Raw genomic sequence first — 124,265 nt, forward strand, 5'->3', positions numbered from 1 at the left:
GGCAGCAGGGAGGGCGCTGGCAAGGATCCGGCTGGGGGCTGTTCTGTTCCACCATGTGAAACACCATTAGCACCTTGGAAAAGCTGTCGCTTCAGTTCTTGGAATACCTTTTAGGCAGGTTCCCTGCAATAACGTGAAATCTGGACATGAGGATAGCTAGGATATGCCAGAGGCAGTCAAACCAGAGTCCTTTTTTATCACAATACGCTTTGATTAAGATCATTATAGCAACTGGTAGCAGCACTACTGTTGGGATTGAGTTGGTATTTCTGTCTCACAGGCTGCAGCTCAGTGTTCAAGCTGTCAGCCCAGATGCAATTTAAGAAAAAAATTGAAAACCAAAAATGGTTTCCATCCATTGAAGTGTTTTAGAGCTGTGTTCTTAAAAGATAGATTTTAACTTGCACTGGAATATTTTTATGGGTGATACGTGTCTACACGTTATAGGGTTTTCAAGAATCTATGACTTCCAAAAAAAATGTTGCACTCCTGTTTTTCTTCAGCTTGTAGCATGAGGAAAAGCATGTGCATGTAACAGGGACCTTTGCATAGTGAGTTGATACCACGTACAACTCTTATTTGCATACTATTCTGTCTAATCTCATAGGCCATCTAAAAACTTTTTTTTTTTTTTGAGCTTTGTAAAAAGGGGGAATAGTACAGTGCCCTGTAGCTTTGTGTCCTGAGCAGTCAGCATCATTTGATGCAGTGGTGGCTTCACGTAGGCAAAGCAGAACAGGAGCTGGAGCAGCCGACTGCAGTAGGATGAGCTCGGGGTAAAATATGACCAGGCTGGATAAGAGGTAAAAGAGAAGTAGCATGGCTAATCCCCACGTGTTCAGAAGTTGCAAGACTGGCTTAAATCATGCCATTTTTTTTTAAAAGGAAAAAAAAATCTGTATTCCTGTTAACGTGATTTTGTTCTTTGAGCCTCTAGCTCATACCTGGGTCAGATTTTCAAGTGCTTCTCTGCAGTCTGGTAGTCTGGGCACATAGTTGTGTTGTAGGTGATGCTGTCATGTCATCGCTGACTCCAGGAGCTCAAGCACTGGGAAAAACACCAGACAGTCAGAGATGATGGTACTGGGGGAGCTGGAAGCACTAAATTTAGATCATTTGAAATCCTTCACTTCTGCAGTGCTGCTAGATTGTTAACTGAGGTGAAAAAAATTGAAGTACTTTGTGAGTTTCAAATTGATAGCATCCTTTAAAATCTTAGCATAAATTCAGTGGCACTTCACCTCCCGCACACAATCAGATCTAAAGAGTGAGAGTAACGATGTCATTTTTTGCCAAGCTATACAAAGAACACATATCAGGGACGTATTAATGAAATATTAGCAAATCAATGCCAGGAAAACCTAACAGCAAGCTGGAAAAGAAGCGTGTGCTGGTCGGCAGGGGAGTTACAGCAGTGACCTGACTCAGTGGGGCCAATTCAACCCAGAGATCTGGTTGCAATTGAGAGAAAATACAACTCGCTGCAAGAAAGGAGGACGAACGCCCTTCAGCAGGGTGGAGGCATACCAGCGGTGACAACCGCGTTTGGAAACGGGCACGGTGTGTAATAGGCAAGGTGACTGTACAGCAAAACATGCATTGTTTGCTTTGGGATAAGGTGGTTTCATTTCTGGATGGCCCTCAGCTCACCTGGCACGCAGACATGGCACCAGGCTGCTCGCCCCTTCAGAAATAAACCTCACCAGGGCTCAGCTTTACGTGTGGAAAGGGTGGGAGAGCAAGTTCGGCATGGCTGGGTATTTCCTTGACCCAAGCCAAAGAAAAAGCCGAGGGAATGTTTTATATTCTCAGGTTTTGGAGATGACGTCAGTCAGCGTGAACCTCAGAGGTCTCTTCCACCCCGAGCTGTGTTTCTGTGCTTGCTTTGGTTGTTTGTTGTTTTTTTGTGTGTGTGTGTCCGTCTGCAAAAAGCACTGCTAAGCCGAAGCCCTGTAACTACACGTGAGGCTCTGTCGCTCAGACATCCTTCTGAGCCCACCCCGAGGTCCACAAGGATCTTCCCGTGGGAGAGGGTCTGCAGCCCCAGTGTCTGTGCAACCTTGTGGGCTCTACAGCTTTCTGAAGCCTCTACAGCTTCCTGAATCCACTGCACATCAGGGTGCTCTGTCGTTTCCAGAAAGTTGTTCCCAAACAGCAGTGAAAATGTTTGATAGATTAATCACCAAGTGGTTTAATTGCATCTTTTCCATAGCTATTAGTTGTTGCTGCAGTAAGCCACTCCTGTCTGAAGACTGGTGTGCTTTTCAGGTAGGGCTGATCCTGAACCCTAAACCCTAAGCCTGCCATCCTATAAAATCCTATGAAAGCATCTCAAACCTGGCTGTCGCTTCTGGGGTGCAGAGTCACGCTCTGCCTGCTGATGGACCAGCTGTTTTCTCGGGCAGCCCAAGCAGTGTTTGGAAATGCTGTCAGACTCGCAGACAAACCCGGACACCACAACCCAAGCCCTTTGCTGCTCCGCACATCCCCGTGTGCGGGGCTGCCCGGTCCCCGCAGCCCTGCTCTCATCCAGCCGCTGCCAGCTCCCACCTCGCAGGGGTAAATTGGCTCTTTCTGAAACATCTCACATCTCTTTGGGGCTGCTTTCAGCTCTGCAGCCCTAAGCTCGCTGCGGCCCATTTATCAGTTCCTGCTCAGAGATTTTTAGCGTGCACCAGGACATCATGTAGGTTTAACAAACAGGCTGAGAGACAAGCCATCCAATACCTTCTCCATTAACCTCTCAAACGTGGCATGCCAAAAGCCATCACTTTAAATTGCTGCAGGCCTCGTCCTGCTGTGAAAGCAGCCTTTCCCCTGCTCTTTGGATATACTTCGACATGCCAATCCCCATTTTTAAGATCCAGGGTGAAAAATCAGGCTCTGCCTGCTGCATCATTCACAGCATCATCTCTCCATGGTAATGGACAGGAATCCTCTAAGTGACTTCAGGATGTTGTGCTAACATCTTTTCCTTAAATGAGAGCTGTGGGCACAGCCCGAGGACCACTTAATTTCTGCAGTGCTGTTAAGTTTCTTCCACAGGCCATCACTGTGCCAGCTTTGTCCCTGCTGTGGTTTTCCTCAGTGCAGCAGCCTGCTCAGCTCACGCATCGTGGCTGCGGCCAGGAGCAGATCTGGTGGGTCCCAGCTTTAGTGCACAGAGGGCTGCAGCCCCTGGGTGCCTGCTCCCGGAGGCAGGCTCGATTTATTTGCTGCACGTCAAAGTGCCTGCGCATCATTTGCTTTCACCAAGATGCCTTTGAAGGAGTTGCTACAGACTGAATTCGTAATGCACATTTGGGAGTTTTTTCTTTTTTTTTTTTTTTACCCAGCGGTTATTAGCCATAATGAAATCCCAGGTCATTTTTAGCCGGCCCGTTATCTTTGAGATCCAGAGTTCGTCACTAATTTCCAGCAGTCTGAATCTGCAGAATTAACAGCCTCGTTCTGGGGGGGGAGGCAGCATTTTCAGGCACGGTTATTCCTCTTTTCTAGTCACACTAGCAAAGGCAGCGAGGAGCAAAGCTTTCTGGTAGCACACACTCTTGTCTTTCTGGAGCTGGCTTTGTGCAGGTCACCCTGACCCCTCTCATGGATGGGGAGCCACAGGGTTTGTGCTGCATCCCTCACCCAAAACTCACGGGGCATTGAAGCTGCACCATGAAGCTGCTTGTTTCCTTGTGGGTGGGTCCCGAAGGGGCGAGGGCAGCAAGAAGGGGATGATTTGGCAGAGATGTTTCTCAGCTCAGCAGGCACGCTTTGTTGCATGCACGCACAGCACTCCGCTTTGTCCACAGACACCATCCCTGGCCATTAATTTGATTTAGATGAGGTTAAATGAAACGTGCACACCTTGTTTTACTGGACTTCCATCAAATTGCTCCACAATAGCACCACTTATAGTGCACACAAATATGTCTTTCCACTCTCTGAGTGAAAGTAATTTATCAACAAGTGGTCCTTGTCCCTGTACCATGTAAAGTCTTTGTGAAATACACTTTTTACAGCAGGCTATGATTTGTACAACGTTTCTCCAGTTACAAATATGCTGTATTTCTCTTTTAAATGTTAAGATACAGAAGAATGAAAAGGAAGCGTGCAGGTTTGAATAATTTTTGAAGGGGAAAGCTATCTATTGTGCAGACCCTCCTTGAAATGAATAGATCTGCATTAAACGTGTTCTTGAACTTGGCGATGGACTTTGATTTAATCCATTGTAGAGGATATTTCACCGGTGTAAGTGAAATGCACGGAAGGGGAGAGCTGGGCAATTTTCTCTTCCCTACCACCTTTGTGTTTGTCAGCTGGTGGTGAGGGAATTGTTCCCTTCCCATATGCTGGCGAGGGCGGTCAGTAATGGGGACGCTCACTGGGGCATGGGAGGCACACTTTCCCACCTGGAGGTTTGGGATCCACACCTCCTGCTGAAACATTTCTGCATTTGCCTGTGTCTGTTCCATGTGGCCGGCCTGATCCTGCACAGCCCCTTCCCAGCATCGTGCCCCTCTACCTGTGGGGCACCACATGCTGAACCAAGGCACCAAAGCAGGGTGTTCACTGCCCCTGCTTGGAGTCTGGTTTGCTTTGTCCGGATGAAACTCTGCTTCTTTTTTTCCTTTCTTTTTTTAATCTTAACTCTTGAGCTGGAAAACAACTCACGGAGAAGAAAGCGCTTTCCAGAGCATGCTGTAGGCTGTATGCTTCAGCTGTGCGTCTCCGCAACAGAACAGATGCTGCGGTTGCACCCCCGAGGAGATCACGGGCTGGAAGCACGCCCTGTCCTTGCTGCCTGGTAGGTGACACGGCCAAAGGTGGCGCACCCCAGGGCTCCTGGACTTGGGAGCTGCGGTGCCCAGAGGGAGGCAGAGCGGGCACTGGCACCCGCGCGCTGGGAGCAGATCACTGGCTTCCCCGCTGTTTCCCTGTCTCTATCTCTGCTAAAAGGATTTGGCATAAGAGGAATTCAAAATCTTCTCCTTATTCTGCATCTGTCAGTGTTTCCTTGGAGGGATGTGTTATTTTTCAGCTGTCTGAGTAGTCCTTTCCAGGTGCAGTTGACGCTGGCATTTACAAACCACAGGGTTGCAGATCTGTACCGGTAAGCGCCACGTGTCGGCAGCAGGTAGCACCCACAGGAGCCTGCAGCCTGGGGAAGTCAGCACCCAGCTCTCTGAGCAAGCCAGCCCTCTGAAAGCCTACCCCTGTGCTTAGGAGCCACAAACTGCCACTGAAATACCAAGCGGTGCTACTGCTGGGTTGGTGAGTAGCCATCTGGAATCTCAAAACACCACCAGGAAAAAGCCACGGAGGCTGCAGCATCCAGATACAGGTGGACAAGATGAAGGACCCCATGCAGGAAACCTTAACTCAGCAATTCCTTGCCGTCCTCGGCTTCTGGCTCAGCACTAATGCTATTTTAACATAGTTGCGTGGCTTGAGTTGCTGTGATTAGAGCAGCAATTTGCTGTGCGTTCTTCAAAATTGCCAATCAATTTCAGCTTGAAATAGATGAAAGTCCCCACATAAATGATGGCTGCTGTCCAGAAAGCACTAAACAGTTTGGAAAATCTGAAATGGGATTCAAGTTGGTTGTACGAAGCGCAGGATCCCCAATATCCCCTTGTGCATTCTTTAGCTGCAGACTGGGGAATAAGAACATAAACCTAAAAGGGAATAAGAAAAAAAATCAGGGTGTTGTCTGGATTTTGTTAGATCCCTTGGAGAACCTCAATTCTGGGTGAATTTCAGGCAAAAGAGCCTGCCATAACTCACGTGGTGGGAAAACCCACCGTGTTCCTGGCCATCCTCTGGCAGCCCCACGAGGGACAGATGCATCCAGAAGCGCTGGCACCATTGACTGTGGCTGTGAGCTCCTTGGGGCACCGGTGGCACCGTGCAGCACCACGACAACAGTGCACCTCCCCGATTATGCTTCTGCTGCCAAAGCAGAGCCTGCAGGCTCCATTTTCCTTTGTGTTTCCCTCTTGTTGCTCTTTGTAGGCTCTGTGATGACTGTCAGAGGTCGTTTTGTTACTGGGTGAACGGAGAATTTGGTCCAGGTAGTACTGGGTACCCACGGGTACGTCCAGCTGTCCAGTGCTTGCATCCTTCTCTTGGAAATTGAGGTGTGCTGCTCCTTGGCCAGAGTTTCACCAGGCACTCCTGTTGGTGTGGTTCTCCTTTCATCTTTGTACATGGTTTAGGTCTGGGACAGCACCAACAAGTGATGGAGGGGTGATAATCACAGGGCCATCAGCAAGGAGCTCCCAGGGGAGCACCTCACGGTGCAGCGTGTGGTGCTTGTACAAAAAACACCTGCTTCTCGGCCAAATACTGGGCTGCACGGCCTGGAGGCTCAGCACTGCAGAGCATCCCCATCCCAGCAAGCGTTTGCTGGGCCAGAATCTGCAGGAAGGCCCCACAGACCCACTCTTGTCACAGGTGATGCGCTGACCAGGGTCTGAGCTTGGTTTTCTGGTGGAATCAGTGCAACTTTGGGTTTACGCTTCAACAGGCTGCTTGCTGCTTGGTTTTGACTTTGTCTTGGTCTCATTCTACATGGTGGGAGGCTCGGAAGTTTATCTAGAAAGAGGGTGGGTTTTTGACCAGTTTCAAACGTGGGTGGGGTTTTTTAGGATTTTCAAAGAGAAGGGTGTTCTATTTGTAGTAGTTCCTGAGGTTTCCTATCACCGCTACTGATTTGCCCAGGATACTTTCAAAATTGCAGCAGTGTCCTCAAGAGGCTGGGAATACATCCGTGGTGACTCATGAGAAAGTTGAACAAAGACAAAGCATTTGCTTTTGAGGAAAAATGAAAAAAGTCCTAATTTGTGGAAAACGAAGTACTTAGCAGGGCTTTGCATGAGGCAAAGACAAATGGGCAGACCTCAAGCTCAGCGCACAGACACGCGTTTCCTCCCGTTACATTGCTTCTTGCCTCACCGATACTGCGAGCACAGATTTGGGTACAAAGTTTTTTATTTTTACTGAAGAATTGATTTCATGGCTGCCTTAAGTGAATAAAGCTGTGATGCATTAACTAATGTCAGGCACAGGATGTTTACCTATTTATCTTCTCTGTGGTGTTGCCTGTAGGATTTTTTTCCTCTGTTCTCTGAGACTCGTTAACGTTGCAGACATAACCGAGGTCCTCCTAATGAAACAATTGCAGCTCGATATGCAGAGCAACACCTCCAGCAAAAGCTGATAAATGCCTTTGTTTATGATTTTTCTTCCTGCTATGCTTTCGCGGAGAAAGAGCAGGGAAAGTTGGTGACTTCCCAGTTCCAAAAAGCTGGACAGAAGGGAAGCTGATGGGCGGCGGGCTGGGGATGCGAGCACGGTGGAGTCCCGGGCTCGGTGATTCTGAGCTGAGCAGTGAATATGAGTAATAATCCATGACCTCACTGTGATTAGAGATGAAAGAAGGCTGATGAAGGGACCCTGCCGTGACACAGAAAGGAATTAGACATTGTCTAAAGCCAGGGCAGTACTGGAGCATTTGGATTTCACATCTGAGATTCACGGGTGAATAATTCAACACTTGAAAAAATGCCTCAGCCACAGTGTGACATCTCCACATCTTCTTTCAGTGATATCCAAGACTTTAACTAAACATTGCTTCCCAGGGAGTTGGGGCAGCTGTCCAGATAGTTCTCCTCTTAAATATCAGCATTCCATATTGTTACCTGGATACAGATGGAGGTTTGGACCGATATCTTAGGAGCTGCAACCTCTCCGAAGGCAGGATTTTGCCTTCAGAAATCGCCCTTAGTGTTTGGCTGAACCCAAAACCTTTCCAAGTGAAAATTAAGAGAGGTATCTTTATATTTAATTGACACTTTGGGCTAATTGGGTGAGCCGCTAAGGCATGCGGAGTCGTGGATGGGATTGTTTGGGAATTTTAAATAAATGAGCCAGTCCTCAAAGGCAGATGTTGGGAGATTTATTAAACATGAACAGAGAAGTGGAGGAAAAGTAGAATGTGTATAAAACAGCCTTGTAAAATTACTTGCTGTTTTATAAATGCAGGAGCCCTATAAACTAAACCAGCCACTTGGTTTTAGAGCCAAATACAGGCTATTAAATCTCTGCATTCGGTTAAACATACAGCACTCTGGAAATGCAAGCGTTAAAGTCTTCGTACAACCTTAACTCTGCTTCCTAGAACATATACATTATAATAAGTCTTTAAATAAATGATCACATATTATTCCTCAAATAATTCATCCTTTTTCTGAATTATTAGCTAAAAATGGATGGTATCTTATAATCATCATCAATTCAGACACCTTATCAGGCCTGATAAATTCTTTTCACTGTGTGATAAGTGTTTTGATCATTTGCTTTTCCTACCTACCCCCATTCCCTTTTTAGTCAGAAGCATCAGCTCCTTCAGAGGCACATCACAGGATGAGACTTTGAAGCTATTTTACCTGTAAAACGTGGCGGTCCAGCCGTGCCAGCTAGGTGAAACCTCTCACTCTGCAGTGACAACATGCTCAAGTCAGTGGTCGTGGCGTAGCTGCTGTAAGTCACGTCAGGATTTGCCTTGTCTGGGGGACGAGGAAGCAGGACAGAGCAACTAACCTGTCTGCTCAGGCTTGTGGTTTTCCTGGTGCGCATATTCCCCTATCTTACTCATTTTTGTTTGCGCGTGTGTGATTTGAAAGCAAGAGCAAACCAGCAGGAGTAACCCCAGCTTCGTGCTCCAGAGCTAAAAGCACAGGCTTCCCTTTCCCGGCACAGGGAGCATGCGGGAATGGCACAGAGCTGGAAGTTTAAAAAGGAAATCATATAGAAGAGGCCATCTGCCGTCAATGCGGTCATTTATATGTATATAAAAAGGAAAAATCCTTATAAAACTTCAAGTTGTTGCTGAATATCCAAGAGCTCTGGCTAGGAACTTTAATGGCTGAGGGGCTGCAGGTAAATGAGGAACAGAGCGCCGTTTGGGGGCTGCGCTCACCCCTGCCTCTTTCCTAGCAGCCTGGCTTACCCAGATTCTCCAGGTCTGTATCAGACGTGTTTGTATTTGATGCTGCCCATCGCATGTCCATGGTAAGGAAACTGTGCCCTGGAGCCTGGGTTGTGCTGTGGGTGCTCCTGCCCAGCACGTCTGGGCACAACTGTCTTGCTGAAAAGGGCCTTGTGCCATTTGCAGAGCACCAAGGCAGCATTAACGGGTGTATATATGAAAGGTGGGGTGAAGGAGCCCTTCCTCCCGACACCCCAGCTTCATTTCTTCCCGTGTCTAATCCAGGCGCTCCGTTGTTTGCTCTTTCTACCCGTGCTTTTATGAAAATTCTGTGTATTTTAGAAATTAGCACTTTTTATCCTGAGTCCATATATGTTCATTGCTAATAAGAGACAAACGAGCTTTTCCAAGATTTCTTTTTCGCTATAAAATTTCTAATTTGGAGATATTAGAAAAGAGAAATGTTTACCCCACTAGGGTTACTGCAAATATCCTGATGAGTTTTCATATCCTCCTCCAACACCAGCAGGCTTAATTGCCCTCTTCAGTCCAAACTTCCATGCATTACAAATTCATGCAGGAAAAAAAATCATTTTTTCTCTCTTCTTTTTCTTAAACCTGGTGGTTAACAGTGATGAGAAGAAACTATTTCTAATAGGGGATCTTAAGGGGGAATCATAAAGTTTAGGACTGAGCCTTTTCTTCGGCGTACCTCTGTGAAATCCATTTCCTCATGCTATTCTGGCTCTGCATTAATCCATATCTTTAAACAAAATTTTACACACCATTCTTCAGCTGAGTTATTCGATAATATCCAGTGTGCAAGGAACTGTGAAGCATCCCCATTCTTAGAAAGCTTCTGTAATATTAATGTACTTGACCTTGGTCTCTCATATTTCCTGATTAGGTTCACAGGAAGGGTTTGCGAAGCTTTTAAGATACTGTCTTGTAGACCTATACGTAAATACTGCAGTAGAAAGAGAATTTTGGTAATAAGTTTATTTAAATGAAGCAATTCTGCCCATCAAGAAATCTCCATCCTGAACTATTCTTTAATGTCTTTTGTTATTTTAGACTAGCCTGATACATAATTAGCTTTGGAGAGGTCCTTGTGTTTTTGTAAGGTTAACACCCACATATCTCACTGAATTTTCAACCTTTGCAGATTGGAGTTTTTAATCATTCCAGCCTAATTTTCTCAGAAACGCAGGCCCTTAACATTTCTGATTTATCTTAACTTTATAGTCAGCGACTGAGCAAAAGCTACATGTTTGGAATACTGTTGCTTTTAAGGAGGAAAGGCATAACGCAGTGTTACAGTCTGCCTGTCATCCTGCTGCCCACGGTCCCGCAGGCAGAGATTTCTTCAGCTCCACAAAGAAAACTTTCTATTACAGCATCTGCATTTTCCTGTTCAGTTTGAGACTTTCCTGCATGTCGGGACAGAGTATGGTATCTCAAGCTTTATTTTTATAAATAGCACGTAGTTTGTTAAGTGCCCTCCTAATTTTACTGCCTACGATAAATCCTGCATGCTGTGGATTCACACACGTAGCTCGGTCTTTGTGTCCCGGTTCTGTCTGAGCCAGGGTTTTACCTCTCACGCAGGTTGAAAAATGCAGGCAGCCGAGGTAGGGGATGCTTTTTAAAGGGCCTCAGTTCTCCGTTCCTCTATTTTGGCTCTTGTTTTGCTTTGTGGTTTATTGCTGGTGGTGGTTTGTGGTTTTAAGATTTGTTTGGTAAGCCTCATTAATGCGCTGCTCCCTCTCATCCTGTTCTTGCCAGCCTGCCGTAACAATTTCTTACCAGTTTGCTCTTAGATCCTTCCGAAAAAATCTTTGTATAGATGTTGTAGAGCAGCATGGGGCAGCACAGGGTAGAGCTGTGCTTTTACTGAGCATCGGTGTTTTGATTTCCTGTTTACTGGAAGCAGGTCAGCTAGAAGATAAGAAGCCCAGCTGATTTGTGACCTTCATGGACCTACAGAGCAAATCAGTCCTAAAACACATGCCAGTGCCGTGGCACAGGACGTCTGGCTTCTTCTCTTTCAGATACATTCAGGTCTAACACCTTCCTCCTCACCCAAACAATGAACCCAGCCTCGCTTGGCTTTCCATTGCCCTTGTTCCTCCCCGTTTGCTTTTGGGCTCACATTCTCCTTGCTTCTCCCATGTTTTCAGTCCTTCTGGTTTCCTCAGTCCTACTTGGACCTTTTTTTGACCCACGAGGTTCCCATTTTTCCCTGTTACTGCTCAGCCTCACTCTGCCCCTTGCACACGCGGGGTGCAGCTATTTTTCTTTGCCTTCTGACTGCTTTGTCTTTTGGGTTTAGCAGCTGTCCTTCCCCTACCACAGCACTGCTTTATGCTGAAATACACCGTGCTCCAGACATTCCTTCACGCGTTTCAGCTTCTCAAGGCTTTTAATTGCCGCCTTTTTCCCTTTATGATATACTGCTGTTCTTGATGTGTGAGAATACATTTACAGAGAAAGCTCCTTCTGTATTTTACATGTGCTTTGTCAGGAAGGCTATAATTTTGTTCACTTCCTTCCTTTTTCCTTAAAGTTGTTTGTGACAGGTCTTGAAACACTGGCACCTTATGTCCTCTCGGAGTAAGGTCAGAAACTGTCATTTATTTCAGAATCTGCTCAGAAATAGTCAGCTCTTAATATCTTATCTCGGGGTCTGCTGGAGTTGGGGCTCGGGCTCTGTGATAATTGTTGCTTCTGCTTTCAGCTGAGAAGAAAGTGGAGGCTTGCTATGAATATTAACAAGCCATCCATCCTTTACACCTTCTGGGAACACATGAGTTCTTAAACTGTTTCTTCTCATGATTTTTGTGTTCTCCATTTTCTCCGCAAGCTCTTTTTTTATCAACTTCTTTTTTTTTTTTACCCCGGATTTATTCCTAATTGGAGGCTTTTATCAGTATTTATATCTAGGTTGCCAAACCTATTCTCAGTTAATGTTTGTTCTACCAAACCTCACCTCCTCGAAGGGTTTTGGATGTCTCACAGCTGGATTTAACCCACTGAGACCTTCTTCGTCTTCTCTTTCACTTTGGCCTTTTGTCCATGGTCATCCTTGATAGGATGAAAGTCCAGGGAACAGCTAGGGGATTGATTTCCTCTTCAGGTTTTTATGGGAAAAAAGCTCTGAAACTGGAACCCGTAAGTCTGGCATCCATTTCATGGACAGGGGAAGCACTTTATGATGGGCAGAGAATACCTTTCCTTATGAATTTCTCCTTTTGAACCATACCGGTTCTGGAAACCTCATGTACTTTTTGTATTTTTTCTTTTCATGTTGTTGGGCAAAATTCAGACCCTTGGCCTAAATAAATATAAAAATGTCAATTCTTGGAAAAATGGGTTTAGCAGGAGAGGCACTTCTAGAGAACCTCTTTTTAGAGACTTAGTAGTAAAATCTATCCCCATCTGCTGGCAAGTGAAAATTTTTATCAGTTCACCCACCCATTGTCAAATTATTGTGAAAAAGCAAGGGTGAGGTAGAATCCTTGGGATAAAAGGGATTTGGGAATGTCAGAATCCAGTAGGAAAACAGCATCATTGGGGTCAGTCCTGCCCCGCTTCCCTGCAGCGAGGTTCGCAGTGCCCCATGACCCTTTCTCCAAGAGAAGCTCTCTATCCTATGTCCTGCACAGGTTTCAGTGGGGCTAGAAGGGGAGGAAAAAAGGATATTTTTCCCTGCAGAGGCCTTGCTGCCCATTTTGTCAGCGCAGAAGGAGGTGGGCGGTGTGGTGGCCTTGCTTTGGAGAGGAGCCGTGCGGTCATGGCTGCAGCCCAGCGAGGCGAGAGTCGCGCTTTGGTCTCTTTGGGAGAGCTTTATTTCTGTTTACGTCCGATTCGTGGCAGATGGCCCTGAACTCTATCTTTTAATTCTGCCTGAGAGTTAATGAAGTCCAGCAAGGGCAGAAGACGTTGTTAGGAAGAGCACAGCATGTTCCGCATCCATTCGTACTGGGGAGAGAGCTGAATTCTTTTCTGCTATTACTCCGCTGAATGTAAATATCTCAGAGACATTTACATGGTATTTCTTTTTAAGCATATAATGTTTTCATTCAAAAGTATCATAATTCTTAAAAGACCTGTCAGAGGCTCTGACATGTAATTAATTTCTCTAAAGCTCTTTTTTTTTTGAAAGATGTAACCACATATATAGAGCTCCTTCCAACACCTGCGCTTATTCACAACTCTGCAGAAAAAAGCCACATCTTCTGCTTTGCTTCTTCCCCCTCTTCTCCAGAAAAAGATTTTCCTTCGCTGTGGATACTCCCTTTCCATCTGCCCCCGTGATCTGCAGCAAATAAAATCGCTTGGTATGTGGAAGGTGTGTGTAAATAGGAATTGCCACGTTGGGTTTTGTCTGGGTGCTTGCGACCTTTTGTTTATTCAGCTTCAAGCTGAAACACTCTTGTAACTTTAATTATGGAACAGCTATCACTAACCCCTAATCTAGACCATCTAATACAATTCCCATATGTGTAGGTGGGCTTGCAGTCAGTCTGGCAGGCTGTTTATTTTTACCTGGTGGATTTTTATTTTTTTTTCCCTCTGCTTGGGAGTGTATTAAGGTTCAGCAGGATAGTGCTGGTGCTGAGGACACGTGGCCAAGCCCTGGATTACGTGGCAGGTGTGGCATGCTGGTGCCCATGGTCCCCTCTGAGTGCTTCCAGGACGCTGCTGAGACCGTGGCCGCCTTCTCTGCAAGATGCCAGGAGCTGAACCACCGCTGCCTCCCAGGGGGAGCTGGCGGAGGCCAGCCTTGGAGGATTTTTTCCCTGGCCTGGTGGCTGAGACCAGAGCACATCCTGTCACTGCAGCACCACTGATAGCAACGAGGGATGGACCCTTACCTATAAGATGTTCACTTGGGACCTTGCCCTGCTGGGGGAGAAGGACATTGTCTGGTTGAGAAAGAAGCAAAGCAGCTTGTCGCTGTCTTTGTAGAGTACACCCTTCGAGCAGAGGCATTTTTCCCTTGTGGTTGTGTAAACCAGCAGTGCTTCCCCTTTCACCTTGAGGAAAGTGCTAAAATCCAAGATGTACAAAGAAGTGTCAGTTCTAAGTGAACATAAAGCCCATCATTTCCTCGACTCAAGTGTTGAAGCATATCCAGATGTATTAGTTTTGTAATTCGGGCATTTCCTCCTCTGCTGTAGGCAAATAACTGGCACCCACCCATTTCATTTCCAGCCAGGAGCATTGATTACATAGCTCTTGCTTTGTGTACATGTTGAATTTATAGGAAGAGAAATAAGGACAAGAAATATTGCATTTTTACTCCAAAGAACTGACAAAAAGGTGTCCCACCAAGTGTGCACAGGCTCTTCCTCACTGGGAGTAGAGAGAGCTTGTGGGGCCTTAGCCTGGGCATTCATCGGCTTTCGTTCTCTGGCCACATCTGTCTTTGGAGACAGTGCTCCACAACTGCAGCGCCCATAAACCTTCTTGGGTGTCTTTTTAAAACAGAACAAAGTAGTGCTTTGGGTTACTTGGCCACCTGGGCTGAAGAACACCTGCTCCCAAAGTGATGGACCTGCTGCGAAGGCGATGGGAGGTGTAAATCTGAGGATCCATTTGGGTGCTGTGTTTGTGTTCTGCTGGACACGTGCACACCACGTAGTTGCTAACAGCTTTTGCACAACCCCGTTAGTGTGAGTAGTGGGAAGATGTAGGGGAGACACGAGGAGTGGAGAATGCTCTCGGCTGTGATGCTGAGGGTTTTTCCGAGGTGCTTGCAGTCCTTCGCCTGACATGAGCTGTAGGGCTGAAAGGGATTTCTCCAGGTCACCCAGTCCTGTGCGCTGCTCTCACAGGCAATTTTTTCCTGTCCTTCTGCCCATTAATTTGTCCATCTCTTGCTTTAACCCAGTTGCATTATTTTCCATCTCCACTGCTTGCTTTCTGCAACTTCATCCCTTCCATCTCCTTTCATAGCCAGTATCTTTTTCAGTTATGCCAGCTGTGATCTTAGCAGACCAAAGCCCTAAAGTACGCGGCACAGTTGAGACAAGCCTGTCCTGCCAAATTCATCCCGGTGACTGAACCACCTGTGACTGTCCTTGTAGCCCAGCCTGCCAAGCTGTGCTCCTGCCCTCCTCCTCCTCCGGACACCTGCAGTCCATCCGACTCCGTGGCTTTGACCATCCTCTTCCTCCATGCACTCCGGCTCCAGTCAAGTTCATAAACTTCAAGCTGGTGACTGAATTTCCTCCTGCTGGTTCTTCACAATAGCGTGACCTCAGCCATGTGTATCTTCAATGGCTGGACGTTGTCTGCAGCCTGAATCCTCTCCCCTTTGTTCTGCTGTCTGCACATGGCTCTGTTCTTTGCTCTCCTGCTACCTGGCATATTCTCTTCCTATTGCCTTTATACCCCAGGTCTCCATCGGTTTGGTTTTTCTTCCCAGGGACCCAGCTGTTCTTCTCCTCTTTGTTATTCCCAGTCTTCGGTTTCCTCTGGTTCTGCATTGCGTCAAGCCCCTTTGTCAGCTTTTCTTTCACGGTAGCTGGTGTTTCTCCCTGTCCGCCTTGGGAGCTGACCTTTCGTGGTCACAGCACTCTGGAAAGGTCCTCTTGTTCAACAGGTCCCTGCAAACTTCAAAATTGCCTGTTTCATTTGCACTTCATCTCTCTTCAGCCGTGTCTGAAGATCCCCCATCTGAACTCTTTTCAGTTCTTTCCAGCTCGTTTCTGGAGCTCGGCTCCGCACTGCGAGGTACTGCAGTCAAGGCTACAGGCACAGCCCCTCAGTTCTTGCATTTCGTCCTCCTCTTTGTCTTCTCCCGTCCTTGGATCACAGCCACCAGAAACTTCCCTCCCGTGCCTCCCTCCCCCTTATGCACACATATCCCCCCAAATAATAATAAGAGATTAAAAATCCCCCGGGTTTCCAGCCCCTTAGATTCCCTTTTTCTGCCTCTGACTGCCTGACCACCTGCTTGCCGCTCGCTTGGCGTCTGCTCAGCTGAGCCCTGCTGTCTCCTTGGGGTCTGCCCGTTATGTCCCCGGGAGCAGGAACAAGGGGCAGACAGTCACGGGGGCAATAGGATGGTGCCTTCCTCACAATGCTCGGGATCTCTCTTTGTAAGCTCTCTGGTGTTTTATGTCCCCGTTACGGTTTTCTCTCTGGAGATGTTTTGTGTGCTGCAAGTGACACATCCACACTACTGGAGAATTACTGTTCCTGCCTCTGTGTTATGTTTTATTCAGTGCAAGCCATTATTTTAATATGGCTGTGACGATGTTACCCATTGAAAACAGGCCGGCTGTGTCATTTTGCACCAAACTGCTCTGAGCAGGTACATCCCAGCAAAAGTCAGACCAGCAAGCCAGTGCAGAGGTGATGCTGGCGCTTTTGAGCCATGTGGGAAGGTGGAGGATGTGACCATGGGTTTTGGCTTGTTCTGCTGGTAGACCAAAGACTCGACTTGCAGCATTGAGCCTTGTACGGCAGCACTAGGTCATCTCTTTTCCTTCAACCTTGTTCCTGTAGGTTAAAGTGAAGAAAGTTCTGTAGTATCCTGATTTGGTTTCTGCACTTGGATAACTTGAAATATTACCATGATTCTCCTTATGAATATAATAATTATTATTAAATATTCCTGTGATGGCCATACTCCAAGTCCTGTGTAGGACTGAGGCCGTGTTTTTGCTGGTGCTGTAAAATGAGAAACCACTGCCCATCCTTTGGAGCACAGCAGATTGAAACCGGGTCCATTGGACACAGCACGAAGCTGCCACCTGCATTACCACAAGGTTCTCTGGAGGCCAGCAGCATCAACAAGGTAGGAGGACATAATTAGAAAAATCAGCAGAATAAAGCACAGGTATAGTCTCTGAACCCACAAGTCCCAGAGCAGAGTGTCACAAGCAAGGTGTCTGGCATGGCGTCTCCCCGTTGACTTGGCATTGGCTGGTGGCCATCAGAGGGATGGAGCCTGCACCTTGAGGTGTTGGCGTGCCCTGGTGTGGCTGTGCCCATGGCAGGGGGTCCGTTGGAGGTTTGCAGCACCAACACAGTGCCTGCTGGCCCTGATGTCATGCTCGTCGCAGGAAGGAGGAGGTGCCCCTGCTTGATAAGCCTCTCCTGGAGCATCACCTTCACACTTCAGAAGGATGGTGGAGATCAGTGTGCAGGAATGCTGGTTATAAACGTCTGTGTTTTGGAGATGCCGGTCTGATCAGCCACGAATGCTCTTTGAGTGCTCTGAAGTGAGCCCGTGAGCAGCGGGTTCAGATCTGTGAACGCACATAGCCAAATGTGCTCGGTGCTGGCTCCAGCGAGCTTTTGTTGACCACGGTGGGAACCCGGGGCAGCGGGGAGAGGAGGCTTAGAGGAGCAGACCAACTCGTCCTGAGCTTTGAAATATGGATTTGCATCAAAGTCAAACTCTCCGGATTAGTTAAATATTCCTCTAAATATGCAGAGGAGTTGGGTTACTGATGCTTGTTATTCTTATCTTTCTCTCAGTGTCACAACATCTTTAAGTTTGGTGAAGGTTTCACTTACTGAGGCGGTTTTAAAGATTTCACATTAATTAAGAGGACTCCACTGCGAATCTGAATATGAATGACGTTCGGCTGCTGAACCCGGGGCAGAGAGCACTGCGGGATAATCAGGCATCGATGAATGTTGATTTAAAAACAAAAAACGATGCTTTGGTCTCGTACCTGTTCTGAGAGAGAAAAAAAGTTGAGCTCAAGCTGCCAGAAGTTAGATTCAGTCTTTAATTTCTGGTCAAAGAGGCACGGTTCTGTTCATCGGGAGCATCCCCTCGGGTTGTTCTCTGCTACCCGCTGCACCATGTCCATGCCAATGCATGGCGGCAGGTGGCATGGGAATGAGGGCAGCTCCCCAAGGAAGGAGTAAGAAGGGTTTCCAATGAAAAATGAGGCTAGATACTTCTTCCCCAAAATCTCCTTAGGCTAGATTTTTCGTACCTGGCAGCGCTTGGAGGAGGAGAGCCTTCACTGCCAGCTGGGGCAAGCGGTTGTCGCACGGGATATCTGAGTTTTTCTTCCAACCGTGCCACTGAGCTGCTGTTGTCTGACCTGGGGCGAGCCCCCTCTTCTCTGTGTGCCTGCTAACCCGTCTGCCAAATGGAGAGAATAATGCTTACCTGCTTTCGGAAAGCAATTTCAGGTGATGGGAAAGGCACTGCAGAAGTGCAGAGCGCTGCTCCACCTCCTAAAGGAGGACTTTAGGGAAGGAAATGGGGATATATATCATTTTAACCCTGCTGAAATACATCGGACTTGGCTTTTGGAGTGGAAAAGTGAAAATATGATAGCCTAAATAAATAGCATTTGTCCTCTTAAGCAGGGTGAGGGCAGCATGTAATGTTGTGGGGCTTTTTTTATTGTTGTTATTTTTTATTCATGGTTCCTTGAGCTGATTTTGGGAATTGTACTGACTGTGGTTATGTTTCTGGAAATGTGCAGGTTGGCCAGATGCAGTGGGGCATGGAATGAACAGAAAGAGGTTAAATTGATGGATGACCAACAAGAGCAGGATTGTGCCTCAGAAGACCAAGAAACTATCCTGATTAATGGGGTGAAAGAAAATGGTAAGGAACTTAATTACAGTACATGAGGGAGCAGTGACAACTTGCAAGCCAACTTATTTTCCTAATTCCTTTCATGTGTTTAATTTTAGTGGTTTGCAGGTATCTCCATGATATGGAGCAGTAGGGCAAGTGGGTATTTTCTGCACTCCAGCTATGGATCTACAGCTTTTGAGGTCTTAACAAGTACTGCTTTGGCCCATGCATATGCATGGCTGGAAGTGTTTATGTGCACATGGAGTTTGAATTATGGATTTTAGTTCAGTTTGAATTATGGATTTTAGCTCGGTTTCTTAGGGAAAAAAGTCATAGGAGATTATGCAGCCCCTCTGCTTGGAATCTCTTCCCCTCTTTGCAATTACATAAACCAGTCTCAGCCTGGTTTAACTAAGGGTTTTCAGTCCCTACAAATTTAGGGGAAATTACAGCTTGGGTTACAGACCTGGATTAGCACCCAGTGCTGAGGCAGAGCTCGATGTTTTCATTCTAAATGTTTTTATGGCTAATTTTATGGATTTTTAGAACTTTTGTTGGCCTGCAAATCCTGCAATGTGTGCATATAAGCTGGACCCTGTTAGATATCTAGGACTCGGTTCTCTGATGCCACGCGTGTTCAGATCCTTCTCTTACCAACGTGAGGTTTGCCCTAGCAGGAGCGTGTAGAGGCACATGTTGTTCTCATTCATTACCCAAAACCTGGAGCGACTCCAGGCACACGGGTGCCTGTGAGGACCCCGCAACATGTGCTGGCGGCAGGTGAAGCGTATGCTGGCGCTCTCCCGTACAGTGTAATTTTGAAGGTCTCCGTCTTTGCCAGCCCATCTTGTTCATGACTGCACACAGCTGATGGCAGCTGCTGGAGCTACAAGGAGGTTTTCCAGCCGTCTGATCGAGTAGGCAGTAAAATCAGCATGTACCTCCTCAGTGAAGACTGGGGTGATTTCTAGAACCCGATACCACTTCCATGAGGTTAAATTAAACAGGACTTAAGAAGAGCTTTAATTAAACATCGTTGTGTAGGAGTTGCTGCTGAATCCAAAGCAGAGAGATGCCAGGTAGCTCTGGTGCCGCCATCTCCCTGTTGGTGACATTAGGACTGGGACTGGGGCTTCTTGCAGCCTCTCACCCTCGCTACAAATCGGTGCTCGCTGTACCGGCCACGGTTAATCCAGAGCAGCCTGCAGGCTGCTGAAATGCACCCTCAGACACTGGACTCCTTCTGGAGCTGATTCACAACAGGATGGTGCAGTGTTCTTCTGCTATAACTGCCCGTATGCTTTTGGATGGTTATTGAGTTAAACCTGAAAAAGGCTTTTTTGGTGCTCCAGTATTTTTTTTTTAACTGTTGTCTTTCTGGAGTATTGCTTTGGAGCTTCAATTGATTATGTGCCTGATTTTAGGACAATGCAGCCCCTATAAATCAAGCTTGGGCATTTGTATTTCACAAGGGTGAAGTTTACTTGTGTAACTAAAAAAACCCCACCTGCAGACAGCTTATTTTATATTACAACATCTCTGTGTATTTAATGCAGTATTTGAGATTGATTTTGAGCTCTCCACCTCCCTCTTTCTTTGAGTCTTGCAGCATTCACAGATATTCTTTTATCCTCAAATTTTCCATGCTTCCTGTCAGCTCCAAGCTGATTTTTATTTTCTTCTAAAGTGGAAGTGCACTGGTTAATTTGTTTTGCTGCTTAAGGAAAAAGATACCACCTCTGCATTTCTGATCTAAAAATGGTGGGAGGGACCCAAAATGAGCTTTATTTTGCTTTTTAACCCTTCTCGAGGAGGGAAACAGCACCGATTTCCAGCAAGTCAGTCTGTTCAAGCTGCATACAGCCATTGAATTGCATTTCTGGTTTGGTTTGTGTACCATTCGGAAGGTTGCTCAAAGCTTTTAGAAGGCTGGACAGCTCTGACTGTAGCTTGCACGTACTGGTTTAGGTTTTAAACGACAGCTCCATCTGTGAGGGCTCACGTAACTCGGGGCAGCTTTTGGGATCAGCTCTGGGGGTTTAGGGCAAGCCATGTCACAGCAGAGTGGCTCCATACCACGTGGCTGGGTGCTCCTTTCCATCTGTCCCAGACGGATGCGCTCGGGTGGCTTGGCACGCTGTCCTCCTGGTGGGACAGTGCTGTGGCAGCCGTCCTCGCAGGGACCAGGTTCACCCTTGGGTAGGGTGGCTTTTGGAGCAAATGCCCTTGTCACAGAGGGTTGCAAGAGGTACGTAGGTGCCACATCACTTTGCGTGCCCTATTCTTGCAGTGGGCTGGTGCTTCAGTGCTTGTCCCCCCTGAATACCCATGTGGGATTCCCAAAATCCTCGTCGTGGGGCCGGGATGTGCTTTTCCACGCTTCCCAGTGCCACATCAGGTGGGGCTGCCCCTCTGCTGGCATTGAGCGGGGTCTCACCCCACCAACCTTGGGTTTCAGCAAAATGGTCGGCCAGGTAACCTGTGTGCTGGGACAAAAGCAACAAAAGCTCGAGGCTGGCAGAGGTCTCCACCTGTTCTGAATGCACACATTTGTGTGTTTTTATTATACAGAGATAGCCGAGCATGTTCATGGATAAAAAGACATTGCATTTCCATGTCAAGGGTCATACCGTCCGCTGAGCCAGAAGTCAGATAAAAGAATATTCATAATTTTACTTTGCCACAAAAGAGTGCTATGAGGCAAAGAAAATAAAAACCCTTAAATAAAAAAAAATCCTTACATTATGCAAAAGGCATTTGAAAGATGAGGAACAATGGGAAGAATTGCAAAATCAACAATAATTTTAATAAAAATTGCCTTAAATTCTGTTTCCTCCTGCTTTTCATCCGTATGGACAAGAAGGCTGTTGTTTTTTTAATCAGCTGTAACTTTGTGACCCTGCAGCAGCAGCGCAGCTCAGGTGCGTTTCAGCTGCAGGTGCTGCAGGAAGGATGTTTTGCTTCTTTAAGAATCTTATTTTTCTATTAATTTTGCAACTGTTAATGGGAACATTTTTATTAGACTTGTTTTGTTTTTTTAATAACCTTGTCAGATTTGAAAGGCAGTATCCAGGTAACGGTATGTATATTAGGAGGAAAGAACGGATGGTTTTGGTTTTTTAAACATAATCTTGTACCTCTTCCAACTGGCTGCGGGGGGCAGAGTGTTTACCTCGCTGGTTTTCGTACATCACAAAATTAATTAGCTGCACGAGTGGAAGATTGCAATCTTGCGGGGAGGAGCCTGCCGCCTTCCAGGCAGGCGGTGGGGAAGAGACGCCCCCAAAACCAGGGAGAATGAGAGCGGGGTGACAGGAACTGCGAGGTTTGTAAACTCTCCTTTTTTCTCTCTCCCTTTCCTCCCTCTCCTCCCGTCCCTCCAGAGCCACGTGCCCCGGATGGCGAGGAGAGGCTGTGCGGCGATGCCGCCGTCACCTTCCCAGCCCTGACGGCAGCTCCGAAGGAACCCCAGGCGTGCCACCGCGTGCTGCCACCCCTGCCTTCGAAGAAGCCCTGCTCACTGAGCCCGCCGTCCCCACTGCGGCTCACCGATGTCCCCGAGCACGCGTCAGACGACTCCTCGGCCCACGCCATCTCCCTCACATCCTGCGTGACGAAGGGCATGAGCTCCTGGTCGCTGCCGGGTGACTGCGAGAAGGCTCCCTTCAGCATGATGGAGCCGGGAGGCATGTCCGCCCTGACCGGGGACTGCCTAATGCAGCCGAGCCGGACCTGCCTGGGCTGCTTCATTGAATCAAAGGACGGCATTGATGCAGAGCCGGGCATAAGCTTGAAAGTGGGGGATATAAATAGGGATTATGACACCTGTTCGGTCTCTGATATAGGGATTCACTGCATGAGCACAGGAGAAACCATGAGATATGGGGATCAACTGCTTTCAGACCAGCTTTTAAGCTTCCCTATGCATAAATCGAGGGCAGCGGACAAAAGAGATGCAGAAAAATCCGACAGTGATTCAGAGGACCCCACTCAGAAAAATTATTACGAGGGATTACTATTAGACAAATGCAATGGTGAGGAGCCCTTACTAACAAATCCCAACCAGGAATGGGGCTATTTTGAATCTTTCATTAGTGAAAGTAAAATTGAGCTGCTTGACCTCTGCTCCAAAAATGAGCTTTCTGTAAATCTGTTTTCTGAGGAAGATGTGGATAATTACATGTTTGATGATGATGATTCGACCTTGGGAAGCGACGTCTGCTCCTTAAAGATCAGATATGAGTCTTTCCAGGACAACGTCCGGGAGAAGACCACAGCCCTACAAGAGGACGCCCAGTTCAACTTCTTCCCCAGCGTCTTTGGCAACTGCACCAAAAGGGACAGCAGGAGCACCCTGAAAAGGGGGCCCGGTGGTGCCGCGGACCCTTCTCAATTCAAGTCTGAGGAAGGCATCATCTGGGGGGAGGAGGAGGAGGATGGGGAGGAAGAGGATGGCGAGGAGGAGGAGAAAGCTGCCTTAAATAAATCTTGCAACAGCACGGAAGTGGTGCAGTATGTGGGCTCCAAAAGGAGCCACTTCTTGGACTCTGTGAATTCCACAGAGGACTCTGGGGAGTTCAGCGATGACAGCACGTGCACGGAGTCTTCCTTCGATGTGCTGCGGGATATAAAGGACTGCAGCCGGTACCTGTCCCGGGACCACTCCAGCTCCTTCATCCAGCAGAACTACGGGCTGCGCGCGAAGAGGAAAGTGCGATACAGCGACGACTACCTGTACGATGTGGACTCCATCGAGAACGAGAAGATCCTGGATAAGAAGGAGTGGCTCCCGGACGGGCCCAAGGAGGAGGATGATGACGAGTGGTGCCCCAAGAAACGGCGAAAAGTCTCTCGCAAGGAGCCCCCCGTTATCATCAAGTACATCATCATTAACAGGTTTAAAGGGGAGAAGCATATGCTGGTGAAGCTCAGCAAAGTGGATGCCAACGAGACAACTGTTACCCTGAACGAGGAGCTGCTCAGCAAATACGAAAAGCTGGCCCCATTGAAGGGCTTCTGGCAAGAGAGGCAGCAGAGCCGGCTGGATTTGCTCAGATCGTCTCTCTACCACAAGCAGAATTTCTATCTTAACGGCTCAGATGCTTCGTTCCTCCCTCACCCACGGAAGCGAAAATGCAAGCTAGCAAACAGGCACAGGATTCAAAGAATTAAAGCCATTGAACAGTCAGTGAACAAGCTGGGCTCTTGCTCCTCTGATCACAAGCAGCCTTGCAGCAGCAAGGAGGATGCAGGCCTGAAAGGGCTGCAGGCATTAGCCATCGCCACCCCCAGCTGTGCGAACGGATTACACGTAAATGACATCACAGGCATTGCTGCCGTGAAATGCAAATCGCAGGAACGGGAATACAAGGGGACGGAGAGGAAAGTGCTCCGCAGGATCAAATTCAAAAGTGAAGCCAGGTTGAAATGCAAGAAAATCAAAGCTGCTACCAACATGACGGAGGGCTGCCCGGCTCTGGAAAACCAGGACTCTGCAGCACGGCTGAAGGACGAAAATGTTCCATGTGCTTCAGACAGCTCCCATCTCCCGGAGTGCCATGAGGATAAGATTGCTAAAAATTCTGCTTTCCTACCATCCACCTCCTCTTCAGACAAGCCTCTGCCATCTGCTAATATCACCACCAATGTACCCCTGATCCCTGGAGGCTATCTGCAGACGCTGTTAGATGCTTCGGATTTGTCGAGCAGCACCGGCATCTCGTACTTCACCCAGCACCCCTCTGAGCAGCAGCACCCGCTCCCCAGCATCGTCCCAGCAGACAAGCCGTTCGCCGGCCTGCAGCCATCGCAGAGCTGCGTGCTGTCCCCGCCGTCCGAGTCTGAGCTGCAGCAGTCCCCCGGCCACCTGGAGATGGAGCAGAGCAGCTTCGGCAGCATGTGGCCGGCGAGCAAAGCTGCCGGCAGCAATCGGCAGGAATTCGCCGGAGAGCTGCGGGAGGCCGCGGCGCTGTCGGGAGAGTTCAGCGGTGCTGCGGGTGCTGACGGCCTCCCGGCCTCCAGCTACCCTCCAGTCAATCTGAACAGCAGCAAATTGCTCTACCAAAAAAATTACGTGCCGGATAGCCAACAAGTGCAGTCTGATGATTCTTATCAGTCGTGTCATTTTAATAATGGAGAGGGGCGCTTTCATTTCCAGCGAGGTACACTAAGTACAGATGATGGCAGACTCATTAGTTTTGATTCAGTGGGTTCATTGTCAGTTAGTTCTAGCAATTATAGTTCTTTAAGTTTAAAGTCTTGCGAAAAGGACGGCGAGGATGATATTAATGACGATTTCTTGGCCCACTGCAGTCCCAAGCTAGTGATCCAGCAAAGCATAGATGAAATCACCCCTTTGAAGGAGTCCACGGACCTTTTAGACATTTCCAACTTCACACCCGATAAGTTCCGCCAGTCGTCGCTTTCGGAGATGTCCCCTCCGGACACTCCCAACCTTTCCCCACAGATAGCCGGCTCCGACACCAAACCCCTGGGCACCCTGAAGGGCTTCCCGGAGAGCACCCAGGCCACTCTGAGCAGCTCCGAGAAGGTCAAGTGGAACTGCGGGGTCCTGCAGACTGAAGATCAGGCAGATAATGGGTTTACTTTAAATAATCACCAGTTTCAGTTCCATATGTTCAATGATGAAGATTCTGTCAGCCTTCTTGAAAAAAGTCCGTGCTTGTCAACATTTAATGAGCCATCTGGTCAAATTAGCACCAATAGCAAAGTGTCAAAATCTAAGAGGAAAAGTTCATCCAGCAAGAATGTGGGTACAAACCAAAGTTCTTCCCAGAAAACCACCAGGAAAAAATCTCCCAAAACCAACAAAGGCACCGAGAAGCCCCAAGGGAAGAACTCCAGGCAGGCACCCAGATCCACCAGGAAGGGGAAGAACGCAGCGGGCCTCAACGGCGAGAAGGCCCAAGCAGGCGGCAGCAGAGCCATCAACCAGCTTGCTGGCCCGGCCTTGGCAGCCAAGGGGCTTGCTGAGGGCATTCAGCATTGTGGCCCGGCCACCGGGAAGCTGGGCAAGCACAACGGCCTGGCTGGAGAGTGGGCTCTGGGGAAGGACAGCAGTGCGGGCTGGTCGGAAACGGGCCTGGGGAACACCACCGGCCTGCTGGATGACGACCAGAGGGAGTTCGAGGAGCCCTCCAACATCCTGTCCAACATCGCCTCGGGGATGGCAGATGTCCAGAGGTTCATGATGGCCTCCATCGAGCCCTTGTGGGGGCCCGTAGGCCACAACAGCGTGCCAGACATATTCCGGTCACCCGAGTCGAACAGCCTGAAACTGAAAACCCTTAAAATTCTGGCAGGGACGCCCCAGGAGTCAAAGAAGAAGGCAAACGGCGGCTCGCCGGGAACGGCGAAGAACCACAAGTCGAACAACAAGGGCTCAAGCAAAAACGGCAAAGCTGCTGCCTGCGACCCTGGTCGCCCCAACTGTTCAACTGGGTACAATACAGACATTCACTCTCCCTTTTTTGATAAAAACTATAGTAACCTGAGCACTTTAGGCAATAACGGACCTACCCATAAAAAACTGTACCGTCATAAATCAAGTTCTAAATCACTGAGGGATGAGAACTGTAAAATAAAGCGAACAGACCGCGAACAGACCCATAAGGACCCACCTGTGACAGCTTCTTTTGAGAAACTGAGGTAATGCTGCACCAAACTGGCTGGAATGCCCCTTTAACTTTCCTACTACCTGCTAAGCCCGCTGTTCCTCATTTTTTCCTTCCTGAAAGCAAAAGTTGCATGAAAGAGACATTCCCCTTTTACAGTTTTTGTTGTTTTTTTTTTTTGTTGTTGTTGTTTTTTGGGGGGGTTGGTTTTTTTATTTTTTTTTTATTCTTTTTTTTTTTTTTAATGCATGAAAATAATTATTACTTGCAAGCTACCTAAAAGAATGACCAATTTTCTGGCTTGGCTGGGGTTAAAAAAAAACTAACAAGGCTACTCTTTTCTGCTGTTTGGCTTCTTCAGTTTTTAATTACTTATTTATTGGGGGAAATACAAAACAAAATGATTACATGCTCTTTTTAATGATTTTGAAAAGGAAAGACTTTTTTTTGAACATTTTGTAAAAAATAAAACACAAAAAAGAGGTTATTCATCCAAAAGCCAAGATCTCTAAACTAAAGGCTCTTTAGTTTGAAAATGAAAACTCATTCATAATTGAGCTTCATGTGGCAATTTTGAGTGCTTTCTAGCCCCCTCTGCTGTTTATCTCCTAACCTGCATCATAAAGCTTCATCTCCTGTGTCAGAGTTTAGCGCATTTGATCCTGTCGTGGTGACTCCACACGAGCTAACTAAGATGGCATAAAATGTTTGGTTTTTCTGCAGGGAATCAGACTCCATTCTTCTTAAAGCAGAAACAACATTTTTGGTTTTTCCTGTATTTGAAGAAGAGACTCCCTTTTCTAGAAAAAAGACGTTTGATGTTTGTTTCTTTTTTCCGTTTGTTTTTTTCGTTTGTTTCTTTCAAAATATGCCTTGTGGTATGTTGAAATGTAAGTGCTGAAATGAAGAGTTTGAAATTGTGGGAATTTATTATTTGAAAGCGAACCTAATCTGGTATTCTCTGTGAAAGACTGTTTTAAAAGTCATACTGTTGTACAGTAGTTTATGCACTATTACCCACAACAACAAAAAATTGTGCCAAACTATGAACAAGTGACTGTATTGTATATATTTTTACTTCTCTATCAACATTGGGTTGTGAGTGTTTTCTGCAGCTATGCCTTTTGATTTTACTAGAAACATTCCAGTTAAGTACTAACCACCCCCTTTGAAAGCACCTGTAACTCACGATGAAAACAATATTGTTCACTTATACAACTTACCAAAAGTTTTATGGACATGACTAAAAGTGTGCCAAATTTACTTACCTCATTTCATGGATTCACCCTGTGGTTTAAAGCTCATAAAGGAAAAAAAAAAAAAAAAGGGAAAAAAAATGAAAAAATACAAAGAAAAAAGGAACTTTGAAACTGATGCTGGGAAATTGTATTGTCCTCTCTTTAAAACCACGAGCAGAAAAACATAATGGTGAAATGTTGAGTTTCATTATAGGAGAGAGTTGAAATGGTGGAGGAGTTCAGAAAACCACTCCAGGTAAGTCTGACAGGAAGTCGAGTGTCTGCATCTAGAGACTACGAAACAGCTGCTTTTCAAGTGTCTGTTTTCTTAAAGCAAAACCTGTAGCTGAAGAGCATTTGAAATGCAAGTTACATTGCTAATTCTTTGTATCTCAGTTTTATATATTTTATAATAACCTGGGATAAATTCTAAAATAGTTATAAAAATGGAACTAATATGTTTCATACATTTATTGCTATTTACTTTTACTTTGAGTAGTTTCTTAAACATTTTTGATGCAGAGCCTGTCAAAAGTGCTCTCATATCATAGCTTTGGTGTTTCCTAAATGTCTAACCTTGCAATGCCAATATAGTTTGAAATTTTGAAAGCAAAATCATTAGTTTTAAATACAGCTCTGAACCTTTCCTTTGATTCAGTTCGTAGTGTAAGGAAGAAACCAGAACTATTGGTGATGTCACCGATCAGGGCCGGATCATACATGACTGGACTTTATTAGACAGCATTAAGTATTGAATGCTAAATGTATTATCAAAAGGCCTTATTTGTAACCCTACTCACCACACCCTCGCCCTCCAGGAAAATAACAAAACAACAAAAAAAAAACTCATCTCTTTTCCTTGTGCAACTGAGAGCCTGTGCATTTTGCTGCTGACTTCTTATGAAACCTTGATATGCAAGAGACCTGCTAGCTGGGAGCTGCTGGGACCGGAGGGGTGTGAGGCTTGGACACACTTATGCAATAGGAAGGGGTGAGGAAGAGGAGCCTTAATACAGCTGGACAGATTGCTGCCGTGCCTATGGGCGTAGAGGCGGTGTGTTTCACAGAGGACATGGCTAGACTCAGTTCTCTGTACAAGCAGGTCGTTTCCAGCCCGTGCCAAAGGCAAAGCATCAGGAGTGGCTGAATAGGCTATGTAGGTTCACTTAGCAAAAAAGCAGAGCAATTCTCATTGACCACTTGGAATCGAGACGTAGTCGCCAAGTGTCAAATTGGCATCAAAATGTTCCCAGCAGATTTTCAGATCTTGAGGGCCAGCAGTCCCGACGAGAGAGCATGGCACGGTAACGCATTTTATTTAACAGGTGAAGTAAGCACGGCTGGTGCTGCCCGGAGTGAGTCACTCCGGTTATGGCCAGTCCCTGGGTGGATTGGGAGATGTTCAGGATCCGGGAGACAAGCGCTGTGCTGGGACTCCATCCCTGGGTGTTTGGCTTTCCCCCACCACACTGCTCTCCCTTACATCCCCCGGAGCTGTCTTTTCCATCTGTAGTATCACCCAAGTTTACAAGTCCTGAATGTGTTCGTGTAGCCAGTTTTTGGGGAGCTCCTCCTGTGTGCCAAAGGGCGAGGGGCTGCTGGCTCCGTGGTTTGGGATCTGCAGGCTGCTGCTCCTATGGAGACAGGTCAGGCCTGAAGCTGGGACGCGGCACATCACTTCTTTTCGACCCAGAACCATCCTTTGAAAGCACATTTCCACTGGCCCATGCTGTGTTCTTCATGCTGAACATTTTAACTATGTGGTCCATAAATCAAAAAATGATAAAGTACCTTGTACTGAAATAGATAGCAATATTTATTGCATTTGAGAAATGTGCAATAGGGCATGAATATAAGGCATATTGTATGTTGAAAACCCAGGAACAACCCGACTGCCGGATGTTTCAGGACTCTGTTGGTCACAAATGCCAGCTGCCTTCCTTGTTTCTCTCCTCTCAGTCCTGCTGCTCCAATTTCTCTGCCATCTCCAATTGTCATCCCGCATCCTTCCCCAAAATTTCTGACTGTGGAAATTTTAGAGACCCCCCCAATCCCTCACGGAGCAACTCTGGCCTTTCTCTGTCTCTGCAGAAGTTATCCCCCCTGCTGTCTGCTCTCAGACTACCAACACAGGGCGACTAACTTGAGCCAAACATCAGTCATCCCCTTTTGGCCCTTATCTCCACCTGCCTATCACTACCTCAAGATTTTAATCACTTCCACTTTTGCCTCATTCCTTGCCATATAAGCTCATTTTGTCTGTTTCCCTTTCTTGTCAGGAATGTTGAATTTTTGTTTCTCCCAGCCATGGGGATGTCTCATCCATCCCCTGCCCACTATCCAGCACCCCATGGGCTCCCCATGCCACCCCATGCTCACTTTGCCTTTTTCCCATCCCAAAATTCGTCATCTTCTCCAATCCCGGTGCACGTCAGCCATCTTCTTGTCAGACTCCTGGCTGTTCAGGGTGATTACTTCAAGCCGCACAAAGATGTTTATTCTGCAGCATCACTTAAGATGTCTTTTCTACTTGATCTCGCCCCACTCCTGCTGTAGAGGCATCGTGCGGAAGGATCCTGACATGGTCGCTCTCTCCTCTCAAACTGCACCGTGCTGGCACGCTGCAGTTGGGCGAGTTACAATCAGCAGCAAAATTAAAAAACAACCGCCTGCAAAGGACGGTCATGAGAACGGGGTGAGATCAGACCAAACCAGGGCAGTTTAACGCGACCTTCCTTCGGGGAATACGTAGCGAGGGCGACGTCCTCCCAAAAGAAACCTTACAGCGAGCCGGCAGCAGCCAGCCCGACCCCGAAGGCCACAGTTTTCCTGGAGGTACTTGCATATAGAGGTTTTGTAAATAGAAAAATATCACTGATGGGGATTCAAGTAATCATTTGAAAAATAAAAATAAAAACTTGATCAGGTTTACATGTTGCTTTTTTATTATTATTTTTAACATAAGAGTTGTTGAAGAATCACGGATTACAGACCAGGTTTAGCGAGGTATTTGGTGGAGGGAGGCGAGCGGTGCTGCGCAGCTCTGTCCGGAGAGGAAAGCTGGTTGTTTTATTTTATTTTATTTTATTTTATTTTATTTTATTTTATTTTATTTTATTTTATTTTATTTTATTTTATTTTATTTTATTTTTTAAAAACATTACAGCTCCAATGAGCCAGGAACCAAAATAGAGATGTTCTAAGCATTTTAATCCCATACCTGTCGGACCATATTCTTTAAGTGAGGGCTCGATCTAGCAAAGCACTTGGGCAGGAGTGCCCGCTGCCGGGGCCACCGCTCGCCCAGGTGCTTTCCTGGAGCACAGCCTGCCCCCGGCGCGAGCCGAGAGAAAACTCCATTGAAGTCAGTGTAAGTGAGAAGAGGATCAGGTGCATGGACTTCAGTCAGTGCAGGATCAGGCCCTTGGTCTTACTTTCTCAACTCGGTGTGTTGGACTTTGCCTATGCAGCTCCCAGGGAGTCCGGTGGAAGTTGCATGGTTCAAGGCGCTGACATCTATTTGAGAATGTGCCTCTTTATCTCTTCAGCGTGTAAAATAATGCAAAAAAAATAATATATAGAATAAACAAAGTACAATGTCTGTGGTAGAAGCAAGGCTTTTCAAATCTGTTTCTCAGGTAAACAAGTGACACTAATGACAGTGGAGTAACAGCCATCTAAGGGAATTCGGATCTAGAAAAGGAGGATGCCCTCCATCCCGCAGGATACTTGGGTTGCCAGACACGTTTACTGAGCCTTTGAACACTTGGTGCAAAAGGAAACAAGAAATAAAATTTGTATTCACCGCTACCCTTCAATAGATAGGAAAAAAAAAAAGTTTCAAAAGCACAAAGGGAAGACTTTAAAATAAAATAAATGAAAAAAAAAAAAAAGAAAAAAAAAGATTCCAGTTAAACTCCTTTTGTCTTTTACTCCCCGTGGGAAGCAGGGTAGGAATCGAAGGAGATGCTCTGTTTCGCTGCCCGCAGCGCTGGCTGTGGCCGTTCTGACTGCTGCCTACAGAGATTTGAATGTACTGCTCCTTGAGTTAACTTCCATAGAACTAGAGGCACCTCGCGAGTAAGTTGCTACTGTTTTATGGTGCTAAAGAAAACTTTTATCCCCCCTCGAGCATTTAAGGAATATTAAATGGCCCTTTTTATGAATGTAACATATCCATTTCTGTTTAACATTTTACACTGCAATTTTAACATGTTTGGAAATTATTTGCCTTTTTCTTTTAGAATAAGCTTTATAAATATTCTGTAGAGTCAATTGAAGTATAATTCTTAAGGATCACTCTAAGACGCCTACAAAATCTTGTATATTTTTAAGTGTGCCAATTTGTAAAATATTTTGTAAGTGTATATTTTTCTTAGAAAAGTGCTGTGAAGTGTTTGTATGTGTGAGGTTTCCCTTTTTTTGCACCTTCGGGTGTTAATAAAAGGATGTATACTTAAAAGTTTCTGGTTTTAAAAACCAAAATACAAAGAAAAAAATTAAACTTTTGTTGGGAATTTTGTAATAAAAAGAAATGTTGTGAAAGAGTGTAGTGATATTGTGTAAAGGAAACTGGAAAATTTGTGAGCGCTTTGCTGTTTTATAGATCCTCTTGTAAATTATTCTTGTAATATTTTTGGTTTTGTTGTTCTTGTTGCAAAGGTTTTAAATATTTGTGACTGACTCTGTATGGTGAAAATGTCATATTGTTAACTTGCTGAGTTTTGTTATATTGTTTATGGAATAAATAAAAAAATTTAAAATCTCATTTTAAGATCATGTATGAAGAAGAAATTAAAACTGCCATTTATTGAATAATAGAAATCGTTTCTTTAAACAAATTGCTGCCACCTGAAACAACCAAGTGACAGTCCTACCACCCCTCACACAGGCACTCCTGATTGCAGCCCTCCTGCTTAATTGGGCTCACGTTAATTACTGTGAATTGCATTAGAGATGAGGGGTGTGACAGGGGATGGGAAGAAGTGGGAAAAGTGCCTGTGTGGGTTTTGCATCTTCATCTCTGGCTTCTTCCAGTGAGAAGTAGGCACTGGGAGCACTGGGTTTTTGTCCCGGGGCAGCTCTGCTGGGGCAGACGTTCCTGCAGGATGGGGATGCCATGGGCTTGGTCTTTGGGGCCTCGTGGGAATTGGAGGTGATAAAACATCACTGTTCCTTTCCTGACTGATGAGAACAGGGGGGCGAGGGCTCTCCAAGCCCTCCGCCCGCAGAAAGCGGGGCACGGCGCCATGGGGAGGGGGATCCTGGATCAGTGGTGCAAGGGCTGGAGAGCCGGCACAAATGTTTTCCAAATCCAGGGCAGTGTTGGGTCAGTGCACCCCAGAGCCTGCTGCTGGGCTTCAGCTCCTGCTGTGGGTACAGAGAAGCCACCTGGTGAGTTGGGGACACAGCTAGGGACGTGCTGAGATGCTGCTGAGCACAGCAGCGAGCACCCACAAAACGCCGGGCAGCCGAACCCAACCGCTCGCTGAAAGGAAAAGGTTTTCTCCGTCTTCCCCAGCGCAAGGCAGCAGAGTTGCTCTTTCAGTTTCCAGCCCCTAAGTCCCAATGGGATGGGCAATTCTTGGGAAATACCCAATTTCTCTGGTTTTCTCATAGCAGCAGTTTTTCCTGCGTGGGGAGGGCATTACGGGGGAACTTCACTGCTTCCCTGTCGCCGTTTGAGGCTGAAGCTGACAGCGCTTAGGCTGCTCCATAAAGTGACTGTTGCTTTAGGAGTTCCTTTGCTGCTTTCACAGGCTGTTTTGTAGAGACTTCAATTTGTTGATTTTTTTTTTTTTTTTTTATTAGCCTATCGGAGGTGCGATGTAAGCAGAATGAATGCCCTAGTGAGCCCACTGAGCATCTCGGAAGCAAATCAGGTTCGTGAAGCTGCATGTAACTGGGCTGATGCACAGGGCGGTGCTCGAGGCAGGATTGCCAGGTAAGGGCTCTGGGGAGTCAGGAGCAATGCTGCAGAGCACCACCCAGTGCCCACTGCCATGTCCCTGCTGTGGGGACCATAGGGCTTGGTGTGGGGAGGGTGGCACGGCCATACAGATGGGCTGATGGGGCAGCTTGGGGCTCAGCCTGGACAGGAGGCTTGCTTCTGATGTGTAGGGGGAGCTGCTTTTTTTGCCAGGAGAGCTGCTTTTGCTGTGCAGATCCCTCTGAAGTTAGAGCAGGGTGAGGGCAGAGGTGGGCACGGAGCAAGAGGTGATGGGCAGTGGAACCTCAGCACCGCTGTGCTGAGCAGAAGACAAACTGCCCGGCTGCGAAGGGCAGATGAGGGTTAAAATTGCTGCCACTTGCACTGCTCAGCCCCAGCTTTGCAGCCTTTTAAAGGCAAGGGTTTTGTCATGGCAGCGTTCCTTCCAGTGGAGAGCTTCCCATATATATATAAAAAAAATATATATGGTGAAAGCTACCCTATAAAATAAGGCACCCACTAAATGTACACACTCCAGACCTTTGACCCAAATAAAACAAATTTAATTATGCAGCAAAGCCTGAGTAATGTTACAGAAAGGGCCCTGTTAAAGTGCTTATCTACTGCATTTATTTCACATGCACAGGGCTAGAACTAAAGTGCTGATAACTGCTGGATGACCCACCATCCATCCACGCGGGGGGAACCAATTGCAAGAGGTAACTTTTGGTTAATATCAGCCTCAGCCCACCTCTGGGGGGGTACCAGGCAAAGCCCCCGAGCTTCCTTGGACCCAGTCTGATGGGTTTTTACACACCATAAATTGCGGGTGGGAGCTGCCAGAAAGGGGCCTTGTGGGGTTGGTGTCGGTAAAGGGACACAGGCAAACGGATGGGGTTTCGGTGGGATTACACCTATGGCAGCCTTGCTCAGGAATATATTTTGTGCTGCACCAGTTCAATAAAGCACTTAAACACACACTTTATCTTAAGCATGTTAGAGATTATATCCCTCTTTAGCAAAGCGTTTAAGTGTGTGCTTAATTTAAGGATTTAATTAAGGATTTTAATTGTAGACTTCAGTATGTGCTTACCTGCTTGGCTGAATATGGTGAGATTACTCCATGCTGAAGATTTCTACATACAGTAAATGACTAATTCCTCCAGAATGAAGATGCTACATTGTTCTTGAACAATGCAGCTAAAATATAAATAGGAAAAAGGTGAGAGACGGTCAGCTTGATTCCTCCAGGTGAAAGCATTATCCATGACCAAAGCTGAGTTGATTAAAATCTAATATAATTAGTTTTCACCTCTAAAGTGCCATTACAGATCAATAGAACAGGGTACCTTAAAAATGAGTCTCCAGCTCATAAGCTTTAATTACACAAAAGGAAGGATTCACACGAGAAAGGAGATGGAGACCTTGAAATGTAAATGGCCACCAAATAATAGGCTGTGAGGCCATTTCTCCAATCATTAGTGGTTTAGGCTGATTTCTCTAAGGAAAGAGAGCTTCTGCAATTGCATCATCAGCCTGCCTTTGGGTCATTTCCACTGTGTTTGAATTCTGTGATAAATTTCACTTAATTGGGGGAGGGAAAAAAAGGATTCCAATGATTCCGAGCTTCTGCAGGAGCATCGGCAGCTGCTGGTACAGTGCCAGAGTCTGAGCGTGGGTGCTGCCACATTGCCACAGAGCCGAAACTTGGCTTCTGCACCTCCTGCATCGCTGCTGACTTAGGATGCTCCGGGTCCCAGGGGCCTGAATTGTCTGCTGTGATGTTTATTTTATTGCTTGTGTGGTCTAAATGTGTGGTAGTGATACTGGTCTGAACTGTAGGAGTCACTGTGCTTTACTACAAAATGCAGTGAAATGTCCGTGTGTCGTTTCTTTGCCTCTTTTTCTTCAGGTTTTTGTTATTTTACTCTCACTAGCTGAAGTTACACAGTCAATGACGCAAGGGAAGACGTGGTAGCTGCCTACAGGGGAGAGAGAAGTGCTCGCAAATAGGAGCGAAGGAGCTGAGACTCAGAATGGTTGGAGGAAATTCAGAAAAAGGCCTAACTCCTCACAAGGCAAGGAATGTATTTTGCCAGTGTTTGGTGGCATTCTTCACCATAATGTCTCCCGGACAGTACGAGTTGTTACGTCCCTACGGTGCCAGCGTCCCGGGCGTGAGGATGTAACTGGTCAGGTGGTCAGATTCTTCCTCTTCTCTTTTGATTTCATTATCAGTCAAGCTGCAAAATCATTATTTTTCCCTTTTCATTATATTCCTCCCCCCAATTCTCACCACTTTCTTACCACCTAAGTACTTCTTTCTCAAACACTCCCCTCCTTCTGCCTGTGCTGCTGTCTCTGCAGAGTGTCTTTCTTATTCCTTCTGAGAGAAAGGAACTACACCTGCGACCTCCCTCCTCCCCCGGCTCCCCTTCACTCCTCTCTCCCTGCAAACACCTCTGTCCTTCTGTCCTCTGCTAACCCTTCTCTTTGGGGTCCCCGTGCCACCCCGAGCATCTTCCTTCCCTTCCCAACCTTCTCCAGGAGCTGCTGGTCAGCAGTCACCATCCCAAGCCCTGGGATGGTAGCCAAGACTCGGTGTCTCACCAAACCCGCTGCTTTCTGCCACGTGATGATGTTTCTCCTGTCTCTGCTCTCTGACCTGCTGAGGACTGCCTGCTCTCCACCTTATTATCCTCGAGCAGGTCTTGCATGAAATCCTGCAGCCATGCCAGTGGTGAGCTAGGATGCCCCCTGGGCTGGGGCAGCAGGGCTTTGTGGTCTGCATGGTGACTATCATCAGATACAGGAAAGTTCAGCCTTGTGGCTGAACATGGCCCTTGGAAATGGCTCGAGAATGGAAGATCGGACATTGGGTAATAACTCATTTTCTAATACCAGCAGGAAAGAGGAGTGCTTCCTGCTCCACTAGGCTGTAAGGATATCCTTGAGGAGAAGCCCACATGTTCTCGAGAAAGGCTGAAATCCAGGCCTTGGTGCTTTGCATGATTGCCGTCAGAATTCAATTCTAGGTTGCGGGATTGTGTGGGACCAGGCTCCTGCCTCTCAACAGAAATAACAGCAGGGGTGCGTGGCTATGCAGGCAGCAAAATCCAGTAGTAAGAAGTACCTGTGGGATGTGACCTCTGCAGCACACAAAATGCTTACAGCTAGGCTGTGCAGCAGAAGTGGCTCAGGAGTGGTGGCTGCAGGCTGGCAGAGTGGGGACACTGGCAGCAGGGAGACAGCCAGACCAAGCACTGCGTCCTGCTGTCTGAAAACGCAGCACAGGTTATTGCAGCAGCAGGCAGCGGTTGTTGGAGCGAGCTGGTTTTGCCTGTCAAAGCACCTCCACTTCAGAGTCACTCGGCATCGCTGAACGTGCCTTCGGATGATGACCTAGAACATTATCTCCTTGCACGTTGGACATGTCCCATCTTCTCTGAGAGGAGGGAAAAGAGAAACCTATGGCACTTAGGAAATGGAAATAGAAAAGACATCTTCAGATGTTGTAGCAAAGCGGTGATGACCAGGACCCCTCATGCCTTACGCTGTGCAATGTGGTGCAAGCATTGAAACCCTTTTTTTGGCATGCAGAGCTGCGATGGACGTGCTCCTGTCTCAGTGCTCCACCTGCACAGACAGAAGAAAATCTGAGCAGTGTCAGGTGCATGACCTGCAGACCAGGAGATGACTCAATCTAATTTCATCCTGCAGTGAGCACTGGTGCACCTGTACAATGAGCAGCACGTTATCACACCCTTTGCTCAACTATCTCTATATAATATATTTGGTTTTTATAGCCTTTGGTACATCCTGTTATTTATTCTTTCACCTAATGTATTTGGAGCAACTTGCTAGCAACGTGCAGCCCTATTTATCCTTCTAGGGACAACAATAGAGGGAATAAATGTTAAACTAAAGGAAGGAATAAAAAAAAATAGCAGCTCTATTTGTGCTATGCCGAGATGCGTTTCTTGGCAGCCCTAGAGATTCAACAGTCTGGTATTTATCACGATGAAACGCAGAAATGTCTGATGATTGCATGAAGGGAAATAAAGAGACTGAGCGCACGCTGCAGGCTGAGAGATAAGGGTACGTGTTCATGGCAGGCAGCTGCTGGAGCAGTGGTATGTCAAGTCGGCTGCCAGGGGCACGGATCAGCAGCGGTAATCGGCAGCTGTTGGAGGTCAAGCCCCGTGGTGTGGACGTAGCCGCTAGGATTTCTGCCTCCGAGGAGACCAAAGGGCAGCCTCGGCTGCAGCTGCTAGCGGAAAATCTCCCTGAGAGCTGGACCTCGGGGTTGTCCTGAGAAGCTGCCACTGCGATGTTGTGAGCCTGAAAAGAAGCGTCAGCCTTGTGCATGAGTGTGCTTGTGCATGAGGAATTTGCACGTGAAGCTGCCATGACGGTCGGTGCCTAGGCCACGGCTGTGGACAACATCCTCAGAGGTGCAGGCCGAGGAGATAACATTCATTACTCTGTGCAGAGGGAGGGAGATAACCACTCTTCAAGCAGTTGCATCCCAGTGATGGAAGTCCCTCATCTCCCAGTGCTTTGTGTTATTTACAGGAGCACAAAGCTGAAGAAACTCACGCTTCTATTTTGGCTTCAGTTTGTCCTTTTACACTACAGAGTACTTGGCGCAAGATTCAAGGGACTAATGAACTGCATCCCAGAGCTGGCATTTCCTAAAGACAACTCAATAAAACATGGGCATGCTGCTTATCGCATGCATCTTGTAGGCTCACATAGGTGGCAGTATGAATCTTTGCCTGGCAAATTCCTCTGACAACTGCTTTCTCTGTCCTTTCTGGCCTGGATAAAACCACCAGCCTTTAGGACCAACGATTGCTTCTCCTGCAGCTGAGACCACTGAGTTACCCTGGTAGCAGGCCCTGTCACTCCACAGTGCCAAGGGCATCAGAAGCAATTAAAGAAAAATGAGAATTGATTTGAAGAATGTAATAATCATTCAACTAGCTGGGGAAAAAAAAAGATTGTATCATTGATATACCAGAAAGAATAACATTTACTCTCTGATAAGCATTATGGAACCCACAGAAGTAAGCCTGAAACCTCAAGGACTTACACCATAAATGATTTAATTCTGAAGAACAAGAAAACAATATGTTGAAAATCAATCCAAGAGGCTAAGAAAGTGAGAAGTGGGCAGGGGAAGGGTTTCTGTCTCCAGTGTTGGCTCAGGCTAAGAGCCAAGTATCCCTCTGGCCCCCACGCCTGCCTTTTCATAGCAGTTTTCCTTCCCAGCACATCATTCTCTGTTCATATTTGTAGCCAGTTCCACAGCTACTCTTGGAAATACAGGGATGTTCCTCCGTGGCAGTTCTCATGAGGTCTGTCCTGTTGAGGCAGATGCAGCTGGAGCTTGGCCATGCTACAGCTCCAGAGGTTCGTGTCCTGGTGAAGTAGAGCACCTCCATTTCCAGGTGGGTTTTCCCTACAGGTAGGACACATTTGGGATGTCAGAGCTCGTAGCTTCTGGCTTCTCATTGCTCTAAGAGGGGACAAGAAGGACAGGTTCATTGATCTTTGTAAAGCATTCAGTGATTGCCTCACTCTTCTTTCAAGTTCTGGATGTCCCTGATACACAACACACACATCAAACCCTGCCCAACAGAGTAATTCAGTGGCTCTGCTAACGGGGTGTGAGAGGATGTGCCTGACTACAGCTCATCCAGGATTGTCTTCCGCAGTCCCAGGCCCTCTGACATGCTTCTCCCGCATTTCTCTGAATTTCTTTCTGCATTAATTTCAGCTGGCCCTGGGATTATTTGAAATGTGGCCTTGGGGGACTTGTTCAAAGGCACAGCCACCACAGGTGACTTTGCATTTTAAACCGAAGCATTTCACTCCTATCTCTCTGGACACAGGAGCTGCTCAGCACTGCTTCATTAGGCAAGTTATTTTTCCCAGAAAGAGCAAAACATTGAGAGAGGAATTACTATTTGCTTGTGCAACAGCTGCAGAAAGGATGAGGCACAAGCCCTCTGTGCGTCCCCCCTGCTACTTGTGTGATTAACCAGATGGCAGAGCCGAGAGTCACCCACTCGCACTTGTACGACATGTGGGATGTTAGAAATTGCACCTGAATTGAGTGAGGATTGGTAAGGGACCTCCAAAAGAGTGGTTTTGATGTGAATAAGAGGGGGACCATCAACACTGAATAGGAAAATGTCTGTGAAAGATTTCTCTTCCCCCCTGGCCCCACCCAATGTTTCCATTTTTTTCTCCCATTTTTCCCTTAAGGACTTTGACAATGACCACTTAAGAAAACCTCCACTCTAGTTTATCAACACAAACAAATGAAAAGAGAAAATAAAACCTGCCCATGGTCCTCATTCCCCTAAACAACAGCTAAACCCAGCAGGCACCCAATGCTTTCGAAATGCCAAGGGACAGCAATAAGCTGATGTTATTTGGAGGTGCCCTTACACCATAACACGCTTAAGTTTCTCGGTGGCTTATACTGCTCTTACAGCACGGAGTTAGAGCCAAAGGTCAGCAATAAAGCTGTTCTGGTTGTTTTATTTATTTATTTATTTATTTATTTGTGAATGCTGATTGCCCCACAGCTTGTGCTGCTCAAAGCAGCTACAGCTCATGCTGAAAAAGTTACACAAGTGAAAAAAGTGTTGGAAAGCCATAGCCAGTTACAGAGACGGCCAAAATCTAAAAAAGGAGGTGAGAGGACTGGAAATGACCTTTTCCTGTACCTGGAAGCACACACATATCATTAAATATTTCCAGTGGTGGTCACTGTCGTGGCAGGCAAATGGTGGGTGGGTTGTTTCAGTGGACAGCCTTCCCCACTACTGAAAATATTCCTGTATACAGCAACCTGGTGCTGATGTCCAGCTAAGAACCCTTTATTGTTACATCTGTCACGTACATTTCTACAGACTGCATTTAAAGTGTCATTTAACCTTTGATTTCTTAATGAACCATGCTCCTTGGGTGTCTCTCACAAAGATGTGCTGTCCAGCCCTCGGGGGAGCCTTCCTCCAGCCCTCTCCCTGAAGAGGTTGCAGGATCTCAGCAGCCATGCCTGCAACAGAGGTAATAAAACCTCCCTCGTCTTCCTTGGTGTCCCCTCCTTTTGGCTTCCAGGGAAGTGTTAGCTCCTCTTGTCACAGCATCTCATTAGGAGCTCGTGCTCAGCTGATTATTTCTCTTCTGAATCACTGTTTTCTACGACTTTGCCTCCCGCCCTGCAGTCCAGCTGCTGCTCTATTCTTAGGCGGATGACTTTACATCTGGTGGTGCTGAAAAACATGTTATTTGCTTAGGCTCAGCTCATTAAGTGATTCAGATTAGGTTTTGTAGTGGTGACCTGCCCCTAACTTTGTACATCTGCAGATCACTGGTAATGATTCTGTATTTTCTTTTAGGTCACTGATCGCACATTAAATGGTGCAGGGTCAAGAACCGACAGAAGGGAACCGTGCCATGTTCAGCGATGAGTCTGCTTACAACTGCACTCTGAGACCCAACGGTTAGCTTTCAGTCCAATTAATATTTGTAATATTGACTTAGATTGTTCCTCTTTCTCAATCAAAATATTATGAAAGACAAGATCAGATTATATCAGCACTGCTACTTGACAGGCATGATATTAAGAAAGGTATCTGGTTAACTTGACAAAGCCTAGTTTTCATAATGTTACAGTAATAGCTTCTTGAAATGGTTTATTAGCGAGGCCTCTTATCAGCCCTATGTTATTTTGCTTGGAATTGCTATCAGTACGACAGGGATACACCATATTTACTTAAATAAAGGCCATACTTCCCCTCACAGGCCTCTGCTTCATTGCAAGGTGTGATATCCCCCCCTTGTCTTTTGCAGACTTGTTTTACCTGGCTGGGAATTAAGGAGCTGGGATGTGGCAGGATGGTACCTGAACTAATATTTAAGCTCTCCTGAGAGTACAGCACTGCCTGATAAAGAGGTTCCTGATCAGAATTTGTTTATGTCTAGCAAATTACTGAAAACTATTAAAAATGCCTCCCTAAGGTGCAAGGTTTTCTTCTTTCAGCACTTTAAATCTCTTTGATGCCAGATCTGCTTATTTAAACATGACCAGCTTGAATATCCTCTGAGATATGGTTTGAATGGAAAATATTTTGTTGTATAAGACATAAACCCAGGTTTCTCCCCCCACCAGAAGGTAACTTGTCCAACGAAGAAGATGGCCTGTTGTGAGCACTGTAAAGCAATGTGGGCAGTACTGAAGTGGAAAATAGAAAAGTTAGACTGTTAGCAATTGTTATAACCTTAGGTTTCCTCCCAGGTTTGTTCTGGGCTGCTACATTAGTGTGAAGTGGCTTCATTTGCCTGCTCAGTACCTGGCTCTGCTAATACTTTGAGTATATAAGGATTTGAGTGTGTCAGTTTGTTAGGTCTTTTTTTCTTTTTTTTTTTTTTCTTCAGGTTTAGAAGCTCCCAAGAGATTCAGATTTTTCTCACCTCACTGCATTTGGATTATTACTTATCTATATTGTGAATAAATTATTTTAATACATTCCAAGGAAAAAAAAAAGCAAACATTTTTCCTCATCTATCGCTGCATACCAAATAACCAGTTTTTAAAACCCAAGGGGATTTAAAGCAAATTTATTTACCCTAATTGAAGGAAACGACATTAAACTTACCATGGAAAAGTGTTGTAATTCTCCTTTGCTGTACATACATTACCAAACCGCAGACAGGCAGTTAAGGATGAATTACACCAAGCTTTTGCTATAGATTTGGGATTTCTTCCCCATACTGAAAAGTTCTCTATGCAAATATGTTTTCCCCTACAATATCTTTGAAATACACTGCTATGCTGATCCTAATTTTTTTCAAAGCTGCCAAAGAGATGTGTGTGCACAGGTCATTAATTGTTATTAATACTAACTGGACAATGAAATCTACTAAGCAGTTTTGAAAAATCAGAGCTCATTCTGCATCTGATCGACCCTGTGAGGGCATTCGCAAATCATCTCAATGCAGTGGGTGGGGAGGTACTTGTCCCCAGTTGTCTGCCTGGACCTCAGCTACAAGATTTTACTGCTGAAGTAAAGTGTACTTCAGCAGTACATCACTGGGTTTTTCATCTGCAAGCAAACTGGCAAATATCTACCCTAAGAATGTGAACTCACCCAAAGAAGTAAAGTATAGCATGCTTCATTCCTCTGTTGCTTTCCATTTCATGATGTTCTAGACTTTCAGTAAGGTTATTCACTCAAAAATATTCTATTGAGAGAAAAAGAAAGAGACAAACAAACAAAAATACTTGCCAGATGTCATAAAACACTCTGAGGCTGCACCAGGAGCATAAACCATCACCCTTTGGTTCAAATAAAAGAATATGCTCCACCTCCCATTTGCTCAATAATCCTACCATTTTGCTGCTTAGGTTACTGGTGTATAATAAAGCCACTTTTATCCCGCTCTGACCTTGCCTGGTATTCAGAAAAGGCAGGGAGAAATACAGGATTCATTTTCATGCATAAGTCTCTGTCACAGCTGCATCACCTTCTAGTTCTTCAGTTCTTTGAGGTCTCTCATCGGAGTGCTCTGGTGGGCATCCTGATGCTTTACTGATTGCCAATCCTCACGCTCAGTGGCTGTCTTATCAGTTGTCAGCAAAACGCTTTCCGTGATAAAATGGATCAGTTGTATGCTGATCATCTGCCTCCTTGAATTACTGATGTTTTACAGTGGAATGAATTTTTTTACCTATTTTCAAAGATGTCTGTCAGAAAAGAAAGCTTACATGCTCAGCCACGGGATCTTTCTTTCTTCAGGGGATAGTTTCTCCAAGCACTGGAATCTATCTAAATAAAAAATCTGTTCATCATATGTCAGGAACAGCTCCAAGAGGACTTTTCCCAATGGCAAATATTTCGGCCCATTAAAACTGCAAGATTGCTTTTTTGACATTAAATTACACCCCCCCCCCTTTTTTTTTTTAATATTATTATTTTTTTTTTAATTTTACGTTGACCACTAAAAACAGATTTGTTAGGTCATGGTTTGACCCTACAGCAAATCTAACTGTAATGAAGGATCCATAATGGAGCAATGATGCAAAGCACTGATGTGATTTAACTCACTGTCCCAGCTCCCATTTGCTTTAAAAACAAACAAACAACAGCTTAACCTTCTGTAAGCAAGTTTTATTCTGGGTTAGGTATCACCTTTTTATTACAACTTTATTGGGAATCATCCCTCCACCTGCAGCTGGAATAAACTTCCATGCTTTATGCTCTGTGTAATTCAACAAAAATACAGTGGGGAATGTACATCTGATCCACATGGAACTGGGATTGTTCCTGCTCTCCTTTAATTATGCTTTTGGCATCATAGTCTTAGTATCATTTCCATTCCTGATCCCATCCTGTAGCAAGTGAAACTGATGAGAAAAAAAAAAAAAATGTAACTGAACGCTCCATTCTCTCTAGCACAAACACTGTAGTTGCCTTTTGAGTTCTCAAATCTGAAGGGGAAAATTTGAACTGTGATTATTTAAGAACACTTCATTTACATCAATAGTTGGGCTTGTCGCTTTCTACACGTTCAAGTTTCAACAAACTTTGAATGCCAACCACCCCTCAAGTTGACAGCAATCTCACTACTGTTATCCACGAAGTACCAAAAGGAGAACCAAAGGTCTCCCATGGTCTTTCTGAAACCACATAAATCCTCACAAAGATGCTCTTCTTGTGTGTTCTGGTTCTTCCTCAAAAATAAAGATGACGCTCATGGAAATTTGTTTTTACTGTTCCTAATGGCCTTTTCAAGAGATACTTTTGAGTCAGTAAAATGGGATCTTTTCAAACTTCTAAAGGAATCCCTTCTGTTCTCTGCAAAGCCTTAACCTCTCCCTCTTCTTAAACCAGTGCTAGTACTCAGTGTGGCACTCCAGCCCCTTGGGTTCAAAAATGAGCTCATATGTTTTTTTTCTCTCCTAGTTCTCTCCCATTTCTTTTCAGCTACAGTTTTCTTCCTGCTGTGTCTTATTGATTTCTGATTCTGCTGCTCTGCCAGCCTCTCACAAGGGATACGCACTGATCCTGGAGGTAACAGGTGGAATTCAGCTTCAGTGAGTGGAACTACAGATATTTAACCTATCACCAGGCTTACAGAACATGGGAAGTGTGGTGTTTGATTAATTAGGTTTCACATCTAGCCTTTCTGTGGTGTGAGGAGCGTCTAACACATGGCACCAGGCCAGCCTTTGCTTTATGTAGTGTAGTCTGAGTAAGATGAGGGGAAACCCTATGCATCTACAGAGTGAGGAAGATGAACATCTTTAACAGCCTTGCTGCTAATTTTTTTTCCTCAAAAAATAAAAACTAGCTTGGGAACGCTGGACATTGCCCGCCTCAAGAGCTGGCACCTCGCGCTGTGAGGTGACACGAAATGGCCCCCATACCAACAGGCCTGGCTCTTGTGGGGACACTAAAACTGCCAGTCATGACCCTTGAACAGCGCCACCCTTGGGCTCTACCGAGCCCCGGTACGGCAGGGGGCGGCAGGGGGCGGCAGGGGGCGGCAGGGGGCGGCAGGGGGCGGCGGGCAGAGGGCGGCCATCGCCTCGCCCCCCCCCCCCCCCCCCCCCAAGCCTTTGCCCCTCTTCAAAATGGCGGCGCCCCCCCCTTAGCACGGGGCCGCTCTGCCCTCCCCGGAGGTCCTCCACGCTCCTCTCGTTGGTGAGCGGCCACCCCGCCCCGGCCCTGGAGGCGCCGTCGGCGCATGCGCAGGGCGGGGAGCGCGGGTCTTCACTTCCGCTGTCGGCGGCCGCTTCCGGTCCCCCCGTTCCTTGGTAACAATGGAGCACAAAATGGCCGCCTGAGGGGAGCGGCGGGCGGCGGGCGGGCGGCGCTGCGGCTCTGGGCGGACCCACGGAGCCGGGGCGGGGGGAGCCGGGACCGAGCCCGGTTTGGGGGGGGGGGGAGCCCGGGGAGAGCAGCGCACCGAGAGCCGGGCGAGCGGCGGGCGGTGAGTGCGGGAGGCCTGCGGGCGGCCGCCCAAAATGGCCCGCGGCGGGGAGAGGCGCGGGGGGGAACGAGGGGGAGCCGGGGGGGAGCGGGGGGCGCCTCAGGGCCCGCTCCGCTCCCCCCCCCCCGGCTCCTCGGGGTGTCGCGGGAGGAGATGGCGGCGGGCGGGCGGCCCTGCCCCGGGTGGGCTGGGCCCCGTCACCCTCCGGGGCCTTTAACAGCGAAAATAACGCAGTGGAGGGGGAGAACCTGCTGCTCCCCGCGGGGGGGGTTGTGCTCCCCCCTCCGGGCAGGGCTGGGGGCTCTGCGCCCTCCGGGCGGGGAGGAACGGGGAGTTGGTCCCTTTTTGGAGGGGGAGCGGTTGCAGGCACTGCCTGGGGCCTCGCCGTGCTGCTCAGTGCCTTGTTCAGCAGCCCCAGCCCTTCAGGACCGTGTCCTCGGTTTGTGCTTCCCGTGGGTTGAGACGAGAAGGCCTCTAGTGGGAGACGGGGCAGAGGAGCTCTTCGTGTCGCTGCGTCTCTTGCGAGGGTCTCTATCGGCTTGGGACCTGCTGAAATCTGTAATGTTGGCTGTTCCTGCCCTGTTGGCATGTTAACCACGTTACCTCTGTGCTGTTACCTTAGTTTTCTGTGCAAGTTCTTCCTTCCTTTTCTTAATACTGCTCGTTGACATTCACGTTTACCATGTCTCAAAACTATTGTCAAGCTCAGTTGTAAATATATTTCGTCATCTTCAGTGGTCTGCTTTAATGGAGGAGCAATATCAAGCTGTGTAATGTGTAGATTTTAAGGTTAATTATTTATTTTGATTTTAGCATGTAGTAGAAGGAGCCCGACAACAGGTTTCACAGCAAAAATACTGATTTTTAAAAAACACTTTTGTTTGCTTATTTTTCAAAAAGCTAATCAGGAGGAGCTTATAAACAAGAATTCAGACTGCTCTGTGCCCAGTAGCGCAGTCGCACAGCTGAGGTATTTCCCTGCCCAGGCTGGCAGTAGTGGTTGATTTCAGATTGTCAGTTGTCATGAGGATGCTAAAGGAGTCCCGATACCAGTTTGTCCCTGAATGTTAATTGCAGTGACTTGACCATGTTTTTATAAAAAAAAATAGCTGGCTGCTTCTTAGGCAGTTAATTATCTTAATTAAGAGTTTGATGCTTAGTTTTGTTGTAGTGGTCAACTAGCACTTAAAATGACTGCATTTCCTCTACAGATTTACCATTTTGGTATTAAACAAATTATAGCTTGGAATTTCGTCTCCCCTGCTGCTAGCAAGTGGAAAGCATACCACACGTTATAAAATTAAGGAATTTTTGTTAATGTTACACAGCTAAAACATGACAGTTAGTGTTTCTTTCAGCAGCAGTTCTGACTACAGAAACGTTTGTGACTGAATAAGCGCACCAGCGTTTGTTAAGCATGTAGTGGCTGACATCTGTATCATATTTATTTTCCATATTCCTGAATACACAGACGTACCAAGGTGCACCGGAAACAGTGCTACAAGTGTCTGGTCTCCATTATGTTTCTCTTTTTTTTTTCTGTTTAAGTATTTTTAGGGGAATGAGTAATGTGATCCCTAAATGGAAATATTTTCTTAAACAGCCGTGCGTTAATGTACCTGGCTAGTTTATCCCTTTATTCCTCATCCCTATGGAAATGTATCAAAATAAGTTCCTTGATCTTGGTAGAATGCTTCTAATTGCAGCGGAGGTGTTGTAATATCTTTTTTTTACTGCTGTAGCTTAATGTTTTGACTTAATTTACATGAGCCTAAAGGTTCCATTTGAGTCCAGCTTAACAAGTTACTAGGCTTTTTTAATTTTTTCGTAGAGATTTCTATTTCCGTGTACTAAAACATCTCTGAATCCAAGCAAGATTATTGGGTATTTATCAGAGTTCTTGAGCCATAATCTCAGTCTTGAGGAGAGCTTATCAACTCTTTAGCTTGAAAAACTTGGTCTTGAAGGGATAAAACAAAACTAAAGATATGTTTATGATGGTCTTGTGCATCTCAAAACCAACACCTCTGAACAGAGCAGTAGTGTAAGAACTTAGAGACAGGATCATTGTGTGGTGAGTAGGGGCAGCCAGAAGTGTCACGCAGACTCAGTTTTGCTTTTGTGCAGATTCCTGGCTACAGGTAAGATCGCAAGAGAGACACAAGGCTGTGCCTCCCTCGTGTTGTCATTAATGAGGGACTTGTTAGTGTCTTGCTGCTGATCTGCAGTGCTGAAGGTCAGCTTTTTACTGAAGGAGGTCTGCAGAGTTGTGCGGTCTCGTAAAACCATCTAAGGATAATTGAATATGTAGGAAAAGTCAGGGCGCGCTCACTTTTCCTAATTTAGTAACTTAAAAGCATTTCACTTAGAGCAGCCTTAATTTCAATATGCAAGATATATGTGCACATAATCTTGTTAAAGTGCTTGAGCTTGCCTGCCTTAGTTTGTCGTCAGAAATGGAGTTACAGTCTTAGGGATAGGTACTGAAATTCACTTAGATTTTGCTTAAATGTATTTTCCACTTTCATATTTGTTGGGTACTAGACAGTAACGATAACAACAAAGAATCCTCGCATCAGAATCGCCGGGTGGGTTGTATTTGCAGCAATTGGCAGTGTTTTATTGGCCTTGTAGAAGCTCTATTGGCAACAGTTTTGTGGAGAAAGTGAGAGTAAACGTAGAGCTGGGCTTTCCTTTAAGTAAAATCCAGCAGGGCGCGATTGGCTTGGCGCTTTCACTGACCAGAAGTTCTCCTTCTGCAGAAATCAAAGCGCTACGTGATGGCCTTCGGTTTTGTGGGCACAACTTCCTTACTTGTCAGTCCTGTTTATGCCGCTGGCTTTCCGTGGCAGCGCTGGGTACTGGTGTGCAACATCACTTCTTCCTTCGAGCTTTCTGTGTGCTGAGCTAGCAGGAAGCTTGCTGCTGGGGGAGAAGAGCCCAGCTTCACAACTGTCTTCTCCCAGTGCTGGAAGGTTGTGGTACCTTGTGGACGCTAAACTTTCTCTTCTGTGGTACCCTCTGGGTTTGAGCACAAAAGGAAAGGCTGTCTTAATTTTGTTTTCAACATCTGTGTGAAAAATGCTGTGCTGATAAGCGCAGAAGATAAAACGTGAAGCTCTTACTTTGGCGATTGTTGCTGTGTTATATATTCTTAGTTCCGTCTTCATTCCACATGCTCACTGTTCCGGAATTGCTAAGTCCCACCCTTTCATCCAGAAGGTGATGCTGGAAACCTGTAATGAATTGTTTTGTTTTTGTGCCTAGATCTCTTTGAGGTGGGATACAGTAAGATGGCAAGTGTTTGCTTCTTCTTAGCAGCTTGTTCTGTTAAAATATTTTCATTGGTTTTTTATTCTGTGGATTTTTTTGCAGCTGTGCTGAACAAGTATTTATTTGCTTTCTATTATTTAAAATATACGTTCAGAGTGATGTCTTGCTGTATGGACTTTGCTTTGAAATGTTCTGGGGTAGTGAATTGGCTGAATACGTGTTTAACTCTCCATATTAAGTTAGCACTGAATTTTATTGCAGTTTCCCTGATATACTTCTTAGAAGACAAGTTTCTTCCAGCTTTCCACAAGTGGGGCATGTTCCGTGGTATTTTTCGAGGCAAAGAGGACATAGTTCTTGTGTGTTTAGAATTTGTGGTAAGTTTAATCAGAAATCTAGAAACTGTGTAGAGCTGTTGTTCATCAGACTGTCAGAAAGCAAGAGTAGGAGAAAAAGGAGTACGTCCAAAATTCATGCTGCAGTTTTGAAAGGTAGAAAAGTTCCTTGTTACCATTTGAGATGTAGATTAGTGAATGGTACCTATACCATCATAGCCTTCAGTCTAATCTCCAAGGAAGACTTGTGTAGCTACCCAGAAAGACAAAAAAAAAACTTGACGCAATGAAGCTCCAGGTATAATGCAAATAGCTGTTTGATTTCACTGTTTCATGGTATCTCCTTTCCTTAATGATAGGATTCACTGACAGTTTTTTTTGCTTCTGCTTTTGAGCTTGCAGTCTCGAGAGATGAAATATTTAAGATGAAGATGTAGTTCTTGTTATGTCTGCCTTTCTGCTAGCTTTGGTTATTGAGAAGTTGTGTGCTGACGAGCATGGAAACTATTTCTACACTTCTGATACGCTACTGAGCCTAGTAGTCGGATCGGACGTGGTCCAGGGGAGTCAGTACTGCCCGTTAGGTTGATTCTGTGCTTAAAGAGCCCGGAGTAACAGAACTGCCCGCTGTAGCTGCTGTTCTGTGACATCTGAGAAATGGAACGGGAGAGACTTCTGGCTGGGGCCGGTCCTGCTGAAGGGGACGGTATGTTAGAGCTGCTGGAGCCAGAGTTTGTGGAAAGAGCGTTGAGCAGACAGCTGCATGGCTCTTCGGCAGAGCTAAAACGTCTCTGAGGTGTGTTCAGTGAAAGTGGGGAGAAAATAGTTAACCTGAAACAAGCCAAAACCAGAAATATAAGGTGTTGTAGCTTCCAGTACTGAGTCGCTGCTTTTAGTCAAAGGGTTTGATAATTCCTGCAGACTAGAAGTAGGCAAGGTGCTCTACTGGTTGAAGTACCTAATTAAGATGAGGTTATGAATCATAAATGAGAAATTAGCCTTTTGCTGAGCACATCTATGAGACACTTATTCATATTGTCATCATCCTTTCTGTGTATACCAAGGTATTAATTATGTTGCTGGGACATGAGGTAATTCAGGAAACGTTCGAATGTACAGGGCGCTACGACTTTGCACGTAACGTTGAAATACCAGGAACGCCTAGATGGGGGGAATTCGAGAGATCTTTGCTGCACAGCCGGCTCGTAAGCATCTCATTTGTTTCTGCACATCAGCTAAGTGCCTTTCTCTTCTTAAAATTTGAGGCTTGCCTCGTAAATCTGATGAAGATTATAGCGTTAAGGTTTCGTGTTTTCAAGAATGCAGGCTAAGTTAGTGTTCTGGTGTTCAATACAGATAACTGATGTCAGGAAATATTAACCATTTTTGAAGGGGAAAGAGGTAGCGATTTAGCAACGTGACTTCTATTCCATCAGTACTTTTCGGGGAAGAATTCTCTGGTCTGTCAATGCTAAGCACTATGGAGATGCCCAGTATTATTGGTGAAGATAAATGGACAACAGGAGTGTTTTATTGCTGCCTGCTGTCCCACTAGTTTTCTTTTTAATGACTGTAAATTCCTGACTGGCTTTTGTTTACACACTCATGACTTGGCATACGGGAAATGGTAAGATATTTCTTGTGCTGTGTACCGTGAGAATGGTCACTTTGCATTACTGAAGGAACATCTAGAATTCGTCAGTCATCCCTATCCAAAAGAGCATATTACATCCTCTTGAATAAAATGATGTATCAATACCTGCTTGGGGCTTGCTGTTTTTGCTGCCGCAGTCTAGCAGCGGTGGAGAGACAGCTAGTCAGCTGTGCCCTGAAATCTCTGAGATTGTTGAAGCGTAACTGCGGGGAAGATCCTTTGCTGACTCGTCAAAGGATGGGAGCACCACTTAAGAATTCACTGTAATATTCACTGGAAAATATCTGGATATTCAGCTGCTGAAGAGTATTTCCCTTCATTTATTTTTTTTAAGAAAAAGTAGTTTATTATAGCTGTGATTCAGTACACTATCTTGTTTTGGGCAACCTTCAGGTGATTTTTTTTTTCCTGTTTCCTGTAAAAAGATTTTCATTACTGGATATCTTGGCTGAAGCTGGCAGTAATTGACAGATCTGAACTTCCTACTCACAGATGTGACCTTCCCCACCCTTTGTCAACTCAGTGCTGACAAGGGAGAACACTAAATAAGGAAATTCTGAATCTTTTCACTTGAGTAAGAACAGTCTTACTTTGAGTTGAACGAAACCACTGGGAGAAAGAGAAACAGTTGAAGTGCACCTGCTTATTAGGTAATCAAATGTTGGGTATTCTTCTGTAACTTAATAGTATACCTGTAGCTTTTCCCTTGTCAGGTTTCCCTGTGTTGCTGTAGTCAGCTTCCTTAGGCCAGTCATAATTTGCTGCAGCATATGAGCTGAGAGCAGAAGCCTGAATCCCCTGAATGAGGGATGGGTTTCCACTTTATTTGTGTGACCCTCCACTGCATCAAAAACAGAGCAGCGCTGCCACCATGGGAACCCTGTAAATGGGATTTGTAGCTGAGACCCCAGATCTAAGGCTTTTTCTTAGCAATGATGTCTCTTCAGTCTTGACCAACAGCGGACTTTACAGTTGAAAGATGAAAGCTGAAACAGGAGGAAAGGGGAGCAAGCCTGGAAATAAGTAAGACTGACTTCGCTGTAGTTTCAGCATTCCTAAAGAGTCAGCTATTGAAGCGTGCATCAGTCTGTTGGTAAAGAAGGTCAGTTTTCTCAGCTTCACTTGTTTTGCCTCTGCCTTTCGTCCCTGACCAGGAATAGTGTCCACTTCCACTTCTGAAATGGAGTGGACAAAAGTCTTTCTGTCAAGTAGGTGTTAGATAGCCAAGGTGCCCACAAGCACTGGAGTTTGCAGTCAAAAGGAAAATTTCAAAGCATAAGCAGTAAACAAATGTCATACTTTGTATACATAATGTACTCTTTTAAAACCTGTTGTTGAATTAGCCTAATGCTTACAAATATGTTAATGTTGCAGTTTGTGAAGAACACATGTTTTAAACTCAGTAAAAATCAAGGTAGCAACCATTTTGAGGAAAATATTTTACAAACAGCTTTATGCTGCCCCTGTCCTTTAGTGTTACTGCATTCCCTAATTTTCCTAATTGTACTGTCAACTTTGCTTCACTGTTGTCAGTCTCATGGAAAAAAAAGAAAATGCTGGTTAGAGCATTTCCCCAAAGCTACTGCATCTTTCTGGGCTTTATTTTGGAATCAAGTCTCATTCTACTTGGGATATTATTCAGGTGTATCTTGTAAAAAGCAGCAGCTTTGTCTTTCTGGTATTTTCCTTTGATTGGATATGTCTTGAAGTTAGTTGGGGTCATAGTTCTGTTACAGAAAGCGTGTAAAAAGCTGTCACGTTTCAAGCAAGCTATGTTCTCGTTAGAAGTACGTGTCTGAGGTTTGAAGGGCATACGGATTTCATAACAGCCCAGTCCGAGTGGGACGTACCTGCTGGAACTGTTGTGCAACTTCCTCTGTGAGTGGGTTTACTTGACAGCATGTCACATGCGAGTCTTCAGACTGGCCATGCAGTCTTCGGATTGCACCAGAGATGTAGCAATGCAGGGACAGCTGATGGCCTTCCATCTGAAACGGTAGTAACCCTACAGATTGCTGCTGCTTACTGATGTTTTTTTTAAAAAAAAAAAAAATCATGGAGACAAGTACCAGTAGCCTTCCACACCTGTAATGCAGCGGGCCAACAGGTCATTTGTGCTTTAACATGACTAACTTAAAACAAGTTTTACTGCGTCAGAATGAGCATTGGAGTAGCTATTTCTATAATCTGCAAGTCTGCAATAGTGGGATGTCCTACTCTGTGGAATTTCCTACTGCTACACAGAGGTTGTCAGCGCGCTTTAATTTTCACAGTAGCAGCTGAAATAAACTCCACTCGGAGATCATGCGGCACTGTTGTTAACTGTGGGCAGTCTTGACTTGACAGCTGTGCTGACAAACCAAAAAAAGATGCTTTTTGCACTAGACAGATGTCTGAGTGTTGGAAACTTTCCAGCAAGAAGCAAAGAGCTTTATTCTTCCATGTCACATGCAACATGGTTTAAATGAAAGGAACGTTTTTTGATGGGGAATATTATTGCAGAGCTTTTTAGCGTGCAGAGGATTAGCTTGCTAATCACCTCTCTGAGTAACTAGATTCTACCAGTTATACAGGAAAATTCTTGATGTTGTGAGTAGCGAGGCATAATGATTAAGGAAACTAGTTATTTTAACTTCATTTGATATATTTGCATGGCACAACTAGTGCCAGTATGTCTCCTGCATTTGCATGTCTTTTGTTTTAATTTTGATCAAATATAGACACTGTATTCATTAATTTTCTTTTTTTGAGATGCTGTGAAGGATCTCTTCCAAATGAAAAACTATGTGAGGAGAAGATTATATTTAAAAAAAAAAAATAAAACCACATTATAGAAAATAGTTCTTCGAAGCAAAAGTTATGGCAGGTATACACGGTGGAGTTTTGTCCTGGAAATGTATTAGTCATCAACATCAGTAATTCACTAATTACTGAAACTTGCAAGCAAATTCTTCTCTTGACATACAACTACTGAGCTGATTTTACAACCGCTTTTTCACTTTGGAGGATACTAATAGCCCTGTCTCATTTCTTTTTTTCATATATAGTGTTCTATAGCATCTTCAGACTCATTTAAATCCCTCCATTCTGTTAAAATTCACTTGGATGTTGAAGAGGGTGTTTCTCTTAATTGGCAGTAAATTAGATAGATGTCTGCTTTCTTTACCATAGTGCAGGGAAGGAAGAAGTGATGAATGTTTAATCTTTTAGAGTACTCTTTTAGAGTTAGTATAATCATGAATGGTTTGTGCCTCATGCTACGCTGTTGTATGGCACTGTAAGGCATGGTTCTGGGATTCACGAGGCAGTTGCAGTATTAGGAGTATTTTATTGCAAAAAGATTGTTGTGGACACTTAGTAAACTGATACTATTCCATGTGTTTGTACTTGCTGCTTTGAATATAAGTAGTGGTGGCTCTAGACTTTGTAGTTCTGGAAGTTGCTCATGCTTTGAGAATGATTTTGTTGCGATCCATGTGGCTATGCAGCCTATCTTAACTGAAAATTCATTAGCGAAGTCTTTTTCTCCTCAACTTAATGAAGAATATACTACAGGTTAAACATCTAAATATCATGCTGTGTTTCACTAAGTTGAATGAAGAGTTTCTTTTTTCTTTTTTAGATACTCTTCCATTTGTCAAGATGGAGAGCTCAGATTCTAGTGATAAAGGAAATATCGATCAATCCGAAGCACGTCAGAGTCAGCTAGATCGGTTAGATCGAGAAGAAGCTTTCTATCAGTTTGTAAACAACCTGAGTGAAGAGGACTACAGGCTTATGAGAGATAACAATTTGCTAGGAACACCAGGTAGGTTATGCTTGTGTATATACATCTTACTGGAATCGCTTGTAGTTGATTTGTGTCCTTTTCTGTTCTCCTCAATCTTTTTCACCCATTTAGTTCATGTGCTACAGTTGTGTTCTGTGGTAGGGAGTAGCTTGTTGCTAACTTATACATACTCAAAATTGAGGGCTCCACCGCGGAGAGGTGGTTGGGACAATGTGGATTCATCAGATACAGAAGTCTACTGTTCACACCACTTGATGGGAACATCCAGAGCTGACCCTGTTATGGCCCCTTAGACTTCTGTGATAGAGAAGTAATCGCCCTTAAGCATGTGTGAAAACTTTATGCTGGTATTAAGAGTTTATAACTAGGATAATTAATCTGGTGCAAGATTCTGCATGGGTGTTTTTATGTCCATTTTCAGTCGCCTTACTACTTACTACTTTAAATTGACTCTTCATAGGATGATGCCTAATTGAAACCAGTTATAATTTTAAAACATGACTTCAACTAATTCAACTTTTTTCATGCTTGTGAACATATTATCATTTTTTTCCCCACTCTGGACAGTCATTTAATTGGTATAGGATGAAGAAAACTGATGATGAGTTGTAGAGGTTGCAGAACCAGAAAGCACATTTGTCTTTTTTGAGTAGGTTGACACTGTTGGATCCTTCAGCAAAACTTATTTGGAAGAGTGGTGCTGAAGTGTCTGAACTTCCCCTTAGCAACCTGCTTGGCAGTCTCATTATAGCAGGATTTAATTAGAGGAAAAAAAGACAAAACAGTGGCTTGTACCTTCTGTAGAAGCTTTTGATAATGCTTGCCATACATATGATTTGGAAATATTTTTGGAAAATTTTGCTTATTTTCTAAGGTGAAATTACTGAAGAAGAGTTGCTGAGAAGGCTACACCAAGTTAAAGAAGGTCCGCCACAGCAAAACAGTGATGAGAATAGAGGTATATACAGTATTTGTGAAAACTCTTAACTTTAGCACCCCATACGGACCTTAACTTGAGTGCAGGAGTGGAACAAGTTAAGCCTAGGCAGGTGCAAGGTGAGCTTTGTTTCAAAACTAAGTGAACGTTATGTCTGATATCTGCTGCAGAGATCAGTTTGGGACAGATTTCACCCATAACGTGTCTGTTACTTGCATCAAAATAAAGTTCCATTTAGGTTTCTTTTTCTTTATTTTTAAGATTGTTTTCCTGTCTGCTCCCTTCTAGGATGCTTTTTGGCAATTCTTTTTGTTTTTATTCACCATTCTTCCCTTCCAAAGGTGCTCTGTGGGTTTTGTTATCACCCCTCTAAAGAGGTTGGTGGAGGATTCTTGGAGCTTACTGCTGGCGTTCATTCTTTAGTGAGATGGGTTTGCTGTAAAGCTGATCTTCAAGTGAAGGGTCAGGACAAACATAGGTCTCAATTCAGTGGTCGCTAGATCCCTTAATTGTTTGGAAAGGAAAGCACAGAATATTGATGTGTTTTAACACAGGAAATAAGACTTTCCATTTACAATAAATAATACGTGTTACTTAGACTTGTTTGCTGTGTGATGGCTGCAGCCTGTCTGTGCGTGTTAGGAAAGAAAAAGTCCACTCCTGCTCCCTTAACAGAGCTCTGGTAGATAAGAACTGTGATGCTACATGTGAAACCACAGTTGCGCTTGATGGGATTAAGCGCTTCTAAACTGTCACTTTTTTAAATTAAGCACTTATATTTTTGGAAAAGATCACTCCAAAGTTAGCTAAGTACTCTAATTTTGGTAGTTCACTGTCTTTTTCGCAGGTGCAGAGTCCGCAGAAGATGTTTCAAATGGAGATTCTATAATAGACTGGCTTAATTCAGTCCGACAGACTGGAAATACTACACGAAGTGGGCAACGAGGAAACCAATCTTGGAGAGCAGTGAGCCGGACTAACCCAAATAGTGGTGACTTCAGATTCAGTTTGGAAATAAATGTCAACCGTAATAATGGGAACACAAATCCGGAAACTGAGAATGAGCCATCTGTAGAGCCTTCCAGTGGGGAGGATTTGGAAAACAGCCAAAGTGACTCTGAAATTCCAAGGTCTGAATCACCGTCTGTAAGGCAGCCTGGATCAGAAAGGGGCACTTCAGAGGAGCTAACAACTGAGGAAGCCTCTCCTCCTAGAGGGCAGAGGAGAGCGAGAAGTAGGAGCCCAGAACAGCGGAGGACACGGGCTAGGACTGATAGAAGTAGGTCACCTATTAATCCAGTGAGTGAGGCTACTCGCAGGTCTCATCACAATACATCATCTCAAACGCTTGACCATTCCTCGGTGAGTGAAGCTGAGGGAAGCTCTAGAACTAGGCAGCATGTGACATTAAGGCAGCATACAGTGGGGACTGAGATGCCAAGTGAAAACGCAGTTCTGTTTTCAGCCCCTGAAACAAGACCTGTTCCTCAAGCAGCAGGTTCTTCAGAAACTAATGGTGCCAGTGAGTCTGCAACTCCTGGGCAGAGGCCTCCTACCATAGTGCTTGATCTTCAGGTGAGAAGAGTTCGTCCCGGAGAGTATCGGCAAAGGGACAGCATAGCCAACAGAACTCGGTCCCGGTCCCAGACCCCTAACAACACGGTCACTTACGAGAGCGAACGGGGAGGGTTTAGGCGCACGTTTTCACGTTCAGAACGGGCTGGAGTGAGAACTTACGTCAGTACCATTAGGATTCCTATTCGTAGGATCTTAAACACAGGCTTGAGCGAGACTACATCAGTTGCTATTCAGACTATGCTGAGGCAGATAATGACAGGCTTTGGAGAGCTGAGTTACTTTATGTATAGTGATAGTGATGCAGATCCTAGTGGCCCAACTCCAAATCAGAACGTGGATGCTTCCGAGCCACAGAATGGAGGTGGTGGTAGTTCAAGCAATGAAAGTACGGATGTTAGCTCAGGGGAGGTGTACGAAGGTGGTAATGAAGGTGGTTCAACATCTGGTGCCAGACGGGAAGGTCGCAATACAAGAGGATCGGTCACGTTTGAAGAAAGTGGTTCTCTACCATTCCTTAGCCTAGCACAATTTTTCCTACTAAATGAAGATGATGATGACCAACCAAGAGGACTCACCAAAGAACAAATTGACAACCTAGCAATGAGGAATTTTGGTGAGAGCGATGCTCTGAAAACCTGTAGCGTGTGTATTACAGAGTACACCGAAGGCAACAAGCTTCGGAAACTGCCTTGTTCTCACGAGTATCATGTCCACTGCATCGATCGCTGGTTATCAGAAAATTCCACTTGTCCCATTTGTCGCAGAGCAGTCTTAGCGTCTGGTAACAGAGAGAGTGTTGTCTAAATGAGATCTGAATTTATGGCCGAGCAGCTAGTGTAATAGTGATGGGCAAAGAAGTCACTTCCTTTATGGCCACTTTTTGAGTGGTACCTCATTGTATAGTAATGACTTGGAGTGAATCTTCCCTCATGAGAGCATTTTCTCTGAATTCAAGCTTCTAAAATTGTAAAATTAATTAGGGGTTTCGAGATCTAGCCAGTTTGTGTGATTAAATTTCACTTGTCCAAAGACGCCTATCCATTTAAAAATACTTTTTTCTTTATGAAGTTCTAGCCCCTTCCTTCCCTCAGTCCAATAAACATTTTGTCCTAAAGATTGTGCTTATGAGGAATCTGAGAAGTCATCCCAGCTTAATGTACATGAGTGGTAGATGATTTTTTGCAAAAAATCCAACTGACTGAAAAAAAAAACACGAATTTAATTGCACACTTGAACATACTTTTAATTTTCATACTGGGTTAATATTGGACATGTCTGTGTAAATAACACTAATGTTAGCCCTTTCCCCATCACTATGGCACGCTGTAGGATGAGCTGTTAGCTTAATTGGGATATTTATCTTGTTGTGGAAATATAAGAATTGCCTATGCTTGTTTAAATAAAAAAAAATCTGTTTTAAAATTGTAAAGCTTTTTTGTAGAAGCTCAGTACTTTTCCAATGCACTGTTGTACTAACGCATTAAGAATTAAAATTGTACCATGCTTAGAAATCGAGAATGCTTTTCATACAAAACCCACCACACAGAGAGCAAACTAAATACAAGAGAGCTGCTTTTGTAACTGTGTGCCTGTCAAGAGCAGTGCATATCTGTACTATTTATGTGAAAAGCTACTGTAATATAAAAACAGTTGAATTAGACATCTTAATTGCATTTAAAAAATGGAAATTAAATGTTTATAATTGCAGTGTTTTGGCTCAGTAATGCCACCCAAAAAGATGATAAAAATTAGAAACTGTTCTAATGGCTGTTTTTTTCTTTATATGGTTACTAATATATAATAATATAAACCGGTGTGTACCAGATTATTCCGCGAGGTTTATGCCCAATTTTTGCATTTTTTACTTTGAAGTTTGAGGTAACCCTGTGTGATTCTTCAGCAGACAAATAGTGACTCCCCCCCCTCCACCATCAGCTTCAGCAATATTAGTAATCTCTGCATCTGTTCAGTGAACATGATCTATCCAGTGTTGGTTCGAGTGCTACAGAAGAATAAGTATTAACTGGGAGAGATTAATTATTAGAGTGATACATTAATTTTGGAGATTATAATTGATTACTGGAATATATGTAATGTTATTTTTAAGATTGGCTACACATTCAAAAAATACTCCTTATACTCCCATTGGAACGGCTAAAAATTACCTTTAGAAGTATGTTTGTGGCACACTGAAATGGAGAACCAGAAAATGTGTTGCTGCCTCGACGTCATCCTGAGCAACCTGCTTGGGTGGCCCTGCTCGAGCAGGGGTTGGACCAGATGGACCCAGAGGTCCCTGCCAACTGCAGCCAGTCTGATCCTGTACCTTAACTCATCGGTGTCAGGGGAAAGCGTCCCTGCGCTTCAATGAGCTGTCTTTGTTTTATTCTATGTTGTTGTTTTTTTTTCCCCCTAGCTTATGTCTGCAACAGGGAAAGCAGTATTTCTTTCACCTCCAGAGTGGTAGTTGCGAAGGGATATGAACTGCTCTTGCTGGCTGTAAGGGAAATGTTGCGTGCTCCTCAGATGATAAAACCAAAGCTAGCCTATCTTTTTTTTTTGCCTAATTAAAGAACATTTTTGATGTTTTCTAGTGGTGGTTGCATAAAATACAGTCTCTGCTCTAAGCCATTTTTAATGTCTCATCAGTTAAGGATTCCACTATGTCCCAAAATTCCAAATTTTTAATACGTGTGCATTTTGTAGTGTTTGGTTCAGTGGGAAACCCTGACTGGCTATTGAGTTTGCTTTCCTCCTGGTGGGACACACTGTCATGGCACAGGGAATACATGTTTTTTTGGGATTTTGTTTGTTTTTAACAGAGGAATAAATAAGCTCATGCTCTTAAGTTTTTCCCTCTGTGACATGCATCACTCTAAAATTGGAAGTTAGCTATTAATTTCAGGTGCTGGACTCTCGTGAATGTAGGTAATGTATTTGATGCCAAAATTTCTTCAACAAAATAACACTTCTGAATTTCTTCCAGTAGCATTCACATAGCAAATACTTGCTATTGGTTGCAGTTTCCGGTAGCTTTATTGACTTACTGGAGCGTAGAATCAGAAGGAAAAAAAATCCTTCTCCACATGAATGCCATTTTTAGATTTTGAAAACCTGACATACATTTCTGAAGACTAAGCACAGTGACCAGAAAGAAAGGAGCCCATTAGTGCTACTTAACGTGAGGCACGGCTGTGATGCGTGTCATTCAACATAGCTTTCTTTTTTAATGTTCTGAGTTTCCAGTAACTGTACCCTTTGGTAGGCTCAACTTCACAGTTTTGTTATAGCTTAATAGTGGCATGCCTTAACATTTTATCTTTCTGTAATGATAGCAACTAATAAAATGTTGGAGGTTTCCCAAATGGTACCAAGAGCAAATAATTTAACCTCAGTTGAGAAGCCCTTGAGTGTTCTCAATGTTTAACACGCGTTTTCCAATGCTGAGTGTACTGAGGGTGCTAGGTGCCCAACGTCTGGAAGAGTTGGCAGGAATTAAATTGCTGATACAACGAAGAGCTCCTTGTGTAGCTGAGTCATCTGTTGGCCTCTGCAGTAGTGCTGGGGAAGAGCAGTGTCCCAGCTGCTGGGAGCTGCAGCCAAAAGCTCGGTGGTGGCCACAAACGCCTTTGTATCATACTGCATCCACAAACCCCGCGCCTTCTGCGGGACGGTTGTAGGGCTGGGATCTGGCAAGAGGAATTCCCAAGTGCTGCTGCAGTTTACCCTAATATCTTGAGGTAATTCCATTTCTGTCCTTTTAAGGTTATGTTGCAGTTAGGAAAAGTCAGTGTTTCTACTTCGGTTGCTAACAAAAAGTGAAATGCACTAATTTTAAAGGCTCGCCGTTAGCCAATTTTGCAGTTTATAAGTCATTATGGTATTGAGATTTTGTACGCGTTGCTGCCCTCGGTTTACTCTTTCTTGGTATTACAGGCGGGATGCAGCACCTTTACTCACGCTTATAGCCATATGAAAGGTTAAAATGTCCATTTTTGTGATTTTGAAATGCCTGCTCGTACAGAAAAGAGAAGTATAGAGGCAGAGGCAGCCTTGTTGCGGCAGCTGCCTGGTTCGTAGTGCCACCTTGTGGGAGCCTCTCTTACCCTTCCTTCAGAGCCGGCACAAATCTCCATCTCGTCACTTGGAGCAGCCTGGTTTCTTGCATCGAAGGCTTGCGCTTTGTTTTTGAAGGGGATTCCCTGTTACCGCCTGCCTCTGCCTGCCTCCGTAGTTATCGTGGTGTTTCTTTCAAACGGCAAACCACCCAAGCTGCTGTTGTGAGCGCTTATCTGGTGGGTGAGCTGAATTCCTGTCTTACAGGACAGCTCTCTGTCTGCAGGACCTCCGTACACAGCTGTGAAAGCAGTTGCGAGGCCAAAACCTGGAAGAACGACTGGTATTTTTTTAATTAAGAGTATGTTTGATGGCTTAACTCAAAATTGCAAACTGATACAGAGTTGTGGGTGCTTACTTTTTTTTTTTTTTCTTTCTTTCTTTAAATTAGGGCTTTATCCATTAAAAGACTGTGAAGACTTATTCCTGGGGTTTGTTAGATTTCCTTTTTATGTGCACTTTTTTTTTTTAATCACTTACAAGAGGTTTTTTTTTTGTTTTTTTTTTTTTTGTAGAGAACTTGTAGGCAGTTAATTGACTCGTTTTAAAAATGATTTCATTAGTGTAGCTACCGCATGCATAGAAATTACTCATTAAAAGTTTAAAGACTTTTGGTAGGAAGTATTAGCGTGCATGCGTAGCAGCTGCACTAACACGATACTGTACCAGTTTTGAAGGAGCCATAATTGTCCATTGTGTCAGCTTGCAAACTAATGCATTTCCCACTAATGTTGACACAATGGACCATAATGACTGTCATCCCAGTTTCCTGTCAGTTAGCTGGATTATGCAAATATGTCGCGTCCAAAGGGCTGTTTCCCTGTCTAATTGCAGGGGATGTTTATCTTGCAAGGGTTGCCTGCACAATGGGGAGGCTCCACGCCGTGTAATGATAACGAGGGGCTGACTAGAAGACGAGGGAAGAGGCAGTGGCACAGCTGGCCGTGGCGCTGTGGCTTTTGGCAGTGCCAGGTGGTTTTTTCTGAATCTCCCAACACAATCTTTGCCACCACACTGCAAGGTTCACCTGGTTGGTGTAAGCTGTGGCCTTATCTTTGGCTTGAGATCCTTTTCATTACCATAACGTGTACATATGTAAAAGTGTCCAATATTTTGGTTTTCTCCCCATCATACTGCAGGGACTCGTTGCTTGATGAGGGTGTGTAGTCAAGTGTTGGTGAGCGTTGGCTCGGAGCCACGTTAAGGGAATCTGTAACAAATTCAGAAATATTTCCAATCTTTGCATACGCTAGGCTGTTTGGGTTTTTGTTTTTTTGTTTGTTTGTTTCTTTGTCCTTGACTAGGGAGGGAAGGAGGAAGGTGAAGAGACAGAACTGATGGTAACTTACCCAAAGTACATTAAGTCTGTGTTGTGTTAAAAAAGAAAATCAATTTGCATTTGTTATACCAGGGCTTCCCAACCTCTTTTTGAGATGTCGTTTAACCATACTTTTGGGTTTGTTTTAATTATGTGGTTTTGGTCCCTTCAGCTAAAACACCCAACACCCCTTCCTGAATCTCCCTCTCTGCCAGTATGGCTATCGGTTGGGAAGCCCTGAATTCAACTGAGAATGTAACAGTTTTCTTTTTTTTTTTTTTTGTACAGTGCTTTACATCTGTTTATACTAAACTTGTTTAGTACAAAATGGTACTCTGAGGTCATCGGACAACAGTTCGACCAGATTTGATAGCTAATATTTAGGAGGAGTTTGTTCCCTATGTAAGATGTCATAATGCAAATTTAAATAGACTCAATAAAATGCATGACGTGATCATTTTGTGCTTGATCATCACTCCTTGGTCTTATTCTTCTTAGGGTGGGAATGTGCTGGAGTAACTAACGATGGATGTGGTAGGAATTTATGTGTGCCTTTTGCCTTGAGGCTGGGCAGAAAGAAAAGACCCGGAATGGTGCAGAGTTTAGTTCCCTGAAGCATTTATTGCTCCTTAGTACATAAACTAGAAGCAATAAATCTTCAATGAGCCAGACGTGTAAATCTGTCCTTGGATAATGTGGGATGCCAAAGCAGTAAGTTATCTCCTGAGTGCGAGCTGTGACTTTTACCAGTACCCGTCAGCTACCGGACGCTGGCAGTGCTGAGCCCCACTAGAAATGCAGCAAACACTTCACAGTGCTCGTGGCTTTCGTAAGAAGCTCTCACATATGGCTAAAAGCTTCACCATAAATTTAGTAGCTGATGTACATGCAAATGCTTGCTCGAGTGGGAAAGAAATTTTGTAGGGTGTGGGGAGCTGACTTTATTACCAGCGCTTCCCTCACCTCGTCTCCGCTCCTCGAGTAGGAAGTCAGAGCAGAGGCCTGATGGCATGGAAGGAGGAGAAGGGGCAGGACAGCGATGCACGGGTCGTAAACACACAGCACCCGTCGTTTGGGTGCCATGGACTGCTCCTACTGCCGGGTAGCTGTCTCAGCTGCTTGGCAGCACTGTGCTGATCGCCTTGCTGTGGCGAGGAGGAAGGTTTGTGGGCTTCCCCAGGGACGCGTTGAGCAAGGATTCTGCTCCGGTTTCAGCGTCCCTAGGGAGACCTCTGGGAAGAGTTTTTTCCCAGCTGCCGGAGGCTTCATCTTGAGCTCTGAGGTGTCCTGCTCTGGAAGCGTACCAGTTCAAACCAAAATTCGGTCTTTACCGTAGGCCTGAATTTTCATTTCGGTGACTTCACCCATGAAGCTGTTCCCACTCTTTCCATACCAGGAACCCCTCGCCAGCTCCCTGGCTTCAGCCCTGCATCTCCCTGCAGGAAGTCCTTTGGGTCGTGTATCCCTGTGTTTGTTCCTTAAAAACTGCCGACTGACCCCCCCAAATTGCTTTAGAAGTCCAACCCAACCTTGGAGCACTTGTGCTCTCTGGAGGCTTGGGAAGGGCTCCGCAGACCACTCGTTGATCTCGATGGGAGCTGCTGGTTGTGGTGGGGAAGGAAGCAGAGGCTTCGCTGCCAGCTCGTCTTCCCTATCTGTTCCATGATGGGACCTCTTTGGGGGCTTTCAACATAATGAGTCTAAGCTCAGCTGCATCGTGGTTCCCTAAGCCCATACAATAAGTATTGGGAAAACTAAACCCACTTTTTTGCCTTAAAGGAGATGGCATTGTCTTTGACGCTAATGAGAAGCTGACACTGCATGCTCCGTTCCCCTGAATAAATCCCCTGCTGAGCCGAGCATGTGAAAAAGCAGGCGTCGAGCCTCCCCGACAACGACTGCTTCATCGAACAGGGGTCGGTGCTGTCTGGGTAGGATTTCTGGCATTTTGGCTGCCATCAGGTCTGGGGTTTTCAAAGAAAAAGGTTGCTCAGAGCATGTTCCTTGTGGTAGCATCACGGTTGGTGCATTGCAGCGGTGCTCAGCTGCAGGAACCTCACGGAGTCCAACAAGAAGTGCAGAGTCCTGCAGATGGAGGGGAACAAGCCCAGGCACCTGGAAGCACAAGGGTTAAGGGTATCCTGTGCTGCATTGGGAAAAGTATCGACAACAGGCCGAGGGAGGTGACCCTTCCCCTCCACCCAGCACTGGTGTGGCCACACCTGGGGTGCTGGGTCCAGTTCTGGGCCCCCCAGTACAAAGGGACATGGACGTACTGGAGAGAGCCCAGCACAAGATGTCAAAGGGCCTGGCGCACCTCTGCTGTGAGGAGAGGCTGGGAGAGGTGGGACTGCTCGGCCTGGAGAGGAGGAGGCTCAGGGAGGACCTCACCAATGTCTGTGAACACCTGAAGGGAGGGTTTCCCAGCGGGATGGGAAAATGGGTTTGGGCTGCTCCGAGCAGGGCTGGTGAAAGTATCAGCACGGGTGGGAGAAGGCTGTGGGAACAACGAGCAGGCTGGGGGGCGATGAGGCGCCGGCCACGTACGCCAGGGCTGAACAATGCCGCAGATGGGCCGATAACAGATTTACAACCCAGCAGCGCAGCGGAGGAAGAGGTGCGAGCCACAACAATAGCAGGAGCCAGGAGCCAGAGCCCCGCTCACCCAGCCCACCGCCGAGCACCCACGCCGCAGTGAGCTTATGGCAGCTGATGTGCCAAAAACACAAGAAAAGCACACCCCGAAGCGTTGCCACAACGAAGCAGAGAGCCTTTCTGCTCCACACAGTGTGATTCTGGTCCTGCAGTGCTGGGGGCTCAGCCCCTCCAGCCTCCTGCTCAGCATCGCTTCAGGGGCAGCGGTCCTGTGGTCGCTGCCCCCGGCCGTGCACAGCCTCTTGCTCTTTTTTCCTCCTCCCCTGTGTTGTACTTGCTTTAGATCTAAGTGTGTGTGTATATGTATGTGTGTACATATATTTTTTCCCCTCCCTTGTTTTTCCCTGCTGCCAATATTACATGGTTTCCAATACAGCCTCCTGCTGCTCTGCATTAAAGAAATCCCCCAAAACCCAAGCTGAAATAAAGCGAGTATGCCCGCTGTGCTCACCCACCCAGCCACTCGCTCTGGTCCCTATGCCTCCCTTTGGTGCTGGGGTGATCGAGGGGTGATGGATCTTGGGTCCAGCACAGCACAGACTGTGTGTACTACCAAAAGTGACTGCAGGTATATATGCCATTCGCATGTGTGTCTAAAATATGTACGTATTCTGTAGCTCCTAGTAAATTAATATAAGACATTGACATGCTTAGTATTTAATATATAAAATAATTTAAAATTTAATATATAAGACACCAGTTTTGAATTTTAGAAGTAATGGTTCCCAGCGGGCAGGCTCACAAGCACACTGATGGAGCTCTACGTGTGTGCATGCTGCCTGCCCTGTCCCTGCACGCATGGCACGCGGAGGAGCGCTGCTGCTGCCGCCTTTGAATCCCTGTTTACTGCCTCTTATCAGCTCCTGCTGGGGGTTTTTTGAGTATTATTTGCAGTAAATATCCCTGACTTGAAAAAGGGTTGAGATGCATATGGAAAGAAAAATGAAAGCCTGAGCCATATCAAATTAACGTGTGTGTCAGCTTTCATCTGATGTCAATTAAGGCAGCTAGCGTAAACAAATTTTTACTTTAGAGTAACTATTTTTTTTTTAAATTTTACTTTAGAACCCTTGCTAAAAGCCATGTTTTTGGTTCCACTCACTCCCTTTTTTGAACACCCTCCCCAAAACTGCTCCTATTGGCAGCACAGCTTAACTCTCCCTGCGCAGTGCTAATGTCCAGGAGGCCTCACTGTGCCCTGAGCCCCTGCCAAAAGGAAGAAATTATTATTATTGTTATTATTACTATTACTATTATTATTATTATTATTATTAATAATAATAATAATACAACCCTGGTGCGCTGACACTGATGGGATGCATTTCTTTAGAAAACCACAATCCCCTTCCTTTTTAAACCGGTTTTATTCTACACATTTTTTTGAACAACATTCATAAAACATTCATTACAAAAATGTGCTAATATGGTTTTTTTTTGTGTTTTTTTTTGTTGTTCTTGGTTCATTTTTGTGTTGTTTTTGTATACCAACGATCAGAAATTCACATTTTGAAAGGACAGCCATACTTTTAAGACACACATTCAAATACTTTACTTCCAGATACAATATTTTTAGGGGAATATAAATCGCTTACAAGGAGCAGATGTCAAAAGAAGAAGAAGAAAAAAAAAAAAAAAGAAAAATTTCAGTTCTACCAGTTTCTTCACCTACATCTTACAAGCTCTTATGAGGCCAGTTCTGCAAGGTGTGGCTTCTCCACCCTTTCCAGCAGCGACTTTAAATACTCATTTTTTAAACCCAAAATGGGGCCCTAACCACCAACGGCTCCAGGCCTGATTTCTGCACTGAATTCAGTGCCTGCTTTCAGCCACAGACACCTCTGGTTCATTAACTAAATGGAAATTCAAGCCTCCACCCTGGTGCTCTCACGTGGAGTCAGCTCAGACATCCACCCATCCGAAAGCAAATATTTGGCTTCATTTGGTTTTCGTGCCGCTGGATTTCAGGGAATTAGGCGGGATAATTGCCCCCAAAAGTCATCTCTCCTTCTGTGATTGGTGAAAGGCTGGGAAAGCCCAGGTCTGGAGAAGTGTCGGGTCCTGTTCTGAAACGTGGATGCCAAAAACCCAGCGCCATCCATGCGGCGCGCTGGAAATCCCAAACGTCATCCTACTGATGCCACCCAGAAACGTGCTCTGGTAAACAGATCATCTCACACGCCATGACCAAAAATGTACAAAAAAAAAAAGAAAAGAAAAAAAGCTTCATTCCTTGCTAAAATGGACACTAAGTCTAGCTGCTAACGATGCGCCTAAGAGCCGTGCTCCTCTTGGCAGCCGGAGCTGGAAGGTGCAGTGAGGAGGAGATTTTGGGAAGGATGTTCAGGAAAGAGGAGGCACTCGGGAGAGGCACGGCCTCCCTTGAGGAGGCCCGGGTGCTGCAGGCAGGACATAACCAGGGGCACAAATCTTGTTCTTCAAACACTGGGTTCGCAGGTGAGCTTGTTTTCCGAGCATTGATTCGGGTGCTGCAGGCAAAGCTGGGAGCCACAGGGTCACACCACCGTTGGGTCAGACACCAAGGCCATGTCCTGCAGGTCGCATTTGTCAAAATGTCCCCCTGGTGAAGGTAGTTGTGGCAGCAGGGATGGGTTTTGCTCTCCCGGGGAGGGTGAGGATGGGGATGGGGGCACCCAAAGCCCAGCGAGTCCTTGAGGTGGTAAGGGCATTGCAACATTTGCAGGGGAAAAAAAAAAAAAAGGCAATAATAAACCACAAAAGTGGTTGTGCAGGGGGAGAATGTGAAAGCACAGTGATAACCCTGGCGTGGCCAGGAGCAAAGTCCACTGTGCTTCCCAGCCAGCAAACCCGCGGGCAGTGCCTCTGTGGGAGGGAGCCGGCCAGGTGCTGAGGGCCCTGTTGGGCACATGGTGCTCCTGGGGGGCGAAAGGCAGCTGGGATTGAAAAGAAAATGCCCCACAGAGCTGCCCAAAAGGGGCAGGGGACTTTCAAGTGAGCTGGGGCTTTCTGGCATGTTCCCATTTCCAACAGCCAGCTGACAAGAAGTGAACAGTGCCAGCATGAGAATTACCAAAGCCGAAATAACCAAGGTAACACCCAGAAAATGATGCTTGGCATGGATGTGCACGAAAGCTGGGGCAGCAGAAGTGAGAAATGGAGGGATGATGGTGCTGTATCTGTCCTCCCAGCTCTGCTTTGCACTTGTGGCTCCTCTGTGACCACCCAGAGCCAGGCTGGAAGCCACCTGAAGCTTCCTGAGATGCCATGGGAACATCCATTCCAGCTGGAGCAAGAAGAGTTAAACCCAGCGTCTCACCCGGCCGTAAAAAAAAAAAAAAAAAAAAAAAGAGGAAAAAAAAAAGACAACAACTCTTTTGAACACCCTGAAGCTAAAGATTTAGGAAGGCAGACCCAGCCAGCCCTTGCGCTGCGCTGCCGGGGCACGTCCCGCGCTTGATGTGCGCTTACATAAGGTGCGTGGTCGCCTGCAGCGCCAAGCGTGCCGCCGCCTCTGTCGGCAGGAGAAACTTGGTTTTTTTCATTAGAAAAAATGAGTACAAGGTATTTTTTTTTTTTTTCTACACAACCCTGCCTTCCTGCTTGGCCTCCTGTGCCCACCTCCCAATGACCGCTCCAACCTTCGCCCTTCCAGCCACACACGCAAGCAGAGCATGGGGTGAGCCTTGCATCGCCTTTCCCGTGGCAGAGGCTGGCCTCCTGTTGGCCAAGGGCTTGTGTTGACCAAGAGCACGACCTTGACCGGACAACAATGATGCCAGCAGGTTTGGGAGGCTGTTAACGGGCTTTGGTCCGTGATGTGGGCTGTACACCTTCCACCGAACCTGGGCAGCCCATGAACACACATCTAAGCGCCCTCAATGATAAGAGGCTCCTCCAGGGAAAAAAAAAAATTTAAAAAAAAAAATTTGGGGGTGTTGAGTGAGGCAGGGCTCTGTAGGCACCTCCACCCCTCCTGGCTGCTGGCTGATCCAGCGGTGCAGCACCGAGCCCCCACGGCCCCAAGCACAGGCTCCTCCCAGGGCAGAGACCTTCATGGGCAGGCTGAGGGTTTAGGGCAGGTGGAAATCAGCAAAATGTGGGGATTTAAGCTGTTAAATCGCTTTATGAGCTAGAGAGGTTTTACAGCCACAAAGTTGGCTGTGAAACCATTCACCCAGTGGGTGCAGTTACCGGGGGCTCTGCCTAGCAGCACGGGCATGGGCTGGGTTTGAGGCAGTGCTGCTTCTCCTATGGCTGGGCTGCAGAAGATATTTCTTTCATTTAATCCCCCCCAAGCCCTCCTCATAGGGCACTAGGTCAAAAACACAATTTGAAGAGCTTCATCGGCTTCAGCTGTGACTTCAGACTCCCAGACTTGCACAAGGAGCCACAAGGCAGCGGCTGCCTTCCTCCAGCTGCCTGTGGAGGAGCATCAGGTGACCCAAGGACCCAGGGCTGCTGGGTGCCATGGGCACCTTGGATCCCACTGGCACACATATGTGGGCTTCCTAAAATATGGTCAGGACAGCAGAGATGTGGCAGGGATGCCCTGTGGGAAAGGACGGGTAGGAAATATCCTGGGAATGCGTGCTGAAGAAAGGGCAGGTTGAACAGACACCTCACAACACACCCGTATATTCTCCAGCTCGTACAGGGACAGAAGTAACAAAAGCACAGACCACAAGACTTTACAATGCATTAACCAGTGCAGATTAAAAAAACAGAAGGGTCAGAGGGGCATGCGGGGTGCGGAGCTACATACAAGGCTCTCGTTTTTAATGGTGGGTGATGGGGAGGAAAATCTGACGCAACCGGGATGGAAGCTGCCTTCGGTCCTTGCTCTCACCCGAGTTAATCCTGGCCCTGCGTGCCTCCATCTCTCCATCTAGCCCAAGGGTTTTGCTGCTTGGAGCTGCCTGGATGGCCCAGACCTCAGGCACCAGATACCGGAGTGGAGGTGGGAGGTGCCCAAGGCACCAACGGGTCTCCTCCCATGATTTTAAGGCAGATTTTGCAGGATGCTCCTGTCCCCATGAGCGCACACAGCCACAGCTCTCGGGGAGGGCAGTGGAAAAGGAGGGGAGAAAAAGCTGAAAGCGGGGCTTGCTGGCCATTAGTCTGGTTTTGATTTCCTCCTCTGGAGCTGCTGGCTCTGGCACAGCTTCTGGACCTGGCGCACCAAAGGGGGAGGGGAGGGGATGGGTCTCTGGAAGGGGCAACAAGCTCCGGCTGTGGCCTGCTTTAAAAAGACATTTATTAGCTGTAAACCTCTGTTGTGACGTATAGAAAACTGGGAAAGGAGAGGGAGGTCGATCAAGTTTGAATCCTGGTGAGAGTTTTCCTTAGAAAAAACAGTTAGAGAAAAAAAAAAATAAAGGTGGCTTTGAAATCAAAACTGTCCCAAGAAAAAGCGTTTCTGCTAGTTAAACGCCTTCAACCAGAAGAGCTTTTTCTTTTTCCTTTACAAACGTAGTGCATCTGCAATCACTGAGAATTACAGTCTGGCTAGAAAAGGGCCTGTGCTTGGGCTTGTGGAGGATGCTGGTGGCGATCGCGCTTGCCGGCGCATCAGATGTGTGCTTCGGAGGCAGGGCAGCCAGGCAGCAGCTCACCATTCACCACCACCTCGGGGGCCAGCATCTTGTCCTTGCCGGAATCCAGGCGCTGCTTCTGCAGCATCCTCTGGTGGACCAGCGGGACGACGGAGAGCACCAAGCCGCCAACGATGGGGGGCACTCCAGCGAAGTAAAAGGCCGCATGGTAATTCCCGAAATAATCATTGAAGTATCCTTGGGGGAGAAGCATAACAGTGGTTATCTGTCTTATTTTGGCAGGACAGGACAAAGTCAGACGCATGCAAACAGTCTTGGATGCAAGCTGAGCAGGCACCCTTGGAGAATAACACATTGCTATTTATTGGCACCGGAAAAAATCCTTCCGATGCAGGATGCGGGATGCAGGATGCCCTGCGCAGCCCACAGTAGACTTTTTCCATTGCTTAAGAAATTCCCTAAATTCTTTTCCCTGCTCTCCTGGCCATGTCATTCCTGGCCAATTTTTATCTCGGCTTCCGACAGTAATCAGTTAATGTGGTCGCTCTGCTCTTGCTGTCTCCTGCTTTCATCAGCATGGGGAAAGGCGCTGAGATACTTCAGTCTGTAGCCAGAAAGTTCAAAAGCTCTTACATCAAAATATCACCATGGGCAAAAGCAGCCACAAGCATCTGCTCCCTCCCAACAGCTGGGCCCAGGTCTGGCCCGGCGGTGATACCAACCTGCTATCGGCGTGCCCGCGGTCATGGGCACGGCCATCAGCCCCATCAGGTACCCGATGGCCTGGGACGCCTGCATGGGCCCCACCAGCTCAAAGGCGATGGGGGCCATGATGGTGGTGAAGAAGCCGTCACAGAGGCCGAGGAAGAGGCAGATGACGATGACGCCCTCGAACCCTCGGCACTGCGGGACCATCATGCACATGATGCCGAACAGCATGAAGGATGCCACCTGGGGAGACAAAAGTGGGCATGGCATTGGGGGACGGGATGAGTGGGGTAGGGGGGCAGGAAGCCACTCTGCACCATCCCGACGGTCACTTGAGGCTGTCTCCTCCAGGAAGGAGGAGGGAAGGCTCCTGGGCACGTAGCACGAAGACTTCAGGAGGAGCAAGTCCTAACCCTTGTGTTTCTGAGATCCTCAGCTCTGCAGACTTGAACAGGAGCAGCAAAACCAGAGCCATCTGATCACACTACAAGACCCAGGGAGAGAGGATCTACCAAATGCTTCACTAGAAGGAGCGACAAGCCCATGGCATTGAAGACGAGGCCACCCAAGGGCAGATAAGCATCTTTGCCCAGTGCCAGCACTGGGACCATCTCCCTGCCCCATGCAAGGGTGGCTTCTGAAGGCTACTTCAGAAGTCTTCCTGTCCTCTGGGCTCCCAGCCAAGATGGCCAGACCCAGATTTTGTACTTTTTGTGCTAGAAGCTGCAAGGGTGTTAGCTAATGGTCTGTAAATGATGGGCGATCTGGGGCTGACAGTTCCTAGTGGTGTTAATGCTGATGTGGAGATGTTATCCCCAGCTGCAGCAGCCACGACGTACCTGCAGGTAAATCTTCTTCAGCCCCGGAATGCAGTCGCCAATGCGGCCTGAAACCAAGCGCCCCAGCCCGGACATGGCTCCGAGGCAGACGGGGAGAATCCAGTCCTTTTTGGTTTCTTTAAATTCCTTCTCCACGTATTTGACCTGGGATGGACGGAAGGACATAAGGATGTGAATCCTCTGTTAATTCATCTCAGCAGTGGGCAGGACTTTGCCTGCAGCAATTTCTTGGCCTTTGGTGGCTCTGTCCCCGCTGCTTCCCTCCTCCTGCCCATCTCCACCTTCCCACCACTTCCTCGCGCGTTCTAAAGAGCCAAGGCTCTTACCAGGTGCATGTAGGGGACAAAATACCCCAGGACGGCCGTAGCAATCCCAAAGGCCCAAATCCGATAGGTCTTTCTCCGGAAAACCCTCAAGTTGAAGTACTTGCGCATCTGGGACCAGCACTGCTGCCGCAGGCTCCGGCTGCCCAGCTTCTCCTGCCCATCGTGCTGAGAGTCACAAGAAGGTGGCAGGATGGGCCGGTACGTCATGGACAGGAATATCTGGATGAGCATTAAGGCACTGAGGACTTGGAAAGTGTGCGCCAGCCCGATGGCCTTCCCCACCATCTTCAGGAAGAAGGGCAGCGGCACGGAGATGAGGCAGCTGCTGCCAGCCACGATGCCGTTGGCCAAGCCAAGGCGGCGCTTGAAGTAGTGGCCAAGGATGACCAGCGAGGGCTGGAAGGCAAAGGAGCTGCCACAGCCGAAGAGGATGCCATATGTGAAGTAACGGACCTCCAGAGACCTGTTGGGAAGAAGACATCAAGGTGGTCACGGCACGGGGAAGGAAGGAAGCCTTGCCACCCCCTGCAAGCCCTTGAGTCAAGACCGAGGGCTCGCATGCCACCAGCGCTGCACAGACAGCCTGGCCTTGAGGAGCTTATTCCCCAGCCAAAGCGAGGATTATCCTTGTTGCACAGCTGGCACATGAAAACCTCCAGGAAAATGAAGTCTGGCTGGGGAGTGCTTTCTGCATGGAGGAGAAGGCAGCAGCCAACATGCCTGCCTCGGGAAGCTGACCCGACTTGAATGTTTTTTTAAAGTATTGCGAGCTAGATTCTCTAAGGTAGGCAGGGGGTTATTTTTAGCTACAAATCCTTTTTTTTTCTTCTTCTTTTTTTTTTCCACTGAAACAACTAATTGAAAACATTCTGGACTCAGCGTTTCAAAGCAGAAGGCACCAACCCTGGTTATTAGGCACTTAGGGAGGGAACATCATGTTTCTGCCCAGGCTCCAGGCTCCTTAATTACGTTCTTTTTCTTTAAGCTCCTCTGGGAGCTTCAATTAGGCAGTTAATAGATCTCATTTGTACCTTATGGAGGTGGCTGTGCTTTAGGAGGGAGCGACGTAGCTGCTCTGCAGTGCAGGTGGAAAGTCTGTGAGCCTTTGGAAGCAGCTGCTTCCCAAGGGCCAGCCTGGGTTTCCCAAGAGAAGCAGCAAAGAAAGGAGCCCAAAGTCAGGCGGTGGCTGCACCCTTGAGTTCCCATGAGTTTCTGGCCAGATGAAGGATTTGCTTTCATCCCTGTGCAATACATTCAGCTGCAAAAGTATGCCATGGGAGGAGGGTGTGATGGAGAGGTTTGGGCAAGTGATGCTGCGTGAAGGGGGTCTTCACTCTGACACCCAGAGCTGCTCGTGTGAAATACTGAGTGCTGCTCACGGAGCAGGGGAAAAGACAGCAGCTCGGATCTAACAGAGCAGTTCAAAATTGAGCAAATGTTTACAAGCACATCATTTCTTCCATGACAAGCTCGTCTCTGTAGCTAGCCAAGCAGAACGGGGAACATGAAAGCTGTACCCAGCGGCTCAAAGACAAATGGCTGTCATGAAAGGCAATTTCCAGCTACTTCAGGGCAAAGCCACATTAGAAAACCCATCCCCGGAGCCAGGCAGGCAGCTGGGCTGCCTCTGACCTCCCATGCACCAGCCCTGGCCACCTCAGCTGGGTCACACCAGCTTTGGTGCTGCAAATAAGCTGATGTGTTGGATAAGTGGAGACAAATGCTGCCGGTCCCATCTGCTCGCCGTTGATGCTGAGACACCCCTGCACAGCTGTGCCAAAGCCAGGCTCCTTCCAGCCTTGCTTCTCATCCTGGATGTCCCACCCTGCTTGCTGGGAATGTTCCTGGATGTCCCAGCTGCTCTCCAGTGGGAATGGCGGCACCATCTCCCTCAGACAAGGAGGTATCCTGTGGGTAACGAGGTCTCCTGGGATGTCTCCCATGGATAACGAGGTCTCCCTGGTAGAGGAGGTCTCCCATGGATAACGATGTCTCCTTGGATGAGTTCTCCCATGGATAACCAGGTCTCCAATGATGAGATCTCCCATGGATAAGGAGGTCTCCCATGGATAAGGAGGTCTCCTGGGATGAGGTTTCCCATGGATAATGAGGTCTCCTTGGAAGAGGAGGTCTCCCATGGGTAATGATGTCTTCTAGGACGAGGTCTCCCATGGATAACAAGGTCCCCATGGGTAACAAGGTCCCCCCTGGGTAATGAGCTCTGCTGGGAGGAAGAGACCTCCCTCCAGCAGCTGCCCCTCACTGGCACACACCAGGAAAGGTGAACCCAGCGAGATTTCTCCCCTCCTCAGGCGAAGCGGCTCTGGGGTGGCTCAAGCTGGCCCTTCATCCCCAGCCCAACGGCAGATGTACCCGCAACACCCAGCCCCATGTCCCAGAGAGTCCCCAGATTTACAGGGATGTGTCCCTGCTATCCTGCCCCTTCCCAGGGTGGCGGGGACCCCAGGCACCCCCAGTGCCTGGAGCCAGGGCACCAAGCAGGGCACAAAGGAGCCGGCGTCCCAGGGTGGGAACAGAGAGTGGGCGGCACGCCCTCTGTGAAACTAGCATGTTTTTGCTCTGAAAACCACTTCTTGGAGCATTTTAATTAAAACAACATTGATCTGAGCTGAATTCAAACCCACGGAAACATTTTTATTCGGACAAGCTGGGGTGAACGATGCTCTGGGGGATGCCTCGCGGTGCCTTTGAGGCCCCATGCAAAAAGCCACGTGTAAAGGACACTGGGGGTGACCTCGTTTTGCTCTCCTGACGACGCAAATGTGTCAGGTCGGAAAGACTATTGCATCAGGTAGACCTGCCATCAAAATGCATATCGGCGAGCGCCTGCCTGGGAACATTCACGGCGAGCCCCTCATTTGGGTAAAGCTCATTCTGTCTCATGCCAGGAGAGCTTGAAACCACAAAATCTGCCCCAAATGGCAGCAGCTGGGGGGGCTGGTGAGGAAAAGGAGCTGGGAAGGGGCTGTCTTACTTGGTGAAGGAGCTGGAGAGGAGCCCGATGAAGGCGATGGCAGCTCCCAAGGCAGCCGTGGTCCTGCAGCCGATCCGGTCTGTGAAGATGCTCACGATGGGAGAGCAGAAGAAAATCATGCCCATGGCCAAGGAGCCCACCCATGCTAGGGAGAGAGAAGAAAGGTGAGGGCTGTGCATTGAACGAGGAGGAAGAGGAAAAAAATCAGGGCATGGAGCCCATTGGTGCCCAGCTTTGGGCCATTTGGATTTGGGGTCCTGGGTCATGGCCAGGCGCTGTGGCTATCCGACACCGCTCCCCACCATTTCCCAACCTCCCCCCAAGCGTGCCGGGAGGCCTCCCACCTCCTTAGCAGGGTTTTCCCACCCCTCCCTGTCCCACCAGCAACAAGATGTACCCAAACACAACAGGAAAGGCATGTCAATTACAGGGCAGTTTTATATACAGAGCAAATGAGCAGCTGGTGATGCTGGTGTTATGGGAACCGGGTGTCAACAAGAAATGAAAAGCAGAGACGTGGCGGAGGCTGGAGGAAGGAGGAGGGCAGAGCAGGCTGGCATGGGGGGACCACGTCTTTCAAAAGCTGCTGGAGGTGCCTGGGTCGTGCCAGGTTACGTCCCCTCCCTCCCCTGGTCGGACCCAGGAAATCCCTTCCAGGAGATCCCTACCCACCTCTGGGGAAAATCTCTGTCTGTCTGCTTTAAGAAGATTTTATTATTCACAGATTATTTCAGCCCTGCCCTCCACCTTCTCTCTTTAATGGTTTCTGTGAGTGTTTTTGGGAGGAAAGGCAGGCTTTCAAGAAAAGCAATGTGGTGATGAAAACATCTCAGCCTGCCTGCGCCGAGGAGGAGCACAGGGAGCATCCCGCACCCGCAACACGCTCCCTGCTGCTTTACGCCTTTTATTTTCCTTGCACCTCCACCGACAGCTCTGCAAACCCTCTCAGCACACAACAACAGCCATGAGATCTTTGGAAAATGGCTGGGTCCCTATTAAAAGAAACCCCCCCCCTGCACAACAGGCCCCCCAAGCTCAGCCTTTCACGGGGACCACACAGAGAAGCTCTCTCCAGCCTGGAAAGAGCTGACCCTTCTGAACTAATTGCAGGGCTCTCCAGGACCCAATTTACTCAAAACACACACACAAAAAAGAAAAGCTGAGGCCGGGCAGGAGCCCTGCTGCAACGGGGGAGATGGGCGGGAGGGAGGCCAAGATGGGAAGGGCTCATTAACGTGGATAATGCGCTTCCCGAAATGTTCCTTCGGCTGCAGCCAAGGCAGTAAAACGCGAGATGGCCCCGTCATGTTTGAAGTTTGTTATTTTTGGAAATTGCTTTAAGAAACACGGAAATAAAAGCATAAAGCGAGTATTAAAATTTAAAGGGGCCAGATTCAGATCTTAATAACCCCCGAGATTTACATGCAAATAAGCAGGATCAATCTCTGGCCCAAAACACGCGCACTCACCTGCGGAGATCAAAGCGAGCCCGGGCGAGAGGCTCAGCACTGGGCGCGTAACAGCCTCCACGGATTTGTGTTCATGAAAGGAGATAGCACTCAATTAAACCCCGTAAACAAAACAGATCCCCATGGCAAATTGCTCTACCTTTAGAGAAAGAGCTTACCACAAGCAATGAATAAAAATAGGTTTTGGTAATAACAGTGAGTTATAATTAGCAAGAACAATAGCCCGGCTTCCAGAGGAGGCTGCAGCCTCCCTGGCACAGCCAGCTCGCGGCGAGGCCGTGGCCTCTGGACCTCAGCACAGGCAGTGGGGCTCGGTGGGGCTCACCCCCGTGCTACCAGACCGGGGCTTCTTGGTGGCACCAAACCCTTTTTGGCCCTGATCTGGAGGAAAGCTACGGCTACAGCAGATCCTGAAAGAAATTACGGACTGAGTCCAGCTTGGGATGGGGCTGGGATCCCCATGATGTGAACACGAGCCTGATCAAGGTTTGGTGGAGGCTGGAGGTGCCGTGGCATGGCCACTGCCTGCCACCAGCTGAAGGGGCTCTGGGGATGGTTGGGATACACAAAGAGCCCTCCGTGGGGCTGGTGGCCTGGTGCCCAGGCCTTGCCACCTCCCTTTGCTGGAGCAGAGGCGTTCATGGAAGCAAGACGAGGGCAAGGACCCGAGACGTGGCTCCCAAATCCCCCCCGGTGCTGAGCTCATTGTTCCAGCCTTCACAAAAACACCATTAACAACGGTGCCGCACGGCACTTTTGGCCGAGTCTATTTGTTCCTTTAAAAACACCTCTCCAGGGAGACGAGAGGAAGGGACGTCGCTGGCGGCCGTGCTTCCCCGCTGACCCACATACCGCAGGCTGGGGGGATCAAGGGCCAGGAGGTGACCTCAGATCCGGCGTTGGAGGAAGTGTCTTCCCTCGCTTCCCGCGGCTTCTCCCGCTTGGCTGGGGATGGGGACGGGGATGGGAATAGGGGTGGGTATGCGCATGGGATGGGGATAAGGGTGGGGATGGGGTTAGGGATGGGAATGGGATGGAGGTAGGAAGGGATGGGGTAGGGATGGGATGGGATGGGATGGGATGGGATGGGATGGGATGGGATGGGATGGGATGGGATGGGGACGGGGATGAGGATGGGGATGGGATAGGGTGGGACGGGGACGGGCATAGGGAGTGGGATGGGGATGGGGATGGGGATGGGATGGAGATGGGGATGGGGTTGGGCATGGGGATGGGCATGGGGACGGGGATGGGGACAGGGATGGGGACGGGGATGGGGACATGCTGCAGAGGGTTGCCTTTCCCAGGTGCTTGGTGTTTCTTGCAGGACAGATGGGGCTACAAAGATAATTCCGCTACCTCTCCCCACCCACTCCATGTCTCCAATAAATAATTTCTCCAGTCGTGCTGGGCGGAGATGCTTGCTGGGCACAGCAAGGCAAGTGGAGCTCTGCTGGCATGGCAAAGCTCATCATGAGTCCTGAAAGCCCTTCATGGCCCCACCTGGGTCGCATTTTGGGTGGCCTGGGAGCCGCAAGCCCTCACTGCACAGCTGACAAGTGCTGCCCCGAGCATCTGCAGCTGTTTGATCCCACAGAGCCATCTGCGTCATCCTTGCATCCTCAAAGACGAGCCTGACACGCTCCCGGCGTCCAGCTTGGAGGGCTTGGATGAAGGCAGACACAAAGTGAGGGCTGAGGAGGCCACCACCATGCGTGGAAAGGAGGGATGCTTAGGTGAGGAGCAGCAAAGCAAAGCTGATGAGCTGCTGGGCTACTCTGGGCACAAGGCGGTAGTGCACTGGTGGCCCCACGTGCAGATAAAGCCAGATAAACTCATTAATGGTATAGCAAGCCCCACTTGGTACCATACCAAAAGCTCCAGAACAAAGTCCTCCTTTATCGTGTTTTTTTTTTTTTTTTTTTTTTCTTTCCTGGCTTCTCCCCCTCCCTCCTTCCGTGTGCAACTCACAAACAAGCTGTAACTCAGGATGCAGGGAATTGTTCAGCCCCACAGCAATGCCTCGTGCGCGCCATGCCACATGCAGGGGATGTTTAAGCGAGGTCCCAGCCACCCCCTGTCCTTGCCCCGGTGGCTGCTTCGATCTCTTGTGACCACGAAGTGACAGATAGAAGCCTGTGCGAACAAAAGTCCCTGTATTGTGGCCGTGTTAAGTGGGGATGGAGGCAGACCTGTGGTTTGGCTCGGCAAGAAGCAGGCGCAGAGGGTTTTGTGCCGGGGATATCTCCTAGAAGCGTACCTCGCCTCTAGGAGCCGTACCTCGTGCCTGCCCCGAGCCATAAAGCCGGCCCCAGCTGGTGCAAGGCACGGGGCGAGTCTCACTGCCTCCTCCCCAGCTGCAGCAGCAGCAGGACCCTGCGCTCCCCCCAGCACGCAGATCCTTGTGAAACCCACCCAAAACCAACAAACAGCATGTGCTGCGCAGATGGGAACCGCTGTGTGCTCCTCTCGGCAGGCTGGGAAGGATTTTCTGCTCCGCATCTCCTCCTGGCTTACAATTTTTGCGAGATGATTCACCTACCACACACTGAAGTCACCAAAAACCATAAGAGCTACAGTTGCGACAATTTTGTCCCGACATGGGGAGAGGGATGCCTCCGACCCTGCAGGACTCCACTGCCAGCAAAACCTCCCCCCACCGTGTCTCTCCGGCCCCTTCTGCCCAGCACTTTTATGAAAACCAGACCGGCTCCATTTTAATGGGCCGAAAATGCCCTCCTCCCGCACGCTGAGCCAATCTGTAATTAGCCTTTCATGTAGGACGATGTTTATTCCTAGCGGGGTTTGTCTTGGCACGCTCACTCCCTCTGAAAAGCGCACACATTTCAGGACTCGAACCCTGCATTTCGTTCTCTATCTGCCTGTTAATAGTCATTGTTCCCAAGTCCCTTTTCAAAGCGCACCCAAGAGGAGAAGAAAGATCCTTTTTTTTTTCTGAAAAAAACCCTCTCCAGCACCAGGCACACCAGCAGTGAGTGCAGCCACGCTCACACACACACACTGTTGCCGATGCAACCCCTCACCAAGACCTGGGACGCCTTCCTCTCTGCTTTCCATCTTTTTATTTATGGATATAATTCTATTTTCCTGCCTTTGGTGCCCCTTAGATGCAAATCGATGCAGTGCAGACCCCAAATCGATGCAGTGCAGGGAAGCAAGCCCCTGTTTATTTTGCAGCTTGTGCAGGGGGAAAGCATGGTCCAGCGGCAGGGTTAGGGTTAGGGTCAGGATTTAGGGTTAGGGTTGGGGTCAGGTTTAGGGTTAGAGTCAGGGCCAGGCTGCTCAGCTCTCCCCAGTCCCCTGCACCCTGGCAGCTTGGGGTTTCCTCCAGGCCCCCGGCTCCTCACCACGTGTTTTTGGGGAAAAAGTCCGTGTTGCTGAGCTCAGACAAGTCCCAGAGCCAACGGCAATGATTAACTCCAGCCGGACGGCGCGGGTCAGCCGTGGCCCGGACACCAGCTGCTGCACGTCCGAAATTTTAAGCCTTTGGAAAAGCCGTGACCTGACCAAACTTCACCGGGCTTTGGCTATGATTAACCTCTTCCTGCCCAAGGCCAGCCCCAGCCTGTGCAGCTGGTGTACATGGGGACCATCCCCAGTGGGACCTCTCCCCCTGTCCCTGTCCCACAGACGTGTCCTTGCCTCTGAGCCCCCCCAAGGCCACTTGTAACTGGAGGGCTCAAGCTGGTGCCCGGCTCCTAGGGCACAAACTGAGAGGACAGGGGTGGCGGAGCTGCAGGAATGCGCCCACTGCTTCGCCTCCTCCTGCAGACCGCCGGTGACAAGAGGGCATTCTGCGAATGAGGCAGCTGCCGGTCCAAGTCCTTCAGGGCTTTGAAATGCCATGCAGCCGTGCTTCGTCCCCATGCACACGATGTTTCCTTTGCACAATTTGTTCCCTCAAAAATGGCAGGGCTGGGAGAGGCCGGAGAACCACGTAACAACCCAGCAGGCTCCCAGTGGGTGGGGGGCAGAGGTCCCCGAGCCCCCGTCCCCAGTTTTACCCTGCGAGGGGTAAAACCAAGACTGGGACACCTGGGGCACAACCAGCACTCAGTGCCCTGGGGACCCTCCCAGATCACAGCTGGTAGCCCACAGCTGTTCCATCCCTGGGAAATCTCCATGCCCTTCCCGTGCCCCCGGCAAGCCCTGCCTGTGCCACACTCGGGAATCCTCTTCCTCCTACCAGGAGGATGGGCTGGAGGAAGGATGCTTTTTTCCAGACTGGAAGAGACAGAAAAGCTCTCCTCCCTGCCAGATTTCTCCCGAGCAATCTTCTGTTTCCCATTAACAGTGAGAAGAAACCCTCGGCTTCGGCCCCGCGCTCCTCCCAGTGCAGCTCCCACGGGTGTTTGTCAACATCCCAGGAAAAAAGGCGAATTCAAACCAGCCGGGCAGAGAAAAACACCCTTCCTTTTTTCAAAGGGAAAACAAAGAGGCTGGGGAGAATAAATGGAGGCAAAACACTGGGCTTTGCACAGGCTCACAAAGATCTTTTCCCCCCCTGGTTGAGTGCTTGACAGCCTTCAACCCCCTGGAGAGCTGAGGGCAGCGATGGGGCAGGAACAGCCCCAGCTTGGTATCAGCCCCCCTCCAAGGAGGAAGACTCCAAAAATCTTCCCCCAAAACACCCTCCAAATCTTCCCAGATGGAAGGAGACACCTCTCCATGTGTCCCCCTGGGGGGAGGCTGATCAATAATTAAATGCCCCTTGCCCCTCTCCTCCAGCAGCTCTTGCCAAACCTCACCCCGCCAGCGATGTGCCCGCACCCCTCAACTTGCCGAGGCGATTTTTGGCTCCCGTCCTGCCTCCCAAAACACTTGCAGCCCCTCGGCTTGCCCTGGGTCCACAGCAATATCTGGTGCAGAAACACTGCTCCGGGCCCCCCCGGTGGGCGAGGCGGGGAGGGCACCCACGCACTGGGTGCCTCCTCCCTGCACGGAGCCGCCCTCCAGAGGAGAGCACAGCTGAAATATTTCAGCTATGCTCCTCGTTCGCCTACACCCAGCGAGGCCCCAATTTGTCCGCCCAATAAACGACGATAGACGTGGCTGTAAATATGAAAGGGAAAGTCTAGGCGGCGGCAGCAGCTGCTGCGGACGCTTTCCAAAGCCCTCCCCCCTCATGGCTTTTAGCTTGTTTTGACCCTGAGCTTGGCTCCCATTGAGATGAGGCTCGGAGAGCTCCCAGTGACATGGGATGGTGCACGGTGATGCTGGCCACATTGGGGATCCTCCATCAAGTCTCTGCTATGGGGCTAATAGGTTAAAAGGTAGAGAGGTATTAAGGCAAGGTGTTTGGGAGCCATGTCCGTGCTGCAAAATCACTGCTTGGTGGAAGATGTGGCCTTGAGGACACGGCTTCCTCCGCCTGTACTGGGGGGTTTCTGCCTTGTCCCCAGCGAGGTGATGCCAATGCCTCTGGCTCGTGCTCCTACAGCCCAATGCTGGGGAAAAAAATCCCCCAAACAACGCAAAGCCGGCATGTTATCGCTAAACCACACAGCCAGAGGCCAAGAGGGGTAAAACTTCCCCGCGATTTTAATCTCCTGGAGTTTCCTGACATTAAAGCAGGCGTTTGAGAACACCTGGGTATCTCGGAAAAATAAGACTGGGCTGCAATTACGCAAATCTGATAGCTGAAGGAAACCAAAGAGCAGCAATATATAGGGATTTTATTATTATTATTATTATTATTATTATTATTATTATTTTCAGCAAGGAACAGGTTATACCCCTTTGCCAATGGGGTGTTATTTTTGGCTGATCCGCTCTCATCTGAAAGTTTTCCAGATGCGGGGACGCATGCATCGAGGTGCATATATATACACCTGTGCGTCCTGGCACATATACCCACGGATATGTCCCTGCCCAGAGCAGGAACGGGGCCGAGGGGATGTGGGGACAGCCCGGGCAAGTCCAAGTGCCTCGGCAGCAAAGTGCCTCCATCCGGGCGGAACGTGAGCGCGCCGGTGTGGCGTTTTGCTGCATCAAGGGCTTTTTTTTTGGGGGGAATAAATAACCGAGCAGGTCAATGAAGGGTTCCGTCAGGCACTGGGGAGGTTTTGATCCTCCTCCAATTCATGTTCAAAAGCTGTATATCCTACTTCTGTGCAGGAAAATGTCAGTAGGTCCCAGACACGGGGCTGATAGTGGTGACCAGCCATTAAGCAGCCACTCAGCTTCTTTTCCAGCCATTTATCTTCCATTTCTCCCATGGAAATCACCCCTGCCCAACCCCAGCCAAAGGGAAGAGCAGAGCCCAGTGGTTTCATCTGCGCAGAGCTGTTGTTCTCCAGGATTTGGGGGCAAGGAGGGATGATGCAGGGCACTGTGGGGCTTTCCCATCCCCCTGCTGGAAAGCCGGGAGTGGGGAGAGGCTCTGCTCACCATGTCAAATCCACCCAGGCCACAGCGTGCCCAAGGGGAGTGCAATGGGATGGGTGATGGGGGAGCCGGTGCTCGGGAGCCCCCTGAGCTGCTGCCGGTCCCACCAGGACGAGGGCTCGGGACCAGTCGGAGCAGCTGGGAGATTACACGAGACATTTACAGAGCCGGGGAGAGCCTCCCCCTTCTGCCTGGATTGATGATGAGACCAATACCGGCAGCTTCTTGCTTAACCTGTTCGACCATCGGGGCCGAGCCAAAACTTTACTCATTCATAAGAAAATGTGCAAGGAGATTGACTCGTCACCAGCCCTGACGAATGGGGAAAACCACCAGCAGCCCACAGCTCGCACACCGGTGCCTTTTAAGCCCTCTATCAAGTTCCTGAACTGAAATGCTCCCAACAAAGCAGGGGAGGGAGTGATGCATGACTGGCACACCCCTGGGAGCTGCCACCCCGGCACAGTCACCAGGAGGGAAAAGGATCCCCGAAATCCAGCCTGGGGCTAATCTTATCCAGGGTGCAGCCAGAGAGGGTTAATAGCCAACCGCAGGGTTCAGATCAGGACCCGAAGTGCCTCCACTCGCGGCTGTTTGCTTTACGGTTTGCTTGATGAACTGAAGCAGGGCAGAGTTTAATAGCTTAAAAAAAAAATCCACCGTGATTTTTTAGCTTTTGGCAATACAAGTAATTTTGTGCGATTCTCTCTTAATTAAGGCCCTCTCCCAAAACACAGCACATAGCCAAGCAGCAGAGCTGGAAAACTGGGCTGCAAGAGGCGGGTCCCAGGGGATGGGCTGCAGCCCTGTCCCTTGTCCCCAGGTGTTCCTGAATATCACCACATTACTCGTGGTGCAGAAGGCAGGATATATGCAGCAGATCTTCTCCTCTTGGCACCCAACACAAGCCTCAAAGATGGAAAATCTGTGGGCTGGGCAATGCAGCAGGTGGTGCCCATCCTGGTGCAGGGGCATCCCCAAGCACCGGACCCCGCCGAGTAAATTTTGAAAATAAAAATAAAAATAAAAAACACCCAACGCAGCTAATATTTACCCCTCGGCAGCACCATATCTCGCTAGTGCTCCGCTATTATTACACGCCGCAATTAAATGATAAAGCTCTAATTGCCTTATCTGAGGGCGGTGAGGCAGTGCTGGCCAGAGCCGCGCGTGTGCGCAGCCGCAGCGCTGGCAGCATCCCTTGGGGGTGGCATCACACTGCGCATCTTAAAGCCAGACAAAAGCCTCCTCTGAGCAGGGGGGACACAGCAAGGAGGGGCTGTGAACAGCCAGGGCATGGCATGTCTGGACACGGGGCTTATAGCATGGATTTTGGCACACTTGGCTGCAGCAGCCAAATTGTGCCGCTTGGTTTAGAGGTGCCAAGCACCAGCACCACAGCACGCAGAGAGAAGCAGCAAAAGCAAACCTTGGTACTTCATCCCCGCATTCATCCCCTCTGAAAGAGCCCTGCTGAGCCGCACCATCTTTTCCCTAAAGGTCATCACCCCTTTATTTAGGTTTCCAGGTCTGGTGTCACCCGAATCCCAACCCTTGCCATTTTTCACCCCTTTCCCTGCTCATCCCCGGCGCCCACCCAGACCCCATGAGCAGCCCCAAAAGCCAGTGGGGGCCCTGTTCCCACCTCACGGGGCCGGGTGCCGCTGGGGTGCAGCCACAAGAAAGGCCGATGCAAATCGCATCGTTAGCATTCTTTCCGTTTTAATAACCCAAGGTGTTACCAGCAACAGTGTTGCTGATTTTTATCTCCGCAGTGCCCTTTTAAGAGCTCCAATTTGTTTTTCTTGGAGATCTCGTTTTGTTTTATTAAAGCTGACACCGAGAGGGAAAGGAGACATTCTGGGCCCAGAACAAAAATATCCCGTTTAAATACCACGTATTATTTTCTTGGAAACACTTCTCCTTTGACTTTAATTAAGCTCTCCCCGGGCTGGCGAGCTTGGCGTGCCTGGCTTTACAGCCAGCTTAATCCCCGGGCAGCCCCCCACCCCCTAGAGCTCCCTGCTTCCATTGTTTACATAAACCTCAAGAAATAAACGTGTTTTTGCTAAAATACATGGATTAATAGCTGGCTCGAGGTCAAGGACGCCTTGACGTGGCCTCTTCGCCACCGGCCCACCCGTGGAGCAAGCGCGCAGCCCTGGACGCCCCACTGCCTCCTCACTCGTGGCTCTGCCGTAGCCAAAAAAGCAGCTTTTATGGCTTTGGGTTTTTTTGGGGGGGTTTCTGGGAAGGGATGGGGAGAGCTCTGCCTGGTGCCAGGCCATGATAAAGGGCAGACAGTGCCCAAGTGCGACATGTTGCTGCCGGGCTCATGCAAGCGTGCTATGGCGATTGCAAAGCAAAAGCGCTCCTGAGTTGGGAAATCCCAGGAGGGAGCTTGTCCAGGCACTGTGGCGTGCATGCCCATTAGGTAATTACCGTCAATCTTTAATCATGGGCGGTTTTCTCTGCCGGACCCGAGGCTGAGGGTGCAGCAGGAGCTGCCGATACGTTCGGTTTGCTCCAGCATCGTTCAGCGAGCCCCAGCACCCGCTTGCCACAGCCCCGCCGAGGGTTTATGGAAACCCGCCCGCCCAAACGCCCGGCAAGTACTAACATCCCCCCCGAGAGGGAAGGATTTCACCTCCCTTCCACGTGCAGGAGCTGCCGGCACAGAGATTAAGGCCAAGAGCCTGAAACAAAAGCTTTGTTTTGGTGCCCGACATGAGATGTCCAGAAAATTACAAAAAAAAAAAAAAAGGGGGGGGGGATTTTGGGGACGCTGCTTGCCAAGGGCCGTGTGCCTCATCCCCAGGGGACCACGGGGGTGCCCTTGCTGGGGTCCCCCTGCAGCGCTGCACCGGGCAACCCCAGCAAGTTGGCCCATGCAAGGCTGCCGGCCCTAGGTGATGCAGTCCCCGGCAGGTCTCTGGGAAAGGAGGAAACAACCCCTCCGAGCTGCTACATCCAAACCCAGAGCCAAAACAAAACAGAAAGACAGGGGAGAAATGGAGTCCCGTGACACCAAGGCGTGCTGTTGCTGTCCCTTGCAACCTGCTCCGCTGTGGGTTTGCAGACCCAATGTCCCAGGGCACCGCTTCCCAAAGCCACAGGCACCGTCCCCATCTTGCAGTGAGGTGTCCATGCTGGGACACGGCACCAGGAGCTGCTCTGATGGTCATCAGAGCATCACGGCACCATCCTCTGCTGGTCCCATGCACGCCGGGGTGGCTGCTGCCGAAAACGAGCCATGGCGGGGTAAAACTCTAGCCCAAAAAGCCACAACCTGGTGGTGTCCTGCAAAGGGAGGGAGCATGGTGAGGCTTCACCCAGCCACCTACCCTAAATCACGTGTGGGGGATCTAGGGGTTAAGCCCCAAAAACCCAAAGCCCTAAAGACGAGCCAGCCTGCACCCTGGGAGGACGGAGCAGGGCAGCGCTGCTGCCCGCGGTCTGTGCCCGGCAGCCGGCAGGACCAGTTGTGCGAGGCGCCGGGGGAAGAAGCGATCCTGAACCGCTCACACATGAAAAGCGTGTTGCAGCAATGCTGGGCACACGTCACGGGCGTTTTGCAACCGCCCCGACTGCCTTTGGGGTGGATGCACGGAAATAGCCCGGCATGAACCGAGCTGCTGCCGTGGTACCGGTGCCCGCCAGCGATGCCCAGCCCAGCGCATGCCCCACTGGGCAGGGACGGGTGCCAAAAGCAGCATCACCTTCCCTGGGAGCGGGGAGCGATCAATCCTTCGAGGAAGGGGAGGAGAAAAGAGCAGCAAGCAGCAAATGCTGTGGTGGGTGCAGCTCGGCTGCAGGTGTTGCAGCAGCACGTGGGTGCTGGAGCACTCAGCTCTGTTTGGGAGAAGTCCCTCTGGGCACACTGGTTCCTGGGGGACACCACTTTGGGAGCCACCCATGGGGTTGAGGTGAGACCCTATGCCCCCCAGCACCCACCCTGGCCCTGCGCATCGCCTCCTCCCCGGCCATGCTGACACTCGAGCTGCTGACATTAGCCAAGCACCGCTTTGGCAGAGCTCCCGAGGAGTCACCCAGAGGAGAGAGAAAAAAAAAAAAAAAAAGCAAAAGGTTACCCGGCGCCTGGTGCTGACAGATCCCAATCCCCTGAAACAAACAGCCCCGGGTGCTGCGGCTCCCTCTGGGATTAGCTCCCCGTTAGTATGGCGGGGGCAGTGCTGCTTGCTGCCCCCCGTATTCCCGCAGGAATTTCCCCTCGGCACGGTGCAGGTCACAAAACCAGCCTCCAGGCACTCCCCTGGCATGGCAGGGTGGAAATCCAGGCTCGCCCTTCGTCCCAAGCACCCTAAGGTGCCCAGGAGGGGTCCAGCAGCCCCTGTTCCACCTCCACCAGCTCTGGTGGTCTCCTTCGCACCAGGTGGGGGGGCCAGGAGTACCTCTCCTACCGGGGTGCTCAGCCTGGGGAAAAAGGGGGCTCAACAGGATCTTATCATTGTCCATTAATTACAGAAGCACAACAGAGACTGGAGAACTCCCTCAGCTGGCTGCTGGAAGATGAGGGTGAGGTTTGGAGACCTGGGTGAGGTCTGGAGACTTGGGAAGCCCCCAGCATGTTCTGGGTGTGTGGGGCGAGTGATGGCAGCCAACAGTTAATAATAAAAGCACCAAATCGTGCAGATTTGGGTAAGGAGGTGACGGCCCAAGTGCCATCTTCAGGAGCCCTCCCAGGAGCTAGCACTCATCACGGGTCTTAGACACATCTCCCAGTGTGTAAGCACGGGTAAGGGTGCTGACCCCGACCCCAAAGCCCAGAGCAAACACCTGGGGAAGATGTCTTTTGCAGCAGCGGGCTAAATAAAGTGCACTTCGGTGGTGGCCGCTCCCATCCAGCCTCCTCCGGGCTGCGGAGCACTGCTAAAATTAATTGGGACCGCTTCCAAGAGCTACCTCCTGTGATTTACTCTCCCCGGGTTTTCCCTCGTGGAGGCGGCTCCAGCAGCGCTCACCGGCCCTGGGGCTCCTCGAGCCCCAGAGGAGGCCGTGCTGGTTCCTCCTCCTGTTCCCTCCTTACTTCAGCTTTATTTTGTCATGAAACAAGCTCACGCCTTCTCACCGAGCCTCCTTGCTCCATTACGACGCTCGCTTAAAACCAGCCCCTTCCAGCCCAGCTCGCCCCCCCTGGGCACACAAAATGGGACGTCCCCGAAGAAATTCCCCGTGAAACCAGTTGGGAAGCCGGGTACGAAGATGACACCCGGCCAAACCTGGCTGGCATCAGTGAGTCCAACGAGCCGAGGGCTCCGACAGCCTCCACTCCCCGGCTGGGGCCGGGCTAAAGGGGGGAAAGCTGCTCCCCCCGTCCCCACGCACGGGCGGGAGGAGGAGGCTGCAGGACGCACAGCCGCACTCGCAGGGGCTGCGGCCGAACCCGAGCAGCTCCTCCGAGCACCCGCAGCTCCCATTTTGAGCAATCGGAGCATTAAAGATTAAGCAAAAGGGGAGTTAATCTGTACCTAGGGTATTGACATGAAGCGGAGGAGGGGAGAAAAAGGAGATCAATGAAAATATTACTGGGGAAAAAAATAAATTAACATGATCCTATCCCAGGTGCCCAACCCCAAAATTAGCTAGGGAAAAAAACAAATAAATCAATGTAATCCTCTCCAGACCCCAAAGCTGCCTTGGTGCCTTCAGTGTCCAGGCTAGGGCCGGCAAGCACGGCACGGCACCCAGCAAACACCCTCAGACATCACCCAGCACCTCTCCACAGAGGAGAACAGGCTTTTTCCTGGCTCGTGTGCAAGGTTGTTGTGTTGGTTTTTTTTTTATCCCAGTGTCAGCAAGCCCTCTGCCTCCCCCAAAAAGAAAACAAAGCCGAAAGCACAGAGTGTGCCTTGCAAAAGTCCCAGCTCAGGCTTCACGCTGCGAAGGGGCACGGCGGTGGTCGCAGCCGCTGAGTGTTTACAGACACCTCGCGGTTATATTCCTTCAAACAAAGCAGCGTATGCATTCAATGCATTGTTGGGAGAGGGTTTGTTTTCACAGCCTGACCCGAAATCTGAACTCCGTGGATCCTGCGTCTCTCAAGATCAAACGCAAGAAAACGTGACCAATGCAAACAAGGAATAAACCTTGATAATTATAGCCGTGTGCTGGGGCGGCTATTGTTTGGTTCAGACTAGTACCCGCTTCAGCATAAACATAACCCTATTTTTAAAGGGATGCTGGCTGGCCTGCGGTGGGGCTCTCCGAGCTCCCTCTTGGGCACAAACCCACCTGCTTGGGAGCGGAGAAGGGCTCTGGGGACAAAGCCCCCGGGGGCTGAAGAAGAAAGAGAGGTGCTTGGGGCCGTGCTGGGTGTCGGTGCGGGATGGGGCCGGCAGGTCCCCATCACATCCCCCAGTTCTGCAGGGGGCAAGGGGGACCCTGGAGCTCGGCTACCACTTCCAGCCATCAGGAGCAGATGGATGCTGGGGAACAGACAGACAGACAGACAGCACCGGTCTTTTCAGGAAGGCCGTATCACTTCAGTGCTTGGAAAGGAGCTACAACACTTTTCCTGATTATGTTCGCACGCAAACGACCGCCGCGGGGAAATTATGCAACCCCGTGCAGGGAGGGACAGCGGCGGGGGGGAGGAAGGGCTGGGGGGGCCCTGCTCCATGCCCCACGGCCCCCATGGACCCCCAGCCCTGTGGATTTACCCCAAAAACCGTGGCACAATGAGGTGGGACCCGCTGGCCCTGTGTGGAGCCCGCCGCACTGGGGTTATCAGCGGCCTCTTCGTTAGGCGCCCAGACCTAAATGCATATTCGTCACCCAGGCAATTTAATTACTGAGCCCGGGTTCACCTCGCACGCCCACACACCTTTCTTTTTTGAGGCCTCCGTGCGGTCATAGCCATAAATAAATAGATCTCAGGAGCAGGAGGCAGATGCTGTCTCCTCCGAACCCCGTCTTGGGCATGCAGCCGTGAAACCACCAGAACTCTCAGTATTTAATTTCTTTTGTTACAACTTCTGCAGTTCTCTGCCTCAGGCTTTCCAGATAGGATCACGGGGAGCAGGAAACAGCGCGCTGCGCGATGAGCTTCCCGGGGATGGCACACACAACGCGCAGGCACACACACACACGGACATCAATCACGGTAATTACAATCGTCTGCACGTTCCCAGCTCCCTGCCACGCTGCTGCTGCCCATCATCTCTCTGGTAACAGCAGCACGGGGTTAATTCTGCACCCCCAGGGTTAATTCTGCACCCCCGGGTGCAGCCCGGCATTGCTTTCCCATGGCTGTGGTCACTGGTACGTGGGGCAGCTTGGGCAATGGTGGTCCCCAAAATTCAAGTTTGAGCCCCTTGACATCCCCTGGATAGCCCTAGCCTCATCCGGAGTGCTGGCAAAACCACAAGCACTTGTCCCTGCCCAGCAAGCTGGGCCACGGTGCCCACCATGGGGACGGAGGTGACCTGCTCCTGGAGGATGCCGAGCCCTGGGACAAGGCAGGCGTCCCTCAGGGACCCCTGGCCTGCCGCCCTGCAGCTGGGGTCCCTCTGCCAACTCCACTCAAGCAGCAGAGACATCAAAATGAGAAACATCCCCGTGCCCAGCGTTAACACAACGCAGCCCCGAGCTGGTTTTTGGTCCCACCAAAAGGCACCGTTTGGGGACGAGGCCCCGTGGCAGTGCTTTGGGACCCGCGCACACCGGGTGGCAGTGGCTTCGAGGAAGCGTTGCTGCCAGACAGATGCTCTCCCACCCCAATCCCAGAGATAGGGCAGGCAGGCAGCCCAGAAAACCCACACCGAGAATCAAGAGGCAAACCCAACAAGCGGGTAGCCGGCACACGCTGCCGGCTCCTCACCCCAAAACGCAGGGCGGGCGGGCGGGACGGGGTGCGGGCACGCTTTTCGGATGAATTACTTTTAATTGAGTACGTAGTAGCTTAGAAACACATGACCGTGCCGGAGATAAATATAGTAAGGAGGGCAGGGATGGCGGGGGCAGGGAGCAAGCACAGTTCAATGCCTCCAGCGGAGGCTCCGGGGGGCCGGGATGGTAAAGGGGTTGGGAAAGGGGTCGGGAAGGGGGTCCCGTACCTGTTTTAAACTCCAGCGCGGGGTCCTTCTCGCCCTCGCCCAGGTCGCTCTGCAGCATGGTGTAGATGATTCCGAAGGAGTTGTGGATGCCGAAGATGGAGCCGTTGCACCAAGCGGCGGCGAAGACCACAACCCAGCCGAAGCCGCCCTCGGGGGGCTGGAAGGGCGCGGCGGCCCCGCTCCCGGCCCCGTTCCCATTCCCGGTCCCGGTCCCGGTCCCGGTCCCGGTCCCGGTCCCGGTCCCGTCCCCGGTCCCGGTGCCGGTGCCCGGCTCCCCCTCGCTGCCCGCCGCCCCTCGCTGCGCCATCGCGGCCGCACTCCGGCCGCCGCCCGCCGCCCGCCTGCCCCGCAGCCGGTCCCAAATGCCCGCCGGCCCCCCCGGCCGGCCCCCCCGCCCGCCCCCTCCTGTCGCAGCCTCCCTCCCCGCCTCCCCTCCTCCGCCGCCTCCATCCTCCTCCTCCTCCTCCATCGCCCCAACCCCGGCCCCTACCTGCGCGCCCCCCCTCTCCCCTAGCGCCCCCCCCGCCCGGCCCTTTCTCCCCCCCGGCCCACCCCAAGACCCCCCCAGCCCTCCCCGGCCGGGGTCCCCGAGGGGCTCAGGGGTGGCCCCGGGTCCCGCCGCCGCCCCGCATCGCCCAGCGCCGCCGCCACCGCATCCTGCGGCGGGCACAGCCCTGGGGCGGGCCCCCGCCAGCGCCGCCCCCAGCCCTCCCCTAAAGTGGGGCAGCACCGGGAGGGTGTTGTGTTGTGCTTTTTTTTTGGGGTGGTGGGAGAGGAATAAAAGATCGGGGGGGGGGGAGGAACCCCTCGCCCGGCAGGTGAAGGCGGCTCAGGGGGCAGGGAGATATGGGGCGGCCTCGAGGGGGGGGTCCCCAAAAAGCCGACGGCTCTTTGGCTGCGCCCCCCTCCCCCCGCCCGTTTTTACGCAGGGGTTTTTTATTTCTCATTTACACCCCCGATTTACTCCAGCGCGGCGGGATTGCGCCCCCACCAGCGCCACCCGGCCCCGCCGCCGGAGGAATTGCAGATTTATTCCCCTTCCTCCGCCGCAGTCTCCTCCCCGGATCCCCGACTCGGCAGCAGCAGGATGGGAGCATCTTCCACTGCCCCCTGCCGACGCTCGCAGCCGCAGCTCCCAGGTCTCAGCCCCGCGGGGGGGGGCTCCGGGCTTGCCCCTTCAGCCCCCCCTGTAGAGTGCAGCTGAAACCCAAGGGAAAATGGGGGAGCCCTTCCCCACCGCACACGGCATCCCGATGGGATTTTTCCCCCACCCGTGGTCTCGGCAGGCCCTCGTGGGTTCTTATCCTGCCCACCTCGTGCTGAGCCCCAGCCGGCAGCATCGCCTGGTGGGACGCCAAACAGAGCCGGGGGGGCACAGGAGTCAGTGGCTCCAATAAAAAGCAGTCGGTGGCTCCAAAAAAAAAAGCAGCAGGGAAGGGAGGCTGGTTGGGAATATCTTACAAAAACACCCCGGGAATCGTATCAGAGGGATGTGCCCTTGGAAAAGAACAGGAGTTAACAGCAGGCTGCGACCTCCCTGGGCGCTGCGTGGTGTCAGGGGGCTCCAGCCCCGCTGCAGGGCTGTTCCGAGCCAGCATCGAAGACAAAACATTGCTGGCAGCTTCTGGTGCCCAGACAAAAAACCCAGCTCCAGCCGGGACATTGTCATGCCTGGCACAGCCGCGGCCCCACATGCCCGTCATTAGCGAGGCTTTTCTTTGTAGCTTTCAGCCCTGGCTGCGACAGCCGTGACATCTGGCCTGACAAAGGCGACACACTGTCCTCCCGGGGGAACAAACATTTTCGGGGCAACGTTAAGGCAGCAGTCACCCCCTGGCAGGGAGGCTGGAACACAGAGGCCGGAGGCTGAGGCTTGTCGCGGGGAGAAGCCAGCGCCCCCAAGGGCTTTCCAGGCGTCTAGCCCCACGTTGGGCTTCGTTTTGCCATTCCAAATTGCAGCGCTGTGTTCTCTCCAGCTGCCCACTCGCCTTCGCCAACCAGGTGAAGAGGTGTGAAGGGTGGTTTCTGTGCATGCCTCATTTCTTTTGCACCTCACCTCTCCAAAAGCAGCGCCTGGCCACTGGCTGTGTCGTGCCGCACCACCCCACAGGACATCCCTGGGGGCTGCCTGAAGTGCTCTGCCGACCGAGAGATGTGGGGCCAGCGCACAAAGGAGGCGAGGATCCAGCTGGAAATTAATATTTTATAGAACACCAAGAAAAAATCAGAGAGGCTAATTACGGTGATAATCATCGCGGCCTCCAGGCATTTCCGTGGAAGTCAGGAGTTGCCCAGGATTACCTCACCCCTTGCAGCAACCTGTGCGGGAGGAGAGCGCGTGTGGTAGTGGCATGGCACCTGGGATCTCCTCCGGGACCCAAAACTCTTGGCTTTTGGCTCTGGTTTGGCATGGCTGCCATATCTGGGGCCAGTGGAGAGCTGAAGTTATGGGTGCTCTGGCTGGGTGCCCACCCCAACACCTCCTGTGCCACCGAAAGGAGCCAAAGCGTCAGTGCAGGAGCTGCTGTTGAGTTAAATCCCAAACAGATTAAATCGCAAAGAGCCCAGGGCATCACTTGCAGGGAAATATGGGGATGTGCCCCCAGGATAAAGTGTTCCCGTGGTGGTCTGGTAATTGCACATTGCTCTGGGCATGGCAAGTTCCCCATAGATGGGGAGGTCGGGGGTCACATCCTTGCACGGCATAAGGTTGGCCCCATGCTGGGCATGGCAAACCTGGGGCACCTCCGTGAGCTGTGGGGCTGGGAGGGCTGCCCTGCCCCGTGGTGCAGAGCGTGACCACTGCACACACACCAGATTTGGGAGCAGAGGAGCATCCTCCCATCCACCCAGCCCCGTGGGTGCTCTGCAATCCAACTCCTGGCACCATCTGAGCCACCCCCAGCCCAGGAATGGCCTGGGAAGGGACATGCCTAACCAACATGATGCATGAAAAAGGCAGAGTCGGTATGCAAAGGCTGGACCCTCTGCCAAAACACACCAACAGGAGCACCGTGCTGTGTTCCTCTGCCCATCCCCCTGGTGTGGAGCAGATGGCCGAGCTGCGTGGGGTCCCGGGGCATGCAGCCTGCACCTTCCAAGCCTGGCCACGTGTCACCAAAAACCAGGGGACAGGACAGAGCCTCCTGGCACAGCCTCGCCAGCTGGTGGCAACCCTGTGCCGGGGGTGCAGCAGGATTTGGAAGCCCCACGGCTTCCAAAACACCAAAAGGAGAAGCGAGCCCTGCTTCCTGCACCCACACCTCCAGCCCGATGGGTGACACAAAATCAGCCTCTCGACAAGGGCGGCTCCAGCACGTGGCATGGAGAGGACCAAGGCTCCACCACCTGGTGCCAAGGGGCTTCTTGGTGGGAGCATTGGGCTGATGGTAGTCCCATGGGGATGCCCAGGGTGCGGGGACGTTGTAGGGCAAGGAGGAAGTGTGAGGGAGGCGGTGGCCACAAGGTGACCACAAGGAAGCTGAGAAGATGGTGCCCAAGCTGCTGCCCATCCTCCTGGTGCATCCTTCCAGCATCCTTCGCCTGGCCTGCCGCAGGATTTCTGCCTGGGCAGTCTGAGCCCTTAGAAAAATAAATAAATAAATAAAGGAAAAAAAGAAAGGAAAAAAAAAGGAAAAAAGGGGGAAAAAAAGGGGGGGGAAAAGCAAAAAAAAGAAAAAAAGAAAAACAAAGGGGTTGTCTTTTTCATCTTGGGGAAAAAAAAAAGGGGGGGGGGTGGGGAATAAAAGATTTTCACGCTGTCTGGAAGGGGGCGAGAGGGGGGGGCATCACCTCGGGCTGGGGGGGCCGGGGCCGCCCGTGCGGAGCGGGGCGGAGCGGGGCGGAGGCGGCGGGGGGGGGGACACATGCGCCGTGCGCGCACTGCGGAGCGGCGCGGAGCGGAGCGGAGCGGGGCGGCCCGGGCACGGCGGCGGCCGCAGCCCCGGAGCCCCCCCCCGGCCCCCCCGGGTCCCCCCCAGCCCGGAGCCGGCGGAGGTGAGCGGGCGGCCGCGGAGGAGGGGGGCCGGGGGGTGTTTGGGTTTGGATTTGGGGTTCCCCCCCATCGCTTTGCAGGTTTTTATTGGGGTGCCCCGCGCTTCTTGCAGGGGGGGGCACCGCTTTGCGTTTTTGGGTGGGGGGGCTCCACCGGTTTGCATCCTTGTATTGCAGGCGTGCCCCCCCCCCCCCCCCCCCCCCCCCCCCCCCCCCGGTTTGTATGGGGGGTCTGGATTGCTCTGCATCCTTGCATGGGGGGCTCCCTGTCACTTTGCATTTTTTTTTGGAGGTGGGGGGGGATCCTCCACCTTTTCTTTGAGGGGGGGGTCTGGGCCTCTTTGCATCCTTGCATGGTGGGGGTGGGCATCGCTTTGCATCCTTATGGGGGGGATCCTGGCCGCTTTGTAGCCTTGTGTGGGTGGGGGGGGGGTAGGGAGGAGGGGGGGGCTTTGCACCCGTGCACGGCTGGGGAGGGGGCTGTCACCGTGCATTGCCGCATGGAGGGGGGACCTGCACGCCCTGCACGGCGGGGAGGGGCCCTCGCTTCGCATCCTCCCTCGCTTCCCATTTGTGCACCGGGGGGGCCCTGCTGCCGTGTATTGCTGCAGAGGATAACCTGGACCTGTGCGTGCCCCCCGCTCCCCGGGGTCTGGAGCCCCCCCCAGCAGGCGCACACACCTCCAGGGGTGCAGAGCCCAGGCCTCAGCGCTCGGTGATTCAGCTTCTTGCGGGGAGCTTTGATAACGGCGCTCCAAACTCCAGCTCTCGATGCCTGGCGGTGGTGTCACAGCGATGACATGCCCACAGATCAGGAATTATGCTTTTTTTGGGGTAGTTTGGGGCTGTTTTGGTTGTGCCAGGCATCCAGCAGCTGGCCTCGAGACGGGGAGCGCAGGACCTGGGCACGCAGGCAGGTCAGCGATGGCAGAATTAATAATTCATCCCCAAAACTTCGGTGCGCCAAGGCACACCCCTCGATTGCTATGCTGCCTGGATTTTAGAGAGGCTGCTGGTTTTGGTGAGAAAAAGATGGGGAAGAAAAGGTATTTGGATGGCATTTCTGTGCTTCAGGAGCATTCCTGGTTCAGGCTGGGCGGCACGGCTCAGTACGGCAGGCAGGAGGTTAACGTGCGCCGTGCTCCTCTGTTGCAAGCACAGGGCACGCCGAGGGCTCTTGCACATAGCGCCTGTGATGCAACCGAGTCCCCAAATGCCCGGCTCCTTTCCCCAGGAGCTGGAGAGCCCATGGAGAAAACCGGAGCTGAAGCATATTTTGCTTCGAGCTGTCATCTCCCTCGGCCCAGTTCTGAACCGAAGATGCTCATCCTCCATTTTCTGGTAGATGACAAATCAGCCGGGGATGCCAAGCTCTTGACAAGTAACAAGCAACAGCCCTCAAGCCAAAAGGAAAAACCAAAACAAAACAAAACAAAAAAAGCCAGAATGCTTTTTGCAGAGCTGCCCATCTATCGCAGGGCAACGCGATTTTGCTGGCTGGAGCACGGCTGTTCCCAAGCAGTGAGCACCCGGTGCCCAGAAAGACCCCTGCTGCTCGCTGGGGCTGCCCCACGTTTATCAAAGCGCCTTCTATTTCGGGGAGAAAAAGGCTGGTTTGTTGAGCAGCGAGCGTCCCGTTCACACAAGCCGCCAGCATGAGAGGGAGAGAGCCGGCCTTCCTTTAATGAGCTGGGCACAGAAAGGGAGAAATGTCATTGAAAGATTTTCCTTTGGTGATGGGGAGTCATTAAAAACAAGGCGTGATTCCTGGGCCAGCCGGATTTTTCCAGCCAAAAAGCACACGGGATTGGTGCTGCCCTTCCCCTGCCCTGTCCCCTGCACTCCTGCAGACCATGGAGAGTGACAGAGGAGGCCCCCACATAGCTTCACCCACTCCTTTTCCTCTCCCCTTTGCTGTTAGGGTACCCATTATTTTCGCATAGATCCAGAAAACCCGCATCAGCTGAAAACCAAGGAAATCATCCCCGTGAAAACCTCCTTGCCAATTACTTTCTGGCATGCGCTGGTGGCTGTAAAGAGACAGTTTAGGTAAAAACATGGAGCCTGCTCGTTTCAAAGCAGCAGGACCAGCTCTTTATTCTAACCACAAGGTAAGGAGGCAGTCACATTTACAGCATCCTCCTAAGGAGGCTTTTTGGCTAAGGTTTGCACTGCAGAGCCCAGCCTCACGAGGGGTTTGTGATTTAGAGGCAATTTAGCCAAGTGCTGTTCCTCGAGCTGGAGCGCTTTGCAGCAGAAGGGGGAGGAAAAAAAAAACACTGTGGCATTTACTAATAAAACTCTTCAGGAATATTTTTAGCCGTGTTATGTCGCACTTCACCACAAAGCGCTCACTTGTGAAGCCTCCTGGCGGAGGCAGAGGGCTGGGGGAGAGGCGCAGGCGGTGCTCCCGGTGGGATGTGCTGGGGCACGGGGCAGCCCATGCAGATCTGCCCCCAGGCTGGCCAGGCAGCCAGCTTCTCCGCTTGGCTGGAGGGCCTGACCCTTCCCCTGTCCGTGGAAATGGGAAACAAGCTTGTTAGAGATGGGCTTGGCAGGGGCTGGTGGGCGCAGCTCAGCCCTATGGTTCCTGTGTCAGCTGCAGCTGATCCTCGCTGCCAGCCAGGATCGGGGCTGAGACCGCCCCACTCATCGCATGCGTGAGCCTCCAGCCTCCCCGAGCTGAGGAATTGGTGGCCCAGGAGCAGCCCCCCGTGGCCTTTCAGGTCTGTCCTTTTTTCATCTGTTCCCATGGCAGGAGCCACTTACAGCACTGAGATCTACCAGGGCACAGCCACAGCAGCACTCAGGGAGCACCTACAACCCTTGGCCAACCTTAAATAACCTGGCCCAGGGGTGCGGTGGGCCCCAGGTGAGGCTGCTGAGGACGGTTATGGGCTGGCAGTGCCCACCTGAAGATGGCAATTTGGCCCTTTATGGCCTGCAGCCGCCCAGGTTTACTGTCACCAGTGGGTGGCTCTGCCTGGCTGGTGGTGCTGGTGCACCCGTGGCCACCTGCAGCGCTTCCAGGAGCGGTGGGGTCTGGTTTTCGGACCACACTGGACATGTAGAAGAAATAATGAGTTAGTCTTGGCCAAATTCCACCTGTGCTCAGGCTCCCCCTTTCCCCTTTCCCATCGCTGGGCACAAGCGGCTCATTAACAGCTTTCTCCCTTGCTTTGGGAAGCGCCGGAGGGAATAAGCTCAGCAGGCAGAATAGCATCTGCCATTGTGCTGCAGGAGCACAATCGGCCCTTTCGGAAGCTCGGTATTAATGATTTAGACAGAAGTTTTGCGCTGTTTGGTCGGGGCAGCTTGCATTTGCATTAGAAAAATCCCGCCGAGCTGGGGAGCCCGGCCGGGCACTATCAATGGGAAACTGTTCTGTGCAGCGCCGCCGGGGCCAAAAAATGCGAGCTCGGCACATTTCTGGCTCCTGCTGTGGTGGGCATTACCCTGTTGATGCCTGGCTGCCCCGCTCCCAGCTGTTAGCATCGCTGCTGGGAAGCTTCTCCCTCCGCTGCCAAAGCATTTTACGGGATGTTGATGAAGATGGGGGGGTCCCAGGTTGCACGGGGATGGCTAATGTGGGGCTGGCAGCACATGGGGGCACACAGGGATGCTGCGGGGAGCAGGGCAGGACACGGTGGCCCGGTCAGCATGGTGTGAGCACAGATAAAAAGAAAACCCCGGGGAGCTTTGCAGTCAGCTGGAAATGATGGAATTACAGGCGCTTGCTCGTTCCTCTTTGGGTCAGGGTGTTGTGGGGCCATCATAGGGGCTGTAGCACATGGGGGTTTGCTTCTGCTTTGAGCCCAGCTCTGTCACCGCCGTGTCCCAGATAAGTCCCTTGGGAAGAAAGGGGAGAGAAGCGGGGGGGAATGCAAATGGAAAAAGCTGTTTTGGGGTCATTTCTTCCTCCTTTTTCCTCACCCAGGAGAGTGTGAGCGCTTGCTGGCAGCATGCCGCTGGTGAAGAGGAACATCGAGCCCCGGCACCTGTGCCGGGGGGCTCTGCCCGAGGGGGTGACGAGCGAGCTGGAGTGTGTCACCAACAGCACGCTGGCTGCCATCATCAAGCAGCTGGGCAGCCTCAGTAAGTCACAGCTCAGCGTCCCCTGGGGACATCCCCCTGGGGGCTGATGCCACCCTGCACTGGGGCTGGGGACAGCCAGGGTGCTGGGATGCTGCAGTCGCTCGCCCCAGTTTGATACTGGTCAAAGAGCCCCTGACTGGGTGGGAATTATCCAGAGAATAAAGAAAGGAGGATGCTCAGGTCCAAAGGGAGGATGTGAGGGCGTTTTAAGACGCTTTCCTCCCATCTCTGCTCTCTTTGAGAACCCCTCATTTCTTGACTTGTCTGGAAATAGGACAGTCAGGCTACTCATTCAGGTTTTAAAAACTCTCTTCTTTTTAATGCAGAGCACTCCTGGAGCCACTTGAATACTCCAGGCGAAAGATAGCGCTGTATAAAAGGTCCAAGTCCCCGCCTGCCTTCCTGCCCCAGCTCCGATTCCTGCAGCAAAGGGAAGGACGAGAGCACTGCAGATGCGAGTGGGGACATGTAATAGGGGAAACCTATTTGGCTCCTGAATATTGAATTAAAATAGAAAGAGCAGCACAGGCTCTCCCTCTAGTGCCTTTTTTGCCCCTCCAGAATTAGATAACTTTCTAAAATATGCCCAGAAAGAGGAACGATGTACTTAGGGAGCTGCTGGCATGGAAAAAGTCGGAGAGGATTTGGTGTCCCTGTGGGCAGCAGTGCCAGGTCACAGCTCATGTGCCCCCCCTGCAGGCCGGCACGCCGAGGACATCTTTGGGGAGCTGTTTAATGAGGCCAACAGCTTCTACATGCGGATGAACTCCCTGCAGGAGCGGGTGGACCTGCTGGTCATCAAAGTGACGCAGCTGGACTCCACCGTGGAGGAAGGTGAGGACCACGGGGCGGGAAGCACCGTGCCTGGGGCGGTTTGGGGGCTGGGAGGCACCTGCCCGGTGCCGGGTGCAAGGCCACCCCTGCATCCAACCTCCCCCTGCCCCACGCCCCCAGTTTCTCTGCAGGACATCAACATGAGGAAGGCATTCAAGAGTTCCACGGTGCAGAACCAGCAGGTGGTTTCTCGCAACTCCATCCCCAACCCGGTGATGGAGATGTACCAGCGCTGCGACAAGCCCCCGCCACTCAACATCCTGACACCGTACAGGTGGGGCAGCCCCTCTGACGCTCCTCAGAGTGTGGGGAACCCGTGGGGACCCTTCCAGGAGAGGTGCCAGGGTGTGCAGCCACTTTGCTGCTTGGTGAGGGCTGGAAATGCTGTTTTCCCTATGGCTGTGCCACCATAGGGCACCTGGAATGTGTGGCCCTGCACCACAGAATCACCTAGGTTGGAGAGGACCTTCAAGATCATTGAGTCCAACTATCAACCTTGCATGTGCTATAGCTCTGATGCTAATTTGCGATGACTGTTTTCAGTTTTGGTGCCTAGAGAGGTTGTGGACTTCCTTGGAAGTCTTCAAAAGCTTCTGGACATGGTCCTGGGCAACCCGCTCTGCATGGCCCTGCTGGAGCAGGGGTTGGACCAGGTGGACCCAGAGGTCCCGTCCAACCTCACTCATTCTGTGGTTCTGTGAACCTGACTTACCAAATCCCACCACTTAATCATGTCCCTTAGTGCCATGTCCGCAGGATCCTAATGTGGTAAGGTAACCACAGTACAGGTAATCACAGCTCCATGTTGGACATGTTCATGGAGGTCCACCAGTTTACAGCTGTGATCATACCAAACTTCCCCATGGAGGGAAAGGGGTCTTCTCCAGAAAAATGATGGGGTCTCATTTGGGGGAATAAATGCCCAAGGCAGCTGCCCCACTGTCCCTGCTCGCAGTGGAGCCCTTGGGCTGCATGGAAAACCTGTGTGGAAAGCCCCAAAAGGGGCATGAGGGTAGGCACAGGGTAGGGACCAGGGGATGCTGGTGGAACTGGTGATGGTGGGAAGAGCTGGGGGGGTGGGGTCTCCATCCATGCACTGCCATTGCTAGCACTGAAATGTTTTTGGGATTCCCTCCCCTGTGCCTAATAGCCCCCTCCTTTCCCCCCAGGGATGACAAGAAGGACGGCCTCAAGTTCTACACCGACCCCTCTTACTTCTTCAACCTGTGGAAGGAGAAGATGCTGCAGGCGACAGAGGACAAGAGGAAGGAGAAGCGCAGGCAGAAGGTAGCGGGCGCAGGGAGGGCACCATGGTGGGTGCAGCTGGGCGATGCCCCCCAGGCGTCACCCAAGGGCTGGAGGACGTGGAGTGGAGATAGATCTGTGGCTTGTGTGCCCCCAGGAGCAGCGGCTGGTGGAGGACTCCACCCGGGAGGTGAAGAAAGTGCGGAAAGCCCGTAACCGGCGCCTGGAGTGGAACATGATGGCGTACGATAAAGAGTTTCGGCCCGATAACAGGTTCTCACCATCCCCATATCACATGGCATCATCGGAAGGATCACTGTCCCCAGACAATAGGCAGGTTTTACCTATTATGCGTTCAGCTCACTGGGTTTCCTTTGCTTTTCGGCACTTCTGGTTGTCTTCTTCTTCGTCCATGGGGGAACGCAATTCTGGTTGTCCTCTGTCCATGGGGGAAGGCACCACCCGCAGCAGGAAGGGTTTCGGGGCAAGGAGGGGGTGATGAGCCCATGCCTGTGTAGCTTCAGGCACGGCACTGTCCTGGTGCCCACTGGGGTCGCATCCTGGACCTTGGTGTTGGGATGAAGTCAGAGAGCTTTAGGAGCCAAGGGAGGAGACTGGTTCAGGTCCATTGCAACCTCCTCTTCCCCTCCGTGCCTCCTTGTCTGTCTCTGCTTTGTGTCTGCTTTCCTCAACCCCACAACACCCCAAACCCCCCTCCTTGCCCACCCCGACCCCTCCCGCCCGTATGACCCTTGGCTTTTCCCTTTGCCGTAGATCCTATGCCTCAGACGCTGCCGACCACTCATACCCAGCAAGCCCCAACCACCCAGCACAGCTGCTGGCCCCCGCTGCCCACCTGCCAGCTGAGCACAAGGAGGGGGTCCTGGCGGCCGTGCCCCCCCAGGAGCACGTCTACCGCCCGCCGGCGGGCAGCCGGCAGAACAGCCTCAACCGTGCCCAGCCGCCCCACGCACCGCAGCCCCCTGAGGCTGTGCTGAACGGGCCTAGGCCGCACTTGGTCAAGGATTTTGGGTAAGTCCCTAGGGTTTGGGGTGAAGGGGGGTTTCCGGCATCATTCCCCATGTTGCTGACACTTCTTCCTCCCTCACAGCCCACAACCAGTGCCGATGGCAGAGTACTTCGTGCCGCCAGCCCCGCCGCCCCCACCACCCGTCATCCCCTCGGCACAGACCGCCTTCGACAGCCCCATGGCAGCCCCCGCAGCACTGCCCCCCGGCGCAGCCGCCCCCCCGTCCTACTCGCCCTCGCCGCCACCCCCCGCACCGCCCGGCCCCTACTCTGCTTCCCCGCCACAGGCCGGCCCCATGGGCCCCCCTGTGGCCCCGCCGCCACCACCACCAGGGCCCCCGGCGCTCGCCGCCTCGCCGGCACACTCGGTGTCGCCGCCGGCCCCTGCCGCCGAGCTGCGGAAGCCAGCCATCCCGCTGATGCCCATGAGCGATGCCCGGAGCGACCTGCTGGCGGCCATCCGCAGGGGTGAGGCGGGGTGGGGGGATCCGGGGGGGGGATGGGGCACCCCGGCCAACACACCTAGTGGTTCAGGGCTGGGGGTGTTGGCTTGAGTTGGCTCAAGGAGGGCCCTGAGTGAGGCACCAAGGTGGTGGGACCTGAATGGGACCTGAATCGATGGCCCCAGGGGGGGGTTGGAGGGGATGCTTTTCGAGGGCTGTAGCACCTTGTGTGGGGAGAGGGCTGGGGGTGTTCAGCCTGGAGAAGAGGAGGCTCCAGGGAGACCTCACAGCAGCCTACTGATACCTAAAGGGGGCTATGGGACAGCTGGGAAAGGACTCCTTACTGGGGGATGTAGGGATAGGACAAGGGGTAATGGCTTAAAACCAAAAGAGGGTAGGGTTAGATGAGATATAAGGAAGAAATTCTTTACTCTGAGGGTGGTGAGGCCCTGGCACAGGCTGCCCAGAGGAGCTGTGGGTGCCCCATTCCTGGCAGAGCCCAAGGCCAGAGTGGATGGGGCTGGATGCAGCCTGGGCTGGTGGGAAGGGTCCCTACCAATGGCAGGGGGCTGGAATTAGATGGGCTTTAAGGTCCTTTCCAACCCAAACCCTTCTGTGATGATTCTTTGAGTTGGAGCATCACTGCCAGGGAGGTGGGAACCCATCTCTGGAGGTGACTTGGGGCATTACGGCAGCACTCCTGGGTCCCCGGCCTCCTTTCAGACTGCAGCTGATGCAATTCTCCAGAGTTGTGCCCGTTCCTCCTTCCTGCTCAGTGCAAATCTTCAGGTTGAACGGAAGATTTGGCCTCCAGGAAGCTCCAACATCCTCAAGGTTGGGTGGAAGCCAAGGAGGAGGGCTATAGCTTAGTGATCATGGCCCATTCTCTGGCTGCCCCCTTCCAGCCAGTGCATGTAACTGGGGGTGGTCACACATGCTTAGGGGTGATGCTGCCCCTAAAGCCTTTCCTTTCCTAATGCAGGGATCCAGCTGCGGAAAGTCCAGGAGCAGTGGGAGCAAGAGGCCAAGAAAGAGCCCGTGGGCAACGACGTGGCCACCATCCTGTCCCGCCGGATCGCAGTGGAGTACAGTGAGTCGGACGACGACTCAGAGCTGGACGATAACGAGTGGTCAGACTGAGGGGGCCGGGACCGGGCTGGCGGGGAGCTGCTCCGCACCAGGTGCGTACCTGGGTGCCCACACCCGCCATCAGCCCTGCTAATTCAGGAGCTTTTGCTTTTTACACCATGTCGAAAACCATGTCGGGCAGCGCTGGAGGCTGTGCACGGGTAGGACGCGCCTCTGGGGCGGTGAGGCCGGGAATTAGCAGCACCTCCGCATTTAACGATGCTGGAAATGCTCTCTGGCAGTGGGTAATGCACGGCCACAGGGTGGCTTTGTTAGGGAAACGACACCACGAGGCAGTAGGGCTTTTGCAGCTAGATGTTAAATGTGTAATGGGGAGATCGAGGGGTTTGCAACCTCTGAGCCCGTTCCCATCCTCAGGACCAGATTTTTGGGAGAAAAGCGTGAAGGCAAGGCTCGTGCAGCTGGCACATGTGTGTCCTGGGGGCAAGGGGCTGGGGGCCATGTCCCAAAAGCCCCGTAACACTTGGCCTGACTGCTAAACCACTGTAGTTATATTTGACAAAAAAATATAAAAAATGCTGCTCTTAGGTAAACCCAAACCACTGAAACAGAGCGATGCTCGGTCTCGCTCTCTCGATTTGCACTTTGTAGCCCCACAAATGCCACTAGTACAGTCAAGGACAATTGCATCCCAGGGCACTGGCCCGATGCTGCCCGATCCTCATCCCCAAAGCATGGCACCGGTGGGGAGCACGGGAACAGGGCCCCCGCCACCGTGCCAAAAATACCAGTTTGCTCATCAAAATAGAGCATGATTCATAGCTGCCTTTTCATGCAGCTATTAAGGAAGGATTCACAGGGCTGGGGGTGCAGAACAAATGGGTGTGAAATACTGAAAATATCGCAGCCAGGGGTGAGGATCTGCAGAGGGCTGGAAGAGGCTCCCCACCAGCAGAGAACGGGCCAGTACCAGGCGTGGACCCATCTGACACGGCCACCTGGCCCTCTCTTGCATTCCCATATACCATGACCCCAAAATGGGGGAGAAACCTGAATCCTACCCATTGCATCGCTTTTGGGGACTTTGTGCCCACCTCCCCAGCAGCCGGGTGGGTGAGCACATAGGTAATGTTCCCAGTCCCTGGGAGTGAATCAACCTGTAAAGCAGATGGGAGGATTTGGCTGCGACCCAAAAGGCTCAGGGAGGCTGATGCTTACTTATATCTACCCTGAGAACTGCTGGTCTTGAAGGACGCCCTGAGTACATGCTCGTTTCTCCTCCGGAGAAAGAGAGAGACCCTCTGTGGTGAGGCACAATGACTATAGCCCCCCGCTTAGCTGCTAAGAAACATCACCGTGAACCCTTGACTGTGCCGAGTGACACAAAATAGCCTATTTTGTTTAATGCGACACTTCCCATTTCTCTGCATCCCACTGACTCCTCTAGATGGAACTAGAGCAGCATGTCAGGCTCCTCTCAGCGCCCCCCCCCCCCCCCCCCAGATTTGGCCACAGTGGATGGCCCCACAAGCATCAATGCAGTGCTGAGCAGGGCTTGGGCCAGGTGCAGGAGAGGGCCAGAGCGTCTGGGGAAGGATTTTAGGTGGGAAGCGAAGCCTGTTGGTGCTGGCAGTGGTTCTGCACCCACTTCTGCCCTGTCACGGGCCACAGCCCTGCATTTGATTCTCCGTTTCCTTCAGGGAAATCCCCCTTGGCATCAGCACAGCTGGAGGAGCTGCACAGAAAGTCCTTGGGGTTTTGGCCCGGTGCCAGTGCCCGTCCTGTGGGAACCACCACCATGTCACAGCAGGGGTCCCATTGCAGAGCAGCTGGGATGTGACCTGGAGAGAGATCAGAATGAAGCCTTGTCTAAAAAAAAAAAAAAAAAACAATCCAGAGTAACATTTAAGCAGCCAGCTATCAGTACTTAGTGTGGAACAGTGTTAATACAGATGCAAGCACTGTACTGTTTGTATGTACAGAGAATGGTTATTCAGGTAATTCAGCAAGAGATGAATTCCCCCTAAGGGAACAAGGCTGCCCTGAGCTGTTAGGGTGCTTGTGGGGACCCCGTGCAGGGCTGGGACGCTGCCAGGACATCTTGTTGTCACACGGGGACAGGGAAGGGCCTTGGGGACATGTGGGGCTGGCTCGTCCCTCAGGTCTGTGGGCATCCCCGTTCTGGGGAGCAGAGCTGTTGTGGCAGGGGCTGGATAGGAGCCGAGTGCCCCCACAAGACCAGGTCTTCCCATGGAAGGCCAGGTCTCTCCCCAGGCCCTGCTTGTGCTATGGCACAAAAGCCATGAGATAACTCCAGCGGGACTCGCTGTGGTGGCACCCGACAGGAGCGTGAGTTTGCAGGGACAATCCGGACCCACCACCTCGTAGCAACCCTGTGGTGCTGGGGGTTGGAGCCATCACCCCGTGCTGTTATTAGGGTCAGTGCCATCACATGGCAAAGCACTCGACAATCACACACTGAAGCCTTGCTTGCCCTGCGTGGGTTGTGTTGACGGAGGAGCCAGGAGCCTCGTGGTGACAGGGAGCAGGGCTCGCCCTCATTCCTCGCAGCTTTACGTTCTTACACCACTCTTGGGTGTCCCAGCACATCCTCACCCTTCACACTCTGCCCAAGGAAGCTCCCAGCCCCTAGTGACTATCCCCTTTCACATAGCAAGCCAGCAGGACCATACCCTCCTGGCACTGCCCACTGCTTGCAGTCACCATAATCCAGCTCTTCCCAGGCCTTGGCTGCACTCAAGCAGTCTTGATACCCCAAACAGGCAGATCCACAGGTGGCCTCCCCAGATAGATGAACACATTGCAGCTCATTGCTCTGGTTTCTCATGTATTTGGTGAAGAAGTGACCTGTACAGGCTGTGGACACCAATTTCTGGCCCAACCATAGCACACTGTGCTCTCCCCAGCTCTCCTGGCAGCATCACAAGGCAGACAAGCAGCACATGGTGGCACTGAAAGCCACAGTCCCACTCCTACAAGGCCAGCTCTGCTGACAGAGCAGCCTCTGTGGTGCCTTGACATGCTCAGGCACCTTCGAGGATGACTGTCTTCATTTTAGGCATACTCACCTAATTTCGACCAGGTCACCTCTGAAACCCAACACGAGCTCTTTGGGTGGTCTGGGCCAGGCTAGCTCTGCTGGAGGTGGTTGTGCCGTGCTAATTAACTCTGGCTGGCTGACCCATATGCTGCACACTCAGTGTTTTGTACATATGTGCCTATTTCTGTATACTCCTCCAAAAGTAGGCCATGCCGCATTATACAACCTGAAATGCTCAAATCCCCACGTGGGCTGATATAAAAGTGAATATTTAAATATTTTTGTCTAACTTGGCAGCCATTAAAAAACACAATCCAGGTCACAGATGGTTGAATTGCTCCTCTCTCTCAAGTGTACCCGAAGTGGGCTGAGGAGATCCTCCTGTACATTAAGGGATCACGTTCCCTGTGAAGATACAGCAGTGACATTTCGTTGCTAGCAGATAATCACAGAGTGCCAAACATTTAATGAGCCCAACCGATCTCCTGAGAGCTCCCCTTGCCATTTTATCTGCCTTCTCCTCCTTGCCAATTTATGGGCATAGATTAAAAATAATAAATAAAAGGCTGCCAACAGGGGGAAGTGTATTCTGTGCACGTGCAAATTAATTAGGCTTGAGTCAACCAAAGAATAAATAAGCTGGTTTGAGTCTGCTTAGAGATATTAGCAGAAGACTCTAGTCCCCGAGGTCCATCAGGAAACTCTCGGGCACCTCAGATTTACCTGATGAGGGATGTTTTGAAGACTGCGGTGCCCGTGGTATGCTGTCTGTGAGGGCTGTGTCAGCTCTGAAGTCTGGTCTAGCTGAAGTCTCGTGAAGGTCAGTGGAGGTTTGGTAGTGGTCACATCCCAGCTTCTCCTTGATCTCAGGTGAGCTTTGGACTTGCTGTTGGTGCTGGCAGCTTAGAGAATCAGTGTCCTGAAGAAATCAAAAGGCACTGGGTGGTTTCTAGTTTGCCACCCTAGGCATAGACCTGGGGAGGAGCGAGCATCATTGCCTATGGGGGCTCCTGATTTTGCACTTATGCTTGCCACCAGGATGAAGACTTCCTGGGCAAAACAAGACTGAGCACAGCTTCTCCAGGGAGCTCCCTCCAGATAAGAGCTCTCAGATTTCCTTTCACTATCTTTTCCACCTGTACCTCCTTTTCAATGCCCTGACAACCGGAACAGAAGCTTGGCAGACGTCCCTGGGAGCAGAGCATCAACACCTTTGCTTTAATGTCAAAGGGAGGTTTCACACAGAGAGAGACAGGCTTTGCAGCACCAGAGGTGCTGTTTTGGAGGGTGCTTTCCAGAGGTGTGTGGTCAGCAGGAGCCCCACGCTGTGTCCCTGGGGATGGGGCACGGAGGGCCATGGGCAGCTCTCCCCATCCGCTCGCTGAAGGCCCTCCAGCGCAGGATGCTGACAAGGGGAGCGTAGGCTGTTTTTGGGGGTTTTGGTTTTTATCATTCCTGTTTTTCTCTCGTAGTAGTTACTTAGGGGTAATGTTTTCTAGGCTGGCATGTCACTTTACAGAAAAAAAAAAAGGGACAAGAACTCTGTCCTGAGGAGCTTACAGTTTACAGCAAAGACCATATGACCTGCACTGCACTTTAGAAGCCACAAATGTACAATTGCTCTCATACCCATGAATTTACCCTCCCGACTGGGCAGCAGCACCTCGAGGACCGTTGTCCCTTCCCTTGGTGACCCCACGACCAGTACCACAACCACATCCCCCTGCCATCAGGGAGGCTCTCCCATCTCCCCGCCGTCCCCCCACAGAAGTGCCTGAGCAAAGCATGGGAGTGACAAAACCAGCATGTTTTGTCCCCGTATAGGTGGCTGTTCCCTTGGGGTGGGGCCTTTCCCAGGCCCCCCCATACCACATGGGGCTGTGCTCCTCTGGTATGCCCATGCAGTCCACATGATGCCCTCCTTCAGGGGTTTATACCTAAGCCTAGGCTTTGAAATGCTTCAGTCTTTGAGAACCGAAAGCAATTTTTTTGGTGAATCCAATCTTTTAACAGACCCCAGGCTCACTCACGCAGGCTTCAGTTTCTCCAGGTGAGAGTTGTGCTTGCATTTTGCTGGGAAGAGGGGGAAAAGACATGCTTCAGAGGCCGGGGGGGGGTGGGTGGTTTGCCCCAAAGCCTTCAGTTCCCTGCCCACAGACATGGCAGGAGGAGGTCCCTTTGCTGGGGACCATCCTGGTGGTGGCACCGGGCCAAGGCAGGGCCTGCAGCAAGGGACATGCTCACACTACAGGATGCCCTTAGGCTCTTCCCAGATGGGACACACTTGGCTATGGTGTCCCTTGAAGGCAATGTTAATGTAACATTGTCAGTCTTAATCTCTGTCCCATGCTGGGACAGGGCTCTGAGGCCACAGAGCCCTCCATAACACCACACAACGGCAGACCAACCATCTTCTCCTTCCCCTGGGGACATCTCTCCTCACAGAGCTCCCTCTGCAGCCTTGTGCTTTTAGCAGAACACGCTTAAATCTGCTGTTGACTGTTGCATCTGGGGTCTTGTGAGCCCACGTGGTGGGAGATGAGCCTTTCCCTGCACTCCTCACCTGCGGTGACAATGTCAAGGGACCACATTGGCCCTGGGGGACTGGCTCCATGCTAGAATTACCATTGAGCTGAAGGCACTAAGATGCCAGAGGGAAGGAAATCAGCCTGTCATTTTTGGGTGGCTGGTCACACTCCCACCACTCTGTGGGAGAATATCTCAGGTAGGCAAAACGAAGGGCAGCAGGGGGAGCAGCATGGTCCCCATGCCAGTGTCAGGCTGAAACAAGGCACAGGCCTGAGCTGTGGCAGCAAAGTTAAATCGCATCTCAGGGAAGGTGAAGATGGAGAGACTCAGACAGGTTTCTGCCACAGGAGGTCTTTGAGAAGTAGGTAGGTGGACACCGGAGAGAGGGGTGCAAGCCCTGAGCCTGTCTGGGGCCAGGGTATGGTGTGGAGGTGCCTATGGAGCACCTCATCCATTCTGGTGGGTCTGCGGTTCTGCCTCATCCCCTTCTTCGGGCTTGTAGCACCACAACCTGCAGAGGCACCCTAGCAGCCTGGGTACATGCCCCCCCAAGCTTTGTTGCCCCTTTGCTGTTTTTTGACCCTCAAATATAATAAAGATTAAACATACTAGATTAAGATGTGAACTAACAGCAGAAAATCAGGACATACAGCTGGTACCACTGATGTCCACAGACTGCTGTGTGTATGCAACACTGGCACCTTAAGGCCAGCACCTTAAAAGTTACCCATGGATTTGGGGTAGCTCAGCTGAGGGATCTAAAAAAAAAAATAAACCCCCCATGAAAATAAAACCAAGGGAAAAAAGCTTACATGATTGCCAGGAGAAAAAAATCCATTCTGCCTTCCTCTGCTAGAGAAGCAAGAGAAAAATCAGACCCAATGTTATTTCCCAGCTAGCCACCAAAAAAACAGAGCAGTCATCAGCATAACCACTTTCAAAATTGGGTTTATAAGAAACCAATTCACAAGAACAAAACAAAGAGCACACCAAGGCCTACTTCAGCAGGGTCTCCTACCCTTGTAGGAAGGTCTTTTATGCCTGAAGGCCCCGCCTCAGCTCAGGTGCTTCAAATCCCGTGAATTTTCACCCGTTTTGGGTGTTTGTGTATGCCTGATGCCTCAGCTGGGAATGCTTCCCCAGCAGAAAGTCACTTGCCATGGAAAAACTAACCATACAATTCCTGCATTAGGAATAAAGTGGGATTTGAGCCCAGTGAAGTTACCGTGATGCACGTTGAGGGAGTGTTGATTCCTCTAGAGGTGCTCTGGAGGAGGAGAGGTGCCACTGCTGGCCTCTCAAAAGCCATCCTGGTATGAGCCTTGATCCCAGAACCACCACCAAAGCTGGTTTTACCCTGAGAAGCTCCAGGTCTGCATTTAGCTCTGTCCAGTTTTCCACAAATGGGGCCTCTCTTTGTGGTGCCTTTCCTCACAGATTGGAGCAGTTTAGGACAAAGAAAGACAATCCCCACCAAAAAGAAACCTTTTGCTCTGAAACACATTTTTAGGGCTGTTTCGGGGTTGATGGCTCCTTGTTTTAATAGACTCCCTTTTGGGGGCTTGCCTGGGGGATCCTGAAGCAGAAGCCACCCAGTGTGAGTTTGGGTCGGTGCCGCAGTGCGGATCCTGCTCCAGGTCAAACATGGGGCTTGCAGGAGGAGAAGCTGGCAGGCAGCGGGGTGGGATTATCGTTGACACAAGTGCCTTTTCTGGAGATCCCCACTGCATTTCCAAGGAGCTCCCGGGGGGGGTTGGAGCAGTGGGTGGTGGAAGTCCAGCAGTGAGAGTGCCCGTCCCCTGCCAGGGGGAAGGGGCAGAGCATTTCTGGGCACTGGTATGTGTTTATGATGCTCGGCCTGCCCTCTCCCAGGCGAAAACCAGGACAAAACCCTGAGATGTCCACCAGGATTCCTCCTTCCTTGCACCTGAGATTTTATCCCAGGGCAGTTCTTGCATCAGTTTTTACTCTGATCTTGGCCAACCTAAGGGATACCCGCTCTGGCAACCACACGTCTCTGGGTGCAAAAACAAGCATTGCACCTTGGGCAGGGGACGGACCCCAAAAGCACACAGTAGGGCTGCAAGAAGGGTGGAAAAAAGAATCCCTGCTTTGCTGCAGGACATGCTCCTGCTGGTGGGTTTGTTCCAGGGTGTGTGCTGGGGTGCCTTTCTCCTCCTCCTCCTCCTCCAGATGCAGGACTGGAGCCATGGGTTTCCACCACCTTCAGCAGGAGCACGAGCACCTCTGGGAAAGGCTGGCAAAGGGCATTTCTGCCTCCCCAGCCCTGCTGGAGAGGCTCAGGGCGGGGTGTCTCCAAGGGGAAGGCACGGTGGCATGGCAGGGACAAGGACAATGTCCTGGTGGCACCTCGTGCCTGGCATCGGAGGGGCTCATCAGGTGGTGGAGATGCCCTGATGCTCCAAAAGGCTCATTTTTTTTTAATACCGGCAGACATACCACCAGCTTTTCCTTCAATTTACCACTTGATAGAAGCAGCTAATGGGAGACAGGCATCTCTCCCACGGGAGGGTCATACATTGCAGGCTATAACCTGATTTCCATTATTATATAGTTGACATTAAAGAAGAAAGAGTCGTTCACTGTCTAATGGGGTCTTTTAACCACGTGCACTTAGTCAATAGGTGAGTAGATGTTGCTGCTTGTATCTATCTACCGTACACAGTTGCTACGTGTGAACAAGTGTATTTCTCCCTGGTGTTGTGGGTGTCCTGCCTGTCGTGACACTAGGACGGAAAGGTAGGGACAACGTTGGTCGCAGGATGAGCTTTCTTCTGTACAGTGTAGAGAGGAATCCTGAGGAGAGCCGAAGCACCGCTTGTAACTACATTTGTTAAAATGTCATATGACATAATCCCGAACTGTTGACACTTTATGCATGTGCTAATTAAAAATAATAATAATAAAAAAAAACGTAAAATAAAGATTTTAAGAGGTTAAAGTATATTTCAGTTCTGCTTTTTGTCAGCTTGCCCTCGCCGAGCCTGTTTGCTGCGGGAGGAGTCATCAGCCCCGTGATGCTCGGATTTCTATTAGAGGCCAGGGGCAGAGGAAGTGGTGCAGAGCTGTGATATCTCTGTAACCCTTATTTTAGAGAAACCAGCTCTCAAAGATCTATTAATTCCCAAGGGTATGTAATCCCTGACTGCCTGGGTAATTAGATGGCAGAGGACGGCCTTCTGCTGGAAAAGTCTCTGTCCTGGAGGCTTTGCTGAAGGCTCCAAAGGGATGCATGACCCGGGGGTGCCCTTTGCCCAAAACCCACCCAATCTGCCCCAAATTGCCTGAGCCCAGGTCAGGGAAAGTGTAAACCTGTAGTAGCCTGGGTTCAACTGAAATGAAGACACAGACATACATGGTTTGGCACATACCTCGGCCAGGAGCCCAGGTCTTCAAATGTGTTTATTTTAACACCCTCTCCCCCCGTTTTTGGATAACCTCTTGACAAATCACTTTAACAGTTTTATTTACAGTAAGAAAAATAAATTACTCTTACAGATGAATGTATAATATTATACACAATAGAGATACAGTGCAATAACAGCATTGATTTGCTTTCACTCGCTCATAAAGTGCATCGTAGGGGCTTGACTTTACCATGGCCAAATGGTAACTGCACATTTTCCTTTGAGATCAATTCTCCCAGTCAAGTTAAAACAGTTACATCAAGATAATTTGCTGTCCTGATTGCTCTGAAGCGTCCTCGTTGCTGGGAAAGCAGATGTGATGAGAGGGGAAGGAACAGCGAAGGAACAACCTTGGTTTAGACACAATTGACATCAAGCGGAGTTTACAAAGGTGACTACTTCTGTCCTCAGCCTCTCCAGTGCTTTATCCTACAGCGTTTTTTGGCTGGTTTTAAGATCCTTTTCCGTATGACAGTCGTTGTATCCCAGACCGATGGGTTGGCAAGTGCAGCTGGAGGGACCTGGCTTTGCTAAGCCATTGCTGGGCTTCGAGCTGGGGACAATCCCCATTCACATCCCCCAAAATTCACATCCCCCAAGTCCAGGGGCAAAGGAGTGGTGGGCCACCTGTTGTGACGTGGGCCGGCTCTGCTGAACATCTCCTTTATCTCTGCAATGCTCCGTGTTGCAAAGTTTTCCAGCAGGAGTGGGAAGGCTCAGGTCTGCGGGTGGCCAGGACAGGGGCAGGGCAGCTCTCAGCAATTTTGCAAAAAGCAATGGGACTTTTAACAGAAATGGTGCAGATGGTAGAGACGGAGCTGTTAGCAGCAGCACGGCCACCTCGCCCCGAGAAAAGGTCGCATGTGATAGAGAGGAGTTGCAAGGGGACACCATGTGCATCGAACCATTACTCCTGACAATCAAAGGTAGCTGCTGATTAGTTGTTAACAAGGAAGCAAGCACTTGATGCTGGTCAGTACACATCAATACAAATGATTATCAAGATCATTTTTAGAGACACACCCCCCCCCCCCCCAGATGTGATGCTTCGACAAGAAAGAGGTACTTCGTCCCCCACCAAGAACAGTAATGGTTTCTGGGGCTGTTACGCCAGGTTCAATTAAAACTCCTTTTTTTTGAGATGAGCAAATAGTGGCTGTCGTATCAGGACTGAAATCCTTAGGGTCACGCGTGAGGGTCACACGTTTCCATGGTTTTTCTGTGCTGACTGTGCCCTGAAACCAGCACCAAAGGGTGCCCACCTCGTTTCCCACCCCACATGCAGCTTTGCTGGCTTGGGAGGGTTGGTGCTGACGACCAACAGAAGGGGGCCCCAACATCCAGCAAAGCAGCCCGGTGCCCTCACCGATGCCCAACGTCTCCACTCAAACCTTTCTCCAGTGAAATATGTTCTTTGGGGAAAACAAAAACAAACAAACAAACAAAAAAAACACTGAAAGGAAGATGCAGTGAAATGGACAGAGATTTCCACACCCTAGTGCACACCATGTTACCTTAGGCGCCTTCACCTTCCTCCTCACCTCACCTTATTTCTTTTTACCCTATTCTTACCTCCTCTCACCTTACCCTGTTTCCACCAATGAGTGTAGGATATACAAGAAAACACAACTTCGGGCATGCCAAGGTGTGCCCAGAGCTGATAAGCTCATGCTACATCTCACTCAGAAATACAAAACGGGAAACGAATGCTGCCTTCCAGAGCAGCTTGTAGAAAAACACTTCCAAAATGTTCACAATGCTTCAAAAGTGGTTTAAACTAACTCTGCATTGGGTGTTCACACCGAGGAGCTGCAGGGACCTGGCTGCAGTTACAGAAACCAGAAGAGAGGAAATGAGCAGAGAACGGTGTGTACATACATCTATGTTACTCTTTTATATATAACTCTGTATATAAATATATATATATTAACTTTTATATGCATACTGATTCGACATTGTACCTCCTGACCATTGCCCAAGGTGTTTAGAAAGGAAATGAGGGGAAAAAAGAAAATAAAGGGGGGGGGGAAGGAAAAAAAAAAGGAGAGTGGCCATTTCTGAAAGGTGGAAAACAAGTTCAAGCCCCGTCCATGCTTTGGACGCTCTCAGCTGTGTTTTCACGCACTTGGCTTTGTGGGGCTGGACCCGGACAGACACACGGTGCTGTCGGGTGGCTGTGACCCCCCCCCACACACACAGCATGGGAAAAATCCTGTCCTGCCCCAGTGGATCAGCTGGTGCCCGCAGGCAGCTGCGTGGTCTCTGCCCAGCCTCCTTATATGGGACCTGAGCAAGCCCGGATCCCTTTTGGGATGCAACCCCCCCCCCCATCCCTATACAAAGCAGAGTGGAAGCCAGCCCGGGAGGGAGCTGGCTGGGCCAAAAATCAATTTTTTGGGGGGGGGGGGGGGGGGTGGATTCCCTTGGTGCCCCCACCGCCATCAACCCTGCAGCAGCCCAAAATAGAGGCAACCCCCTAAAGTGCCTTCGGCCCCACAAGTCCTTTGCAGACCACATGGAGGCACCGCGCCCTCCCCAGCCCCATCCACCCCCCTCCATCTCCCTGTGCTTCTCCGGGGCTGCCCCTTCCCAGCCAGAGCAGCCCCCCCCCCCGTTATTGCGTAGCAGAGCAACACCTGATTTTGGGGGCCCCCCCGCCCCACACACATGGGGCAAGTGCCCCCCCCATGCTCCCAAAGCCGTCCCCAGCTCGTGGCCCCAGGGGGCGGCAGGACCACCGAGCCCGCTGCCTCCTTACCCGAGACGAGACAAACGCCATCCATCGTACGGAGATCCTATTTCTTTCTTTTTTTTGGTGTTTTGTGTTTTTAAATAAAAAATAAAATGTGTACGAAAATAACATTTCTAAAGGAAACCATCATCGTTCTTTTTTCTCTCTTTATCCACTCTCCACCTCCCTCCTTTTTTTTTTTTTATTTTTTTCTCTATTTTGTTTTCCTTCCCCTTTTTTCCTCTTTCCCTTCTGGCCACCTGCCCATGGAGCGAGATGCGCAGGCCGGGGCTGGGGGGGCGGGGGGGGGGGGCTCCTCCCAGTGGGAAACGTGAACGGCGGAGGGAGAAAGGAGGAGGAGGAGGAAGAAGAGGCAAGCGAGGGAGCTCCTCACACGTCGCTAGATGTCCTTGGCCTGGAGGAGAAGGCGGAGGGGATGCAGCCGCAGCAGGCCAGCCAGAGCGACTTCTGGATGTCGGGGTTGCGGAAGGCGTAGATAATGGGGTTGATGAGGGAGTTGCAGGTGGCGGGCAGCGCCAGGGAGTAGGTGTAGACGGCGGGGTAGCTGGAGTCGGCCACCAGCGAGTAGATGGCCAAGGGGATCCAGCACAGGGCGAAGGTGCCGAGGATGAGCGAGAGCGTGGAGAGCCCTTTGCGGGTGGAGGTGGCCTGCGCCGTGGCGATGAACTGGTGCTGCACGGCGATCTGCTGGGCGTGCCGGAAGGCGATCTTGCAGATCTGCAGGTAGAGCTGCAGCATCAGGGCGAAGAGCAGCAGGAAGGCGACGGCCAGCACGGCCGCGTTGTCCTTGGTGACGGGGCGCAGCACGCTGCAGGCGCTGGGCTCCCGCAGGCAGTTCCAGCCCAGCAGCGGCAGCAGCCCCACGCCCAGGCACAGCGCCCACATCAGCAGCACCGTGGCGCAGGTGAAGCCCAGCGTGCGCTCGCTGTGGTAGGTGAGCGCGTTGTACAGCGACAGGTAGCGGTCCACCGTGATGGCCAGCAGGCTGCACACCGAGGCGGAGAAGGCGGCCAGCAGCAGCCCCGCCGCCCCCAGCTCCGCCGCCTCGCTGGGGGGCCGCAGCAGGTAGCGCACGGCGAAGTTGCCCACCAGCCCCAGCCCGGCCAGCAGGTCGGCCAGCGCCAGGCTGCCGATCAGCACGAAGGTGGGAGCCCGCAGGCTGGGCGTGTAGAACAGCACCGCCAGCACCAGCGCGTTCTCCGCCGCCACCGCCGTGCCCGTGGCGCACAGCGCGATGTCCCAGGGGCTCACCGGGCCCCCCACGCCGCCCCCGGCCGGGGACCCCCCTCCTCCTCCTCCTCCTCCGCCGCCGTCGCCGTCGCCTCCTCCGCCGCCGCCTCCCGGGGTCGCCGTGCCCGGCCCCCCCCCCGCAGCCGCCGCCGCCGCCGCCGCCGCCGCCGCCGAGGGCCAGGCGCTGGGCACCGAGGCTGTGCCGAGCCCCGGGAGCCGCTGCTGCTGCTGCTGCGGGGGCTGCCACGGCCCCCCCAGGGCGCCGGGGCCGTGCAGCATCGCTGGGGAGAGAGGGACAGGTCGGCTGTCGGGGCGGGGGACACACGGACCGGCTCCGGTGGAGCCCCCCGCAGCGGAGCCCGGCACCCGGCAGCCTCCCGCAGCCACCCCGCGGGGGCACCGGGCTTCTTCTCGCCCCCCCCCCCCGCAGTCCCCTGCTCCGCATCTCATGCCCATTCCCTCCTCTGCCCCCCCTTCCCGTCCCCATCCCCATCCCCGTCCCCGTCCCTGTCCCTATCCCCGTCCCCATCCCCATCCCCATCCCCGTCCCTGTCCCTGTCCCTATCCCCATCCCCATCCCCGTCCCCGTCCCCGTCCCCGTCCCCGTCCCCGTCCCCGTCCCCGTCCCCGTCCCCGTCCCCGTCCCCGTCCCTGTCCCCATCCCTGTCCCCATCCCCATCCCCATCTCCATCCCCATCCCCATCCCCGCCCTCCCCCCGAGCCCTGCTGCGGGGTGCCTGTGTGTGTGTGTGGGGGGAGCAGCACCCCGCCGCTCCCTCCCCAGGGCACGGCCACCTTTTTGTCACCCGTTTTTAGCGCAAAGCCCCCCATCCCCCACTCTTTTCTCTCCTCTTTTTTTTTTTTTTTTGGCGAGTAAAAGCCGCTGCTATTAATAGGCCAGCCCTCGCATGGATGCGGCGCCGCTGATGAAAGGAGAAGGCAGCGGCTGGGGACAGCCTGCGTTAACTTTCTCCTTCCCTCCTGCCTTCCCCTTCCTCGCAAGATGCTGCCGCAGAGCGTCCCCCCCCCCAGCTCCTGCAGCACCCACCACCGGCTCCTGACCTGCTCGGTGTCCACCGTGCCCCTGCAGAGCCCCTCTGGCCCTGGGGGGCTCTGCCCGCTGCCAGCCCCCCACCAGCATCGCCCCTTCCCTTCCCATCACAGCCGAGCCCGGGGTTGTCGTCTTACCTGGCTCTAAGGCTGGAGGATCAGCTCGCTTGCCCCCGTTTTTATTTTTCCCCCTCCCGCTCCTTCCAGCCCTTGGTGTTGAGCCTCATTCCTCGGCGAGCATCGCTAATAACGTTGGTAGATAGCTGGCATCGCCTCGCACTTAATATTCCTGCCCCATTGGATCTGCTGATAAATCTCAACTCTGACGTCAAAGTCTTCACTTGCATTCATGATCCAAGCCTGTGAATCAGAGCGGCTGTGAGCAGAATAACAACGAGGCTGGCTCCCCGCTCCGCCGCCACGCGCGCGCTCGCCGGCACGAGGGGGCCGCACACACGCGCACGCACGCCCCTCCCATGTGCCCGACGCAGCTCCCCAAGGTCGGGGCCCAATGCAGAGGCCCGCAGGGGTCACAGCCCCCGGGGAGGCCAGGCCACGCTGGCTTTTTCCCACCCGGTGCCCAGGGACACGGGGATGCCGAGGGGGGAGCGAGGCGGCGTGCTGCAGCTGCTCCCCTCGGGAGCAAAGCAGCCTGGCGAGACGCAGACCCCAAAGGCACAGTTATTTTCCAATGGCTCTGTCGTTCCCAAAGGGAGCTGCGTCTTCGGGGTGGGGACGCTGGGCTCTCTCTGATACCACTTCACCCCCTCTCGTGCTGGTTTCATAACTTCACGCTCTCGTCCCCCTCTCTCGCGGGCTGGAGCTATGCGGTGCAGCGAGCGCGGTGCCGCCACGGGCGTGCAGCTGCCGGTGTGCAGTGACAATGTGACACTCCGGTGGGGAACGGTGGCTTCGGCCGCCTCCAGCCACTGCTGTTAGGAGCAGACGGGCTCCCCGTCAGGCTGAGACCACACAAGGGGAAACTGGGAAGGCTCCCGGAAGTCCCAAGCGGCCTCTGCTCTGAGCAGCGGTCCCCTTGCCCACCCCATGCGCACCTAAACGGGGCTCGGCTCGCCCTAAATCCCGTGGCGCTTGGCTGGGTGTTCCCCGTCCCTCCAGCTCCTCCAGCAGAGCTCCACTCAGGCAGCTGGGTGCCAGCCCCACGGCATCCCACAGCAGTCCCGAACCGCCCTAAATCCACCTGGGGGGCACATCACACCCACAGCCCTACCTGGGGGCACATCCTGGCTTAGGGGTTGTGCTTTTTCCATTAAAAACTGGCTGGCATCAAGCAAGAGACAAACCCGTGAGCTAAACCACCCAATTTCTACCCTCCTCCGTCTGTAGAGGATGATAACTGCGGTGCCAGTGACTGGCATTTTCACCGGCACACCCAGGGACATGACCGAAGCACCCCAAAAAGGGGACACGCCCACCCTGCTGCATGCACAGGGACAGGAGCCCATTGCCAGCACATGGGGATATGGCCCCCACACTGTGTGTATGGGGATAGGCCACGTCAGTGTGGTGCATTTTTCTAGAAAAAAGGGCTTTTGCTTAATTTCCCCCCACCTCTCGTGGTGTGTTGGGTGCTGTGCCCGGCCACCCTGTCAGTGACTGCTTCACCTTGGCCGCAATCTGCCCAGCTGTAGGAAACTCTGCGAGCCTGCAGGGGAGATAAATTATAAAAATATTAGGGTAAATATTCGTGATAATGACCAATTAACACCAACCCAACTAACCCTACGTGGCACAGTAGATGGGACGGGATGGGACGGGATAGGATGGGATGGGATGGGATGGCAGTGGGGGGCTGCCCCTTCCATCCACCTTTCCGCCATTTCCCTTCATTTTTTTGTTTTTATTTTTTTATTCTTTTCCCTCCCCACAAAGGTCAGCTCTCTTGTTGGAGCCAAAGTCACGATCCTGGCCCCTGATCGCGGCGTAGCTGTGTTTGATGAGTCACTTGGTTCACAGGAACAGGCTGGGGTTGCTATAGAGACGGCGCGGTGGGGCGAGGATCCCTTCGTTACCCTAATCACTTCGTGTGACGGAGAAAACCCAGCCACGAGCGATTCCAGGCCGAGCTCCCCTCGCACGTAACTCTTTTGCAGTTTCACATCCTGAGCCCTCTCCCTGCAGCGCCTCGTGGCACGGGTTTTGGGCAGGAGCATCCCTTCCCTATCCCAAATCCCGCTGGGAGAAACGAGATGCAAGCACGGTGCCGGCAGAGCTGAGCCTGCAGCGCTCAAGGTATTGCAGAGAGTTCATTTTTGGGTGCTTTTCATTATTTTGGGGGTTTATTTCTTGATGAGGATGTGTTCCCTTAACCCAGCCCAGCGCAGCGCCCGTGGGCTGCTCCATTGCAGCTGCTCCCAGAGCCCGACCCTTGATCCTCTGGGATGGGATCAGGTCCCCGTCTGCCTCACGGGGGTCTGTCCCAGGTCCTGCCTTGCAGGGTGCCCCCACCCCTGCCTCGCTGGGTCCCTGCACCCCAAGCCCCATGACCCCAGAGGGGACAGCCGGGTCCTTGTCTTCTGCCCTGTGGGGAGTGGGAGATGCAACCAAACCATCGCTGAACCCCGGTGGTTAAACCCGGTCCCAAATCCCTGAGGCCAGGACCACCTGTGGCCAGGTGGCCATTTCAGCAAGACAAAAAAAATCCCCATCAGAGCTTTCTCCATCAATTTATTTTATTATTATTTTTTTGCGACGCACCATAGGCAAACGGCTTCCTAAAACAGCCAAGCCCAGCGGCGTCTCCCAGAGGTGCAACCGAGCGAACCATGGGCTATTTTTATCTGCTCATTTTTTTCAGAAAACAAAACACAGCCCAGGAAAAAGCACCCCCGATGATCCGTGAGAAATAAACCCAGCCCAGTCCTGAGGAGCATCCCTGCGTGCTTGTGGGCACCAAGCCAGCGGACAGGAGCGCTTGCTCACCACAAATTGAAAGAAATTCACGGGATTTCACCCCAAGGCTCATGGACTGTTGGGACTGCCTGCCTGGTTAACTGGAAATAGGGCGGTGAATGTGCTGACTGGGGACAGATGCCACTTGCTGGGAGGATGCTGAGCAGGTGAGGCAGCCCTGCTGAGCTCGGTGGCAATCCTTTCATCCTTCAAACCTTTCCAGGTGGCTTTTTGGAGACCCCAGAGCTCTCTGCAGATGCACTTCCCCCAGCCTGCAGCCTCAGCCCTCGGTGGAGGAAGGAGAGGAGGGTCTACGGGGCAGGAGAGTGGCTGCTCGGTGCTGCAAGGCATCGGAAATCCCAGCCGTTTGCACAAGCCGGGCTCCCTCCCTGCTCCACCAGCCCAGCGTGTTATTTTTTTCAGGGCTGGGATATAATTAGCACCCGTTCTTCAGGAGCTGCCGTTCACCGTCACGCCACGTTTTCTTTTCTTAGGAATATGACTAACTTGCAAGCGATTAAACACGCTCGGGGAAAGAGAGGAGGGGGAAGCAAATTATTTTATTTTTTTCTCCTTTGGAAGAAAAATAATGATTAAAAAAAAAAAAAAACACCTTCAGGAGGCTTTTTGCAGTTGCAGAGAACAGAATAAACTCGAGGAGCGATGTGTGGCTAGGCATGAGGTGGCCATGGGTCCTCCCAGTGAGGATGCTCGCGGCCATGGAGGACACCTTCCTGCCCGCTTCTTCCCTTCCCCTTCTCCGGGGGACAACCACCGCTGGCACAGAGGATGCTCTCATTTGCAGCCCCCCTCCTGGCTGAGCCCTTTCAACACTGCAGGTTTCTTGAAGCTCATCTCCTCGCCAGCGCTGCTTCGAGGAAGGACATGTCCCCCGGGACTGCAGGCAGCACTGCTCTAATTACCACCGAGCTGCGGCCTCCGGAGAGCCCGAAACTGGATCCCGCTGCTTCAGATGGGTTATTTCAGAGAGGTTTGGTGCTTTGTTGGAAGGTATTCTTAGTTTGGAAAGAAGGAGATAATGTGGTTTCCAGCCCGCATGGGAGTTCTGCCGTCCCTGAGCCACTGCTGTTTAACCTGCTGGCAGCACTTGGCTCAGACAGCTGGGAAGGAGCGCCCAGAAACTTGTTTTCCCAAATTCATTAATGGGCCTCTTCCCACCGGGGGGCAAATGGGGAACGCCAACAAGAGCAGAGCTCAGCTTTCTGCTGGGTCTTGGGCTTAAAAAATCGAGACACCCCCAAAATTCACAATTAGTTTTGTACTTGCTCTAGTTCCATCCATCAGAAACCAGGCAAATAAGGGTAAAAATCTCCAATTGGCTCTTTACTTAAGTAGGGATAAGTCAACGAAAATATTTCTGCTTTGCACTAACCCATGCACTGATGCTCACCACCCCCCCCCACCCTTGTCCCCAGCTTTTGGGGGACACGCAGGGACCCGGCACAGCCAGCAAGGGACTCAGCCAGGCGGCCCCTCTCCAAACTGAAGCAGTTGCAAAGAAGTTTGAAGGAATAAACTGGATTTTTTCCAAACTCATGCTCTTTTGCTTGCAGAAATATTGTGACTCAAAATCTGAAAATGAACAGTTTAACATAAAAAAAAAAGAAAAAAAAAAGAAAAGGGGGGGTGTGTGGAAGCGTTGCCAAGAATAACACATCCCTCTCCACCACCACGTCCTCACGTGGTTCGCCAGGAGGTGCTGAGGGTTTGCTGGCGCGAGAGTGGAAGCCGAGGGACCTGCAGGAGCTCTGCAATGGGGCGGGTGTTCTGGTAATGGCGCATTTCACCTGGAGGTTTTACCTCCGAGATCCCAACCCTCTGCTCCTAACTGTTGACAGGCACAGATGTCCTTGCACAGTGGGGCTTCCCTGCCCTTCCCTGCCCTGCCTGTCTCTTCCCATTTTTCCATGTGGAAGGAGGAAATTCAGGCAAAACAGAGTGTGAGGACATGGTCCCTGCTCTCCACTGGCTTGTTCCTTGTTGCAGTACATGCAGGCTGCTTTTGTGCTGAAGGAAACAAATGCACTAATAGAGTGCTAATTAGGACACTTAATTACAGGCGAAGTTATTCAGCTCCTACTGAAACCTGCCTGCTATTTGCTTTTGTGCCTGGAGAGAGGAAATCCAGCCATTTGTTTCCATCGCTGGCCGAGGCTGCTGGTGGGGAGCAGCCTGAGGCCTGCCCCGGCTGCAGGCTGGAGCCCCTCATCCTCGTCCTCATCCCCGATAACCCCAGGCCCTACAGCCCTGGCAGCCACCACAACACCCCGCCAGGACCCTCCGAGTTTCTCAGACAAATGGCAGCGCAATTCATGCCCCCGCTTTGCTGGATCCAGGTGTTGCAGGTGATTCCCAGTGTTGTGGCACCGAAAGCATTTTGCCCTCGGTTAATTTGGGCCAGCGTATCCGGAGTAATACCTTTGGGGATCCGATATTTTGGGGCCTTCACAGTTCTTTATTTGCCTGGCCTTCAGGTCCGGCTCCTCCTCTCGGGGTTCCTGAGCTACCTCTGTCCCCGGCCCTCTTCTTCCCTCAGCACAGCAACTTGTGGGGATCAACCAGGCCACAGGGGGCCCCCAAAGCCCCCAGAAGCTGTTGACACCCGAGGCAGGACACTCCATAGCCTCCCTTCTGGAGGCCAAGAGGTTTCAAAGTGGCTTCTCCATCCGACAGAGCCTCTGATGGCAGCAGCGAGCTCCCCAAGCCCTTCGCTTTCCTCCCTGTCCCCTCTTTCCACAGGCTGACAAAAAGCTGGTTGAAACGAACAGCCGAGAGGCAGAAAGGGTGAAACCATCTTCCTTTGCAAAACGTTGCTTCAGAAGGAAAATACGAAATGGCCTGCATGTTATCCCACCCAATCCTGCTTCATTTTTAACCTTTTGTACTCCGGATTATCACCTATGGGCATCTAATCCCAGTTGGCAGCTGCTTTCGGGCCAAGCACAGCAGGCCGGCTGGGGAGGGGGTATGCACGCAGAGCAGCCTGAAGGTTAATTAATGCAACGACAGCAGGGCTTTACATGCTGCAAATTAATTGTGTTTCAGGGGATCGCTTCGTTTTGATGAACGCTGAGGACTACAATGGGAAGGTTTTATTTGTCTCAGGGGCCTGTGTTAGTCTATTTTCTTTCTTGCACCAATCACATGCGATTTGTTTTAAACGTATCCTAAACTGAGCTGGCACAGTG

General features: G+C 50.5%; 5 protein-coding genes across 10 annotated transcripts; 3 read left to right on the forward strand and 2 right to left on the reverse strand.

Moving 5' to 3' along the window:
- The first annotated feature begins 18,496 nt into the window (after positions 1-18,496).
- Positions 18,497-27,790, forward strand: NEXMIF (neurite extension and migration factor). Its single transcript, XM_035541607.2, has 3 exons — positions 18,497-18,572; positions 21,929-26,213; positions 26,903-27,790. The coding sequence occupies exons 1-3, from the start codon at positions 18,497-18,499 to the stop codon at positions 27,078-27,080; spliced, it is 4,539 nt and encodes a 1,512-aa protein (XP_035397500.1). The 3' UTR covers positions 27,081-27,790.
- A 17,322-nt stretch (positions 27,791-45,112) lies between these two features.
- RLIM (ring finger protein, LIM domain interacting) lies at positions 45,113-58,685 on the forward strand. Of its 5 annotated transcripts, none has more exons than XM_035541787.2 (4): positions 45,113-45,182; positions 54,243-54,428; positions 55,285-55,368; positions 56,195-58,685. In XM_035541787.2, the coding sequence occupies exons 1-4, from the start codon at positions 45,113-45,115 to the stop codon at positions 57,727-57,729; spliced, it is 1,875 nt and encodes a 624-aa protein (XP_035397680.2). In that variant the 3' UTR covers positions 57,730-58,685. The 5 variants fall into 5 exon arrangements, with proteins under 5 accessions (XP_035397680.2, XP_035397682.2, XP_035397679.1 ...); XM_035541786.2 differs by lacking the exon at positions 45,113-45,182 and adding an exon at positions 45,229-45,358; XM_050713407.1 differs by lacking the exon at positions 45,113-45,182 and adding an exon at positions 45,564-45,797.
- Positions 58,686-69,680: 10,995 nt separating this feature from the next.
- On the reverse strand, positions 69,681-91,726 carry SLC16A2 (solute carrier family 16 member 2; the record flags this gene model as incomplete). The annotated part of the gene is made up of 6 exons (XM_035541647.2): positions 69,681-70,782; positions 71,268-71,496; positions 72,093-72,236; positions 72,419-72,881; positions 75,414-75,558; positions 91,366-91,726. Coding segments are annotated over 6 exons (1,563 nt in total), but the record flags the coding sequence as incomplete, so codon positions are not given.
- Positions 91,727-99,320: 7,594 nt separating this feature from the next.
- LOC118245531 (actin-binding protein WASF3-like) lies at positions 99,321-104,144 on the forward strand. Its single transcript, XM_035541800.1, has 8 exons — positions 99,321-99,453; positions 100,153-100,287; positions 100,408-100,561; positions 101,457-101,574; positions 101,690-101,865; positions 102,307-102,564; positions 102,644-103,029; positions 103,987-104,144. The coding sequence occupies exons 1-8, from the start codon at positions 99,321-99,323 to the stop codon at positions 104,142-104,144; spliced, it is 1,518 nt and encodes a 505-aa protein (XP_035397693.1).
- Positions 104,145-116,232: 12,088 nt separating this feature from the next.
- On the reverse strand, positions 116,233-117,372 carry LOC118245453 (G-protein coupled receptor 12-like). 2 transcript variants are annotated; one of them, XM_050713496.1, is made up of 2 exons: positions 117,219-117,372; positions 116,233-117,155 (listed from the first exon to the last, which is right to left on the reverse strand). In XM_050713496.1, exons 1-2 carry the CDS (start codon positions 117,370-117,372, stop codon positions 116,233-116,235), a joined length of 1,077 nt encoding a protein of 358 aa, XP_050569453.1. The 2 variants fall into 2 exon arrangements, with proteins under 2 accessions (XP_050569453.1, XP_035397539.2); XM_035541646.2 differs by having other exon boundaries at positions 116,233-117,372.
- Positions 117,373-124,265: the final 6,893 nt, after the last annotated feature.

Source organism: Cygnus atratus, chromosome 13 (genome assembly GCF_013377495.2).
Source record: "Cygnus atratus isolate AKBS03 ecotype Queensland, Australia chromosome 13, CAtr_DNAZoo_HiC_assembly, whole genome shotgun sequence".
NCBI classification, from domain to species: domain Eukaryota; kingdom Metazoa; phylum Chordata; class Aves; order Anseriformes; family Anatidae; genus Cygnus; species Cygnus atratus.

Coding starts and splice junctions, on each gene's coding strand:
- RLIM (XM_035541787.2), top strand. CDS start 45,113: ATGCGCAGGGCGGGGAGCGCGGGTCTTCACTTCCGCTGTCGGCGGCCG. Junction 45,183..54,242: donor TCCGGTCCCCCCGTTCCTTG/GTAACAATGGAG, acceptor TTTCTTTTTTAG/ATACTCTTCCATTTGTCAAG. Junction 55,369..56,194: donor AAACAGTGATGAGAATAGAG/GTATATACAGTA, acceptor TCTTTTTCGCAG/GTGCAGAGTCCGCAGAAGAT.
- LOC118245531 (XM_035541800.1), top strand. CDS start 99,321: ATGCCGCTGGTGAAGAGGAACATCGAGCCCCGGCACCTGTGCCGGGGG. Junction 101,575..101,689: donor AGGAGAAGCGCAGGCAGAAG/GTAGCGGGCGCA, acceptor GTGTGCCCCCAG/GAGCAGCGGCTGGTGGAGGA. Junction 103,030..103,986: donor GCTGGCGGCCATCCGCAGGG/GTGAGGCGGGGT, acceptor TTCCTAATGCAG/GGATCCAGCTGCGGAAAGTC.
- NEXMIF (XM_035541607.2), top strand. CDS start 18,497: ATGGATGACCAACAAGAGCAGGATTGTGCCTCAGAAGACCAAGAAACT. Junction 18,573..21,928: donor TAATGGGGTGAAAGAAAATG/GTAAGGAACTTA, acceptor CCGTCCCTCCAG/AGCCACGTGCCCCGGATGGC. Junction 26,214..26,902: donor GCTTCTTTTGAGAAACTGAG/GTAATGCTGCAC, acceptor GTTTTTCTGCAG/GGAATCAGACTCCATTCTTC.
- LOC118245453 (XM_035541646.2), bottom strand. CDS start 117,372: ATGCTGCACGGCCCCGGCGCCCTGGGGGGGCCGTGGCAGCCCCCGCAG.